The 135,413-nt window shown below is 45.0% G+C and overlaps 8 protein-coding genes, 2 non-coding genes and 1 pseudogene across 14 annotated transcripts; 4 read left to right on the top strand and 7 right to left on the bottom strand.

The window, feature by feature from the left end:
- Positions 1-15,502: 15,502 nt before the first annotated feature.
- LOC133921978 (protein disulfide isomerase-like 1-3) lies at positions 15,503-19,827 on the bottom strand. Its single transcript, XM_062367113.1, has 11 exons — positions 19,453-19,827; positions 18,610-18,640; positions 18,215-18,502; positions 17,942-18,130; positions 17,658-17,783; positions 17,202-17,339; positions 17,002-17,118; positions 16,726-16,843; positions 16,471-16,583; positions 16,011-16,261; positions 15,503-15,894 (listed from the first exon to the last, which is right to left on the bottom strand). Exons 1-10 carry the CDS (start codon positions 19,611-19,613, stop codon positions 16,016-16,018), a joined length of 1,527 nt encoding a protein of 508 aa, XP_062223097.1. The 5' UTR covers positions 19,614-19,827; the 3' UTR covers positions 15,503-15,894; positions 16,011-16,015.
- A 581-nt stretch (positions 19,828-20,408) lies between these two features.
- LOC133921979 (GPN-loop GTPase QQT1) lies at positions 20,409-24,050 on the bottom strand. Its single transcript, XM_062367114.1, has 10 exons — positions 23,776-24,050; positions 23,346-23,390; positions 23,162-23,241; positions 22,985-23,059; positions 22,562-22,665; positions 22,320-22,476; positions 22,104-22,191; positions 21,492-21,564; positions 21,284-21,414; positions 20,409-20,751 (listed from the first exon to the last, which is right to left on the bottom strand). Exons 1-10 carry the CDS (start codon positions 23,865-23,867, stop codon positions 20,682-20,684), a joined length of 915 nt encoding a protein of 304 aa, XP_062223098.1. The 5' UTR covers positions 23,868-24,050; the 3' UTR covers positions 20,409-20,681.
- On the top strand, positions 24,035-26,641 carry LOC133921977 (pentatricopeptide repeat-containing protein At2g13600-like). The gene has a single exon (XM_062367112.1). The coding sequence runs from the start codon at positions 24,124-24,126 to the stop codon at positions 25,966-25,968; it is 1,845 nt and encodes a 614-aa protein (XP_062223096.1). The 5' UTR covers positions 24,035-24,123; the 3' UTR covers positions 25,969-26,641.
- Positions 26,642-36,833: 10,192 nt separating this feature from the next.
- On the top strand, positions 36,834-38,322 carry LOC133920512 (NAC domain-containing protein 104-like). The gene is made up of 3 exons (XM_062365126.1): positions 36,834-37,080; positions 37,152-37,456; positions 37,553-38,322. The coding sequence occupies exons 1-3, from the start codon at positions 36,921-36,923 to the stop codon at positions 37,697-37,699; spliced, it is 612 nt and encodes a 203-aa protein (XP_062221110.1). The 5' UTR covers positions 36,834-36,920; the 3' UTR covers positions 37,700-38,322.
- Positions 38,323-64,358: 26,036 nt separating this feature from the next.
- LOC133921976 (ACT domain-containing protein ACR3) lies at positions 64,359-70,381 on the top strand. Of its 4 annotated transcripts, none has more exons than XM_062367108.1 (10): positions 64,359-64,503; positions 64,729-64,872; positions 67,332-67,434; positions 67,983-68,071; positions 68,190-68,235; positions 68,333-68,447; positions 68,548-68,615; positions 68,709-69,365; positions 69,478-69,579; positions 69,731-70,381. In XM_062367108.1, exons 4-10 carry the CDS (start codon positions 68,013-68,015, stop codon positions 70,058-70,060), a joined length of 1,377 nt encoding a protein of 458 aa, XP_062223092.1. In that variant the 5' UTR covers positions 64,359-64,503; positions 64,729-64,872; positions 67,332-67,434; positions 67,983-68,012; the 3' UTR covers positions 70,061-70,381. The 4 variants fall into 4 exon arrangements, with proteins under 4 accessions (XP_062223092.1, XP_062223095.1, XP_062223094.1 ...); XM_062367111.1 differs by having other exon boundaries at positions 64,393-64,503; positions 64,719-64,872; XM_062367110.1 differs by adding an exon at positions 65,604-65,868 and having other exon boundaries at positions 64,436-64,872.
- A 343-nt stretch (positions 70,382-70,724) lies between these two features.
- Positions 70,725-92,108, bottom strand: LOC133923031 (uncharacterized; annotated as a pseudogene).
- A 13,743-nt stretch (positions 92,109-105,851) lies between these two features.
- Positions 105,852-110,441, bottom strand: LOC133921975 (UDP-glucuronate:xylan alpha-glucuronosyltransferase 1-like). Its single transcript, XM_062367106.1, has 4 exons — positions 109,675-110,441; positions 108,064-108,267; positions 107,309-107,970; positions 105,852-107,220 (listed from the first exon to the last, which is right to left on the bottom strand). The coding sequence occupies exons 1-4, from the start codon at positions 109,731-109,733 to the stop codon at positions 106,208-106,210; spliced, it is 1,938 nt and encodes a 645-aa protein (XP_062223090.1). The 5' UTR covers positions 109,734-110,441; the 3' UTR covers positions 105,852-106,207.
- A 4,985-nt stretch (positions 110,442-115,426) lies between these two features.
- On the top strand, positions 115,427-115,533 carry LOC133923319 (small nucleolar RNA Z221/R21b). The gene has a single exon (XR_009910578.1). It is a non-coding gene; the product is annotated as a small nucleolar RNA Z221/R21b (small nucleolar RNA).
- A 1,320-nt stretch (positions 115,534-116,853) lies between these two features.
- Positions 116,854-120,137, bottom strand: LOC133921974 (uncharacterized). Its single transcript, XM_062367105.1, has 6 exons — positions 119,799-120,137; positions 119,480-119,691; positions 119,058-119,375; positions 118,907-118,981; positions 118,558-118,632; positions 116,854-117,738 (listed from the first exon to the last, which is right to left on the bottom strand). The coding sequence occupies exons 1-6, from the start codon at positions 119,998-120,000 to the stop codon at positions 117,193-117,195; spliced, it is 1,428 nt and encodes a 475-aa protein (XP_062223089.1). The 5' UTR covers positions 120,001-120,137; the 3' UTR covers positions 116,854-117,192.
- Positions 120,138-121,256: 1,119 nt separating this feature from the next.
- On the bottom strand, positions 121,257-121,329 carry TRNAA-UGC (transfer RNA alanine (anticodon UGC)). Its single transcript has one exon. It is a non-coding gene; the product is annotated as a tRNA-Ala (tRNA).
- Positions 121,330-126,899: 5,570 nt separating this feature from the next.
- LOC133921973 (ran-binding protein M homolog) lies at positions 126,900-133,240 on the bottom strand. 2 transcript variants are annotated; one of them, XM_062367103.1, is made up of 11 exons: positions 133,101-133,240; positions 132,577-132,960; positions 131,911-132,057; positions 131,385-131,471; positions 130,760-130,805; positions 130,145-130,221; positions 129,648-129,801; positions 129,004-129,072; positions 128,713-128,772; positions 127,691-127,777; positions 126,900-127,514 (listed from the first exon to the last, which is right to left on the bottom strand). In XM_062367103.1, exons 2-11 carry the CDS (start codon positions 132,954-132,956, stop codon positions 127,233-127,235), a joined length of 1,389 nt encoding a protein of 462 aa, XP_062223087.1. In that variant the 5' UTR covers positions 132,957-132,960; positions 133,101-133,240; the 3' UTR covers positions 126,900-127,232. The 2 variants fall into 2 exon arrangements, with proteins under 2 accessions (XP_062223087.1, XP_062223088.1); XM_062367104.1 differs by having other exon boundaries at positions 133,044-133,187.
- Positions 133,241-135,413: the final 2,173 nt, after the last annotated feature.

The raw sequence follows: 135,413 nt of genomic DNA, 5'->3' as shown, positions 1-135,413 counted from the left end.
TCTTGTCCAAATATGAAATAGGAGCGGGCCTAAGCATCCCATTTTACTTACGAGAAGACGTGAGCGTTTCCCGGGTGTAGATTCAGAGGCACATACTGATGCCATCTGATAGTAGGGGGGCAGGGGAGTAAAAAAGGATACAAGGAGCAGCTGAGATGCAACAGCCTCCTTCTAGGTCCAGTGAAACCGATTGCTCACTGATTCACTATTTTTCTCAACAAATTAACTCACCGGTACAATTTCTCATGATTCCGCCAAGAGACAGACTATTTGGATGGCAGCCGTTCCATTGCATCAGATGATCACCTGACCACACGAAAGAAGGGATAGAAGAAAACAAGAATGGAATCCCCTTCCTAAGGCATCTTTAACTATTTTTCTTTCATTTCGTTCCCTTCTTTATTTTCCTCCTCATTCATAATTTCTTTATTTTATCTCATCTTCAATAGTTTTTCTTCGAAAAAATTCGTGAAGTGAAATAAGAGAGAATCACAGGTGAAATAAATGATCTTGAGAATCCATTCGTGAAGAGAACCGTGAAGGTAAACCGTATAAGCGCTAAAGGAACAAAAATCTATGTAACAAAATGACTCGCGAAGAGAATCCGTTGGGGATGATCTAAATAACATGTGCAAATAAAACGGACCTAGTAAACAATACTTCACAGCCCCACACTACACCAAAACACCTCATCAGTGCCGGTTCAAAATCATCATCAGTGACGGGTTTTGAAACGACACTGATAGTCGTATAGAACCGACACTGAAAATGAATATCAGTGTCGGTTGGTAGCTCCAACCAGCACTGATAGTCACTGATAGTTGGTCTCGATTCCACGTTTTTCAGGCAAAAAGAATTTCAATTTTTTCCCGACCAGAGGCATTGGACCAGAAGCTACCCATCCGACCATGCCCAATATTCGTAAAGTCACGTGATATTCGTTCGCATACGGCAACAAAGACTCGAACTCAAGAGCTCCCAGGCTGTGCATACGCATGACCCCTCTGAGTATCTCGGCTATCGTCTATTTGTGAGTATAGAAGCAAAATAAATCCTTTTGATATCTTCTGACCGAATATTTGAATAGCTATTTGGATATCTAAATGATCTCAAATAAAAAAGTGATCAACTACAAAGTTGTAGATCTTGTTGAGATCTACAATTTCTATATAAAGTTTTCCCCATCCGACTTCGTGTGAAAAAGTTATGAATTTTTTAATGTGAGCTGTTATCGACAACTGTTGTAACTTTATTATAATTATTTGGATATTTAAATTACCTCAAATTAAAAAAAATTAACTACAAAGTTGTAGATCTCATCGAGAGCTATAATTTTTATATAATGTTTTTCACCATCCGACTTCGTGTGAAAAAGTTATATATTTTTTTAAAATTAGCTGTGACAGTACCAATTATCAGTGCCGGTTCGTGACCGGAACTGACACTGATATATCAGTGGCGGTTCTAGCCAAGAACCGACACTAATAGTGACTATCAGTGCTAGTTCTTATTTCTTCAGCTGTTTTTTACACGTAAGAGTTTAAGAACCAGCACTGATACGTCTTTAATGTCGATTATTATCGAACCGACACTTATATATATATATATATATATATATATATATATATATATATATATATATATATATATATATATATATATATATATATATATATATATATATATATAGTGTTATGTAAGTAGTGCCAGCACCAACACAGATCTTGACAAGCATCCCACGGTGCACAAGACTGAGAAACAAGAAAAAGAAAAACAGAACCTTAAAAGTTCAGGTTAAAGCATATGGGGTGATTAAAAAATAGATAGCGACCAAACATTCAATGACGAGGTGATTACAAATAGCTAGATAGCGGCTGACTCTTGAAGAATATCATGATGAGGTTATTATTACATTTACTTGCAACATGATCTTTCATATTTATAACATGTTCTAATCATGCAATAAGATCTCTCCTAGAGCAGTTTCTCAGCTCCCTCCGTATCATCAAGAAATATACGAGAAAATAAGCTCTCCAATACCTGATTTCTAATGCTCTCAAAACATAGGCCATATCAGATTTTTTTTTCTTCTCTCTCTTCTCCTCCCATTCTTTAACAACGGCCCCTTCTTCCTCCAGCGTGTGGGCGCGAGGCTGCATAGGAAGCATGTCATGGAGGGGCAGCTAAGAGGAGGCTCGGCACAAAGCTGTGGAGCGGAAGGGCGGCAAGCGTCGTGAGGCTCGTGGCGATCTCGTAGCTGAGTCGCGACACGCAGGCAGCTAAGTGGCAGGCGCTGCATCGCTGGAGGCTGAGTGGCTGAGCCTGCAAGCGCGATGCATGTAGAGAGTGGAAGGGCGCAACGGGAGCGAAGGCACAACGGTGAGAAGCTGAGCGACACTCGCTCCTCGTCTCTCCCACCGTGCAGTGGGTCAGTGTGGTGGCACGGCAAATTTGCTGACAAGCGTTGCGAGAGCGGCACAACGAGCCTGCGAGCAGCGCGACAGGCCGGTGGGACACTATTTAATGCTATAGGTCATGATAGTAATGATAGACACTACTTTTCTGTATAGTGTGGTTTCTTTGCGATGTCTATCGATTGGATTGGGTGCTCAGCTAGTGTCTTCAGTAAAACATCAATTATTTCTTTCTCTTCATTAAAATCGTTGCCACCTTAGTTTGTATCCTACGTAAACATATAATTAATGCCTAAGACATCAGTCAACCTAGAGCACTAGGAGCGGCCTAAGATTACTCGGTGGTGATGATGGTGGGCGTATTGAAGTTAGGGGTGGATGCATGAAAAAATATTATTGGTGTGTTAGAACATAGGGTCATTAATTATTTATAAGTGTATTTGCTAATTATGCTTAGAGTTTTACCTAGTATTAGTAACAAGTTATTGGTATCAAGTCCTAAGCATTAGTAGCAAGTCATTGATATCACTTGACACCAATGATTACATGCTGGATCCGTCCCTAATTGAAATGCTGGTGGCTGGCCTGAATCCCGTGAAGAGTAGCGAACCCAGGACACAAGTGTTGGAGGGGCTCAACGTCCATGTGATTCTTACATTACCTCCTCAAATGCTCCTTTTGATTCTCAATATTTCCTATGTAAAACAATTAATGAAACAAAATATAGTATTATTAAAGACATGTTCTCTTTGTAATTACCAAAAGAAGTTACATACTATCCTGAACTAATTCTTGGGGGCCCCTTTGCATGTACTTCACAATTTCTACAAATATATATATATATATATTGAAAAACTAAGTTAAAATATGTCTTAGTTTATTTATGTTGAGTGATTGATATTGGTATTGATTTGGTTTAATAATCTCCGTTTTTGCATAAATTTTGATGTGCTGATTTTGGTGAACCCGGAACTTCCGGTTTGAACCTTCGGTGTTCATAGTTTTTATCTCGCCAGAGCTTCCGGTGTTCAACTTTGGCAAGAATCCTAGAACTTCCGATCCAAAATCGGAACTTCCAGTGTCATGGGAAAACTAAAACTGAGAGCCCCCGTCCGGATTGAACTCAAAACTTCCGGTTTTGACCTAGAACTTTCGGTACCCAAGTTAAAGTTCAGATGTCCGGTGTTCACGATTCTTTTTGGGACGTGATTTCAACTGAGAATTTTGATTTTGGACTAACTGGAGATGGATTCGGAGAAATGTGTTTGCATATCTCATGATGTGTAGATAATGGATGCAACTTGGCTGTCGACGACGGGATGATCGAGACCAAGTGAGGTGTTTGGTGCTGGACGATTAAGGAGGCTAGGTAAAGTCAAGGGTGATCCTAGCTATGAACATAGAGGTCAAACAAAGTATAAGAAGATAGATGAAGATGGCGTGTTGATAAAGTCAAGTGAAGGAGGTGGCTCGAGGGATCGGGAGCGGGAGAGACTTACCGATGGTCAATATCGCAAGATGGAGTATACGTGTTGACATAAGGATGCTTGCTTGAGGTGAAAGCAAGTGCCAGTGAGTCACGCTTTAAGAAGCATGTGAGATGGTTTTGCGGTTTGCCCTCAAAACCGTGGAAGGATGGAGTGCACATGGTATCATCGTGAAGCTTGCGTCGAGGTAAAACTAAGTTAGGAAGGCGTCACGATCGTCCGATGGATGGAGGAGAAAATTTACCAAAATACTCTTGAAGGTAGGTAGAATTATACTATAAGAGAGGGATATTTTGGAAAAAAAATGGAACCTGGCATAAAAAAGCTCCTAAGATCTATAAATAGAGGTAGAGTTGTTGGAAGAGGGTGATACAACCACTTAAGTTTATATGCTATGATTTTAGAGGAGAGGAGAAATGAGAGCTTATGCTTGGTAATAAGTGAGAGCTTTTTTGAGAAAAAACTTTATAATTCGTCTAAATAGGACTGACTTCTACAAGCAATGGAATTGATGTTTCTTTTTGTGATTGTGTTCACCTACTTCTAATTTCTTTCACTTGGCTTTCTTGCTTTGTTACAAGTTTTTGGTGTTTCGTTGCGATATTTGTTTTTGGTTGAAAGCTGAAATTTTTTCACCTTGTGAAGTCTTTCTTCTTATTGTTAGAAGCATAAAATTTACATACAAATGTATATAAGTGAGTCTTAATTTTTCTTGCCTTTAGATTATCAACTTGGAGGACTTTTTTACCGGTGTTCTTGATTCACTTTTGTGTTCTTTGTCACAAAATTAAGGGTGAAATCTTGATTTTCTTGAGAAGATCTTTTGGGCAAAGGTTCGTGGACGTGCTAAGGTATGGCTAAAATTTCATTGGATTTGGAACACGTTTGATTGGATTTCGAGTTTAGATTTTGGTTTCTAGTGCTGTAGTTTTTCCTCTGAAACTGTTCAACTTGGAACTTCTGGATGTTTACCGGAACTTCCAAATTATTTTAAATTTCTATCTTAGGCTCTTCTTCCGATCTCAATTTAGAACTTTCGATAAGCCAAAACTTCCTAACTTGGAACTTCTGAGTTTATCTGTTTTTGCTGTGTTTTTAGTTTACGGTGTGTTTTGTTGTGATGTATTTTTGAAGTGCATTGGGTGACAAACATGTCTGGTCGACCGATTATTATTCACCAGACTGCATATCCGTGAGATTCTCCCCAGTAGACTCTGCACCCCTTCCTGGCCTTCTTCCCCATCGTTTCCTGTTCTGCAACTGACGGGGAGATGAGCAGCCATCCGTTTTTGTACCAACTATTTATTTCCATGGCCATTAATCTCCTCAGTGGGCACCTTCATGTTCACTCCTCTCCTCCCTGCGAGCAAGACAAGCCATCATCAATGTTTCATGCTCATGCAACATTTAACCCATTTTGACTTGATATTTACTCTTTCATGCATGAGCAAGCATGTCTGTCTATTAATTTGGCCCTCGGCTAGATCTGCGGTGCATTTGGGCATTAAACTCATGGGCCACACCATGTGTTCCTTGTCCAGAGAAGAATTAGGAGCGGGCCTGAGCATCCCATTTTACTTACAAGAAGACCTGAGCATTTCCCGGGCGTCGATTCAGAGGCACATACTGATGCCATCTGATACTAGGGGACCAGGGCAGTCAAAAAGGAGCAGCTGAGATCCAACAGCCTCATTCTAGGTCCAGTGAAACTGATAGCTCCACTGGTTCGTTATTTCTCTCAACAAATAAACTCAGCTGTAGAATTTCTTATGATTGTGTCACGAGACAGGCTATTCGGATGGCGACTGTTCCATTCTATCAGGGCAAGTGCAATGGCATCGTCTTAAACACCGTCTCATATATTGCCACGCAATTTTGAGATGACTAGTTTAACAGACAATCCTTACAATAATTTATCTTTTTAGTTATCTCGTAATAACTCCACAAGCACTTAATTTGTGTAAGGAGTAAACTATTGTTGTGAGTTGTATGGTAATGACAACACATACAAAGATACATGAGTACTCTTGCAGTTCTAAATTTTAGCTATGAAATCATTGTTTCATAAGGCAACGATATCTTTCTTTCACTTCCCTCTTTTTCCTCCACATCACTTAAAATCCTACATGCAATGCTTGAGATAAGACAACCATTGTACCTTTTGAATGTATGATCAACATCTCCTCTAATGATAAGCTTTATGAGGTGAAATCAAATAAGGCAGCAGCCATACAAGAGACAAAAAAAAAATCAATTAAAAGTGGACAATATTATGGAATTGCACAGAGTATGTAAGTTACTGTGCGGCCTTCGGGTTGTCTCTGAGGCGATTCGGGGGCGACAAAGCAGTGTGTCGCCGTCAAGCTTCACGGCGCGGCCGCGGCTGCCGCCGCCACCGGCGGTGGCGGCTAGCGGCAACCCCAAGCTATGGACGTCATGTCTCCCATCTCCTCCTCTCCTCCTCTGTGCTTCCTCCTCTCTGGCATTTTTCTTTGGTGCGTCGACGGGTTTCTGGGTTGCGCGTGAGGTCGACTAGGTGGCGATTTGATTTGCACGTCTCCGCCGGGATCTGGTCTCGGTGCGCGAGTGGGAGGCCGGATCTTCGCCCCGCAACCGGTTCCGCACTTGGGCTCGCGTGGGCAACTGGTCCTTTCGCTGGGATGTGCATCGCCGCCGCCAGGTTGCGCGCTACCCGTTCTCTGTTTGGATTCAGGCTAGGTGTGCACGTGGGTGGCCAGATGATGGTTGTGCTGGGTGGTTTCCCAATGGCCATGTTGCTGATGCCGTCGACGCCATGCTGGTTTGTTGCTGCTCTGTCGCTGGTTGCTGATGGTGTGGTATGCTTTTGTTCTGCTGCCCATGGTGTTGCCTTCTACCGACGATGTGCCTGTGTCGTCTCCTGTTGATTGGTGGCCATCAACACTGTGTCAGTTTGGTGTTGCTCTGTTGTTGGCCTGTGGTGGTGTGCTTTCCGCCGTTCTGTTGGTTGATGTTGCCGTTGATCTTCCCTGAGGTTCTACCACATGATTGTCGTCATGCTGTTGGTCACCCCTCTGTCATCGCCAGGCTTTTCTGGTTCTACTGTTGCTATCTCCTGCTGATCTGTTGCTGCTGGTGCTTCTCACTATCGTTGCACTGCTTGTTGTTGACCTTTTGCTGGCCAGGGCACTCGCTGCTGTGTCATGCTTAGGCGGTCACCGACGGTGGCTGGTGTTCTTGGACGGTGCATGGTTGGCGTGCCACATGCCGTGTGCTTCTCTGCTGGCTTGGTTTTGTCCAGCCTCGCGTTGGGTTGCCCTTTGCCCCTAAGTGCGATGCCAGCTCCTCTTCTTGCTAGATCACCTCTTCATTCTCTCTGGTCTGACTCGCGGGGAGCCTCATGGTGTGGGGGGACTTGGGGGTGGCACATGATCGTGGTGTCTAGGATGCTGGTTGGGGTATGGGTGCCCTGGGCGAAAGCCTTGCTTAGCATTTGGCCTGGGCTAACGATGGCGATGCTCGTAGGTGTCTTTTTCCTCCATGGAGGAGTTGTCGAAAGTGCCCCACCCATCTTCCTCCTGCCGTGGAATCTCTCGGGTGAAAACCTTGTCTGTGTCTAGACAGGCGACAATGACGCTTGGGCATCATTTCCTGCCTGGAGGTGTCGCTTTGGAGGATCCCACATAGCGTCCTGGTGACTGTCGGCATTGTTCTAGCGGGGGCCACCTTCAGTGTTGGTTGCAACCACACCGGGTATCTACAGGGGTAAGTTGTCACCGAGGGCTGTGGTGGAGTCAGAGCTGCTGCGTCAGGTCGTCCAACGAGCTCTGCAACGATGACATGTTGCAGCTTTCTCCCCTGACGTTGTTTTGTGGTGGCCGTGCGCGGGGACGAGGGGACATAGTGACAGATGTTGAGGTCTGTGTAGGGAAGTCGGGGCTGCTTGGCCGCATATGTGCAACGATCTTGGCAATGATGACCCAGTTGTAGTCTCCTTTTGGTTGTTCCAGTGTGTTGTAGAGTTCGACTTTTGTTGTCCGGGTGCTCACGTCATGGGTATTTTGCCGGTTGGCTCTAAATCAACATTGCAGTTGTTAAGATTTTTAGGCCTATTTTTCCTCATAAACTGGGTCAACTCTCATCTTCTTTAATAACATCGGCATTACTAGTGCTGTCCTTAAAAAAAAAACTATGGAATAATAGTGTGGAAGAGAATGTAATAGTACAACTGATTGATATTTCACAACAAAAACTATGAGAAAGATCAAGCTTGGCTACCAGAAAGAGGAAGATTCCTAACGGTTTAAAATCTATCTTGTCACGTCCCAAAATTGTAATCACATAATTAAGTATAATCATGCTTCATAAGCATTATGTTTGATTTTAAGTAATTTTGTTTCGGAGCATTAGAGCACTTGATTTTAAATCAATTGGATGAGAGAAAGAAATTTGGGAGAGTAAAGAAATAAATTCGGAGTTGAAACAGGCTTCTTTCTCTAGCATGCAGGGCCCACATGGGTGGCCAACCACTCCCTCTCTCCGTTGGGCAGCAGCCCCACCAGCCCCCTCACTTCCCCACGCTCTCTCCAACCGACCAAGGCAAGGGAGCAACTATCCTCTCCCTCCCCTCAAGCTCTCTCTATTTCTTCCTCGAATCCGCCTTCTAAAAGCCAAAATGAGGTATGCATGTAGTACTCACACGTTCCTTAGATTCTAAGCCCCTCATCCATCCAATTCATTTTCGTTTTTCCAAAGGATTCTAGCTGGTTTTGATGTCTTTTGGTGTTCTTGGTTGAAGCATGAGGAGTACCGGCATTCTTTCTTTTCCTGAGCTTTTCCCCCTTCCACCGATGGTCACCAATCTCGGCAAAGTATCTTGGGCGAGTCTTCTAGGCTCCCATTGCAAGATACATTGTTTGGTTGGTTGAAATCTGAGTTTGGAGCTTCGGTTGCAAAGTTGTGAAGCGCCTCATGTTCATGAGCTTTGGAACAAAAATTTGAGGATTTTGGATAAATTTTGAGCTAGGAAATTGAGTTGCTAGTTACTGAGTGAGGTCTAGACCCTATGAACTAGTGCAAAACCTTTTCTCCTTGGATCGAGGAGGCTCACAAATGAAATCAGCCATTTTCCCCACGAAGAAACCTCTCTGCAGCAACTTGGATAGTCCGGGTTAAACCCGGAGGTTCCGGGTAGCCCAAGGAGAACCTGCTATTTTGTACTCAGAAATCGTTAGGGTTTAGGGTGCATTTTGGGTTTAGAAACCCTTGTATAGTGTGTATGCATGTCTCTGTAGGATAGATTTAACATGCGAATCAAATCGACCGAGGAAAGTCAGCGAGAAGTTTAAGTCTGTCCAACCCGGATATTCCAGGTTAAACCCAGAGGGTCTGAGTATTTCGCGGTGCTTTTAACCGAGCAACCTCGCTCGGAGCCTCACCCGGACATTCCAACCTAACCCAGAGGTTCCGAACTTAGCCTGGAACTTCCAAGTTAATCTAAAAATGGCTAACCGAGAACCCTTGTCCAGAGTACACCCTGGAGGTTCCGGAACCCGGATGTTCTGAGTTCAACCTGGAACATTCAGCCTCCTATTAGTTTCTCGGTGTTGTTTAGATTGCAAAGTTTGTTATTCTTTCGCATATCTTGCGCTCTTAACATGTTGTTATGCATATTGTAGCATACATTGTTGCACCTCATTCATACTCATCATTGCATGCGTTCTTCTTTAGTAAACGAAGAACCGAAGCGTAACGTGAGCGTGGGTGAATGCGACACCAATCTACCAGAATTCTGCGACTGTTGCGTGGGTAGCATTAGACGATCACCAGAGCAGCAAGGCAAGTATCTAAACATACTCTTCTTAGTACTTTGGATCAATATGTGTCTGTTGTGCTAAACTTTGCTTTATGTATGTTTGCATAGTAATGAGTTAAGTATTGGGTTGATATGGGTAGAATCTATGTTGATGTATTATCTTTCTCTTGTATTGTTGGTAACATGTATCCTTGTAGCCTTCATAATATTGTTGGTGTCTAACTTCAGAGTAGCTCAAAATACTTAGAAATGCATAGATCTTTTGGTAGAAGTCGAGCGATGGCTCAATCCCTGTTCGTGAGCTTAGGGCTTACTTACTTGTTCACAAAGGATATGACTAAGATGCCGGGATGTTTGAGTGTGAGGATGAGACGAGATATGGGTGATGCTAGGGGTAGATAGGGAAAGGAACTCGGATGTCATAGACTACTTACATCGGTTAAGCATCATCTGTCGGTGCCGATCGCTTTAGCACTTTCCGTACTCACCACATGCTGATCTAATGGTAAGCTAAGCCTAGTGCCATACGCCATGCTAATGCTCGCTTTGTAGTCTTATGATGCGTATGCAAAAAAAATGAGGAGAAGTAAGGTGGCGAAGAGCCGGTGGTGTCCGAGACACGCTCGCGGTAACCTTGATATCATAGGGGTATGTGCGAGTGGGTAGTTCTGGGTATGAGAAAGATTACCTCAGGAGCCAAGAGGATGGATCCGAGATATGTGGGTAAAGGAGTATCCCCTGCAGGGTGTAAAATCAATTCAAATTGTCGCGCTCTCGGTCATGAGCATGTTCTATCCATCCGCATAGGTTGTAGAGTCACGATTGTGGGTTGGTGTAGTTGAGGTGGTTCTGTTCAGTTATGTTAATATGTGTTCCAATTACTTACATGTTTATGATATTGGCTACATGGTAGAATGATACTTTCAGTATAGTACAATTGCTCACATGTTTATGTCAAACTCCTTTCGTGTATGAATCTACTTAACCATATGTTCGTTTTCTCGCTAATATCTAAATACATAATTTTTGGAGTCGGGTTATCTATAAGTACCCATTATGGATTAGGTCTTACAAGTACCTTCGTAATCATGCTGTTTTTTTAGGTGCTACCGGCGTGGAGGAGTTGGACTTTGGCTACTTCATGCCCGCCGATGTGGGTGGAGGATATGAGTAGGTAACTACTCAGAGATTGTGCTTTTGTGATAGAGGCTAAGGACATATGGCTCCATTCTCTCTTTTTTTTAGCTTTAGCTTGCAGTGTATAGTTTCTCTTTATCTATAAGTTGATTAGTTTTAGTATCCACCTAACTCTTTTGCTATAAATTCTGAGAATTTGTAAATACTTAAGAACTTATAATATAAGTTTAATTACTCACTCTTTATTAAGCTGTGTTATGATGTTAAATGTTGGTAAGGCATATGTTTTGATCTTAGATATAAAACACATGTCGGTACTATTAGGATACTATTTTGATTAATTGTTGAAATTATGATTATATAAATGATTGACTTATTAATTAATTAGAATATTATTTGGATGGTTTCTCACATATTCTGGCGAAGATCTAAAACGACAAAAGATTTTACATTTCGTGACGGTTTTGATGCCAACCGACAGGAACACAATAACTGTCGGGAACAATTGGAATGTTTACTGACAGGAACACAATAATAGGTCTGGATAAACCGACAGGAAGACATCTTTCCTGACATGGTTCAACCGGTAGGAACTGAAATTCGGAGCGACAGGCCAAAAGTTAGACGCCAGGCAGCTCGTTAATCTCCCTGTGCTGAATCTGAAGAAATGTGGGCTTTCCCGATGGTTTCTAGCCGTCAGGGATCTCCTGTTCTGTGGTAGTGTTTGTGAGGCGGCTAATGTTCTCATCTGCAAGCATATGCGTAGCTGCTTAACCATGGGCGTGCATGCGGTGCAGGCTGCCCGGCCCACACGACACGCGCGTTGCCGTACATGGGGCCCACATGCTAGCCACCAAGATCTGCCATACAAGAAGCGGCAGGTGCGCATGCAAAGCTGCCGGAGCTAGCGTCATGCCGAGGCAAATGAGGAGTAGGCTAGCACGACCGTTGCCAACGCGGAGAGGACTACCTTCGGCGAGAGTAGGGAAGGAAATTTTATAAGATCTATCCTCTTGAAAAACCTATAAATTTAGTGTGACACGTGTTTTCTACTTCTCTCCCTTACACGCGACATGAACACAATTACTGTCAGAAACAATTGAAACGTTTACTAACAGGAACACAATAACAGGTGTGGAGAAACTGACAGGAAAACTTCTTTCCTGACATGGTTCAACCGGCAGGAACCAAAATTCGGAGCGACAGGCCAAAAGTTAGACGCCAGGCAGCTCGTTAATCTCCCTGTGCTGAATCTGAAGAAATGTGGGCTTTCCCGATGGTTTCTAGCCGTCAGGGATCTCCTGTTCTGTGGTAGTGTTTGTGAGGCGGCTGATGTTCTCATCTGCAAGCATATGCATAGCTGCTTAACCATGGGCGTGCATGCAGCGCAGGCTGCCCGGCCCACACGACACGCGCGCCGCCGTACATGGGGCCCGCGTGCCAGCCACCCAGATCTGCCATACAAGAAGCGGCAGGCGCGCATGCAAAGCTGCCGGAGCTAGCGCCGTGCCCAGGCAAATGAGGAGGAGCAGGCTGGCACGACCGCTGCCGACGCGGAGAGGATGGACCTTCGGCGAGAGTACTGCCCCTTGTATTAAATTGAAGCAAGGACGGACCTTCTGCGGGAGAGCTTCAACGAGGAGCTCCTCCTGCGGCGTGCCCGGCCGCTCCAAGGCCGCCGCCGCCGATCATCACGGCGGGGCGTGGCACCGGGACTAGACCCGGATCTCTGCCACTGGCCGTCGGACGGCGTGCCCCGGGGAGAAGTCAGCGTGCGCGCCCACGAAGCTGAGGGCGTCGTCGGCGGGGTGGGCGCTGCTGCCGAGGATCTTCGCCGTCGACAAGACGGCGTCCGCGTCCCGCCGCCACAGTATCTACGCACCATGACGTGCGTACTCACGGACACGGTACTTACAGATTTGCTGCAGATTTTTACGGCAATTACTGATCTTTTTATTGACAAACTAGCTCAGATAACCAAATGCTTACTCGATCAACAACCAGAGTTCATCAGTAAGTATCAACAGAAACGAGGACCACTTATTTATTCCTTTTGATACCTAGCTTTTCTGTTCCTCCATTATTTGAGAGGTGCTGACGACCTGTGTGTGTGCAACCGTCGATAAGCAGCGTGTGGCGATTAAGGAAAAGATAGCATTGCTAATTAGTTATTTGTCATGGTACAAAGCTACCACTGTATATATTATTCTGTAATAATAAAATGTCGACTTTTGTCTCAAGCTAGTGGTATAGCTCAAATAAGAAGTGAGAAATGCGTTCTCAAATCTAAAGAAAAAAAGAAAAGAAAAGGACATATGTGTGTATCATGTATGTAAGTATGATTCCCATGCACTAGACCGGCAAAGAGGAGCAAGGACAGCGACAGCCAACGACCGGCCTGATTGCAACGGCGGAGCTGTACGTTAAATTCTACGGCTCCTTTCAACAGCCAGACTCTGGATATTTCTGATCAAGTGTCTTTGTTCCGACCAGTAGTCAAACTGTTGTTACATGTTAAGCTAAAACGATGCTGCATTTGTTGCGACAATTCATCTAACCTGTCGCCACCTACCGTAAGTGTTGGCAATGAAGTAATGTTGCAAAAGACAGTATGGTTACCACAGGAATCCAAGGAAATTCTTGCATTCCAGACAAGCTAAGGGGTCTAATGAAATACTCGATTCACACAGGGTGCATATCCGGTGATAAATTCTATCTTTGCAGACCCATTGAATATAAAGTACGCAACCTCCAGTAAGTGATTTCTTTAAAAAAATACCCGATAGTAATGCAAAGTTCCGATATCAAAATCAGTACTACGATATACGATACGTAGAGACAGACATTGCGAAGCCACTAATTACAAGTATTTGTCATTTCCGTACCTCATAAATGCGATTGTCTTTTTATCTTGGTGGTTATTTTCATAACTTTTATTTTTTTTCAACTGTTTTTCACACTTTTGTGACTTAAAACCCACTTTGCCATGATATTTACCCCCGCCCCCGTACATGAGCAAATTAACCCGTCTTTTGGTTGTTGTATTAATGTTTTTTCTCGAACACGCAGAAGAGCTGCGCGTCATTGTATTAAGAAAAAAGTAACTTAATTTATAACAAAAATTAGACCCGAAAACCTTAACAAGCATTGCAATACAACCCACGGAGCCCTGCTCGGGGGCAAGACAAAGTAAGAAAGAGAAGGGTCCACCCCCCAATAACCAGAAGACAAGTTTAAGCAGCATACAATCCGATAAACACAAGAAACAACATACTACTCGACACTCCTGAACAACCATGCGGCGTCCACCCGAAACGACGCTACCCTGCTAGCAACTGTGCCCAGCAAGCTCATCGACCACAACATCTCGACAACTCAACAGGCAGAGCCCTGCTCCCACACCTAACAACCAGCTCGGTTGAGTGCCCCCACGCCAAACTACAAAGGGATTCTGGGACATCGAAACAAAACCACTGTCGCGAAGCACCGAAAGGAGGTGGGAAGCCCAGCCGAACATGAGAACGAAGGGTCGAACAACAATAGAGGATAGTGTACCCTGCAAGAAGTGACGCCGGTTGCAACAGAGAACATAGGGATTCTCCGAACGACGCCTTCAAGAAGGAAGCAGCAACCGAACCGCCGTAGCTCATCCGTGAAACCAGACAAGGTTTTCACCCGAAGAGATCCCAGGGGAAAACTTCGACCAGACGTCTCCAAGAAGGTTGTGATGCCTGCGAGCGTCCCCGTCGTCAGCAAAGGCAAGAGCCTGCCAGGGCTTTCACCCAAATTCCCCTACCACGGCACAACCTGGTGAGCCCGAGGCTCGACGGGTTGACTAGACCAACCACCTGCAGAGAGGAACCAGTAGCACGCAGCATAGGAGCACAACAGCCATCCACCAGCAAGCGATGATCGGGGTTGCACAAAAACCATCTTGAACAACGGTCAGCCACCGAACCAGGCAGCAGCAACTCGGACACAGGCACTGCCGGCAAGACGAGTAGGGAAAGGGAAAGCTGCGTTGGCCGCCGAGAATCAACAGAACCAGCACACCCAGAGGCGGCCTTGAGCAAAGAAGCCCGGAGTCGGTCCCCAATTGGCGGATCCACCCCCAGGGAGGGGGCAGATCGGGCCCTAGGCGCCCGAATCTAGATCCCCGGGCACCACCGCACCGTTGCAAAGAAGGCCACATGTAGGAGACCGACGGAGGGAGCCGCGTAGAGGAGAGGCGCCCCGATGAGCAAGCCTGCTGGAGCAGCATGCCATAGCTACCTGGAGCACCGCGCAACTACGCCCATAGCCACCCAAAAGCCCCACTAGCAGCGTCTGCAAGCAGCCAACCAGAGCCTACCACCGCAATGGGTTCGGCCAGCAACGGCCAAATCTACACCACAGAGGGGGAGATCCGATGGGGATAGCACACGACAGCTCCAAAAAGGAGGGGGGGGGGGGGCAGGAGGAGGAAAGCCATGGGAAGAGGGGAGGCGGCCACCCCTTGGCGTCACTCCGGGCTAGCGGCGGCAGCGACCGAGCTGAGACTGGCGGGGGAGAGAGTTGAGGGAGGACCTGAGCATTTCCCGGGTGTAGTAGCTTCAGAAGCACATCACTGATGTCATGCTCATACATGGGGACCAGAGAAGTCAAAAAGTTGCAGTAGTAGCTGAGATCCAACAAACCTCTTTCCAGTTATTTTCAGGTTGATTGCTCACTGATTCATTATGTTCTGACCAAACAAACTCACTTGTAGACTTTCTCATAATTCTTGACAGAGACATGTCACTCGGATGGCAACCGTTCCATCGAATGATCACCCGCCTACACGAATTGGAGCTTATTCGATGTAAATGTAATGTACTGATACTACAACAACAAATTTCAACAATGAGAAAAATACAAATGGAACCAGTGGCTAGATCTTGTAGTAGTTCTGTAAGCCTGAAACTTAATACACGATACACTGAACTCTGTCCTGAAGATCTGCTCTCTTGTTACTTCGAACGCCTAATTCCAACTTTGAACAAGCATTCCTTAGGATTCTTTATGGTGAAAAGCTCGTCAATCACTGCAAAGCAGAAAAGCACATGATTTTTTTTTTACTTCTTAGGCATCTTTTGTGTATAAAAAGCGGGCACGGCAAAATGCAGGGATTTCGAAACAAAGATCTTGATCGATATGCACCTTGATTACAGTTCATCTTTAACAGACTCCGGTGCGGTTTCTTCCTCCACCGCGGCATCAGTCCAAGCTTCATCATCCTCTACAGCAGCTTCACCAGGTTTGGAGCCCTTGTTCTTCTTGATGAAATTGATGATTGCCTCAGCCGTTCTCCCACCTTCGTATGATAGGAGGTTTCCACCGGATGAGTAGAAATACATGGTTGGGTAGCCCTCAACTGTGAAATCTGATGGTACATCATTGGTGGTACCATCCTACAAAGCCAAAAGAGTCGGAATGAATATAGCATGTTTTGCTAAATCGAATAACATGAAATCTGTGATTCAGACATAGCATTGAATTTATGGCCGAGGATCCTGTAATCTTCAATAATTTCATCTTAAGATCCTAGATACTGTCATGGACATCAGATGGGAAGCAAAGCAATGAATAAAGACAATTGAACCATTGTTATGAACATTACCATCTTTGCTATGACCACATCTTCATCATTTTTCAATGAAAGTGCAACTTCATCCAAGATTGGAGCCAGCTTCTGACAATGACCGCACCACGGTGCATAAAACTCAAGCAGAACTGCAGAAAAATATCATGTATTTGTCAACAACTCCTGACTTCTTAAAATTGAGAAGGCTACGAAACAAGCATCATGCATCTTGTAACAGACTTAATTACGTGACCCAAAAATTCTTCAAGCAACCAGTTGTAAAGTACTAACCGTTCTTGCCAGAGTTGAAAACCACCTCATGAAGACTATTAGCAACGACAACCTTGACGGGTTGATCATTAACCTCCGGAATTGGATCGGACTTAACATATGGTGCTAAGATACCGTCCTACATGAATAATCACAAGGACGGGTTATCGGGAACTTCAAAGAATTCAATGGAAAATGACTGCAAAAAACATTACTTAAAGCCATAAAGAGCACTCAAAATGAACATGGTAAACAGAAAAACTGAGGACATGTCATCATTCGAGAGCTAGGCCTTACTGTATAATCTTTCAACCAGGGAAAGATTTGCTCAGGCTCAACAGTTGGTTTGATAAATTTCGCACCAGATGCTTGTATGAAGATGAGGGGCACTTCACTTTCTTTTAGCCCAAAGTACTGCAAGGTTTGCACCAGAAAGTGCTCAGAAGAAAAATTGTAGGAAGTCACAAAACAAAATAATGTAAGTTTCTAAAGAAAACCTGGAAAGCACCCTGCGCGTCAGTAACATCACCGATCAGAAAACTTATGTTCTTATCACCATACTGCTTTGCAGCTTCATAAAACTGGCTCTTAAAGGCTTCAATTCTGTCATCACTGAAGCTCAGGTAAAGCATTGCCTGAAGAACCAGATTCCAGAGAGCAGTTTATGAGACAACTGAAATCAGCAATAAACGTACAAAATGTAGGGCTGCAGAAGCACAGCAAAACGTGGAAGATTCTGAAAGTAATAGATGTATTAAAAAAAGTTTGGTTGAACTATGGTTGAGCTGCTACACCCCTTAATGCCGCATGTTTGACATTGATTTTACAAGCGCAAAAACCATCATGACGTAAACAATCAAATAAGGGTGGAATAGCCAAACAATAAAAAAAAGTGTCCAATCCTCTATCTAGCACAGAACCAGGATTCAAAATTTGAACAATCCAGCACTTACTTTGGTACCAGCATTCTCAAAGTACTTGAGGAGATATTTCTGGTTTGTTGGATCAGTGTCAAATGTAACTACAGTCGGGAATCCAGAAACTTCAATAAACTTTTGTAGTGCATCTTTGTCAAAGTCCTGCGAATAAAAAAAGGATCATGTGCTTCCATAAAACAAAATATTAAGTTTTACACAGAAAGGGACATCTGATGCTCATAAACCCTGATCACCACATAGAATAGTAAAAATACAAGAGTAACCAACAAGTATATCAAACTAGTAGCATCATAAGATACCTGGGAATCAACAAAGAGCTCATCGAATGGTTTAAATAGCCGAACAACAGGCCCTTTGACTGTCTTATCGCCTCGCGGAAGAATACTGGCATCCAATGTGTGGAGGAAGTCATAGTCAGATCGCATTTTCTCTGCCACGGACAAGAAATTCTCGTACTCACTACCACCAAATGAAGGGAAAACTCCAACCTGCAACAAGTTTCAAGGACATTCACAAATTTTTCCCTCTGCGACAGGACATGTTGCACGATGGAAAACAGTAGCATAACTTACAACGACCACACCCTTGTCCCCAATCAAACTCGCAGCATCCTCCACCGACTTGATTTCAGTAGATGCAGGACCGACTTGTTTCTTCAGATACCCCACTATGCCATCCGCGTCCCTCGGGCCATTGTAGTCTTGCATATTGTCCCCTTGGTTCTTCAAGATCTTGATAGTGGGGAACCCCTGCACCTCGTACTTACCGCTGAGATCCTTATTTTTCTTGTCACTTGCGTCAACCTTGGCAAGAACGATCGGTGGATCATGTTTGCTTAGGATGGACGCGGCCTTCTCGTACTGCAATATAAGATGCACATGGACATGAACAGTAAGCGTTACATTCCCCTCAACAAGCGTAGTCATTATTCAGACCTTCAGAGGATGTATAGTATTATAAAAATTACCTCTGGAGCTAGTTGCTTGCAATGGCCACACCTGTGGGTAACGAAGATCAAAACAACATTGTCAGTTTGTCACTGCCAGGCCATAACTTGCAATTTTTGTTTGAGCCAAGGATAAGTTCTGGTTCTTGTTTCAGTTTGAACCAGATATCAAAGAAAGAATTGCAAAAGTTCCCACAACTTGTCATGTTAATTTGCAAAACCCCTCCTGCCATTGCAATCTGTGCTAATTTGGAAGTACATTAGAAAACTTAAGAATTACCTTGCCCCCTCACTAGTCAATGATGACAATTTTAACTATTTTCTATTTATTTGCTTTCATTTTCCTCTCCATATGCAACCTCGAGCATGTTCGTGGCGCAAACATACTACACGAGATATACACATGTTAATCCTGTTACCCCGCTATTTCTTTTTTTTGACGTTTTACACAATAATAGACAAAAAAATGAAAACAGGGGAGTTTGCCAGAACTTGTAGAGAGTGTAAATGCCACAAAGCGAACTACGGGTGTTTTCGCAATTTTCCCAAGATATGAAGAACTGCGGTCAGCATAAGGCCAAAGTTGAGAATTTTGTGGTTACGAATGAAATGTGGGATCTTGTTGGACACAAAAAATAGCACCCATGAACAGAGCATGCCCATCGCAATTGCAACTTCAATCCGCGCCACAATTTTACATCGTCGGCACAAGTTTGAAAATGCGCGCACCGAATTTACCACAAATAGTAATACAGAGAACAAGGGGACTACTAGCTTAAGCTAAACAGGCTAGAACAGTGGCGATTAGCTCGAGCAACGCGAACCAACGGAGGAGATGAAGCGTGTGAGAGAAGAGGCTCGTACCAGGGGGCGTAGAACTCGACGACGATGAACTCGTGCTTCGCCACCACCTCCGAGAAGTTTCCCGTGTCCAGCGTCAGCACCGCCTCCTCTTGGGCGCGGGTCGACGGCAGCAGCAGCAGCAGCGCGAGGAAGGCGGTGGGGAGCAGCAGGGAGGTCGCCATTGCTGGGGTTTCCAGGGCACGTCGACTCGCCCAGCACTAGCGCCTCGAGGTCGACGAGGAAGCGAGCATTTAATGAGGGGCGGGAAGCGCGAGCCCGTGGCGCCCGTGCTGGCGAGTGGAGTGGAACTGGAGCGGCACGACGAGCCGACGACCGCGCCGCGCTGTGGGCCGGAAGGATCCGATGAGGACACGGCGCTGTGGTAGAAGTGGTGTGGTTTCTCCGACACACCCATTGGGGGAAATTTTCTTCTCCGAAGTTTTTTTTTTCGCTTCAATGGAAAATCGGGCCTTTCCATTTCATTTCACAAGGTCACCGCTGCAACAATCAGAAGCTAAACTCGACAGAAGCACATGTGACTAGTGAACAAACAGTACTTCACTTCAGGTTAAAAAAAGCTTTGCCTCTCCAAATCCTATAGCATCAAAACATAAAAAAAAAACTTTATCACCCTTAACCATAAAAAATTATAAAAGAATGGAGTGTTTTATGAATTGGCACCCCTAGGACTGACAACTTAGTTATTCAAATGTTAGTAGTAGCTGAGCAATCTGAGATCGGATCAAGACAAACTAAACGACAGCCTGTTGGTTAGTCCACTTCCCTAGAAAAAAAACAAAGCAAATAGCTAAATGATTGGTCAGTTACAGAAGGTCTACGGTATTCTTTATACTCCCCAAAAATATACTCCACAAGGCAGAGTAATACTGTCGCGTGTGCAGACAGAAAGGAGTACAGATTAACAGAAACGACTGCTACTGCCATTGTGCAATGATGGTTGAAAACAGTGCAGTCAATAGACATAAGTGCTGACTAATTCACAAAAAAGGTGTTACAAGTCAGATAGCTTCAATGGGAACATAAGGATTTTTTCCCAAGTGAACCATTTTCGTTCCAAGAGATACCGGCAACACACTGCACATCAGGCAACTAGCAAGAAACTTCAGACATTTACAGCTGGGATATATGAGTTCAAACAAGTTCACATTGTTCTACCGAAGAACAGACTCTGTATGCCACGCTGACATGTTTCATCCGTAGTGCAAAAGCGGGGCAACCCAATGTCAGACTCATTTCATCCTGCTGCTTTGTTGCACGAACTCATCATCTTTCATGTACTTCTCCTGCACTTCTGCTGTTGTAGCCGCGTGTCAAGGAAAAAGGCAAAGGGAATCTGGAAGGACGTGGGACTGATAATGAAGCACTAAGGTGCATTTCATGGCCAAATACAACAGCAGTAAAGTTCTGTTTGGTATGGGGCTCTTCAAAAGCACTTTTTTTTATTTTTATTTTTAAATTTTAGATGTAACAGTTGGGCTGGAAGCATATTTTTAAGACATAACAGCAAATACCTACTGGAAGTAAAGATTCCTACAACTAAGTAAATTTGACAACACAATATAACAACAGTAAGTTGATGATAAATTAAACTAGTTGGCCGGAATGTCATGTGTTTTGACTTGCGATCTAGTCACCACATGCTTGCCACAACATTTGATGGCGTGCAGTGACATGATCTGCAAGGAAGGTCAAATGATGTTCCCTACAGTCAGTATTTAATGCCTGCGCATGCAAGAGAGAGGTGGTTTAATAATGCGCTTCTAGATCATTGGAGGTAGCACAGAAGTTGAGACTTGTTTGAGAAAATTATAACGGAGCAAGTAAAGGATATCTGTAGTAATCCCAATCAAGAGGTGCTGCCGCAATTTTGCTGAACTCAACCGCACTACTGTCAATAGAAGAAAATATATAACCATTGCTCTTGTCAATCAACTTCACAAGATTGCCGACACTTTCCTTGTCCTAAGAGGCCAAAAAGTTTGTAAGAACTACGACAACAAAGAACTGGATTGAAATAACCAAGTCATTAAAATACAAACCTGGATGTCCAAAGTTGTAAAATTGACTAAACTAAATTCGTCGATCACATCACAGAGCTCTTTAGTAAGTTTCCTGTAAGCAGGTTCACCCAAAAAGGTTATGAATGAGACAATGTAAGAGTTCCATATTGAAATCAGATAATACAATCTTAGCATAAGACCACCAACACTTGCATATTTTGCTTTGAATTGTTTAGTTGTTGGACAAACTCAAGTTCATGTCTGTGGACAAGCACAACAGTCGCTGATTTGCAATGAATGATTTACTATCAACCTAGATACGTAGAAACACTACACATATCTTCAACCCATTTTTAGATTTCCACCTTTGATTCAGAGCTTAAATAAATCTTAGTAAATCTCCGCTGAACAGAGTGACTGCGAGAATTTTTATGAAGGTACGTTAGACAGCAGCTGAAATTGATTTCGCAAGGGAAAAAGAACTAGTGAACAGATATAACATTTATTTCAGTATTTGATCAATGGAATTGGACATGTCTCCTTAATTCACATCAACTTTTCTAAGTTAAACTTTCAATAGACGCAACATGGAGTGTATGTACTCCTTGCTAGTGCAGCAAAATTAGGTGTTAGCTGTGTTCAGAAATTCACCTATATTTGGCAGAACGAGGATCTTGCTCAAGATGGTATTGCAGATAAGAAAGATCTTGGACGTCAGTGTAGAAGTCAAGGTTGAATGCTGCCAATCAAGAAGATGAATAACAAAATAAGTACTACAGAAAATACATTTAATCAATTAAAAGCTGGTGTGAACATCTATTGCATGAGCAGTATCTTCGTAAGATTGGAAGATGGAAGCCATGATACCTAAATTTCCATAGTTCTCAATGAGGTCAATCTTTGACAAGACATTGATGTGTGGCAATTCGAAGTGTAGCATCGTTGACAGTGAAAGAAGCAAGGCACTCACATACTTCCCAGGATCGCAGCACAAATGGGCATCAACAAGATGCACAGCAGTCAGCTGCAGGAAACCAAAAAGAAGATTGAAGAATCTAATTCATTAGCATGATAAGGTATTCTGAATAGGACCGAGAACAAGTGCATACCCTCAAGTTTAGCTTTTTGATGAGTTTATTAATAACACTTCTTGCATTTGAGTGAACGAAGAAAAGTTCCACTTGGCCAGGAAAATCAAATAACAGATAGTGATCTGCAAAAATGATCAGGTTTCCGAGTACATAAGGAAAATATAGTGCAATTTAGGCATTATGAGTGTTTAGCTAGTTCAATGCACCCTTACTATAACTTCGAACATTAACAAATAGCTCAATAAACAGCAGCATTACTTTGGGATATGACAATTCTTATGGAAAGGAGAGTCCTCATATAGAAAAGAGCAGGCCAATTGAGATTAGCTAACTATAATTTTTTCCATCTAAGTGCTCTTCCCTTATGGGATATGACAATTCCTATGGATCTTAGAGCTGAAGATATAACTTAATCAGAGCAGATAGCTATTCCGTACTCACCTTCAATAAGAGGCTTCAATCTTTCCTCAAGCCAGTCAATATTCTTATCCAAGTAATCCATGCAATAAACAAGCCCTGACGTACATATATGAACACCATAGCATAAGTAACCATATTATTACAAGAAAACCGGTAGGCTTGATACCTGAACAAAAAAGTAGGAGCGCTAGGGGCAACCTCCATTAGGGCCAAGTGAGTGCTCATCCATGACATCGCTCAGTTTTACGAGGTCCTCGATGTTGATGGCACAATCATATCTAGTTAGCAGTGTCAAGGACACATTTCAAGTGTAACTGAAGAACACTGAGGCAACAAATGACAGTAGTAAATGGGGAAGGTCCATTTGGGGGCTCAAGGATACGGCAGTACATCATTCGCAGGGTCGAGATTGACAACCGCAACTTTCCTGCAACCCCAACAAGCAAGCGTGTGAACAAGGTACTCCACGCGACCAAGTTATCAACCTAGCCTCACTGTCGCAAACTTTACCCCAATCACAAGTCAAAACAAAGCCCAGATGCTTAATCCAAACTGTACGCACAGCTTCTATGAAGAAGACCAGCAATCCTACATTCCTGCTACTACTCAACACCGGTATCCGAGTTCAGCATAAGAGGGGAATAATATTGATTTCCATTGTTACTACTAAGTGAATCACACGCATTCCAGGCAGTAATAAACCACACTGAACAGAAGACAAGGCCAAGCACATCCCACTTCGCTGGAAGCAGCGATCAAGAACAGAGCAGCTCGTGGCGGAGCAAGCGCATGTGAAGGGCTAGGTGGCGTACCTGCCGATGAGGGAGAGAAACTGGGACATGCCGTTGCAGTAGGTGGTCTTGCCGGAGCCCGCCGGCCCGATCACCACCTGCCCGAACACCATCTCCAACTCCTCCTCGCTCCTCTTCTCCGACTCCCCCCTCTTGGTACCTACCTACCCGCGGGTTCCGGCGGGGCAGGGTAGGGTTTCCGCCGAAGATGACCTTGGCGGCAGCGACGGCGAGGCGAAGCAGAGACTAGAGACTTCTAGAAGGAATCACAAGGCCGAGAGACAAACGCGTCGATTTGGCCCATCAAGGACTCGGCTTGCTTAAGTAGGTTGGCCCACGATACACGGCCCAGTAAAACAGCTTCAGCTTATGGGCCGGCTTGACCCTGGCTGCTGCTCGTCCGGGGAACGCATGCGCCGCCTTGTCCCGCCGCTCGCCGTCCACCCGCCGCCATGCCTCCCGGCGCAGTCCGCGCCTCTGGCCGCCGGCGCGGCCGGAATCACCGTCCCGGAGGTGCTGCCCCTCCTGGAGCGGGCCATCTCCGCAGGCGACGTGCTCCGCCTCGGGCGCGCCGCGCACGCGGTCCTCGTCAAGACGGCGCTCACCAGCCACACGCTCCTCTCCAACCGTCTCGTCGCGCTCTACTCCCTGCTCCCGTGCCCGTCCGCCGCCATCGCCGCCTTCGACGACCTTCCGCACAAGAATCCCCACTCCTACAACACGCTTCTCGCCGCCCTCACCCGAGGCCCCGACACCCTCCCTGACGCCCTCCACCTCTTCGACGCAATGCCGACCGACTTACGCAATGTTGTCTCCTACAACACCGTTATCTCGTCCCTAGCGCACCATGGCCAGCAGAAGGAGGCGCTCCGCGTGTCCGCTCGGATGACCAGGGACAGGTTCCTGGGGCCAGGGTTGGCCGTCGACCGTTTTACGGTTGTCAGCGTCGCGACTGCATGCGCGGGCCTTGGAGCTGCGAGACCGCTGCGAGAAATGCACGGCATGGTGGTGGTGTCGGGGATGGAGTTGACCGTCATCATGGCCAATGCCATGGTGAACGCCTACAGCAAGGCCGGGAGGGTGGAGGATGCGAGGCGGCTATTCGATCAGGTCAGCGTCCGGGACACTGTCTCTTGGACGTCGATGATTGCTGGGTACTGCCAAGCAAAGAGACTCGATGAGGCAGTTCAGGTGTTTGATATGACGCCAGAGAAAGATAGGATTGCATGGACAGCACTAATATCTGGGCATGAGCAGAATGGGGATGAGGAGGCTGCTCTTGAGCTTTTCAAACACATGTTAGCTGAGGGGGTGGCACCAACGCCTTTCGCCTTGGTATCAGCTTTGGGCGCGTGTGCCAAGCTTGGGCTTATCACACGGGGGAAGGAATTGCATTGCTTCATCTTGCGCCGGAGCATTGGTTCAGACCCTTTCAACATTTTCATCCACAATGCACTCATTGACATGTACTGCAAGTGTGGTGACATGGCAGAAGCCATGGAAGTGTTTGATCGGATGCCTGAGAGGGACTTCATATCTTGGAACTCCATGGTCACAGGTTTCTCGCAGAATGGCCAGGGAAAGCAGTCACTCACCGTATTTGAGAGGATGCTGGTAGCTGGAGTTGGGCCAACCCATGTCACTTTTCTTGCTGTTCTCACCGCTTGCAGCCATTCTGGTCTAGTATCTGATGGACGCCTCATTCTTGAATCAATGGAGGACCATGGTGTTGAACCAAGGGCTGAACACTATGCTGCCTTCATAGATGCTCTTGGTCGGAATCACCAGCTGGAAGAAGCAAGTGAGTTCATCAAAGATTTGTCATCCAGGATTGGTCCTGGTACAGCTGGATCATGGGGAGCTCTCCTAGGTGCATGCCGTATTCATGGAAATATCGAGCTTGCAGAGGAAGTGGCAGAGTTCCTCTTCCAGTTAGAGCCTAGGAACAGTGGTCGGTATGTCATGTTGTCAAACATCTATGCAGCAGCAGGACAGTGGGATGATGCACGTCGAGTCAGGGGACTCATGAAGGAGAAAGGCTTTAGGAAGGCTCAGGCTTACAGCTGGATTGAAGTGCGGAGTGCAAAGTATGTATTCGTTGCTGCTGACATCTCTCATCATGAGGCAGACGAGATATATGAGATGTTGGGCAAGCTTCTCGATCATATGTGCGTAGCAGGGGATCCTACCGAACACCAGCTTGATTTGTGTTGAGAGAAACCACCCATGTATAAAAGCGTTGCTCTGGTATTGCCGGGACAATCACTCTGGTATAAGCCATGCTAGGCGAGGTCCACTGCTTCACCTTCAGCATCCTCTTGTTCCTTGTCATGCAAAGTGCTGACCTTGTGAGGCAGGATGGCTGCAAAGGAGCTTTAGGGCCCAGGACTTTGGTTCCTGTGCAGTTTTTAAATCTTCAATTTGATAGCTCAAGTGCTTAACGAGATTTACATAGAGAATCAACTTAAGTGGATTCGAGGTTCCAGGCTTTGGGTCACTGCGTATTCTGTCAGGCTTCAACCACATCAGAATCTGCAAGAGTTTGATCCAATTTAGTTTGAATTATTTGAGTTAACTTCAGAATCAAATATTCCTTTGCATGTCAGCTGATCTCTTTATTATGAACAAATAGCATTGACTGATTCTATGTTAGGAAAGTAGAGAGAGATTCCGAGTTGGATTAATTTGTAACTACAGGTACATTTTCGACAACTGATCACATTATTGTCCAGATCAAGGAAAAGGTTGTGGACTATTGAGTGTCCAGATCTATGTGAAAGGCTAATTGAATTATACGCAACAAATAATTCAGTCCAGAGTCCATCTCATTGTGAATTGTCAAGGACCAACACTGGCTCCTTGGAATAACGATGTGCTTTATATTTGACGGTTTTTGCTGGGATGAAAATTTGTGGGCTGTGGTTGAAGAGTTGTATGTTTCAAAGATTTTTGAGGTCGCAAATTCAGACCCCCAACCCCCTTTTATATTAAAGGCCCTTTTTCTGTTGGAGGGCTGGAAGAACTTGAAGAACCTGTGAATGCAAACTTTCCTCTTCCAGATGGCGGCTTTCAAAGCTATGACTGTCTATGAGCAATGTTTTTTTTGTCTGAAGACCGAAGTTAGGAGGACATAAGTTGCCCTAGTTCAGGCACGGCGCATCGACGTGTGTTGTTAGGTGTTTCGTCTCAGTAACAAAATGATTCGCAGAAAAAAAAAACTCGGTAAAATTGGAGCGAGCGGCTGAATGTGACTGCAAGTTCTCATCCAATTGAATGATGGATATGATCCAAAAGGCACTTGCGCTACTTGCAGTAGATGAATGCAGTTGGATAAGAAAGTGCCTTGATGAACAAATCGAGTGGGTGGCTGATATTGGACAACACTGTGTTGACTGTTGACAGAAGCATGCATCCACATGCAAGTTGAGGACTGGAGGTAATCTTCTCTGCACCATCCAGATAGCCAGATTATCATCATTGTACAAAGCACAGAGATAATTTCCTGACACAAGAAAACATATGCGCATATAGCAGCACCGCGTTCCAGATGAAAAGCGAAGACGAAAAGGAAAAAGGCAACAATGGAGACGGGAGCAGAGCAATCGTCACAGGTGATGTAGAAATGCAGCAACAACCCATGAACACGAGGGGGAAATGCAGGCCTGGGGGCGTGGCCAATCGCCTCGGCTGAGCTTGCTCCCATTCACTCCCCACCACCTCCATCACCATTCATCCGTTCACCCGGGCAGGCGGCACTGCGGCCCTCCTCGGCTGGTGCCGCGCGTGGCCTGGCACAGAAGCGATCGCGCAAACAAAGCCTCCGAGCCCGGCCAGAAGTGGGCGACCCACCCAGCGCCCGTGGCGACGCAAGACGCACGAATCACGCGGTGCACTTGAACTGCATCCCTCTCCTCTCGCTTCTGTGGTGCAACGCCTGCAGCCAGCAACCATGGCCCCCCGTCACTTCGTGATATCCTTTCCATTGTCCCACGAGACAGTGCACCGGTATCCGCGAGACCATGGGCAGCTGCAGCCTGCAGGCGTATTGCTGAACGAACGGATGGATGGATGAATCCCATGGTGCCGAGCACAATGTGGCCGCCTGCCATTCCTCTGTGTCCGTCAAAAAACGTAGGTGGTTCAACTTTTGAAATTCGAATCCCGGTTTTCCCGGAGGCGAGCTTGGAGGCGATTCCGGATCCGGCGTGGTCCTGGTCTGGTCGCTCGCCGCCGGTCCTGTGGGTTGCTGCAGCCAAGAGCTTCCTCCTTTCCGTCAGGCGATGATAATCTGGAAAGTGCCCAATTGTCCAACAATTGGAAACCGAAATCAGGCCGAAGGGGAAATATTGGATTGATGTTTTTGAGCATTTTTGGAATATCTCTCAAGCTGGCAGACCTCTCTCGTCGGTCTGGGCACGAACTTCCAATCCACGCCAGAGGAAGAGTTATGCTCAAGCGCTCATGGCTGGACGGTTCAGAGCCAGGGAGCTGTCTACCATGGGCGCCGGTGGGGGACGTGGTGGTGTCAACAGAGGTGGCCAGCGACCGGAGAGCCAAGGAGAGAAGGGTCGGGAGGGCAATGTTGCGCCCGGGCCTAGTCCAACTACGCGACACGTGGACAACAAAGCCAAGGAACGAAAGCGCCCTACTGTTACCGCTGTAAAACAAAGGGGCATACGGATGATTGCATAGAGGTTCTCTACAGCAGCATATGCAACAAGAGAGATCACAAGACTTCAAAGTGCCCTATACTCAAGATTTTCAAACTGAATGCTTCGCTATTCGGTTTTAGTGCGAGTAAATTGGGGTTCTTATAGCTACCAGCAACTAGTGGTAAAGGAGTTACGCAGATTCAACACTTAAGACTCTGATCAAAATATCGGGGGAAGTCTCTCGATTGAGGTTGTACAAAATGAGCTACAACGTCTCACCCTTCTTGACTGGAAATGAGAGGCGATATCCCATGGAAATGGAAACTTTCTTGTGGCATTCATGTCTGAGGAAGAGCTTCACAAGATGGTTGACATCAAGTTTTATCTGAAAGCACATGACATCACTTTGGCAATCTCTGAATGGGTGCTATCGGATGATCCCAAGCCATCTTTCAACTGGACAAGGTATGGGTGCACGTCGCTGGGGTCCCAGCTGTACTCCATCATTACATGGGAATATGGGCCATCGGCACAATCCTAGGTGCACCATAAGAAGTGGACATGCAGTGTTTAAGGAGGCGAGGAATTGTCCATCTCCAAGTAGCGATGTTGGATGCAAGTTTGCTTCCTCTCAGATTTGATGTAATCTTCGGCATTGATGGTTATGATATATCTTTCCCCCACGAGCCGTCAAAAAACGTAGGTTGTTCAACTTTTTTGAAATTTGAATCCCGATTTTCCCGGAGGCGACCTTGGAGGCGATTCCGAATCCGGCGTGGTCCTGGTCTGGTCGCTCGCCGGCGGTCCTGTGGGTTGTTGCAGCAAGAGCTTCCTCCTTTCCGTCAGGCGATGATAATCTAGAAAGTGCCCAATTGTCCAACAATTGGAAACCGAAATCAGGCCGAAGGGGAAAGATTGGATTGATGTTTTTGAGCATTTTTGGAATATCTCTCAAGCAGGCAGACCTCTCTCGTCGGTCTGGGCACGAATTTCCAATCCACGCCAGAGGAAGAGTTATGCTCAAGCGCTCATGGCTGGACGGTTCGGAGCCAGGGAGCTGTCTACCATGGGCGCCAGTGGGGGACATGGTGGTGTCAACAGAGGTGGCTAGCGATCGGAGAGCCAAGGAGAGAAGGGTCGGGAGGGCAATGTTGCGCCCGGCGTCCAGAACATTGGCTCCTCGGGCGCAGTCGGCAACTAGGCGACCAGTGCCCAGGAGGGGCGGCCACCAATTTTCTCTTCTTTCAGTGAGGTCAGTTCCTTTGGGGATTCGGCGGCAGTGCAGGACCTGGAGGCATACATAACAGCTCTTTCTCCTTCGGCGCTACTGACTTGAGGCGGCAACTGACGGGTGGAAGTAGATCCTTTGGGCGGGCTTGGTGGGCGTGGCCGTGGCAACTTCAAGGCCGTTCGGCCACCATCGCCGACGAACCAAGAGTCGCAGCCTTTGAAGGAACACGTGGACAACAAAGCCAGGGGAACGAAAGCGCCCTACTCTTACCGCAGTAAAAAAAAAAGGGGGGGCATACTTAACGCCTGTTTGGTAAAGCTCTCAGAGCAGTTTTCGTTGGAATCAGGGGAAGCTCTGTCAAACAGCAACTTTCAGCTTTTAGCTTCCTGAGTGGAATCTATGGGAGTGATTCTTTGAAATGAACTAGAAGTTGAAGAGTTGAAAAAAGCAGCTTCTCCTGATTCACTTCTCGCAGAGAATCACTTTCTTCTATATTTTATTTTAGAGAATTACTAGAGAATCACTTTCAACCACAGAATCACTTCCTCCAGAGAATCACTCTCCGCAGAGAATTTGAATCAGAAAGAGCTCTACCAAATAACCCTTTACTTACTTACTTAGGATGATTACGTAGAGGTTCTCTACTACAGCATATGCGACAAGAGAGATCACAAAGACTTCAAAGTACTCTATACTCAAGATTTTCAAACCGAATGCTTCACTATTTGGTTTTAGTGCGAGTAAATTGGGTTTCTTGTAGCTACCAACAACTAGTGGTAAATGAGTCACAACAGATTCAATACCTAAGACTCTGATCAAAATATCGGGGAAAGTCTCTGGATTGAGGTTGTACAAAATGAGCTACAACGTCTCACCCTTCTTGACTGGAAATGAGAGGCGATATCCCATGGAGATGGAAACTTTCTTGTGGCATTCACGTCTGAGGAAGATCTTCACAAGATGGTTGACATCAAGTTTTATCTGAAAGCACACGACATCACTTTGGCAATCTCTGAATGGGTGCCATCGGATGATCGCCAGCCATCTTTTTAACTGGACAAGGTATGGGTGCACGTTGTCCCAGCTGTACTTCGTTATTACATGGGAATATGGGCCATCGACACAATCCTAGGTGCACCATAAGAAGTGGACATGCCGTATTTAAGGAGGCGGGGAATTGTCTATCTCCAAGTAGCGATGTTGGATGCAAATTTGCTTCTCTCAGATCTGATGTAATATTCGGTATTGATGGTTATGATATATCTTTCCCCCACGAGCCGTCTAATTTTCAGTGGAACTTGATCCGATTCTTCCGTAAGACGGGGAACCGGACCTCGACGAGGATGACTTACTGGAGGAGGAGGACAATCCTAGACAGCAGGACCATTTAATCAAAAAAACCAAAAAACTCAACATCTAACCAGAATGAAAAGCAAACGGCCAATTCGTCTGAGTCAATACAGGTTGACGCTGAGGTCGCATCTAACCCATCTCTAGGCAGTAGCCGGGGTAGAGCACACCTTATTGTCGTCACGCCTTTCAACCCGAAGAAACACATCGGACATGGGAAGTATGGAGCAATGTGGTTTGGGCCGCTTGGGAAGTCTGGAGGACTCGGTGCAGCATGGCAGTCGTGTGCCGATGGTGATGTTTCTCCATGTGCACCGCGAAGTGTCCCTGAACCGGCGTCTTGTGAAGCTCTAACAAAAACATAGCAGGTCTACTCTCGAACAAGAATGACAACCCGAAGTTCGACGGCGCCAGATCTGGGACGGCCGGCGGCCTGCCCCAGGAGCAGGGTGGTTGGGGTTGTGGCCGGTCAGGTGGTCTGCAAAGGCATGCAGCAGGCTGCTTTGGCCACTGCCTGCAAGGGAATTGCATTGGCCATGTCGCAGGGAGGATCTCCAGCTGGTCTGTCCGGCGCTGATTGCCTAAAGGCAGCTGTTGTGGGCGCACAAGCAGCTGGAGAAGATGTGGCGCCAATGGAGCCCCTGGCGCAGCATATTGGGCGCGGTGCCCTGGCTGCAGGCCAGAAGGAGGTGGCCATAGTGAAGTCTGGCATGAAGAAGTGCAGCAGCACTACGTGTAACACCCTGTGTTTAGCATTTAGAATATAGCAAAATTCACTCATGTTTAATTTTTTAATTATTAAACCAATATAAAATAAAGGATATATATATATATATATATGAATATATATACATGTATGTATGTATTCAAATATATTATTTTAACTAAGTATTCCAGAGAGCATCAAATTACTTTAAATTAATCCCTGCAATAAATTGAATCATATGCATTTTGGTTTATAGTTTATGGTTCTTTGAGTAAAGATTTTAATGTCTCTCAAATTCAAATCTAATTCTTAGATTCGACTCAGCAGAAATCCAATCAAATTTGATGCGGTGACCACATGGCATCGCCACTGCGTCAGCGACCAAAGATAGAGAGGGAGCAGTGCGGGGCGAGGGTAGGGGCTTGGGAGACGAGAGGGAGCAGTGCGGAGCACGAGCAGTGGCTAGAGAGACGAGGTGTTATTTAGGGTTTCTAATGGGCTAGAGAGCGCTGATATTGGACCGGCCTGTATATTTGTTTATTTGAATCAAACCTGAAGAATCACTAGGGTATATTGGCCTGGGCTTTGTGATAAAATAGATTTCGTTATTGAGGTGTACTAGGCACCGCCTCATATTTTATGTGACGATGATATATAATAACATCATAAAATAGTAGATATTTGATGATAACAGTAACAGTTCATGATAGACATACCTAACAAAACTGCCTCACTATGGACTCATGATAAAATTTCTTGAATCGTCACCAAATAACCCCTATTTTGTGACATTTTTAGGTTTTATCACGAACACTTTTGTAATAGATAATTGAATTTCTTTTAGTGTGAATCCCGAAGAAAAAAAAATCTAGAAGATTAAAATTCATCTAAAGATAAAGATCTTCATTTGGTACTTTAAAAATGGGTCCTCTTAACAAAAGACAATCTAGTCAAGAGACAATGGTAGGTTAGTCAAAAATGTTGTTTTTGTCATAAGAATGAGACGATTAAGCATCTCTTTTTGTATTGCTATTTTGCACAATCTGCATAGTTTACATTCAAGTAACTTTCAATCTTTACCCACCTAGATGTGTGCCAAATATGTTTAGCAATTGGCTTCGTGGGATTAGTAAAAAATGAAAAGACAAAATTAATTATGGTAGCGATAGCAGCATTTTGTTGGTCGTTGTGGCTATGCAGAAATATTGTGATTTTTAACAAAAGAAAAGTTAACTCTCTTTTGCAGGTTATCTTCTCATGTATGTGTTTGCTCTGTACCTGAGCTGTGTTGCAGCAACAAGAGCATCAATATATGATGGCATTGACATGTACTCTTATGGTACGGACAATAAATGAAATTTGTATTCTGTTTGGATAGCAGTCTAGATTTTGGATTGAAAGCCTTTCATAGACCGCTAGCTGTCCGTATTTCTTTTTAGTTTATGTACTCTTATTTCTTTATATTATTGTGTGCATCCGAGGTTATGCAAAAGTTAAAAATAAACTCTTATGAGTTTATATCACTTTAATATAACGTTAAGGGTCAATAAAACTTTCTTTATTGAAAAATTTCTTCATGTCTATGCCTCTTTACTCCCTTATCATTACGTCTAAAGATGGCCAAATGGACTGTACCTATTGAGCCGGCCCGAGGCCCGGCACTGTAGGCACGATCTGAGCCGAGCTGGGTCGAGTCGATACGGCACGAGGCCATAGGCCGTGTCTAGGCCGAGCGCGCGACACGACACGGCCTGGCTAAGTCGGGCCAGCACAGGCACGTCCGGCGCGGGCCAGCACAGATGGGCACAACCTGGCTCGGCACGTCTGGACCCGGCTATTTTATATTTTCTATATATATTTTTTAATTTTGCAGCTATTTTTATCTATTTTCTGTATTTTTATCTCATTTTACCTATTTTTTTTATATTTTTTAAATTTTGTAGCTATGTTTATTTTTATTTTTTCGGACCGCTTGTGACACCGTGTCCATCGTGCTCACCGGGCCGCAATAATACCCGAACCGGCATGACACGATACATGACGAGCCGTATCGTGAGCCGAGAGCGCGGCACGTAGGTCGGTACGACATGACCTGTTAAACTAACTGAGCCTATCAGATTATGCCTAGTCAGACCTGTGCCGAACCGGATCGATTGGCCCATTTGAACATATTTGAACATCTGTGACTACATCACTCACTCACCAAGGTATTCGTAACCGGCATTGCTGAGTCCAGCAATATGTTCCAAAGGGATGTTCAGCTCGAAGTTGGAACTACACACGAACCTGAGAGTCTTGCGAATCTTGCGATGTTTCATGGAAGGGCATCGATGAACCGAACCCCTGCAGAGGCAGATTAAGAGAGTTTTGAGTGTTTAATCATCAGGTCGAGTTCAATCAACTAAATGCTCAAATCGCAGAGTACTAGAGAGGTCATTCCTCAAAGATTTGTAACTACTGAAAATGTTTGTGTTAGGTTTCAAACGCTAAAGAAATGAATCCCGAGAACCACTTTGGGTTCATATTGCTTCCCACGTTCGCAAATTCATCAACCAAATCTGCATCTGTATGAAGCTAGTCTTGTTTCACATGATTTCAGTTACGAACTTGCCTGAATGTGAAGTTCTGCAGTGTGCTTACTGTTCTGCGTCACCTTTTTCCTACGCATTCCTCAAATGCTGCAACTTACGAGGTTTTTTCCTCGACAGCTACTAAGGCTAACATAGAATTTTCCCATTCGTAACTGCTCACTGTTTCCCGTTGTCTGGAAACAACTTACATTCTGCAAAACACAAAAACATCATCAACCATCACACAGTATCAGCATTTTCAGAATCGCAAAACAAAATAGTACGAGTTCTACGTTGAACATGTACATCACCTTGAGGATGGTTTGCCGCACCCACTCGACATCGTCAGGATTGCAGAAGCAAACAGTACACCTGCACATGAGCATCTGAGCCTGGCCATGTGGACACTAGATTGAACGCAGAACTGCATCATCGGTACGTCACCCTGTGGATGGTGCCAAAGAAGGCCTCCACTGCATGACAGGTGGCCCCTCCTAGCTCTGGGGATTAGGTTGCCTCACGTGTACTGGCATCCCCAGCACCGGCTCCGGTGGTGGACTCGGCCTAATCTTTCGTGGCCTGCCATAAAGAAGCACGGCATGCATGAGACCCCAAAAGGCAAAGCGAAAGCCAAACAAGGGGAAAGGAAGGAGAAAGAATTGAAGGGTGGTGGCCTGGAGCCATTGTGGGGCAGATGCAGAGTGGAGAGATGATTGTGCATTATGGAATGGTGGATCCATATCTTTTTCTGGGAGCACAGGGAAGTGGTTAGGGCTACTTTCTGGAGGATTCGGTGTTCATGATTATACTCGTAAGCGCCATGAAGATAAGCATCTAGTAGGCCATTAGAGAAGTTGCTCGATGTGAGCCTAATTGTGCACTAATCCACTTAAGTTCTAGCCCTAAGATCAAACACATATCAATGCGGAAGCGTGATGACTTACCGGTGCTCGGAGATGCCATTAGTGATGCCTCGGTGTAGATGAGTTGGTGCAGTGCTAACGTGATGCAGAGTTTGATGAAGGCGGTGGCGGTGCAGATGCCGGAGAAGACCACATAGGCGATGGAGCTGCAACGGCGGACTTCACCTTGTTGACATCATCTCCTTAGGATTGGTTAGGGTTAGAAGGTGTGGGGGAGATTAGGCCCAATGTGAGAATATGTGATCGCATGGGCACCGGACTCCCCCCTCCCCTCTGTTTATATGGCGTTGCACAAAGTAGGACCACAACCATAGGTTGATTGTGCTCCCGATTAGAGCACGAGCGTCGGGACGAGGCTCCCCTTTCTCTCGGTCTTCTGTTAGGGTGCTCGTTAGGGAGCCGATATCAATTCCAACACTCAAGGCATTGCTGAAATTACTCTTTTTCTTTCTGTTTTTTTATTTCTCATGAATCCTCACAATGAGATGGGTATGCTTCGTAATAAGAAAGACAGGAGTAGAAGATGTGTTACCACTTGAGCTGCAACTTATTGACACGAGGATTCTATCCAGCAAGTTGTGATGATGATAACGCCTGCAAAGACAAGCGACAAATTTACAAGTTGATTCATGAATTATTTGAAATGATTGATGTATCCCTTGGACGTAGCAATATGCACATAAAATCGAACGACGGGAAGGACAAAAAATTTGGGTCGCTTCTTCTCCAAGCGATGCTCTTGTACTTTGTCACAAGTCCACAGAACTGTGCAGCTTGCTGGCAGCCCTGTGTATAATAATAGCTATGGTCAAGGGGCACAACGAAGCATGGTTTTAGAAGGGTGACGATTGCATGACATGAGTAAGAATGCAATGGTCAGAGGCAAAACGAAAAAGAAAAGAAAAGGGGAGGGGGAAAAATGCAGCAAAGATGCACAGAAGACATAATGAGATTCGGGACATTTTCTGTTCTTTCTTATTTTATTGGTATTTGATAAAACTATAATACTTTCTGACCATATTGCAACTAGCTTAATAGCAAGCTGATCTTCACCAACAAATTAAATATTCTACAGTCAATAAGAACATAAGCCAGGCTACCCAACAGTCAGAGAGATAGCAAGAGTTGATACCAGACCTGCAATAGATTCAGCTGTTCACAAGAGATTACGGGGTGTTGAGACTGCACCTACAACATGGACCCAACAAGAGATCAAGCAGGCACCATTTTTCTAATTAGAAAAACATTGGACCTTACAGACATCACAATTAATAGCTAACCAGATTTTCAAAGCAGGACCTCGTGCCCTAAGGATAAATTACATACACTATGATGATTGCTTCGTTTCAAAATCTATATGGTTACTTTATACTGCACAGTGCACACAAGGGCAGATAGGACGGCATCATGATCCAGCAAATGTCTCCTCAATGTATCATTAGTTCCATCCACGAAAGAAATAAAAGAGGAAAGAAAAGCATAGCACATTTCTTTCCTTATGTTAGCTGCAGCCGCCTCAAAAGCCTCTCAACACTTCTTGACTTGCACGTCTCTCCCACACACACACACACAGAATCACCCCCCCCCCCACCCACACACAGAGAGTGAACCCATGCACATTGCTCCCTATAAGTAGCATTCAGTCACCAGAATCAGGCACTCACTCTCACATTCACCTCTTCGCCCCTGCCGACTTCCATAAACTACAGCAAGTTGCACTGCTAGTATAGTAGCATGGGAGGAGCTACTAACCTACCTCCAGGTTTCCATTTCTTCCCCTCAGATGAAGATCTTGTTGTCCATTTTCTCCATCGCAAAGTCGCCAACCTCCCATGCCGCCCTGACATCATCCCAACAGTACCTCTGCAGCACTGTGATCCATGGGAATTGAATGGTTTGCATTCTCATCCATTTTTCTACTTGTTACGGTTAATATCGTGTACTTATAACAATTCATCTTCCAAGGCAAAGCTCTTCAAGCTGGAAACCAGTGGTACTTCTTCAGCCATGCAACACAAAGTAGGACCTCGCCGAATGGATACTGGAGCCCCATTGGCGCTGATGAAACAGTAACAAGTAGTGGCTGTATCGTTGGCCTAAAGAAGACACTCATCTTCTGCACTGGAGAACCTTTCAAGGGTTTTAAAACTAACTGGATCATGCATGAGTACCACATGCAAGATGGTGGATACAATGTCAGCGGTAGCAGTACCTCAAGTAGCTCAAGCTCCAACAGGAAGTCCCAAAGGAAGAGAGTTCACTCAAGCACGGTGAGTAATATCGCATATCCACTTGCTTCAGTGCAGTCAACAGCCTATATATATAATGACTAACTGGGGTACAAAATCACTCAATGATCCTTGCAGGAGTCTAACAACTGGGTGATATGCCGAGTTTTCGAAAGCTGCGGTTCTCAAGTGAGCTTCCATGATGAGGGTACAGAGCTGTCATGCTTAGATGAGGTGTTTCTGTCGCTAGATGATTACGATGAAGTGAGTTTGCCGAAGAATTAGAACGCTAGTCAGTAGAGCTGACGGTAGGTCCTATGCCTATCAAACCATATAATTACCCGCGATGGTGATATCTACGTAAGTCGTTGCAAGTTGCATTATGTATGATCAGATGGCCTGATAGGCATTGGACCTAATCCAGTCTATCCTAAATCATTACCTTGTACATAATTATCATGCAATGAGTAAAAAGCTTGAGCTTGTGTCTGATAACTGCGACATGTGTAATATGTGTGAACACAAGTCACTTAGCTATCCTCTTTTTGAAACCAACACTTACTAGGCTCCAAAGATCAGCTAATTTTCTCGAGCATTTGGTGGTTTACTTACTTATTTGCTTCGGATCATCACTTGCCACTTGTGCGTTAGGAGACTGATGTAGAAATATGGCCAGAAGATCATGGAGTTGCTTGCTTTCTCCCAAACTTATATTGGCATCTATGTGAAAAATAGAGTTTCACCCCCGAAGAAAAAGGGGACATCGAGATCCTTCTATTCAACGGAGATTAGGAAAAGAGAAGGTGGGTAGGGCATACGCAAGCATATCGCCATCTATGCTGTCAATAAGATAAGCTTTCAAGGTCATATGATTGTACATGCAAGTGCTCACAAGTTAAGCATGAAGGACTGCATGAGGGAAGTAAAACCAGTATCAAATGGGCCCTGCTAAAGTTGCCAAAGCCTGATTGACTGCTCATTGCCTAATGGATGGCTTAGGTCACTAATTGTGGGAGATTCACTACATAGTAAATTAGTAACTTCTATTACACAATTCCTTTTGAAAAATTGAGAAATCTCTGCTCGTACGCGATGAATAAATTCATAGACCTTAGAAACCATTGGACCTTATATACCTTATATATCATATGACAAGTGGGTTTGAACCCGCTATGTTAACCTCACAAGTCACGACAGGTAATTTCAAACTTTTTTTAAGGGGAAATACAGTAAGGGAGGCCCCTACTACGCATTTTATTAAATTAAAAAAATAAAATAAGGGGGGAGGGCGAACAAGGGAACTGTACAGATAATAGGTAAGGGAGAAGGCGTGCAACAGGCAGCCAAAATAAGAAAAGATACACAGCCTAGTTAATCATGCTAAGCCATAATGAAATTGAAGATCTGAGGTTGTGGTTGACAGTATGTAGCTTAAGGTTAACTTCATCCACAAAAGCTTTTCTCCATTATTGTAAAGTAGGCCTAATGTTCTGTAATATTAAGCCATTTCGTTGTTTCCAGATGTGCCAAGCTGCAATAGTGAGATTTTTTTATTTTAGCCTTTTTAAAACTAATATTTTAATAACAAACCGTCGAAACCTAAATTTTGAAGAACTAGCCCTTTTTATCACGCCAAAGTGTCTGACGTGACTCCCCAACATAGTCACATCATATTTATTGGCGTGACCAAAGTGGCCACGCTGACGGAAACCCCGGCGCCTTTACACGTGGGTCAGACGAGGCAACCTGAGTCACGCCAAGCTGGTTGGCGTGACTTGGATGAACAGTATTTTCGTGGATGAACAGTGTTTTCTGCGGTTTCAATTATTCTCCTTCCTCTTTCTCTATTTGAGCAGTGGGGTTGCCGTACTCTAAAATTTATGAAATTTTTTTGTATGTCCTATAATTCATGATGAATCCATTTTAAAAGAATTCACCTCAATACCCCATCTAGGTTTCAAAATAAAAAACTCCAAAAATGGTTACTTTTAGAAATTCTAGTAATTTTTAAGGCCTCAAATAAATTTCTAAAAATCTGAGAAAATTCACTAATATTCCTCTCATGTGGCGTAATAGTTTCTAAAATTATTTCCAAACCTAGGTTACTTGGTGAAAAAGTGAGTTCCTTTGCAATGCTCCATTTATATGCATTTTTATCATTTCATACTATTTAGCCTTGTAAACGCCCTCTAAATAATTAGCAATTATGTTCGATTTTCCTCAAAATTTTGCCAATGCTTACTGCAACATGTACGGTCCTATTTGAAAACATGCACATCCAATAGAGTCGTAGAATTTGAATTATTCAATTTCAAATGTTGGTATATGTTACAATTTGTTCTATAACAATAATACTTAGGTGACTTGTGGAGCCAAAAAGAATTGCCATTTGCGGTCTAAATCATACCAAATTTATTTTATGGATAGTTCAGAATATGTTTTTGCCGAACCACACACATGATTTTTAGGAAGACTAATAAACTTTAAATTGCGCATGTTGAAACATGGCTAAGTGCTATGGCTACCCACAGCCTTTGAGACTACAGGGTGAATTAAGCATTTTGAAACGTACATTTAAATTAGGAAATAATTTCCAATTTTGTTGAAAGTAGGAAATTGATAACATTAATGTTCTTAGGTTTATTTAAGCCATGAGATATGTTCATCAAGAATCTATACACAATTTAGGTTACATTGAATGAAACAGTGGTAACCATTATCCATGAGTAGTTTAACTGTGGATTGGAATGAGCCATCCGATGATGATTACACGACAGAGCTTTTAGCATGAAATGACAACACATCTGTCGTGACAAGATTATCCGAATATATTCTGGATGACAAACCAGAAAAGGTCCATAGACTTGATTTTGTACTATTGGGTCAAGAGGTATCCACAAACATTAGGTACTTTAGAAAAAATAAAAGAGTATACATCATTTACAATAATTTTCTATGCAAATATATAGGGAAATGCAATGGAAGCTCAAGTGCCACAACTCCATGTAGATCAATTCAAGCCACACCTTAGAGAAGGAGTTGTATATTTCATAAAGTTTTTCCAAGTGTTCCCAGCTAAGAATAATTATCGAGCAGTTGACCACATATACATGATAAAATTCATGGGTCACACTAAGGTAATTGAATTCCCTGGTGCTTCTCCAACATTCCCCAAGTATGCATATACTCTAGCATCTTTTGATACATTAAGGACCAGAATTGATTACACTAGAGACATGTCAGGTAACTATATATTCATTTATATATTACATCTACCATTCCTAATATACATTTTATCTATTGTAATACCATCATATAACTTTAATAAAATAACATATAATCTAACATTATACAGACACAATAGGATAAGGGGTCTCTATTGAACCTGCTACAACAACTTATGTCAAAGGTATTAAGAAGACAATACGACACCTCTACATTTCATATGGTAGGTATAACTACATAAAATAACTTATTGTAATTTATATACCAATCTTTACTCTTTTTCATTTATTCTTTCTCTTTAGTCTACTTATTTAAAGTTTATTAGTCTTCCTAAAAATCATGTATGTGGTTCGGCTAAAACATATTATGAACTATCCATACAATAAATTTGGTATGGTTTAAACCGCAAATGGCAATTCTTTTTGGCTCCACAAGTCACCTAAGTATTATTGTTATAGAACAAATTGTAACATATACCAACATTCAAAATTGAATAATTCAAATTCTACGACTCTATTGGATGTGCATGTTTGCAAATAGGACATGTACATGTTGCATTAAGCGCTGGCAAAATTTTGAGGAAAATTGAACATAATTGCTAATTATTTAGAGGGTGTTTACAAGGCTAAATAGTATGAAATGATAAAAATGCATATAAATGGAGCATTGCAAAGGAACTCACTTTTTCACCAAGTAACCTAGGGTTAGAAATAATTTTAGAAATTATTAAACCACATGAGAGGAATATTAGTGAATTTTCTCAGATTTTTGGGAATTTATTTGAGGCCTTAAAAATTACTAGAATTTCTAAAATTAACCATTTTTGGAGTTTTTTATTTTGAAACCTAGATGGGGTATTGAGGTGAATCCTCTTAAAATGGATTCATCATGTATTATAGGACATACAAAAAAAAGTTTCATGAATTTTAGAGTACGGTAACCCCACTGCTCAAATAGAGAAAGCGGAAAGAGAATAATTAAAACCGCAGAAAATACTGTTCATCCGAGTCATGAAACCAATTTGGCGTGACTCATCTGCCACGTTGAACCCACGTGTAAAGGCACTAGGGTTTCCGCTAGCGTAGCCACTTTGGTCACACCAATGAATATGACGAGACTACGTTGGAGAGTCACGTCAAACACTTTAGCGTGATAAAAGGGGCTAGTTCCTGAAAATTTAGGTTTCGACGAGATGTTATTAAAATATTAGTTCTAAAAAGGCTAAAATAAAAAAATGTCCAATAGTGAAGACTTCTATGAAGAAAGGCAATTGAAAGTCTATTCTAGCCTTTGTCATCATAGAGAAGAACTCCAAGGAGTGATCCCAGGAGATACCCAGCGAAGTCCAACACCTAACATTGAAAGGACATCCAAAGAAAAGGTGAAAGGCAGTTTCTTCCTCATTGGAGTTGCATAGGACACAATTGTAGTTGTTGCCATCTACTTTGTAGTTTTTCCTTCTGAGTAGATTTCTTGTATTGAGTCTGTCCATGAAAGTAAGCATTTGGATTTTCATATCCAAGAGAAGGGTGTTGGTGGAGTGATTGTACTAAAAGGGATTGTATAAAATTTCTTGGAAGAATAATTTGGTGAACCCCAAATGTGATGCCATATGTCTGTTTGAATCTCTGAGTTCTGAACTTGTTGCATCCATTCTTGTAGCATTTGAAGTTCTTGGCAAGTTTGCTCAGTAAGGGGTATGTAAAAGTGGTTCTGTATTTCTTGTGCTTGAAGGTAGGATGCCATGGAGGCCTTCTCATTTTTGGCAAATGAAAACAATCTAGGCAACTCTTCTTTGAGGTAATGACCATTCCAGACATCATTTCATAGGAGAACAGTGAAGCCATCTCCAACGTCACAAGAAATAACCCCTATAAAAGTGGTCACTGAATTTTATGATGTCTCTCCACTAAAAGGATCCACTGTCAGGGGTCTCATGGGGTATTTGCCCATTTGAGTAATGAGTGTTCTAGATGAGGTTGACCCATGGGAGATCCATCTTATTGTAAAACTTGTGTAGGTGCTTTACTAGGAGGGCTTCATTTTGTATCCTTAAGTTGATCACTCTAAGTCCCCCTTTCTGTTTTGGTCTGCTGACTTTTTTCCATGCAACTAAGAATTTTTCCTTTCGTATTGATATCTGACCCTTTCCATAGGCATGTTCTCCTTGCTCTATTGATGTATTATATGGCTGCTGCAGGGAGATTTAGGGTACACATGGTGTAGGTGGGCAATGAGGAGACGATCGAATTCACCAAGGTTAGCCTCCAAAGTAGGTGAGTAGTGAGTTGATTGCTGTCAGCCTTCTTTCTACTCTGTTCATTAGTGGTGCATGATCCTCAATGGTGGGCTTTGTTGTGCGAAGAGGTAGGCCAAGGTATGTGAAAGGTAAAGAGCCTATTGTGCATCCAAAAACTCCTACAAACTGTTGCATTTTCTCAATTGAAATATTAATTGGGACCATACATGATTTTCCATAATTCACCTTCAGACCGATGGATTGAGAGAAGGTTTCTATTAGACCTTTGAGACAAAAAAGCTCTCTTTGGGATGTTTTCATTATTAAGATGGTATCATCGGTGTACTGCACAACAGGGAAGTTGGGCTCGTTTGTGTTTCAATAGGTGGGCTGAGGAGATTTAAGTTGTGAGCTTTGTTTATAATGCATTGGAGGAGATTAGCAGCAAGGACAAAAGGCAGTGGTGAGAGAGGGTCTCCCTGCCTGACCCCTCTTCTGCAATGCACAGATTTACCTGGAACTCCATTAAGAAGGATGGATGAGGTTCCAGAGCTGAGGATAGATTCAACCTAGTTGAGCCATTTTTCATCAAAGCCTAAGTGCTTTAGCATCTATAGGATGGTGCCATGCTCCACTGTGTCAAAGGCTTTCTCAAAGTCCAACTTAAGAATGATGATATCTTCCTTTTGTTGGTGACATTGGTGCAGAAGAAATGGTACAACATATCCTAACAAACTGCGTTTTTGCCCACGAGTTTTGGTTCCATCTCCTTCGTTGTGTTGGCCTACAGGAGCTTGCACCAGCCCAGCACAATATTGTTTTTGCTGATTGGTGGAGGGAGGTGTCTGGTAAAGTAGACAATTCTTACCGGAAGGGGTTGAATTCTCTAATCGTGTTGGGTGCCTGGTGCTTGTGGAAACTCCTGAATGACTGCATTTTTAATGGAGCAACGCCACGGACTGAGATTGTTTTGCAAAAGGTTTCAGATGAAGCCAATCTATGGTGTATGGCTAGGGCATCAGGTCTGAGTGCTCTATGACCTACTTAACTAGTTGTTTTGGTCAGGTCAAGTTTAACTTTTTGGTGGCGAGTACCCTGTTTTTGTGAGGGTGGGTTTTGTTGTTTCTTCGTGCCTTTCCCTCTTAGGGAGGTACTAGTATTCGAGCTCTTTTTTTCTTAATACAAAGATACACAGCTCTCCTGCGTGTTCGAGAAAAAAAATCATATACCCAAGCCAAACAATCTTGTATAGTTCTAGTTTTAATGAAACCGTACTTGTTTTTGTGTATAAGGGGGATGATCTTGGTCTGCAATCTGTAGGCTAGAAGCTTGGTAAGAAGCTTGAGGACTGAGTTGAGAAGGGAAATTGGCATGTAGTCATTAACTCCCACTGAATTGTTTACTTTGGGGATTAAGGTGATGAAAGATCTATTGATTGTTTGAAGATCAAGAGTTCCATTGTAAAAGTCATTGCACAACTTGCAGAAGTCTTCTTTGATTATGTTCCAGTATTTGTTCAAAAAAGGACCATTAAAGCCATCAGGTCCTAGAGATTTATCAGCGGGCATTTTTCTTACTACTGCATCAATCTCTTCTTTAGTGAAAGGCTCACTTAGAATGTCAAGGTGTTCATACATTTGAACTAGGCTAGAAAGGTCAAAGTTCATGATAGGATTTTCTATCTGACCCATCCTTTTTTTGTATGTTTCTAGAAGGATGGCTACATTCTCATTGTGTTTGGTTGCAATCCTTCCATCTAGAGCTTCTAGGTGGTGATGTTATTTCTTATATACCTTTCTGTTGCTGCTGCATGAAAAAACTTGGTGTCTTCGTCCCCAAATTTGACCCATATTACTATGTAGCGTTTTCTCCAATATTCATTTTTGTACATGAGAAGTTGCATAATGTGTCTTTTAAGAATGGTTCTGAAGTTTCTTTCTTGGTTGTAGAGAGATCTTTGCTCCTCTAGTTTGTCCAAAACAATTAAGATATCATTACATTCCTTGATCAATCTATTTAGCTGAGAGATAGACTTGCTCCATCTTATTCCGTGGCACCTGAGGACTTACCTCCGTAATTAATGCTTGTACTGGTTGAAGTTGTTAATTCACGATTTAAGATGCATGTCCTAAATTTTCTGACTTAATAAATATGATGAAGGTCCAACATATATAAGTGAATGGGGACCCTTGAAAAGAAAAATAAACAAAAGATTAATTATAGTTGTGTTAGTTTTCTACATATGTTATCATTTTGATTGTCTTGTCATGATTATTTTGACAATGTAACATAATTTTAGCTTTAATAAAGTATAGATTCTGGCAATTTTTTATCAGACACAGTATTTACTGTATTTTTTTTCTTGAACACGCAGGAGAACTACATGTCATTAAATTAAGAGAGAATGGTCTGAGTACAACGCCATGCCAAACGGCCGGGTTAGTTTTTAAGTAACATATGCGCCACGGGCTAAAGAATACAAGCACCACCTAAGAGTTTATGATCAAAAGGCCTACAACAGCAAAGACCTCAAGGAAGCCGCCCCTCCCAAGCACCAAAGCCTAGCTTCCTCCTTGATGGCCCGCATCAGGAGCCTCACACTAGGCGTAGCTCCCTCAAAGATACATCGATTCTGAAGTTTCCAAATGAACCACACCACAAGGATCACTAGTGATTTCAATCCTTTACGGGTTTCCTTTGGCAATCCACACTGAATCCGACGCCACCAATCCTGGAAGGAGTCTTCGGACTGCCCTGGAGCTAGAGCCTGCAAACTTGCTCGATCAAGTGTTTTGTACCATACCTCCCTCGCGAAGACACACCCAATGAGGAGGTGTTGAATTGTTTCCTCTGGCTGATCGCAAAGAGGGCAACTCAGTGGATGCTGAAGGCCGCGGCGTGTGAGGCGGTCCACCGTCCAACAACGATTATACGTGGCCAACCACATGAAGAACTTCGCGCACGGAGGCGCCCAGCTCTTCCAGATTCGCTTGGACAGGTCGAACCGGATTGCCCCCAAAAAGAAACGACGATATGCTGACCGCGACGAATACAGCCCCGAGGCCGAAGGTGTCCAGAGATGCTGGTCTGGGCAGCTCTCCATGAGGTCGATGCCTTCCATCAGCTCCCAGAATTGGAGGTATTCCTCCAAAGCCGGTATGGAAATCCCACCGCCAATGTCATGAACCCAAGCACTCTCCTGCAAGGCTGCATGGACGGTACACTTAGCAATGGCCCTCTTCCCCACAAACTGAAGCAAGGTCGTGGCCAAGTCCCCCAAGGATCACCCATGCAGCCATCTATCAGTCCAAAAAAGAGTTGTTCTTCCATCTCCGACCCCAGAAGTTACTAAAGCCGCGAAGAGGGCTCGGATATTGGGATGAACAGAGATGGCAAGCGACGACTAAGGACGATCGGGTTGGGTTTTTTGCAACCACAACCAACGCATCCGAAGAGACCATCCAAGGACCACAACCAACGTATTTACTATAATTCCAAGTTCTGATATATGCAACAGAAACATATGCATACCATATCTCATTGTTGAGCACTAATGCCATCTTGTTGGGCCAAATATGACAACAATAATATTTTTATGCAAACAAAAGACACACCACTTAAAAGGTTAACATATCTTATTGGAATTTAGTTGTCATCTTATGTGACATCCTATCTTATACGTGCAAGTTATTTATCATGCAAAAAATAACAGTATCAAAATGAAGTATAAAAATTGGTGCAGTGATAAGAGGTTTGAACTGACCATAAACAAGTATAACTGGTCGAGGCATACCACACACACACATGATTTTCGCAGAGATCTAGTATACAATGAGTTGTGATAATAGGATTTGTTGCCACTTAAAGTAGGGAGCAGAGATGATGTCATACACTTCATAGTGCTTCAGAAATCCCTACAAGAGAGCAACAATATGTTATTTGTCCAATGTTCTTTCTTTTTGAATGAAATATATCAGGATACTAATTCAGTAGCATTGTTCATGAATCCTGACCCCAATTTTAAGCCAAGAGAACCTTTGACATCTTTACACAAAAACTAGTTACCATGATAATAACTAATAAGTTAAATTCGTAACTTTAAACATAAAAACCAAATTCATAGAATCAACCAATAAGAGCACCTTTTAACTACTGTTGTGCGATGATTTTCTGACAAGTGGAACCTTCAACCCAAACTGACATGGTTAAAATACACTTTGAGAGGTTACGTATGGACTTCTTTTTTATACACCAGCAGAGAGCACTTTACCTCCTAAATCCAGCTAATGATCCTAATGTTAAGACCAATAGTTGAGATGTTCTGTATTAACATCATTTACCCCATCACACTTTAAAGACGACACATGCCTAACTCCCTAGTAGGGCCCTTCATGTCATTTCAAAAGTTAAAATCATATATTTTATTAGCTTGCCTGCTAGGCGCTAGCTTTGCTTATTATGTTCTTAACCCATTTAACTTCTCATAGTTGTTGGGACAATCCTGCATCGGTAGTAGGAAGAGCAGTCTGACTTATAAAGTAGTACGCACCCACTGGGCTAGCTTTGCGGGTATAGCTCAAGTATCACTTTGTTTCTTGTTCATATTGTTGGGCTAGCAAGCTTAGTGGCCCAACGACCCCATATGCTCATTCAAGGGACCACAACCAGATGTTCGTTTAGCCGTTTGAAGGCATTCGGTGCTGTCAGTAGTGCAACATCAAGTATTAAAACCTAGAAATCCTCCTGACATCTTCTGTGGATTCCATGTTATCGAACTTAGCACAGTCGATGTTTGAAGGGGAAATTGTTGCGATAGCCAAACTTTATGATGGAGCTTCCCTAAGAACAGATATATTTTCTAATCCATCACATAAATTACCAAAATATCCATGAAAGGGACAACCGGACAAGCAACAAAGTCTATAAAATGAAGTGCATATGTGGGAAAAAATACCGAACTCATAACTCAGTTCTCTAGGAAGTTTCATCTGGCAACTTTATTTACACATATTAAAAATAGACAATTGGGCAATCTAGGAATGGGTTAAATCCCTGTAATTTTCAACAAGTACAAAGATGATGTGCCTAAGATGGTGACATAATAACATTATCTAGTCGTGTGTGTAGGCAGTTTCCAACGAGGCCACATCCATGCATTTGCTACTTTTCCCTAGGCACTAATTGTGTTTATGTATAATGTGGCAAATTTCACTTCAATCATGTCAGACCTATCAATGTAGGATTAAAACAGAAAATGTCCGTCGGAGCTTAGAGGCATTAAGAGTTGTGAACCTTCTCTTGTGCTCCATGGTTCATCCCAAGCAGTGTGCTAGCTGGTTCTGTGTGTGTGAACTTAGAAAACATGTAAATAGTATATATGTACCCTTCCAGCATGTTCGATGAAATGCAATGCATTGTCCAGGGAAGAGCTAACAGCTAAGTTGAGCTCATTTCACCAATCAATATAGAACCCTCGAGAAAACTATGGTAGAGTGCTATAGTATACGGTACATGATCATCACTATATACATCATGATCAGTTTCCCAAACCTAGAACTTTAATCAATATCAATATACTAACGTTGGAAGAATTCTCAAGCTCTCAAGGCCCCTGCTACTGTTGCTACTGTAGCAGTGGGCCCTGGGTATGTATATGCGTATGTATATACATATATATATGTATATATATACATATGTATAAGTATATGTATGCATATATACGTGTGTACATATATATATACATATACGTATACATACATATGTAATTTTATTTTTCGGGAAATTCTAGAAAATATCAAAATGAATATTAGTTATATTAATAAATCAGCTGAAAAAAATCTAAAATGCAAAGAAAAATATCTAAAACTCAAAAAATATGAGACAAATTTTTTTAGGTTAGTATTACTTTTACCTACATGTTAAAACTATGTGCATGCATAAAAGTACTATTGTTTTCTCTATAATTAATTAAATGTGTTTAACATTAATAATTTCATAAATAAATATTGAAATATACAAAATTTGTGAACCTAATTTTTTTAGTCTTATTTTGTCGTGCTCCATACAAAAAATAAAAAAGCAGGAGCGGCGTAGGCGCGCTAATCAGACTAGTTGATCCTATTTGAACAATTAGTTCCCCCATCATCATATATATTTGAGACTTTTGCACTATAAGTCTACAAGCTTGAGCATTTAGAGCAAAGCCACATTAGACACTAGCTAGATTGTTATGTGCACATGACAATTGGTCCATTCAGTATGTTCAATATTTGAAATTGTTGTTCAAAGCAAGGCTCAATTTAAGCCCGGCATAATACTTGCTTTCAACCTCCATCCCTTTGCCATTACAACTCTAGAAGTCTTCTAGCTTTGAGGAAAGCTTATCAAAACTACGTTGAATTCTGACGCTGCAACCGTTCAGTATGATGAAACCTTGGGCTACTTCCTACATAGGGCTCAATTAAGCCCATCACACTAATTGTTTTCCCGCATTCCCTGGTTAGACATTCTTACACTAGATTCGTAGCAGAATTGTGCATTGCCCTCACGATTTATGTGCTGCATGAATACTACCAGCCATTTAGATAAACAAGACCAGAAATAGTTTAACTGGCCCTGCTTCATTGATCACTAATCCCCTTCTGTGCAGTTAAGAGATTCTTCATTCTCCAAGATTAACCATGCGAAAACTAGCCTGGTTAAATTCTCACAGTATCACATATACAATTCCACCAATTCTGCAAGATTTTTCACGAAAAATGAAACCACAATAATTGTGAAATCTCACTACGACAAATTAGAATGTTCGTGCGCACACGAATGCAGTTCCACTCCCTTCTTGCATTTGCTACCTTGCCAAGCTAAACCCTAAGCCCCCCAAAAAAACAAAAATCCAGCATACAATTTCGACCACGATAACACAACAGATCCACTAAAATCACGAATTCCACACGCTGGAAGCCTAGTTCGCCATCCAAAATCATGCGGCATGGAACAAATTGAGCGAGTTGCGTGCAGTTTTTTTAGGGCGACCGGAGGAGTGTTAGAAGTAGGATAGATCACCTAATGGACAACGCACAAGGAGAGGGGTTGGTACTTGAGATAGGAGTACACCCCTCGCCGAAGAATCTCGAGTATCGCTGGCTATGCCGCCGGAGCTTGCAGCCGGCGACCAAGGCGTAGGGTTTTGGAGGGGAAGGGAGAGGAGTGGTTTGTGAGTAGTTTGAAAGGTCCAGGGGGGCATCTGTAAAATTCATCTAGCCAATAAAGATGTCTAATTGGACCGGACCAAATGGGCTAGCATGAGGCATAGTGTTTTTGGCCCAAGCCAAGCACAACACGGCCCAATAGGGAACAGGTTGTGCTTAGGCTGGAGGTGCGGCAGGCTAGGTCAGCACGGCTCGATCCATTTAAGTTTTTTTATTTTTTAAGAATATATATAATTTATTTAGAGGTAACATCACATATAAATTATAGTATAGTGGTAGTGCACTTTACTCTCGAGCATAAGGTCACATGTTTGATTCCAGATAGCACCTATTTTTAACGTGGTAACGGGTTAACGGGCTGAAAAAATTCATCAGGTCTATCATATCATGGGCCGGCATGGCACGATCCAACCATAAATGGGTCGTGCATGGACCTAAGGTTCGGCACACGAATCGGCCCGTCTGGCTAGCGAACCTAAATAGGCCGTGCCTAACTGGGCTCGGGTTGTACCATGCCAGGTGGCTCAATTGGACACCTCTTCTAGCCGGGGAGTGAGACTGTTGATGAGCCCAATTGTCATTGGATAATGGTGTATTTATAACTTCGTAATAAGGTCATGGGCTCTCCAAGTTTGGAGACCAAAATGGCACACATGTGACATGTACATCTGCACATTGAAAAATGTCAATGTAGACTATTTGCATGTAGGGTCAGTGCAAGTTGGTGAATTTAAGGCACCCATCGACCCTATTTAATTTAATCCATAACATTATTTTTCTAAAAAATTGTTCAATTTTTTTTAAAAAAATAGTGTTATTAATTGAATTAAGAGGGTCGGTGAATATACTTAGGTTAATTAATTTACACCTCTAGTCCGGTCTATAAAAGTGGTACTTTGACAATATTTTTCATGATAAAACTAGCTATATCGATCAATTTTATATTGTTAAATATATGTAATTCATCATATATTTGACCAACACGAATCCTAAAATGACTTATGTTTTGGATCGGAGGAAATATATGTATTCATACATCTAGATCTTAGCACGCGCTAAGTGCATCTTTGATGTTACACATCAAGCTTATATAAATGATTCCCACACCAACTAAAATTATGAGACGGGGAGAGAGAACACAAGAAATCACCCAAGAATTCTCTCAAGTCTTGTGCAAGATATGATCTCTCTTTTCCGGGGGAAAAATGGGTGCATAGGTACGGCTTAAATCTGCATTGAAACAAAATATCCTATCTAAAATACAGTGACGGAGCTTAACCAAAATTTCGAGGGGGATAAAGAACAAAGCAAATTCAAAAATATTTAAGACACTTTTGAATTCCGATGGTGTTGGCTAGGGGTGTTTGGTTTCCTTGCTTGCTGTCTCTTCTTCCTTCTCCCAATTCCCCTTCTAATTAAATAACCTCCATACAGCGTGTGAGCTTGATTTGCGTGCTGAGGAGCTCGATTTGGGGACGTATGAGTTCAATTTGGCCACCGTTGTGCTGGATTTGGTGGCGAGAGACGAAATTGAGAGGAGAGGGCAATGAGAAAGTCGATCTAGCACGGGATTCAACAGCAAGGAGCTCGATTCGGGGGGCTAGAAGGTCAATTCAGATCTTTAGGACCTCGATTTGGTGATCCGGTGGACGCCATGAACATCTTTGGTTTTGGAGTGGAGCTCAAGAGCAGTGAGAGAGAGAAACAGAGCTTTTAGAGCAACTCGTATACATGCATTAATTTTTTTTGGCAAAAGGCTGAGGGCCACAGCCCAAGTTGGCCTGGCCCAAGCTCCGTCCATGCTAAAATGTGTGTGCTTCCGGTCCCCATATTTCAAAGATTGCTGCAAAAATTGAAATCTTATAGGTCCATTTAAATCAGGCTAGGATAGACACGCCGCATTGGATTGGTTGAGCTTGTGTGTTAGGGGCAGCACAATTAATCTATTCTCTTAGATACAGCATAAAGATACAACGGATTACAGATGGCCTAAAAGATTCAATAAATAGCCATCTAGCCTATCACATAAATTCTAAGTAACAATAAATCTATATGTCATGGGGCAATTGGCCATAATGCTTCACCTAACCCTTTTGTGAGTCAAGAACTAAGATTTAGCTTAGATGGTTGGTGAAAGTGATTGTATCCTTATCTATCAGGGTCAAATCTCATATTTGCTTATGTGGAAGCTCCGTATCTTTAATCTTCAGTAGATATTGTGTAAGTGTGTGAGTGTGTATACATGTTGTACTGGGGTTTTTCAAAAAAACTTTTGTGAGTCACTAAGAATATATTCTTCCTATGCTGAATTATAAAACTACAACATAATAACGTGCAAGCTCAATCCCAGTATCTTCTTAGTTACTATTCTACTACGTGCCTAGATAAAATACAGAGGCATTTCTCTTTCTACGTAGTCTCTCTCTCTCTCTCTCTCATCACCCGCTCTCTCTCTCTCTCTCTCTCTCATCACCCGCTCTCTCTCTCTCTCTCTCTCTCTCTCTCTCTCTCTCTCTCTCTCTCTCTCTCATCACCCGCATATCTAGCGACATAGTCAATCAAACAAGAAGGATGCTATTCTCGTCTTAAAAAAACGAACATATGGCATTCTGAATCTTGGATTTTTTTTATTTTTATTTTGGAAGGACCTGAACGGTGGCCATTCCTTTTGGGCCAATGATTGGTCACGCTAGCTATCTCAAGGATCTCCCTCCATGTTGTTGCCTGGGCCTTGAAGCATGAAAAGGACACAGGCAGCCAGCAACTCTGATATCAATGGCTTCCGACAGTCCGTATCTATTGCTAGCTAGGACCATTAGCATGGAAGCAGAATTTCTCGATGCAGATTAAGAGACAAAACAAGGCTGTCAGCGATGCACGGCCAATGCCGGCAAGACAGACACAGACATTTCTCTCGCAGCATAACGAGTAGGAGTAATCTTCAGCAAGGAAGTGACTGATGCCCATGCCTGCCCTGCTCTTTGTCTCAGCACTCAGCAGCATATGGAGTCTGACTGAACTGTGCTCAACCTGAAACAGACACAGTGGCACACAGTTATCGATCAGTGGCAAAATGGCAGATGATCGACATGCTAGCTGAGCTAGCATCATCTTCTTCCTGGCGCACGATTATCTGAGCTCTGCTGCTAGCTGACCAGTGCTGCTATTGCCGCACATGAATGGTGCAGCCATTGGGGGACCACAGCCCATAGGCGTTTGCTGCGGACCGATGGATGGCTGGACGGAGTTATCTATGAGCTTAGCTAGCTTCACCAATGATACGTTTTCTCAACAAGAAAAAAAATGAATTTTTTTTTTGGCAATGCCAAGTTTGCATCGCAGTCCCCACATGGAGGCAGACAATGGCCAAACGATGGCGAGGACAGGGCCCTGTGTGTCGATGGCGATGGTGGTAAAAAAAAAGAGATCGAGGAGGTTCAGTGGCGTTCCAAGCAGGGGTACCTACATCCCAAGGTCTCCAGGCTCCAGCCCAAAGTGTGGTGCCGCGTCATCCCCCATTTGTCCTTGGTTCCGAGCACATACAGGCATGTGCAGTTGCGAAGCTTCATGGGGCCGGCGACGACGTCGGTCGTGGCAACCATGTAGAAAAAAGTAGTAGTGTTGCTCATCTCCAAGTCGTTGAAGCTTTCCCATTGTACAGACGCGTCCACTACACACGCGAGGAACTTCTCGGAAACATGGGACCTCACGGTCGATTCACTATTTAAGACGCATACGTATAGTATGTGTACTCTTATTACGAGAGGCACACCAAGTTCAGTAACCGGACGAACTTGGATTTGACGGGATTGTGTATGTGAGACAACAGCCTAAAGTTTCTATAGTTCCAGGAAATTAGCTCCAACATATGTTTATAAAAATCAGGACAAAAAGTTGTTACTATGAAATTTAGTCATGACACACTACTAAACAAGGGTCATCTCTACCCATTTCACTAGCATATAAAAATAACCGACAGTGATAAAGTATTATTGATAATTTATAAGTTAAATCGGTAGATCTAATCGTAAACTCTTAAGAACTGACAGTGATATATATACTGTCAGTTATAGATCTACCGATTTAGCTAGAATTGGTAGTGCTACGTCACTGCCGATAGTAATAATAATTTTTACTGTCAGTTTAAAAGCTCACCGATAGAGCAATAATTGACCCAATACAAATCGGCATTGATAATCCTTATCTTCGTCGTCTCGTATTCTAAACCGACAATGATAAGGACGAACCGACGGTGTTAATTATTATCATTATCGATCCGTATTTCAAACTAGCAGTGATAATTCTTCTATAAATCGAGCTCGTCTTCCTCAACCGCGTCCCATCTCACTTCGCTCCCAATCTCCAGAAGCCACTCCCGAGGAGTAGTGGCAGTCGAAGTGGTGCGTTGGTCATTGTCACCATTGCGGCCACCTCTACCTCTTTTACCTAGCTTCCACATCCTCCAAGCCTGTCGTCGTCTCCCGAGCTCGAGCTACCTCATGACTACCCTCGTTTCCGTGAGGCACCTCGTGACCATCGTCTACCGAGGGGTAGTGGCGGTCAAAGTGGTGCGATGGTCATCGTCGCCACTGTGGTTGCTTCTACCCCTCGACTTGGCTTCCACATTCTCCATGCTCATCGTCGTGTCGCCAACCTTGTCGTCTCACTGACCTAGCCATCTCTTGAGCCCGTCTCTCAACTAAATGAGTAGCAAGTTGAGTAGATAGATTATGGCAATAGGCATATCTAAATAAGTGACAGAAAATACATTTGCTTCAAGATGATAATGTTTTCGCTTTTCATTTAGATATACTATTGTCACTTGGATAGTGCAAGATATAAAATACATGATGCAAGGTGGCTGTACCAAGAGCTCTTTGACGTTCCCGAGTCAAAAAGCTTCTGGTACAGCAGCTTTGCAGCATATGTTTCTATTTATCTAAGTTTAAGATGTAAAATAATACTCTACTGCGAATATTTCGGTATGAGGTCTCTGTCTATGCATACCCCATACTGAAGAGTTCGTGATAGAGTATTTTTGCATATGTTGATAGGTTATCACTGCCGGTTCTCAGCTATAATAATTTATAATTATCACTTTCGGTTCCATAAACAACTATGATAACAGTTTTAAATTAACATTGATAACATGTTATGTAGTAGTGGCATTTTATTGAAATTGTGTAAGCCAAGTCTCCTACTCAGGAACCTCAACTTCCTTTACCTTATACTTGCCCAGCAACCCCTACCCCTGCATGGGCTAGTAATTTCAGAGATAAATGATATAAATTAATTAAAAATGGCCTTATGTTTAAGATTTAAGATCCAGTTTTTTATGATTTGCAAATAGATATGAGTTTTGTAATTACTTGTGTGGGTGAATGTCTGACTCCGTATTCCGTATAACATGTTCTATTTATGTTGTGTATGAATCCATTTGTATTAGTACTACCGGTTAGAGATGAACATTCTAATTTTAGAGAAAGGGAGAGAGAAAGGGCACCAACAGGAATACATGGTTTCCCCCTTTCGTTTCTCAGTTCTCATGCATGGACTCCTTTTTTTCCTGACGCCTTTTTGCCTACCTACGGTGGACTTCAACTATGTTTTGTGTTTTCTTTAGATACATGCTGCGACTTGTTCATTGGTTTAATTGCAACTCATATTCTCCAAGCTAGTGATCAAACGCGTGCATGGAGTGCAAATATACACGGTTGTTTAGTATTGCATTAGGACTCTTGTTAATGCTTGTCAAACGTAAGTTAGCCAATTATATCCGCATGATATCTTTCCGTGACAACGTGTTGTTGGTTTAAATAATCTACAGCTAAGAGATAGCATATTGACACTATTATAGAAAGGGTTATCACTGTCATTTCAAAAACTATATTACTACCGATTATTGAACTAGCACTGATAATAAATATTAGTGCTAAATCCATAAACTTATAGTGATACAAACTGTCGATTCTTGAGCTGATTCATAGCTGGAACCAGCAATGATACTCAATCCAGAGGAGAAAAAAATTAAAATTTAAACAGTCAGGCAATAATTTATCCAAGCTTTATATTACTAATCTCTAGAATTACTGATTTATATTATACTAATATATAATTAAGTCACTAATAATTTCTAACTCTATCATTGTACATCAAAAATAAAAGACACAGCCACACACGCAAAAGAACCCTAAACCTATCTTGCACGTCTACCACAGCCACTTGGGGTCGGTTATGATGACGAAGAAGTAGTAGTAGTTGTTGTCGTTGTTGTCATCTACGGCTTTCTCCCGCTCGTCGGCCTCCTCCTCCTCCTCTTCCTCCTCCTCCTCATCCTCATCCTCTTCATCTGAGCTCTGGAGCCTCTTCACCTTCCATCAAGGAAGTAGTCCTAAATGTCATCCTCGAAGAGGGACCCTGCCAATTTGCTGCAGTCTGAGGACCGCGCCTCGTCCAAGCTCTCTAGCAGAGCCAGAGCCTCATCATCAGACAATGGCACTGGTGTGGATGGCGTGGTTGGAGATGGTGGTGGCGGAGGTGGCGGTTGAGTGGTGAAAGGATCAAATGGCCTAAGAGGAGGGTGAAATATGCACTAATTAAAATAACTTCTATTGAATTCTAGAACAATTAACAGCCTTAGCTAGGCAAAAAGGTAATACAACTACACGATCAAACTAGAGGAAGGCAAGAAAACAAGCAAACTAGAACACAAAGTAAATAAAGAATTGAAAGCTTGGAAAAAGTAAATGCTCTACGAGAAAGTAAAGAGATAGGCAAGAGACACCAATTTTTTTCGAGGTATTGAGGAGTTGGCAATCCCCCTAGTTTTCGTTAGAGCATCCATCAAGTATATCACTCCCCCTTGAGTCATCAAGACTCAAGTGCTCCCTCATGATCGTCACTTCTTTATCTCTGATTAGCGGGCATCAAACAAAGTACATTGCTCTTCTTGGGGGCTCCCATAAAAACTCCAAAAACTCATCAAGACATCTCTAATCACCAAAGACTGGCTAAGTGTTGCCAACCATCAAAAGTAACAAGCCAATAGCTTCACTTGACCAAGATCAAACCTAAACTCTAGCTAGATGCACACTTGCTACTCTCTAAGTACTAATGATGTCCTTAATCTTCAATTAGGGACTCTGCAAATCACTCTAGTGCTATCTCTTGCTTCTGGATGACACACACAGTGTATGAGCTCCTCTAGGTTCACAAGATATCAAAGTGAGACCGAGCGAGGGGGTATATATAGGCTGGAGGTTCAGATCTAGCCGTTGTCCAACCACCCACACTTTCTGTGAACGCTGGATGATCTGGTGCACACCAGCTCACATACGTTAGACCATCCGGCATGAACCTTTTCTGAAAGCTAGCTGATGCCAGCTGTCAATTTCTGTTACTGCTTTGAAACACTCCGGTGAAGCCTCTTGTACAAACACCGGACCATCCGGGGTGCACAACCACGCCAAACCGGCTGCGGAACCCTCTCTGAAAAAATTGCTCCGCTGAAATCACCATGTGTCTGCCGAACCATCCAGCTTGTACAACCATTTTTTTCATCACAAAACTTCGGTTATGTATAAAAAGCTCCGCATGTATTCCAACCTGAACGTCGGACCATCCGATGTATTGACTTGAAGCACCTTTTCCGGCGAGTTCAATTTGTTGAATGCCAGACCATCCAACTTATGCAATTTTCTCTAGACTTATCCAATTTAACCTTTCTCGAGTTCTAACTTCTCAACAACTTATCTATGGACTTCTCTAAGCTACCTAGTGCTAAAAATTTACAAGTGTGCATCTACCCAAGTCTAGACTCATTTAAGTCAAGTTACTACTCTTAGCCCTTCTTTATAGTACAGTCAAAAGACTAAGAAATAGAATATATACTACTATAAGTGTCATTCATCTTCTTATGACACTTAGAACTAGAAGATCACTAATCTTGATGCTCATATCCTTTGATCATCTATAGAATCATCTTATGGACCAAGAATATCCAATTATCATTGTGAACTAAATTTTTATACTCTTCAAAATAAACTTATTAGTCATAATGATACAGTTGTCATTAACCACTGAAACACTTACTACTTACCTAAGGGTCCTACAAGTGGCCAGAGCAGGAGAAGGTTGTGGAGTGTAACCCATCGCGTGATGGCGATAGTGGAGGGGAGAGGGTGGAAGAGATCGAGTGCGCACGTGTGAGAGCGAGAGCGAATGAGATGAGCGATCAAGTGCGCCAGAGTTAATTTAAAGGCGTTCGAGAGAAGCCGAGCAGACGGGTGTTGGAATTCATACGTTTTTTAGGTTATCATTGCCGGTTTGTTAAATATAACCGATAGCGATAGTCATTGTCACTACCGGTTATTAAATACATGTCTTTTTATGAACCGGTAGTAATAAGTTGATTATCACTAGTGGTTCGTGTTACTAACCAGCAATAGATGTATCACAACTGATTCGTAACAAGAATTGATAGTGATAACCACCATCGTTGTCGGTTCTTGCTGGCTCGATTTTTTATGTGCGCCTTGAGCTTACGAATCGATAACGATAAATTATCACTACCAGTTATTACCAAACCAGCAGTGAAAGGGGGACAAAAATGACTCTTTTTTTAGTAGTGTGATTAGAAATTACAACAGCAGATCTTGGGATCAAGGGTCGATGTTTTGCTTTCTTGCGAGAATTTCTATTAACTCTCTTTTTCTCTAGCATGCTTCACATGAGCCTTACCATATATGGAGCTTCTGGAGAAGACTCCAATTAGTAAATATAAAGATAAAGGTTGGAATGAAGAAAATTTGCAAGAAACTTTACAGTTCTGAACAATGTTTGTTCAGGAGCTTTTCCTGCGTACGTCTTCGTCATGGGCATGAACAAGGTGTTCTTGATAAAGGTAGAGAGGCAAGCCTGCTCTCCTTATAGGTAAAGGAGAAGAACATAGCTTCACCCATTTTGTCCAGATAGGCTTACACCAAATCTCTATCGAAAAATCTGATCATCGATCAAAACTTCTCTGAACAGTGCACAAGTGGATGTGGATGGTCATTCTAGGCACTGAAGCAGGGGCATGATAAATACTGGAGAATGGAGGTGGAATCCGAATCCTTCGTGTCCAGATACAGATCTTACCATGTTAAATCCTTCGTGCATCTTTTCTGCTCTTTTTCGATTCTGATCACAAGACAAGTTATGCTAATCTTGCCAACGCCAGATACATCTCTCTTGTTTGTTTTTGCACTGTACCAGACAGAGACATATACGCATGACCTTTTCTTTTTGAAAAAAAAAAGGTTCAGAAGATTGACTTGCAATCATTTTCAGGCAATTGTTCTCTCTCTCATGAATCTTGCCTTATGTCAGCCATGGCCCATGGAATAATCCTTCTCCATTGTGTCCATACATTTTGCCTTTTGCAACAACAAAGAGCTAATAGAATACAAACACTTTTGTGGTTTTTCAGAGATGCCAATTTGCTAATAATGACATGCGCACTAACACAAGTTCGTGAAAAAGGGAAAAAATCTTTAACATAATTTCCGTATGGCGACTGGCGATCGAGACGATGGTGTAGGGTTCCAGATTAGCCTTGGCAATGGTGTAGCGGAAACATGAGGGAACCCTTCAGGAACCCTCAACTACCCCATCCCGCACCCGCACCCGCACCCCCACCCCCATCTCTAGGTAGAATACTTAATTATTTTATTTTCAGTATTGCTTCAATTCATAAGGCATCACAAATTTATGAAAACATATAAGCTGTACATAAATGTTTGCCATTTTTATTATTCTTGAAATTTCCACTCAGGTTGTGCAAGACAATACAAAAACCAAGCATCTCGTAGCTCTTCTTTATGCACTATTTATAAAGTTAATTGTCAGATCTAATCGCTCCAATAGTGATCAAACTTTTGAAATTTTCAGGCCTTCCATATACGTACATAACCTTTTATACACTTTAGATGTATAAGCAGGAAAAAATGCATACACCTCTATGGCTATTTTGTAAAATTGCAATTTTACCCCTAACTGAATTATACATGTGAGGCACCATAATGTTAGTGGGTAACTTAACGGGTGGGCTTTGTAAGGTAAACTTCATGATTTGTATTCATGTAATATATGGAGCAAAAAGGGAAAAGAAATCGAACACATGTGACCTTAGTTGGTACATTACCTAGCATTGATGTGCACAAGGATACATGGTATGTCACAACATAATTTCCATGGGTTGGTGTAAATAGTAGCATACAATGACCTGGTCTCATTATCTTGTAATTACTAGTTAAGTGCAGGAAACCATATTTCAGCCCGAATAAAAATAAGTCCTATTTATATAGTTTTTACATATTTGTAACAGAATAATAATTTCTTAATACATAAATAATTATTGCAGAAAATTGTTTTTACGTCATAAGTCCACAACCACCTAGCTGCTTGGCTAATTGCTTACTAATTCGCTATGGGCTACGAGTGAACGGTGAGATGAGGGGTCTCTTTTTCATCCCGATCGAGTCTACCTAACATGCGATGCCCATGTTCTTCGATGCACGATTCGCCGCGATGTGGCCCCTCCTCATCTTCTTCCCTCCCTAATTCCCAAACCCTAGCGCACGACGCACAGCCGTAAGTGGCGACGAGCTGTGCCAATGACACAACAGCCAATGAATTTTCATCGTTTGCATGCCTCTGTAGCGCGTCCGGCACATAGGCCACCGGCCCGACACCCTATGGCGCGTCCGGCACATAGGCCACCAGCCTGACACCCTGTAGTGCATCCGTCCCACACACGGCCACCAGACCGACGCCCATGTAGCACGTCCGACAAACACGGCCACCAGCACGACGGCATCCGCGTCGCGAGGAGTCCGGTTCAGCTACCTGCCTAGCAATCACTTGTAGAGTGCAAAGATATTAAATGGTATATTACAGTGATGTTTTCTTTTAATCTGAGTGCAAAGAAGCAGGCAATTGTAGAGTTCTATTCCATCCAGATAATGAAATCATACCGGCCTTAACATCTCGTAATGTATGTGATTGTAAACACATAATATATCCAATAAAAGAGGTTTATAACAATAGGTAGACTAAGTTCAATAGTAGTATAAATAGACCAAAGTCCTCTTATTTGTCTCCATCCTTGAGTAGGGTTAGATCACGTTCATCCTACGCAACACGGCGGCACGGGCAAACTATCACACTTGATGGGGTGCAATGAGTACACTTCACATATGAGAAAGTCAGTCTTCTCTCTAAAAAAAAAAAGAGTTACTCATTGTTTTGCCAAAAAAAAAAAGAGTAGAGTAGACAAAAGTACACTACCTTGCAATTCGTGAGCTTCTACTCTATGTGGGGAGAAGACGAAGTAGCTATCTGCAGTCATGGTCATTCCACCTAAATTGCATGAAAAAAGTAAGTACATATATATTGTAAAAAACTTTTGAAGCTAAATTAGTAACAATGGACCTAGATAATTTTCATACATCTTATCCTGTTAATTTTGACATGCACTGTAGCCAGAGTGTGATAATTTTCATACATCTTATCCTGTTAATTTTGACATGCACTGTAGCCAGAGTGTGGAAGTCTGTTGTCGCTAGTCGCCATTGCATGATGTGTCGCACAATGTACGAATCCCATATGTGGATGATGAGCAACTTTCCTCTGCGAATTAGACGATGAATTAAAATTGAACATTGCAAGAAATTACAATAAGCGCCAACATACATATCTCTCATTCATTATCGCGACATGCCTACTCGGTCGCCGCCAAAAGTTCTCTCTATCATGGATGTTAGTAACATAGACGACCAGACCTATAACATCTATAATCCCAGTAAAATATATTTAGACAAGCTATTATTAAGAATGTTTCACAAACAATACTTAAGTAAAATAAGATACCTGTGAATGTCTTAACTGGCCGTCTGGCCACATCCTCGAATTCCATGAAGCTACGCGAAAAAAGGGGGTGTTGATCGTTCTTCCTGGATTGTTAGCTCTAGTATCGGAAGAAAAGCTCAAATAGTAGTTGGAACGTATGTAGAAAAGATGGTGAAATTGTACAACATCTATGGGCTCAAAACCCACACCCATGTGTTGTCCCTTCACAAGGATATCGTTGAAATGGATTCACTGCCTGCAGAATGCCATAGCTTCCATTTTGGTGCTCTGCAAAAACCTATATTGATCAGACACTTGATCCCATCACATGCACTATAGTTCAAAGAAATGAGATAAAATCCACAAATAAAAGAATTGCACCTCCTCATCTACCAATATAAAGCGTAGGTACATATTGCCATTATACTCACGTATGTTCCCTTTCCAGAAGACCTTGGCACACACGTCCCACCATCTGTAAATATGTTCCATTTCAATTTCATCGAAGTGAACCCATTTGCATCAGTGAATAATGAAAGAAAATCATCAGTAATAGGCTAGCGCTTGATAAAGATGATCTATATATCAAAGAAACAAATCATTTTTACTTGCTTGTTGGGGGTCGCCATTCACCAGGACGATAATGAGTGGCATACACCCTCTTTTGGAAAAACAATTGACAGCCGGAACCCATCCGATAGCTTTGAGTAGAAAAGAATGGTGTTTAGTGCAAGAATTAAGTAGGGAAACAATGGAGGAAGTAGGATACCAAAGCGAACAAATAATTTATCCTATCACAGTATGTTCAAATTTGACCATGCAAAACACAGCACACTAGGATTGTCATCTGTACACTATCATATGTGATCCATAGGAGAACCCAAAAGTGATATAGTGATAGAAGCCAATTTCAGTGAGCTATTCATGTTATTTGTGACAAAAATGACATAGCAGTGAGCTATTCATGCTTAAAATATTCGATAGCTAGCCTGCAACAAGGATAGCATGGACGAGGACCGCGGCTCCGCCATCGCCGGTGAGATGGAGAAGGGGAGGCAGTTGAGGTTGTGGCGGAGGCGAGCCTGAGGAGGAGGCACTTGATGCTGGAGAAGGGGGACGTGGAAGGAGGAGGCAGATGGGGTGTGGGCAGCCAGGTGTCCGTACGATGCGACCAAGGAGGAACTTCAGCCATACGCGGTGAGGAGGGAGCAATGCGGCGGTGGAGAAGGTAGCAGATCTGGCTCTGTAGAGACCGACGGGAGCGGAAGGTCCAGCAATGGGGACGACGTGCGATTTAGGTCAAGGAAGTTGGGGCACCCTTGTCGCCCACCACATCTTTGTCGTGGCCTAACGCCCAATCCACGACATCTTGTGACTGAACCCAACGCGACCAAAGTGTTAGGAGAGGCGCGATGGTACATTGGTGAGGAGGAGAGGGTGGTGGCGACGCACGAGGAGTAGAGGGTTGGGGGTGGATCTGAGCAGAGGCATGTATTGGATGTGGCGTGTGGAGACCAGGACCGGAGCGATCGTGCCTGGCCCACCTGTCGACGTGGGACATGAGAGAAAGGGAGCATGGAGAGGGGTGTGGGACAGGAGAGGCAGGACGTCTTACCTGTCTTGGAACGACCACTGTATATTTTTTAAGTAGTAGAGATAACTTTATCATGTACAGACGATTTGATTTTGGTAGGATATTTCTCATAATACATTGTACATAAAACATCATGAATTCACACCAACACTCATATACATACATACATATCATTTCTTTTTGTTGGTTGTTGGGAATGAGAAATCCATGTGATTGTACCTTGTGGATTTAGGATAATGGGTGGCAACCACGTCATACTTAGATGTATCTTCTACAAACAACATACCATCGGCACCGTCTACCAACAACATGCCATCGGCACCGTGATTACCTGATCTGGCGCCGCTTGACGCACACTACCTACAGCTTTACCACATACACCACTTCGGTGGATTTTTCTTTCCCCGATTACGTTGCACCGCTTGTCACACACTACCTACAACTTTATCGCACATGTGTTATATCACACCGGTGGTTGTTTTTTTCTACGATTACATGGCACCGCTTGTCGTACACTACCTACAGCCTTACCCCCCACAAGTCTAACACAACGCCGATGCTTGTTTTTATTCTTCTAGGGCATAATTATCTGGCACCGCTCGCGGTACACTATCTACAGCTTTGCCGAACATTACCTACAGCTTTACCCCACTAGTCTAACACCATGTGGATGATTGTTTTTTTCCTCCAGGACCTGATTACCTGGAACCGTTTGTCGTACACTATCTACAGCTTTGACACGTACGTGTAACACTGCACCGATGGTTGTTTGTTTCTTCTAAGGGGGAGAGTGCCGTTCCAACCTTCCTGTGGACCTGTGCCTGCCCTTAACATTTGTTGGGCCTATATAACGCTACCTAGAGGCAGGAGGGAGGACCGGAGGAGACACAGGGGTAGAGTATCAAGTGGCAGGCATATGGAGAGCTGGTGACTGGTGAGTACGTGAGAGTCCCTCTCTCTCTGTCTCTCTATAGTTGCTAGGAGGGAGGCCCATTTAGCTATTTGCCTCTCCCTCCATCCATTCATCCATATCTCCCTCCCTTTTGCCATTCCTTTTCTCGATTTGATTCCGCCTGCCATTGTCTTCTCTCATTCTCTCTCCTCTTAGCATACCCTCATCCTAACTTGCTCTCCTGCGACCTGCGTGAGATCGATGTAGGAAGAGCAATCAGAACCTCGGCGACCAACAAGCACAGCAGCAGCAGCAGCAGCAGCAGCAAGGATCAGGAGGCGGCCAAGCAAGCAAGCAAGCAGCTCAACCAGAGCAAGCAGGAAAGGGGCGACGAAGCGTCCAAGAACAGAGGTAACAACACCTGCTCCCGAATCACTCGCTCTCAACCCCCTTCGATTGCTCGATTCCTCTGCCGGTCAGGAGCCTCGGCCGCCGGATCACCACCCGTTCCAGAACTGGATGATGGGGGTGGGCGTCGAATCGAATCGACACATGTGCCGGCGGCGGCCGCCGACCTGTGCTTCTGCTGCCTTTCCGTTTTGATATCTGTGCTGTTTCTTCCGCTGCTGCATTATCACGCTGGATTGGGAAAGCTGGCTGTGCTATGATGGCTGACGAGGAGCGAGTGTCGCTGACGAGCGGGCCCCGCGCGTAGCCGGGTGTGTTCGGTCGCTGCCAGAGGGGTTAGGGGAAATCATCTCCGTTATGAGTAGAGATGGTTGGCTGTTAGAGGAGCAATTTCCTCTTTTTTGCGGATAAAGAGAGCGCTTTATTAATTAATCAAAGTTGCTAGATGCTCGACACATGTCTACGATTTACGTCATACTGCACTATGACATAAACGTACATATACTTCACAATGTTCTTAGAAAGCCGTCTTGCCACTTCCAATGCCTCCTGCAAGCGCCAGGCCATTTCTTATTGATGCATTTTTGACCGATTGTTCTAGGTTCAGCCTGTACGCAATTAGCTCGTCTTCAAAACAATTGTTGCGCGTTAGAATGGGAACAGAACCGTAGTGTTGGCCTACACGTATCAGATGGACTAGGACTGGTTCTTCTCTTCGGTGTCCAATATTCTAGAAAAGAATCTGGATCGGGCAATTGGACGCGAAATCGGAACGAGAGTCCAGAGCGGCGAGGGGTTTCGAAACCGACAAGGCCAGCCGGCAGACAGAGACAGCAGAACAGGGGCACTCACGTCGCGTGGCACAGGCGCACGCGGGATCCGTGTGATCGAACCGTCACCGTCGGATCCCCATCCCACGGCTGCAGCAGGACTCCCGCCGCGTGTCTGCGGAAAGCGGCCAGCCTTTCCGTTAGAGCACGGAAGCAAATTTGAAGAAAGGTACTCGTGACCTCTATTTTTATCATATATTTTGGATTTAATAGCTCGTATATATATGTAAATTTGATAAAAGACATATGTCATACAGAGATAAGAGTCTACGTGTGACACCCGTCACATATAATTTGCTTTCGGAGAGCACGGGCCACGCACGGGCCACGCGATTACTCGGCTCGGGCCTACCAGTCAGCGACGGACAGAGCTAGCCCGTGCGGCAGCGAGCGGCCACGTAGGCGCAGGATACGCCTGGCCTGGGGCGCGCGCGCCGCGGGGGGCGTGGACGCGGCTGCTTGGGCGGGTGACGCTGCCCGTGCCAGCATGCAGCTGCAATGGCTGATGCAGCCCTGATGCAGGCCACCCAGCTTTTGGGTTCAAGAGTGAAAAGGAAGGCCAGCCCTTGCATTCATCGCGGCTAGCCTCGTTGCCATTTCCTTGTCTTCTAGCCCAATCTGTTCATGCACATTGCCCCTTAATTACACATTCACTAGTACTAGTTCAACTCCATTTTCACTTTCCAAACGTCTCATAACCCAATTGTATATGAATGTCGTTTGTTTCTTGTATTGAGCCATCTCAAACTAGATCAAATTTGGCCATTCCAGCATGAAAAACTTTTTTCTTCAAAATCTATTCGAGTAGAAAGATCGAATTTGCCTGGCAGTGAGAAAGCCACATGAGCTTTCCAATAGTGTCCCCAGCACCTACCCAAGTGCAGACTAAAAAAAAAATCACCACACGTCCTAAAGATTCAGGTTCAGACAGGCTGCTTATTTGAATGCGGTAACCAGGCAGCGAATTTTGCCTCATGCTCGCGCACTTGCGCGGGAATCTGATGGCGGGACTAAAGCATTTGTCATTGGTGTCACCAAAGGCATTTCCTTTCTTTTATCCCCATCCAGTCACCCTGACGTGGTTCTTGATTCCTCGGTGCCTATTCTATTGCACACCAGTGGCTCTAGTTGGATTCTTTCCGGCAATAATTCGTTCGACCATTGCCTGTGGCTGCTGCTTGATCTGAATCCCAATTCCCACATCGCAACCACGCATATATTATTGCCCTTGGCTGGCACTTTCTTCGTCGCCGATTTGTTCGAGCAGAAGAGTATCTCGCTGGTGCGTTCTGAGGTGATCGATGGCCTTATAGTGATGTAGTAGTCTATGGTCTAGAGGCTAGAGCAGAGATGGTCCAACCACCATTGTTAATTCGCCTATTGCTATGATAATACCAATTGAGTGGTTTTATAAATAGAAGCACAAGGCCCCGGTTCGGATTTCCGATTCACAGTTGCGCTCTTCTGTTTCCCTAAAAAAGAAATTTAAGTGTTCCCTCTTCAATTCTGCACATTTGTATCTTCATATCGGTGTCTCAATTCCTATGAAGTTCAGGACATGCAGGTAATGCATTTTCATAAGTTTGATGTTCTTGTTCAGAAATTGATCCAAAACTGCTAATGACTTTTCAGGATATCTAAAAGTGCAGCTCAGGCTTAGCTTTTAACTGAAGCCTTCAAATATTTCCGGTGAAGAGGAACTTCGAGGCCGGCTGAAAGAAGAATCTAGTGAAAGGTATGTTTGTTCCGTTGTCTACAATGATTAGATCTTCTTTATAAGGAATTTCACCATTGCTTCTCTGTTGAATAATTGGACCGAAGTTTCTGTTCTCATGATTGGATTAAGGCGTCTCCAACAAATGTTACCTAGCTATAAGGGGTGTTACATTAGACTTTTGCTTATGTCGATGAGAGAATGAATGAAGAGAGAGAAGAGATAGCTACTACAATGATACTGTAAATAGTCTACTCATTAAATACAATGATACTGTAGTCAACTACATGCAGACCTACATTAAATACAATGATACTGTAGTCAACTACATGCAGGCCTACATTAGACAGTGCTATAATTGTGCTATTGGAGAAATTAACTATTGTACTATCTATTAGTGACATGCACAACTGTTATAGATAGCAGTTATCTATATTGTCAGAGATGCTCTTAGCACACCTGAGATGGAGTATGTACTGCTTTATACTTATGCATCTTACAGCATATTGCGACATGAAATTGCTAATTTGCTATGCTATATGGTGATTCTTTGCTCATATTTGGTTCAGTGGAAGGATTCATCGGAATCGGCTCGCAAGATGCTGCCGTACTTCGATCCGGAGTACGAGAACTTCAACCAACGCATCAACCCTCCCCGGTCTCTAACTTGCACTCTGATTTGCGGAATTTTCGATTCATTGTCCAATATTTCAGTGCTTGTTATTAGAACCTCTGCTACTTCATGTACTTAAAAACAGTGATAATTAATCTTTCAGGGTATGCATTGACAACACCACATGTAGTGACTGCACCTTAGTGAAGGTAAAAATCATTTCTAATCTCGTTAACTCCACTGATGACCTACAAAATTCTGTCAAGAATCATTTCACCTCATCTTGGGCTTGCCTTTGGAGTTCAGGTTGACAGCATGAACAAGAATGGCATTCTGCTGGAGGTGCTGCAGGTCCTGAGCGATCTCGACCTCCACATCTCGAAAGCGTACATTACCTCGGATGGTGGATGGTTCATGGATGGTAAGATATTGCTCATGCTAGTAGCAAAGTAGTACCTACACTTCAGTTTCCCTTGTTCAGATCCTTACAAGCTATGCTACATGTTACAAACTTAATGCAGTGTTTCATGTGGTGGACAAGCAAGGACAGAAGGTGACTGACGAGAAGACCATTAAGTACATCGAGAAGGTTGGCAAAAATTGGTATGCTTTTGTAGCAATTGAAAATTAGGAAGACCAAAAGAATAAACTGAAGTATTGTTTCATTTTTTTTTTTTGTCAGGCTTTAGGTCCAGAGAGCAATTTGCTTGGCGCAAACGGCAGCAACTCACCGGGAAGATCGGTCGGGATGCACTCGATCGGAGACCACACCGCCATCGAGCTGAAGGGGCCCGACAGGGCCGGCCTCCTGTCGGAGATATTCGCAGTGCTCGCCGACCTGCAGTGCAACGTCCTGGCCGCCGAGGTATGGACGCACCGGACGCGCGTCGCCTGCGTTGTGTACGTGAACGACGTCGCCACGGGCCAGGCCATCGACGACCCGCGCCGGCTGTCCCGGATCGAGGACCGGCTGCGGCACGTGCTCCGCGGGTACGGCGGGGGCGACGACGACGGCCGCGGCACGCACGCCAACTTCGCCGTCGGGTCGACGTCGCACCACGTGGACCGGCGGCTGCACCAGCTCATGAACGCCGACGTGGACTTCGACGGCGTCGGCGACGGCGCGGTGGTGGCGGGAGCCGGCGACCGCGACGGTGACCCGGCGGCGGGCAGGCCGGCGGTGACCGTGGAGCACTGCGAGGAAAAGTCCTACTCGGTGGTGAACGTCAAGTGCAAGGACCGGTCCAAGCTGCTGTTCGACATCGTGTGCACGCTCACGGACATGCAGTACGTCGTGTTCCATGCGGCCGTGTCGTCTGAGGGCACCTACGGCATCCAGGTGCATAAGTCATAGTGCTCCTGCACACACCATTTTTCTTTTTGAGTCACCTCGACGTCGTTTCAGGCAGTATCAAGCATGAAGATTTCCATGTAACTTTTTTTTTCTTCAGGAGCTGTACATTCGTCGCAAGGATGGTAAAACGCTTCTGAAACACGAAGCAGAGAAGGTGATCAGGTGCATCGAAGCAGCGATCTCGAGAAGAGTATCCGAGGTACAGTTCAAGTAGGTCCCATCTGGAACGCGGGACAATCCTGTTTCCTGTGAAATTCCTGTGTTTCAAACAGACCTTGCCGTTCACTCCTGCCCTGCTTCTAGTAAAACTGGTCCACATTCTTTTTTCTGACGCCGGCGAGCCATTGCAGGGCTTCACCCTGGAGCTGTGCGGCAGGGACCGGGTGGGCCTGCTGTCGGACGTGACGAGGGTGCTCCGCGAGCACGGCCTGACGGTGACCCGGGCCGACGTGACGACGGTGGGGGAGCAGGCCATGAACGTCTTCTACGTCCGCGACCCCTCGGGCCAGCTGGTGGACATGAAGACCATCGAGGGTCTCAGGGGGGAGGTCGGCCAGACCGTCATGCTGAATGTCAAGAGGGTGCCTGGTACCGTCGCCAAGGCGCCGGAGCCCGCCGGCGGCCTTGCCAGGACCAGCTTCTTCTCCTTCGGCAGCCTCCTCGCCAAGCTCCGGGCCTGATCCATGATCGATTCCATTGCCGATTCCGATTGTGTAATTGATGTAGAGATGAACTGAACTAGAGTAGGGGGGAGCAAGGGGGAGATATGGATGTGGCAGATGTGGTTGTACAGTTCATAAGGAGCTCTACCAGGGTACAAGGTACCAGACTGGTGGTTCTGTTCATTGCAGGCTGCAGACTGCTTGTTGAGGTGCATAAGTGCATTTTGCTATCTGGTCATCTGAATTCTGATCTGCATCATTTTGCATTCAATATGCTGTAACATGTAGAAACTCAAATGATCATCTCGTCAGCTAGCTCGACATTTCAGTCTTTGGCTCTGCATCACTTCCATCTTCAACAATACTTAAAGTAGGAGCAATTAAGCTACCGTTTTTCTGAAATTTTAAAATTTTCTGTAGAGACAACAAGGCACTCTTTTGTGGCAATGACGGTCAATATAAAATCATAAAATACTTGCAGATGTAATACAATGCGTGGACGATAGGATCAAAAGTTGATGTTCATGCCAGAATTTCCCATACCATTTTTGGATCAGAAAATAGACTTTCAAAGGGGTTTGTCCTTTTTTTTCTTTTGAGAACATCGATAACAATCAATTACAAAAGAACAACACCACTCGGTTGAAACTATCTCCCAAAAAAGGGGAAAATGACTGGGCAACTACTGTTCATGGGAAGAAAATAGAAGCTCTTAACTATTGATCTGATTACCAGTGCTGAAGTAGCATCTACATGTATATCCTCAAGGGAAAGGATGGTGATGTATGATCCGGATCCCCACTGTTCGGAAGCATATATTTGACAAAAGTCAAGATCTTTGAAACATCTGTTGGGGTATCTGCTTCTTTAGCAGTCATTTGCAAGGCTCAAAATCATCATCAACATCATATGCTGGGTTGCATAAGCATCTAAACAGCCTGCCAATTCCCTGCACCACAGACATATGAACTTCTTACTGAGAATTTTAATACATAAATAATTTTATACAATAAATGTGCATGATGATTGAACAGTTGCCTGAGTAAATGCAGGAGTCCGATATGGCACCGTCCGAGCCACGGCATCGTCTGAACTATCATCCGAACTGCTGTCGTCATCGAGAACTGTGATCATGTCCCAATTGATCAAACATTTTAAAATTTTAATTTTCACAAGCTTAACTCTAGATGTAGCACATAGCCATATAGATTGCACTAAGGACAACTACTGTACCAGAAATATTTTCCCAAGAATTTTTAAGGCTGTTGTGCGGGCCTTCAGATCATCTTTCTTGACACTGTTTCAAATAAAACTAAGTTTGATGTGCTGATCATTCCAACATATAAACCTCGAATAAAAGACTGTCATGTGATGCTGCTCATAGTCCAGACAGTACTAGGTTACTACTTATCATACTGTACGTAAATTAGATGCCTCAGGACACATACCATTTCACAAAGACGAAGGAGGGTCACTTCAATATCCACAATATTCAGCTTCCACAGTGACCTCATCATCAGGTCCTCGTTCATCCTCATCTGCATGTCGACATCCCGCTCTGCTGGCAGGCCTGGGCTCCTGCATTGTTCCTTTTGCCCCTTCATCAGTCAGCAATTTTAATCCTAAGAGCACAAATGCACAATCCGCTGTGCGAAAAAAGTTTTTAACTTTTCGCTGCTGTGATCTGTGATTTCCACAGGTGTCCCTTGTTCCTCACCCACTCGGCCACAAATGGCACCCCTAGTTACATGGCCTCCTTTGCCCCTTGTTGGGAGTAGAGAAATCCGATGGTGCGAAGAATGTCCAGTCCAGATGCTGCAAATGGGCAATTGACAATTAGTTGAATGATTTTTTTTTTAAAAAAAACAGATCACTAGAAATGGATGAGTAATTTTTTTTTAAAAAAAAAGAAATGAACTGAGTAGGGATCAGAATACTGACAAGTACTGGAGAACCTCTTTGCCTCGGACACCGCACGATTAGCAAATCCTTCCTTCTCGCCACTTTTGCTTTGCACATTCTTGATCATAACAAAATAGAGTGAAACCAGAATTATTAGTTCCAAATTTCAAGTAGCACTGTTGGGAAATGGTACCATGTTAGAAATAAAGTACAATAGGATCCAACACGAGACACGATTTTTACGTAGAAAACCTTTGCAGGAAAAAACCACAGGCGTCAATTGGCGATCTCCACTATATCAGGGATGTGTACAACACAGGAGATTACAATGAGGGTCTTGGCTCTTCTTATAGCTTACAAGATATATTTATAGGGGTGGACACATACGACTCTAATCTAATACGGACTGTTCCGGAATATGGGTCAAATGCGTCCCTTATCTGGCCCAACAAGAATTCGGATCACAATCCAACAAACTTCACCTTGAGACGAATTACATCTTGTAGCAAATAAAGAATCATCAATAAACTCCCTTCAATAATAAATATCACCAACGTCAAAAATTTCTAGAACTCAAACTGTAATACCAACTAAACTTAAGCATAGCTCAAATTTAGTAGTAAGAACTGGCTTTGTCATCATATCAGCAGGATTATCATGAGTGCTTATATTGCATATTTTAATATCACCTTGAGCAATGATATCTCGAATATAATGATACCTCACATCAATGTTCTTTGTTCTTTCATGAAACATTTGATCATTTGTAAAGCAAATAGCACTCTGACTATCACAGAATATATTAATGTAAGAATTATCTCCACAAAGCTCAGTATACAAACCTCTCAACCAAACAGCTTCTTTGCATGCTTCAGAAATAGTCATATATTCAACTTCAATAGTTGATAAAGTAACAGTAGCCTGCAAACACGCTTTCCAACTAACAGCACAACCACCAACGGTGAAAACATAAACCTGTGAGAGATCTCCTCTTATCCAAATCACTAGCATAATCTGAGTCAACATAACCAACAAGTCCATCTCCAGATTTTCCAAACTGCAAACAAACATTAGAACTACCACACAAATATCTGAAAATCCACTGAACAACTTTCCAATGCTCTTTGCCAGGATTAGCCATGAATCTACTAACAACACTCAGTGCATGAGATAAATTAGGACGAGAGCAGACCATGGCATACATAAGTGAACCAACTGCACTAGAATATGGAACTCTAGACATGTACTCAATATCATACACTGACTCAGAACATAGAGTTGAAGATACTTTGAAATGAGTAGTTAATGGAGTACTCACTGGTTTTGCATTATGCATATTGAAACGACGAAGGACCTTCTCAATATAACCTTACTGACTAAGATATAACTTGCCAGCTTTCATGTCTCTAATGATCTCAATGCCAAGAATTTTCTTTGCTGCACTTAAATCCTTCATCTCAAATTCATTACTCAAATGTGATTTTAATTTGGCTATTTCTGATTTATCCTTTGCAGCAATCAACATATCATCGACATAGAGAAGCAAATAAATAGTTGAACCATTAACTGTCTTCAAATAGACACAGCTATCATAATCAGAACGCTTAAAACCATTAGAGAGCATAAAGGAGTCAAACCTCTTGTACCACTGTCTAGGAGACTGCTTCAAACCATAAAGAGATTTTTTTAATTTACAGACAAAGTCTTCTTTTCTAGGAATAACAAAACCTTCAGGTTGATCCATATAAATATCTTCATCTAACTCCCCATGTAAAAATGCAGTTTTAACATCTAATTGCTCAAGTTCATAATCACGCATAGCAACAATACTGAGTAAAGTGCGAATAGAACTATGCTTCACAACAGGGGAGATGACGTCATTACAATCAATACCTGGAATCTGGCTATAACCTTTAGCAACCAACCTTACTTTATACATTGCTGCTTCATTAGGAGAAATACCCTCCTTTCTTTTGAAAATCCACTTGCAACGAACATGCTTCTTCTCTTTTGGCAATTTGACTAAATCCTAAGTACCATTCTTCTCAAGTGACTCCATCTCATCTTGCATTGCAGTCATCCAATTATTGCAATCAGCAGAAGTAATAGTCTCATTGTAATTAGAAGGTTCTGCATTACCTTCAATTTCTTCTGCACAACTCAAAGCATAAGCAGCAATATTACACTCCTCAATTAACCTCTTGGGCGGATTAATTTGTCTTCTAGGCCTATCAACTACAATAGAATGTTGTATAGGCTACACAACGGATGAAGGATGTGGAGCACTAGATGAATCATGATCAATAAATAAATTTTCAGCAATAGGTGTATCTTGGACAACAGTATCTGGTGTACTTTCTGCATTAATAAAATGCTTCAACTGCACGCTAGAACTCTGCTGACTCTGAACAGGAGCATTTGGCAACATAACAGATTCATTAAAGACAACATTCCTACTAATCACCACCTTTTGTGTTGCAGGATTCCACAATTTATAACCTTTAACACCAGATTTATAACCAAGAAAAATGCACTTAACAGCTCTAGGCTCCTGTCGGAGGATTAACTCCTGTCGCAAGGATCCCGAGAGACCCCTTTTAGAGATTCGGCTGGGGGGATGATCCTGAATAAGTTCGTCGGAGAAATGAATAAGAGTAAATGCAACGGCCGGTGGTGGGGGACGACCTAGTGCGGAAGGAAGTAAATGCACCGGAGTTTTAGACAGGTTCGGGACGCACGGGGGCGTAACACCCTACTCCTGTATGGATGCAATAACTGTCCCGGGGGAGAACCCTCTGGGATGTAGCTGGTTACAAGGGATATGATCTATCTAAGAGCTTGAGGCTCCTTGTTCTTCGGCTGGAGCTATGCTCAAGCTTGTTCTCAATGTCTCTGTTTGCTTGCTTGGTTCGTCGTGGGGCTCGTCTTCCTTGTTGTTCTTCTTTCGTCCGTCCCTTTGTTTCCTATGTGTGCCGATCCTTTTATGCACCCGCCGGCCGCGACATACCCCGAACGGGAAGGAAGGGGCACAAGTTCCGATACGCCCTGACTTAGAAAGACGTCATCATCTCCTCTGGGCGAAGTGACTGGGGCGGTGGAAAAACGCGGCGCGCATCTGGTCACCTGTCACTGTGGACGCCCTGGCAACGGGCGCCGTTGAGAGGGCCCACCGGGCAGCCACCGAGCCACCCAGCGTGCTCGCCCTGTCTTGTTCCCCTGCCACGGCAGGGCGGCAGGCGGAATGCCTTGATCCTAGCGATGTTATCCCGAGACACACCGGATGATACGGGACAGGACCCGTGCAATTAATAGCCCCACGCCCCCCTGCCAAAGCATGGCAGGGACTGACACTGCGGCGGGAGTAGTTGGATGTGTCAGACCATGCACGCTCATTAAATGCAGCTTCGGCCTCTGACTGACGGACACCTCATCGGTGGGCCCCTCGGGAGCCTTTCTGGGTCGTCGGGGAACCGAACGCTCGGGGGCCGCTACGCGCAGCCCCGAGCATTCTCTCCCGAGCACTTTAGCTCTTCTGGTCATCGGGGAACTAGGGTGCTCGGGGATGACCTGGCACCGGCCCGAGCACTTTTCATCCCGGTACTTAGACTCCGCGGATCATCGGGGAACTGGGGTGCTCGGAAACCAAAGACTGTGGCCCCGAGCACCTTCTCCCGGAACTTGGACTTTTCTCACCCTGCAGGAGGGACCTCGCGGGATGGTGACACGTGGCGGACGGCGGGCTTGGACTCGGGACTCAGGGACCCCCGGTTCCTGATACACCGATAGTAGCCCCCGGGCCCATTGGCAGGCGATGGCACGGAGACTGCGGATTGGCCCTTCATCGCGAACGAGGCCGAGGCTGGCGTAGACGCCATATGGCAAGCTTTCAAGAGGTGGCCCTTCAGACTCGGGCCTCTGGTACGGCCCAACGGGGAGACGAACGGACGCGCGTCCGCTCAATTCCCGAAGGGCATGACAACTGGGAGGGCGGCACGCGCGGCTGCCGCGCAGATCGAGAAAAATACGCCTGGCAGCCGCTGACGCCGCACGACCAGCGGGAGATTCGCCTGGCAGTTGTGTCGACCGAGGAAACTGTCCCGCCGAATGCATCATGGGCAGGAGACGTTTGAATTCTCTGAGATACAAAAAGGGGAGGGGATCGATCCGCCCCCCTCTTTGCGATATCTTGCGATCTTGCCCTCGTTCCTTCGTGCTCCGGAGCCCTTAGAACTCCTTTTGGCGACCAGAGCGCTTCTCCTCCTTCCTCTCCACCACCGGACAACCTTCCCTCCCGCCGAGATGCCGAGAGCCGGAGGAGGCCGCCGTGACAGGACTCCGGACGACGTGCTGCCGGAGTCTCTCCTGAAGAATGAGGAGACGGCGGACAAAATCAGGAAGCTGCTGGTCCCCGAGGGGCAGCAAGGAGCCTCGGTGGTGATGCCGCCGAACTTCCCGCTGACGACGACCGTTCCCGGGCGCATCGTCTTGTTCACGTCCTTCGTGGCGGTAGGACTGGTGCCGCCGTTCTCAACGTTCTTCCTCCAGGTCCTCGACACCTACGGCATCCAGCTGCTGCACCTGAGCCCTAACTCCGTCGTGGTGCTAGCGGTGTTCGCACACCTGTGCGAGATGTTCGTGGGAGTGGCGCCTTTGGTGACGCTGCTCCGACATTTCTTCGTCCTGCGGTCGGCCGGGAAGAAGAGGGGGTACAACACGGCGGATGTCGCGGGGTGCTGCAATCTTCGGCTGCGAGACGGCTTGGGGGAGCAGTACATCCCCCAGGTGCTGCGTAGCAAATGGGAGGAGTGACGACGGGACTGGTTCTTCATCGACGTCGACCCCCATGATCGTCTTACCCTACCGGAAGTGGCGGCGGAGCCCCAGAAGTCGACGTGGGAGGTGTCGCCGCCGGAGGACGCGAGGTTGGAGCCGGTGCTCGAGCGCATAAGATTCCTGCGCGACTCCGGGCTGACCTCGGTAATGGTGGTGGCGGACTTCTTGCGCCGCCGCCTGGCGCCCCTGCGGGAGCGGGCCCGGACGTGCTGGCTCTACACCGGGCCTGAAGACATCACCCGAACTCAAATCGGCGCAAGCTAGGACCTGGGCCCAGCGGAGCTGAAGGGCATGACCCGAGTGGTGACCGGCGTGGAGGACATGAGCCGGGCGGAGCTCCCGTGGCCGGAAATGGCGCTCTGCGCCAACCCCGAGCGCGCGGCGATCCTGGCGAAGCTGCCGGAGTTTGATGCCCAGGGGCTCGTGGACCGGCCGAGGAGCCGGAGCCCCGAGGCCCCCGAGCTCCCTGGGTTGGATGAGATGGCCAGCGAGGAGGCCACGAACAGCCCGGTGCAGGCCAGCGGTGGAGCCGCTGCGGGCAGCAACCGCCGCACCGGAGAGGAGGGCACCGCCGATAGCGTAGTAGCGGCAACGCCGGGAGACCGGGGGAAGCGCCCCCGAGTCTATATCCCCATGCCGGAGTCCCCGCCGTCGCCATCGGCAGCGGCGGCGTTCCCGGTCCTGGAGCCGCACCTCGTGAGGATGGGGCTTGACTCGGCGCCTGGGAACTGCGCGGCGGCCCCGCCGAGCCCCTGGCGGAAGAGGAGACGGGAGGATTCCGGGCCGGCACTGCCGGACCCGGACTTTAGGCTCCCGGCGGCCAAATAGCAGTACCGGGGGACTACGACCGTATAAGTTTCATTCTTCGCTCTTTCTTGGGCGCTCTTCGCCCGAACTAAGCTTCGGTTTTGACCTTCGTCTATCTCCTGCAGGCCACCCACGGGCGCCGCTGTGATCGAAGGAGCGCCGGCGCCGGTGCCAGTGCCCGAGCCAAACCGGTCGGCGGAGCTGAGGCAGGCAGACGCGGCGATGACGGGAGAGCCAGCGGACATGGCAGCTGAGGCGATGACGGTGGAAACGACCGCCGAGGCGGGGACGCGACCGTCGCCCGAACTATCGGCGCCGGTGGAACCTACCCCGGGCATGCAGAGCCCGGGGCGGACGATGGCGGAAGCAGTGGCCTTGACGGGGCCAGCGGACGCGGCGGCCGAGGCGGGGACGCAGCGGTCGCCCGAGCGCTCGACGATGGTCGAACCTACCCCGGGCGTGCCGAGCCCGGGGCGGATGATTGTGTGGCAACCCTCGGGGACCCCGAACCCCCCGGAGGCGGATTGCGGGGAAAACATCGCTACACCGGTGCCCGGCCGGCCTGCCGACCCCTTCTTGGCCGCGATCAAGGGTGTCCAGGTGGCGGTCGATCGGCTGGGCGCGGCGGTGGACGCAAAGGAGGGGCAGCTTGGAGCGGAGCGCGCCAGGCTGGACTTGGAGAGGGCGCAGCTTGCAAACGCCAGGGAAGAAGCCCACGCGGCGGCTGCGTGAGAGCAGAAGCTTTTGGAGGATACCCGCGTTGAGGTCGCGCGGGAGCGGGAGATTTTGAAGACCGCCCACGCCGGAGCAGCGCGGGAGCGAGAAGACGCCACCCGCCTGGTTGAGGCGTCGTGGTAGCAGGCTGCCGAGGCCCTTGCCAGGGCGGGGGCAGGCGCAGGAAAGGGAGGAGGCGGTCGCGGGCCGCGAGAAGGCGGCGGAGGAGCTCCGGGCTGAGCTGACCCGTCGAGAGGGCGAGGCCGATCAGACACGCGCCGGCCTCCAACGTTGGGAAGAAGACCTCCGGAAAATTGAAGAAGATATCCGACGGTGGGAGGAGGACGTCTCCATCCGGTCGGTCGACAACGAGATCACGGCGGCGGATCTGAGCACCCGGGAAGACTCGCTGGCCCACCAGGAAGACTTGCTGACCCGCCGGGAGGGGTAGCTGACCCGTCGAGAGGGGGAAGCTGCCGCGGCGGCGGCGGCCGTTGCCACCAGGGAGGAGGAGAACGCTAAACATGATGAGGAGCTGACCGCCCGTGACCGGGCTCTGTCCGAATTGGTGGTGTAGACGAAGCATGTCGCCGGCCCCGCAACCGGCGCTGATTCTTCTGGTGCGGCCGGGGGCCAGGGACTCGAGGAGCAGCTGTGGGCCGCGAAGGAGAAACTCGAGACTGCCTTTGTCTCGTGGGTCAACCTGCAGCAAATGTTGGAGGACATACTCCGGCGGATGCGGCGGGCCGTGGCGAAGGCCGGCCTTGGGCGACTCGTCGTGGACGAGAAATGCGACGGCCCCGGACGAAACATCATGGGGCTCCAGCAAGTCTGCGAGCACCTCTAGGCGCTACCCTGGGCCGTCCAGGAGCTTGCCGCCCGGGAAGGGCGCGGATTAGCCCACGCGGTGGCCGAGCACATCCTGGCCTGCTACCGGAGCAGAGACTCGAACTTCCCGCTAGAGCCAGCGCGGGAAGGAGTAGTAGAAGCCGAGGGAGAGACTGCCCGGGAAGCGGTTCGGAGCACCGCTGCCGAGGTGGTGGCCATCTTTAGGCGGGAAGTGCCGCCACCGCCAGCCCCCGGGGATGGCCAAGACGACTCCGACGCCGACTCTGCCTCCGATTAGGCTTTCGTAGTAGTTTCCTCTTCTTTTATTCTTATCTTGGCTGGATATAAATATGGGAGTGATCCCTTAGAAATGCTTGTATTCCTTTTGCAAATATAATGGAAGCTTTTCTTTGGGCTCGCAACTCCGGTGCTCTTGAGTACTTAGCGTTTCTTCTGATGTTTTGCCTTGAAGCCCCGGGGAGTACTCAGTCGGACCGTTTCCGACCTTTCTGTCCCCATGAACGAAGTCGTCCCGATCGTGTTTCTTGGCGCGTTCAGCCCCCGAGCCCTCGCGAGTCCGCACCGACTAAGTCAAGAGACAAGGACACGAACTTCCTTGCTCGGGAGATGGAACGATCCGGCACGGAACACGCCATGACCGGTGAACACTTTTTTACCTCGCGACCACTCAGCCAGCAGACCGGAGACACACGGGTGGGAATGCGACCAAGAGTCCCCATGGTTCGGTGGTGCCCGGGCTTAAGACGGACCGAACCGAGCACCGACAGCCCGCCCATGAGGCCTAGGCTTCGGACTACTCGAGCGGCTCGAGCGGTAGGATTACCCAGGGCACCCAGGGACTCGGTAGTGCTCGGGGCCCTTAAAAGCGGACTGAACACCACGACCACCATGAAAGACTTCGGTCGGACATTACCGCACGTACGGTACACCTTTCTACGGACCGTTCTGTCGTTCTAGGAAAAAGTAGACACACGGTAGGGTTTTGTGTGCGAGGAGACCATCTCACCGGGAAGATTAGAATACGAGGGCCCCCGAGGATGACTCAGGAAAAAAAATACTTTTCAATCGTAAATTCATCTGAATTTAATCACTCACCGGACAGTTGTCGGCCCTTCGGCCGGCCGATCCAGGAGGAGCAAGCGCTCCGAGCTCGGGGTGCCCGGGGGTTTGGTTCCTTCAGCCGGGGCGCCCGAGCGTCAAGGGGCACGCGAGGAGCCTGGGGTCGAGTGATCTCGACCGCTCATGCTTGAGCGGTAGGACCACCCGCGGTCCCTTAGGGCCAAGCAGCGGCCTAGGCATTAAGGCCATCGTGGTCGAGCTGCTTTTGCTTTGATTGTCTACCTGTGACTTAAGAGAGAATAGGGAGTTTCTTTGCTTGGTGCGCTCTGTTAGTGCGGTACTTGTTATAGACTGCTCTCATTTTCGACCCGAGACCTCTCGAATGCCCAGACCGGCGGACAAGAGCGGGCAGACGCATAACCCAGAGGTCCTATGGTTTGATGGTGCCCGGGTATGACAGACCAAACCAAGCACCGACAGCCCGCCCCTGGAGCCTGGGCTCCGGACTACTCGAGAAGCTCGAGCGATAGGATTACCCAGAGTGCCCAGGTACTCGGTAGTGCCAAGGAGCCTGCCACGACACCGAACACCATAGCCTACCACATCGGACGTAAGCCAGCGGCAGATGCCCGCGTGCATACCGATCGAGATTCTTTTATCAGCGGGGAAAATGAGAGAGCGAACATTTTCTCGCACAATCGAGCATCTCACCAGACAGATTAAACATATAGAATCTAGAAAAATGAAATTGACATAACGGTTGAACATTAATATTCACACTGGATTGACAATTTTTTTTTACAAGTTTGGGTGACTTACCCAATGAGTGGTAGCCCCCGGTCAACTTAGGCGGGGGGGGGGGGGGGGGGGCGGGGGGAAGCCCCCGGCCTGGTTGACCTGAGCCGCGAGCGTGGCCATCTACGGATAGAACTTGCGCAGGTGCTCGATATTCCACGGGTTGGGAAGCGGCTGCCCATCTTCTGCCGCCAACCTGAAAGAACCTTCTCGCGGGACCCCGATCACAGTGAAGGGACCTTCCCACATAGGGGACAGCTTATTCCTTCCTTCGCGTGACTGGACGCGTCGGAGAACTAGGTCCTCCACCTCGAGAGATCGGGCCCGGACATGGCACTGATGGTATCGCCGTAGACTCTGCTGGTACCGAGCCGCTCGGACGGCGGCACGCCGCCGGTGCTCCTCCAGGCAATCAACGTCGTCGCGCCTTTGCTGCTCGTGTTCGCCTTCTGAATAGGCATGCACCCGAGGGGAGCCTAGGGTGAGCTCGGAGGGGAGGACCGCCTCAGCGCCATAGACGAGGAAGAATGGAGTCTCCCCGGTGGCGTGGCTTGGCGTGGTCCGATTAGCCCATAGCACGGCGGCCAGCTCGTCCACCCATCCCTTCCCGTGCTTTGCGAGCACGTCATAGGTCCGGGTTTTGAGGCCTTTCAGTATCTCCGTGTTGGCACGCTCAACTTGCCCGTTACTCCGAGGATGAGCGACGGAGGTGAAGCAGAGCATGATGCCGAGGTCTTCGCAGTAGTACCCGAACAGGGCACTCGTGAACTGGGTGCCATTGTCGGTGATGATCCGGTTCGGGACGCCAAAGCGACTGGTGATGTCACGGATAAAATGGAGCGCCGTGTTTTTGGTCACCTTGATGACTGGGACCGCCTCCGGCCACTTGGTGAACTTGTCGATGGCGACGTAGAGGTACTCATAGCCCCCGACCGCTCGGGGGAATGGACCCAGAATGTCCAGCCCCCAGACCGCAAAAGGCCATGACAGGGGGATGGTGTGAAGAGCCTGAGCTGGCTGGTGAATCTGCTTTGCATGGAACTGGCACGCCCTGCAGCGCTGAACCAGCTCGGAAGCATCCTGGAGAGCTGTAGGCCAGTAGACACCTTGCCGGAAGGCCTTCCCGACCAGCGTGCGGAACGATGAATGGCCACCGCACTCGCCCTCGTGGATCTCAGCGAGAAGCTCGCCGCCTTCTGCCCGGGAGATGCATTTCAGGAGGACGCCTCCTGCGCTATGCCAGTAGAGATCCCCATCTACTATGGCATAGCGTTTGGACTACCGAGCAATTCTTTCGGCAGACGCCTCATCCCCGGGAAGGGACTTTTCCTTCAAGTACCCTCAGATGTCGTCCATCCACGAGGCATCTTGAGAACATTCAACGAGTGCAGCGCACTCGCCGGACGGCGGCACCCTGACGGGGCTTCCCACTGAGGGCGCCGCCGGGTTCCCCTGAATTGGGTTCGAGGTTTCCCCTTCATCCTGTTCGGCAGGCAGGACGGAAAGCCGTGTGAGTCTTTCTTCAAATACTCTGGCAGGGAGAGCTCGTCGGCCAGAGTGTTATCGCGGCGAGGGATGTACCGCAACTCAAGGCCATCGAAACGCCTCTCCAGCTTCCTGACTGCTGCCACGTACGCCGCCATTTGAGGATCCGTGCACTGGTACTCCTTGGACACCTGGTTGACCACCTGCTGGGAGTCTCCCTTGGCCAGAAGGCGATGAATCCCGAGCCCCACCGCAGCCCGGAGGCCGGCGATGAGACCTTCATATTCCGTCATGTTGTTAGATGCGCGGAACTGCAGCTGCACAACGTATCGGAGTTCTTCACCCGTTGGGGAGGTGAGAACCACTCCGGCCCCCGCGCCTTTCAGCAAGAGGGAACCGTCAAAGTGCATGACCTAGTACCCGGGCGCATCGTGCCCGGGGTATGCAGAAATATCTTCGGGGACGACCTCGGGGACGGGTGTCCACTTTGCCACGAAGTCAGAGAGTGCCTGGCGATTGACAAAGTGCAGGTCGAATTCCGCCAGCTCCACTGCCCACTTGACAACACACTCGGTGCCTTCTCGGTTCCGGAGAATGGATCCCAGTGGATACGTGGTAACCACCGAGACCTTGTGCGCTTGAAAGTAGTGGCGCAGCTTCCGGGAAGCGATGAGCACGGCGTAGAGCAGCTTCTGAGCCTGGGGATACCTTGTTTTGGCCTCCCGGAGGACTTCACTGATGAAGTACACCGGTCGCTGTACCCGGCGGGCCCGGACGGCGGCTTCACCCGAGGGGCTGCTGCAGCCCCCGGGCTCGGTGGCGTGGTCGGGGCTGGCCGGGTGCTCGGGCTCGACTCCCTGGTCGAGAGGAGCAGAGTGCTCGGACTCGACCCCATTCTCGGGGGGAGCCAAGTGCTCGCGCTCGACCCCTTTCTGGGGGGGAGCCGCGAGGACGGGTGAGTGCTCGGGGGCCACCGGGAGCTGGGACCCAGCACCTAGCCCCGCGCACTTGTCACGCTCCACCACCAGCACCATGCTCACGACCTGAGGAGTGGCCGAGATGTAGAGCAGTAGGGGCTCGCCTTCGGAGGAGCCACTAGCACGGGTGGCGAGGTGAGGTACTTCTTCAGATCGTGGAAGGCCTGCTCGGCCTCCGGCGTCCAGTTGAAATGACCGGTCTTCTTCAGAAGCTTAAAGAGGGGGAGCCCTCACTCTCCGAGCTTGGAGATAAAGCACCCGAGGGCCGCAATGCAGCCGGCGAGACGCTGGACCTCTTTGAGTCGAGCCGGGGGTCGCATCCGCTCGATGGCCCGGATCTTCTCTGGATTGGCCTCGATCCCTCGGCCGGAAACCAAGAAACCGAGGAGCTTGCCCGCCGGCACCCCGAAGACACACTTCTCAGGGTTGAGCTTGAGGCGGGTGGTGCGGAGACTGTTGAAAGTCTCAGCAAGGTCTTTGAGCAGGGTGGCGCGGTCTCGGGACTTGACCACGAGATCGTCGATGCCGCCGGACCTTCTGTTTCACCGGGCGGGCGTCCGGGCGCACCGCCAAGTGATGCTCGATCACCTCCCTAGGGATCTCGGGCATGTAGGACGGTTGCCATGCAAACACGTCTGCGTTAGCCCGGAGGAAGGTGACGAGCGCGCTTTCCTATTTGCCGCCCAAGTCACCGTCGATACGGACGACCTGGGTAGCGTCTTCGCCCACCACGACCTCCTTCGTGGGAACAGAGGTGTCGGCAGCGAGTCGAGGTTTGGATGAAGAGGGTCCCGGGCCCCCTGAGCAGCCTTCGACCTCAGCTTGAGCCGAGACCAGAGCCATGTACGATTGCTCGGCGCAGGAAACGGCGCCGCTGGAGTCGGCGGTCACGGAGATGGGGCCTGCTGGGCTCGGCATCTTAACCGTGAGATACGCGTAGTGGACGGCCATCATGAATCTGGCGAGCGTCGGGCGCCCGAGGATGGCGTTGTAGGGAAGGGAAAGCTCCGCGACGTCGAAGAGGACGTTCTCCGTGCGGAAGTTGTCCCGACTCCCAAAGGTCACGGGTAGCTCGACCTGCCCAAGAGGCAGGGAGTGCCCGGGCGTTACTCCGCAGAATGGAAGCGACGGCTTTAGGCGTCGGGAGGGCACCTGCAACTTCTCGAAGGCCTCCTTGGATAGGAGGTTGAGGCCCGCACCCCCATCGATCAGCACTCTGCCGACCTTGACATTGCAGACGGTGGGGGACACCACCAGGGGTTGTCGCCCCACGGCTACAGTACTCGCGGGGTGATCGGCCATGCTGAACATGATCGGGGCGTCCGACCACCTCAGGGGCCTGGCGGCCTCCTCGCTCGGGGTTGCCGAGCACACCTCGCGCCGCATGACCTTGATGCCACGGCGTGAGGAAGGCGTATAGGCGCCTCCGTCGATGAAGGCGACGGTATGCTCGGGCTCCTGGAAGCCGAGCTCGGCGTTGCCGGGGGCGGCCTCAGCATCGCCTCCCCCGCGGGACTCGTCGCGCTCCCTCTGGCGCTGCTCGATGAGGCCTTTGACCTTACGACACTCCGTGAGATCGTGCCATCTGGTCTGGTGTATGGGGCACCATTTGCCTGGCTCGGGCCCCGCGGGAGCGGGGGCCCTCGCTGGAGCAGGAGCCCGGGCGGGTGCCGGGGCTCTTGCTGAAGCTGGCGCCCTTGCTGGTGCCGGGGCCCTTGCGGGAGCTGGGGCCCTAGGAGGGGCCCTTGCGGGTGCGGGCCGCCTTTCAGCGACTGCCCGGCATTTTTGTCGGTGATCGGGCTCTCGGGCCATCCTGTGGGTAGGGCCCTGGGCCGGCTCGAGAGGAGCGGCTTCACGCTTTCTTCTCTTTTTCCTTTCCCGCCTGTTGGAGTGGGAAGAACTTGGTTGATCGGCGGCGGGGCACTCAGGGCGCGGAGCATGCCAAGCCCGGGCCTCCGCCGCCTTGGCGCACTTGTTGGCCAGTGCGAAGAGTTCCGCAGTGGTCTCGATTTCGTGCGTACCCAGCTTTTCGAGCATCCGCTCGTCGCGGACACCCTACCGGAAAGCGACGATGACAGCGTGGGGGGCCACCCGCGGGATGGTGTTGCGGACCTGGCTGAAACGCTGGATGAAGCGTCGCAGCGTCTCCCCCTCTTGTTGCTTGACGGCGTGGAGGTCGCACTCCAAACCGGGGCGCGTGAATGTGCCCTGAAAGTTAGCCACAAACTGGTGGCAGAGGTCATCCCAGGAGCTAATAGACCCTGGGGGTAAGTTCATCAGCCAAGAACGGGCAGAGCCCCTCAAGGACACATGGAAATAATTCGCCATCACCTTTTCACTGCCTCCGGCCGCTTGGACAGCCGTAGTGTAGATTTGGAGGAACTCGACGGGGTCGATGGACCCGTCGTACTTCTCTGGCAGCTCGAGGCGGAACTTGGAGGGCCATTTGACCCGTCGGAGTTCACTAGAGAAGGCACGGTAGCCGGTGCCGTACCCCATGGTGCGGGTGGCGTTCCTCGGCGGCGAATGCCGACGGGCCGCGGATTCCTGGTGATCGTGGGCCAGAAAAGAGGAAGCCTGGTCCTCAGCCTCGGCCTCCTGCTGGGTTTCCCGCTGGCGCTCGAGGGTGACACGCGTGTCCTCGTGGCCCCTCCGCTCGTTGAGACGCAAGCGGAGGTCATGGGCTTCGGACGCGGCCAGGGGGGTGGCGCTCCGCCTGGAGGCCCCCCGGCCCGTGCGAATGTTGCCTGTTGATGAGCCGGTTCTGGCAGCGCCACGCTGGGTGGTGGCCCGAGAACTCCCGGCCAGGACCTGGCGGCGAGCAGTGCCGACCAGGGCAGCGACGTCTTGGATCCAGCGGCCTTCCGGAGTGTTCGGCGTTGCCTGGATAGGCGGATGCCTGAGGAGAGCGTGCGCCGCCAGTAGCGTACTTCCGGGGCTGGCTTCGCCGAAGGCGAGCCTGCGTCGCAGAGGCGCCCGGCGCTGTCCAGAGGCGGCCCTGGCGGCTAGGGTTTCGACCACCTGATGGGGGTCGGACGGTGCACCGGGGGCGGCCCTGCTGGGCCCAGCGCCCGGGTCCCCTTGGGAGGGAAAAAACGTGCGTGCAGATAGCGGCTGCTGCTGGGACGCAGCCGCGATTGGGGCCTCCCGAACGTCGGGCAACATTTCCTCACTAGAAGTGGAGCCGGAACGCTGGAGACGGTGTCCACCAGCCAATTTTTCCTATGGAAGAAAACAAAAGAACAGATTCAAGGATGTTCCCCCCTACCTGGTGTGCCAGCTGTCGGAGGATTAACTCCTGTCGTAGGGATCCCGAGAGACCCCTTTTTAGAGATTCGACCGGGGGGATGATCCTGAATAAGTTCGTCGGAGAAATGAATGAGAGTAAATGCAACGTCCCTTTATTTCCTATGTGTGCCGATCCTTTTATGCACCCGCCGGCCGCGACATACCCCGAACGGGAAGGAAGGGGCACAAGTTCCGATACGCCCTGACTTAGAAAGGCATCATCATCTCCTCTGGGAGAAGTGACTGGGGCGGTGGAAAAACACGGCGCGCATCTGGTCACCTGTCACTGTGGACGCCCTGGCAACGGGCGCCGTTGAGAGGGCCCACCGGGCAGCCACCGAGCCACCCGGCGTGCTCGCCCTGTCTTGTTCCCCTGCCACGGCAGGGCGGCAGGCGGAATGCCTTGATCCTAGCGATGTTATCCCGAGACACACCGGATGATACGGGACGGGACCCGTGCAATTAATAGCCCCACGCCCCCCTGCCAAAGCATGGCAGGGACTGACACTGCGGCGGGAGCAGTTGGATGTGTCAGACCACGCACGCTCATTAAATGCGGCTTCGGCCTCTGACTGATGACACCTCATCAGTGGGCCCCTCGGGAGCCTTTCTGGGTCGTCGGGGAACCGAGTGCTCGGGGGTACTGTTCACCTCCCCGAGCACTCTCTCCCGAGCACTCTTGCCCGATCCTTCGGGGAACCGAACGCTCGGGGGCCGCCACGCGCAGCCCCGAGCACTCTCTCCCGAGCACTTTAGCTCTTCTGGTCATCGGGGAACTAGGGTGCTCGGGGATGACCTGGCACCGACCCGAGCACTTTTCATCCCGGTACTTAGACTCCGCGGATCATCGGGGAACTGTGGTGCTCGGAAACCAAAGACTGTGGCCCCGAGCATCTTCTCCCGGAACTTGGACTTTCCTCACCCTGCAGGAGGGACCTCGCGGGATGGTGACACGTGGTGGATGGCGGGCTTGGCCTCGGGACTCAGGGACAAGTGTCATACACTGACAGCTCCAATTTACCATTATCAACGTAAGCATAAGCAGGACAACCAAAAACTCTCAATTCTGAATAATTAGCTGGAGAACCAGACCATACCTCAATTGGAGTTTTCTTATCAATGGCAATGTTGGGTGATCGATTAATAAGATAACAAGCAGTGGAAGCGGCTTCAGCCCAAAAACGTCTATGCATACTGCATTAGACAACATGCAACGGGCCCTCGAAATGATAGTTATGTTCATACGTTCAGCTACACTGTTTTGTTGTGGAGTACCAGGAACAGTGTAGTGCCTCACAATACCTTCAGACTTACAATATGAATCAAATTCATCAGAACAAAATTTCATCCTATTATCAGTGCGAAGCTTCTTTACCTTCTTTTCAGTTTGCCTTTCAACCATAACCTTCCACTCTTTAAATGCTTTAAATGCTTCTGATTTATGTTTCAAGAAATAAGGCCAAACTCTTCTCGAGTAATCATCAATAATAGTTAACATATAACGAGAACCACCTAGTGAAGACTTACGAGATGGTCCCCATAAATCAAAATACACATAATCAAGAATACCTTCTGTTGTATGAACTGAAGTGTTGAATTTCACCCTCTTATGCTTGCCAAAAATACAATGCTCACAAAATTTCAGCTTGTCGATACTATGTCCATCAAGAAGACCTCTCTTGCTCAATTCTGCCAAACCAAGTTCACTCATATGCCCAAGACGCATATGCCAAATATTAGTAGCATCAGAATCTGATAATGAATGTGAACTTACAGCGGCATCACCTGTGATTGTAGTGCCTCGGAGATGATATAAATTGGCAGATTTCAAATCACCTTTTATTACAATAAGAGAACCTTTTTTCACCTTCAAAATACCATCTCCACTAGACCAATCATACCCTTTATTATCAAGAGTACTCAAAGAAATAAGGTTCCTTTTCATACCTGGAACGTGCCTCACATCTGTCAAGGTTCTAACAATACCATCATGCATCTTTATCATAATTGATCCAATTCCAACAATTGGACATGGGTTGTCATCACCCATCCTAACAGAACCAGCATCTTGAACAGAATTATAAGTGGTGAACCAATCTCTATGTATGCATATATGAAAAGACGCAGCAAAGTCAATAATCCATTCATCATCACTACTAGCACATACAACAAAAGCAACGAGAGTCTCTCCCTCAAAACTATTATCGGAAGCAGCAACAGATGCTTTACCTTCTTCATTAGATTTACCTTTCCTCTTTTCTTTATTCTTCAACTTGTAACATTCAGATATTCATGATTATTTTTCTTACAATACATGCAGAATTTTTCTTTGCCTCTGAACTTTGAACAACCCTTGTAACCGTTCGAACTTTTATCTCTTTGGCTATTATGCAAATTCTTTTCCTCTGTCCTACCACGCACAATCAAACCTTCTCCATTGGAAGTAGAGCCATCAGTAGACACTATTTGTTTCATCTTTTCCTTAACATGCAAGGCCTCATAAATTTCTTTCAAAGTTAGTGTATCATGATTATATAATATGGTATCTCTGAAGTTTACAAAAAGAACTGGGTAATGAGTACAAAAGAATAAGACTCAAATCCTCATCATCATATTTTACCTCCATAGACTGTAGGTCAGCAGCGATCTCCTTAAAGACCGAAAGATGATTCATCACAGAATCACCCTCCTGTAATTTGTGCGTGAACAACTTCATATTTAGATGCATTTTACTGGTTAGATCATTAGACATGCAGATCGATTCCAGCTTTAGCCATAAAGCAGCAGTGGTTTTCTCCTGCAAAACCTCCTGTAAAATATTGTTTGATAAATGAAGATGAATTTGTGACAAAATCTTACGATCTTTTCTCTTTTCTTCATCGAAACAAGACTTTTGATCCTTATTTCTAAAATTATCAAGCACATCATCCAAATCAGTGTGCGCAAGAATATCCCGCATCTTTACTTGCCATAGAAAAAATCTTGTATCATGATTTAGCAGTAAAATATCATATTTTATAGAAGCTATGACGAAGAATAATTAGGAACAAAATAGCTTGCAGCCCCTCTGGTACAGCCCTATGTGCACGAAGAAAAAACTACAGAAGTCCTGTACTTCCTCGGGTGCACCTAGCAATTAAACAGCAAAGCTCCTGTACTTCCTCGGGTGCACCTAGCAAAGATGCCAAGTTTTGGCTTTTCACATGAGAGAGCAGGCCTTTGTGTCCTCGGGACTTGAAACTATCCTTTTTTTTTCTTTTCTTCACGTGAGAGGTCACGGTCTTTTCTTCTTTGTGGCAGAAAACAAACGCGGCCCGCAAGCATGAGGTTGCTTCGAGTGTTCGGGATGTGGACAGGGCCGAGTGACGAGGCGAACGGTGAACCCGGCGAATCGACGAATCGAGAAGCAAACTCGGCGGCGAGACAAAGAACTAGAAGGCGACAAAAAATGATATGATTTTTTTTTTCCGGCTCTGGTACCACTTGTTAAAAATAAAACACGATAGGATCGAACACAAGACATGATTTTTAAGTGAAAAACCTTTGCAAGAAAAAATCACAGGCGCCAATCGACGATCTCCACTATATCAGGGATATGTACAACACAGGGTATTACAATAAGCGTCTTGACTCTCCTTGCAGCTTACAAGATATATTTATAGGAGTGAACACATACGCCTCTAGTCTAATATGGACTGTTCCGGAATATGGGCCGAAGGTGTCCCTTGTCTGGCCTAACAAGAATTCGGATCACAATACAACATACCACGTGGGTCTCTGTTCGTTGACTTTGGCCGCAATGGTCAAATCTCAAAAACCAAAATAGAGAGACTGATGTCAAGGTAGGGATAGTTCCTTTCATGTTTTGCAGGAGTTAGGCTTGATAAGGTGTAGCAACCCAAGGAACGAAGCTCGGAGGTGAAGCCCAAGAGACCGGAGGGGTGCGACGAACTCCGAAGGGTGAAGAGTGTAGTGAAGCCCCGAGGCCAAAGGGGTGTGACGAAGTCAGAAGGATAAAGAATATAGCGAAGCCCCAAGGCCGAAGGGTTGTGATGAGGCTCCAAGAACGAAGGATCTGACACGAGTCCTGAGGCTGAGGCTGAAGGGAGGTGGCGCAAGGCCCATCAGTAACAAAGAGAAGGCTAGCTTAGAAAGGGACCCGCAAGCCAGCCGAAACCCGACGAGGGGGTGGCTTAAGGGAAGATCGGTAGCAGTCTTGGCGCTAAGGGTCTAATATGGGACCCCCAAGACACGTGTTACTCCGTTACTTAGGGCAATATATGTAGACAATGACCATAATACCCTTGATGATACCCTGAAATATTCCACACCATTAGTAGAAATATTTTTGTGAATAAGGGGCAAATGTGTAATAACATAGTGGTTGAGGTATGCCTATAAATACCCCCGCTCACCCCATGTAAAAGGGAGAGGAACAATTATTGCATTGTTTGTGGGGATTGCGATCACAACATTTGACGTTGTTTGTGGGGATCAAACCACGACCACGTGATGGCCCCATGCCACCAAAGACCAGGAAAGAAAAGGATGTCCGTGGAAAGCGAGAGGGGCTCACAGATCCCTTCGCAATAGGAGAGAGCGGCAGCGACAGAGGGGGCCGAGGCTTTGATCGAGGCCCCTAGGATCGAAATACCCGGAGCTAGCATCGAAGCTTTGGGTGGGGTAGAGGGGTCTGGAGTGGTTGCGCCAAATGATCACAAAGGTTGAATGGCTGTGCCCGAGGCCCTGGAGCATCCTCATCCCCCCCCCCCATGCCCTAGCAGACCACGGAGCAGCTCATGATGACAATGATGCGTAGTACCGAAGTCCCGTGGAGGAAACCAACAAGCAAATTCGAGAGCACATTGATGACATTAGCACCACTCATTCATCTATCAGAGTTCTCAAGTGTTAATTGCTGCTGAATTATGTCATCATCTCAATTTTTTCTCTTCTTTTTCCCCAAAAGAAAAAACAACTCAAATGGGTACCTACCTGGATATGTTGTTTTTGCCGTAGCCATCATAGGCCTTCCTTTGCAGAGGGTCACTCAGCACCTGGTACGCCTTGTCAGGATGCACCTGCCTCGCTTGAACAAAGAAATGGAATACAATATCAGATTATCAGTAGTTAGAAATGTGCTCCCAATCTCATCCAAATAAAAATGAAAAAAAAGAAACCTTTTTTTTGGTTGTTGGGGAACTAGAAACCAAGAAACCAAGAAGGTGAGCACTAAACAGCAAAAGAGCAAGAAAGACAGGGCGGGGGACCTTAATGTAGTAGGCCTCGCGGATCTCCTCGTCAGAGGCCACGGGGCAGACGCCAAGCACGTCGTAGTACTCCGTTTCCTTCGCCATCGCTACCGCCGCCGCCGATGCTGCTCCCTACCCAACAACACCTACTCTGGGAACAAGAAGCAAGAGAGCAGCCGCAGAGCATGGGCAGAGGAGGCGGAAAGGAGGGAGGCGAGCTGTGCTAGGGGGATGAAAGAAAAGGCATGTGCATCATTCATGGCGCAGGGAAGGAGGGAGGGAGTCCCCATAGACCCATCTTTCCAGTGATGCGCACGCAGCCGTAGCGGCAGCAACAGCAGGGCAGGGCAGTGCGATGTGCGCGGGGCGGCTGCAGAGAAGAGATGATTCATTTAACAAATGCATATCTTTCTCTTTCTCCTCGGAGCAGTGGATCAAGAATTCAAGATCAAGTGATTATTGCTACTGCTGTTTTTTTCCCTCTCATTCTTTTTTCTCCTTTGCTTTGATCCGCTGATCCGCTGATGGATCCATTGATATTTTTACCGACTATTTTTTTTAGGCAATTTGCATCTATACCACTTAAGATATATTTTTCATCTATACTATTAGCTATATCAATAACAAATAAGTCTGATCCTACATATCAATGACACAAGATGGTGATATAAATAAAAAATATATTTAAAATGGTGGTATAGATAAAATTATTTTATTTTTTAAAATTTCATGCCTTTATGGACAGTTGACTGGTTGAGAGTGGGTATGGGGGGTGAGAAAATAAACCTATGAGACCTAGTGTTGTATATTTATGATCTGAATATAATTTATAATATGCTACGTGGTAAAAATTATTATAAAACTTATGATAAAAGTAAAAAAATCATGTGTGATAAAATAAAGAAGGAAATAAATTGACAAGTGTCATATTATAAATTAGGTCTAGACTCTAAATACATGAAATCAGATCTCATAGTATTATTTTCTGTAGAGGTGAGGAATAATAGTTGTACAAAAAATTAAATAAATATGTACTTTTAGAACTTATGCCCCTAATGCCCCTACTCCTACCCCTGGCTCCTCACACCTCTGTTACCCCTACTCCTAGCCTAGCTCCTACTTCATATCTCCACAAACTCCCCAGGTAGGGATGGCTCCTACTTCATATATCCATAAACTCCCCAGTTAGGAATGGTACCAGACACAAAATTTATGGATAGGGGCTACACAAATCTATACTCATAAGCTAATTTCTAAACACATGTCTACACCCATTACCCGCTACGGGTAAGAAATGAAACCCATGCCAATCGCTCGTGGGCACCATGTATCCATCGGCACGTCCGTTTGCCCATCGCCAGTGACATAAAAGACCCCTCATATTCTGGTCAAAGAAGGGTAGTTGTGAGCTCATGCGTCTCCAGCTGTCACCCCATTTAGGTATTGCATCTCTGGCAGCACTCATGTTTAGATAATATAGAAGCATATATTCAAAAGTGTACTGGTTACAGACTGTACTTAAAAAAACTAGAGTAGCAAGAAATTGAGGGCAAGGAATAAGATAGAAATAAAACAACGTAGAAGTATTTTGGCACACCTGCTGGACAATACAAATATTTGGACAAATATGTCAAGTGCTTGGAGTGGATACACGGGTAAGCTTTTTTATACTCGCGTATGTGTTCCCGTTGGGTTTAGATACAAACTCACACCAAAATCCATGTGCAAATAATGCAATCCAAACCCGCGCCCATTAGGGTTTTCACCTACGGGCACGCTGGTAATATGTGCCCATTGTCATCCTTATCCCCATGCAACCAAGAGCCAAAGAGATTGGTATCAGAATAGTTATGGATCAACCACGCTATCAAACTCGCTCGACAGCACAATTCCTTCGCCCCAACCCTCAGTTTCCTTCGCCAATTTGAGGAGAATTCCACTCTTAGTTCCTCTCCTTCCTCTACCAATTGCACTACCCCTACCCTGATTAACTCCACAAACTCTCTATACACCCAATGGGTTGAAAATACAGGGGTGGGACAGTGGTAGAATGCCAGTGTTACAAACAAAAATATAGAGCCTAAGAGCATCTCCAGGAGACTACCAATAACCCTCCAATATAAAAAAAACTATCAATATCATGGGTTTTAGTGCTCCAGCAGACTACTAATAGCCCCTCAATCCCTTTATTTTTTTAGTGGCCACCAAAAAACCAGCCCTCTCCCACCAAAAGAAAGGAAGACCCCCTCCCCCAATATCGTGAAAATTTTGGTGGGCGAACATTCCGGCCCTCCCTCCGCCAACGTGTCCATGCAGTCTACCTCCACCAGCCATCCGCCACAGTAGGACGGCTGCCGACCGCCGCCCCATCCCCTCCGCACCCTGCCCTTGCGTCGATTTATCCGACTTAGCGCAGCCCCTGCGAGCCCCTGCCACCCATGCCCATGGTGTCTGCCGCCGCCACGGCTCCGGCCATCCGCAGCCCCTCTGCCATCGCATGAGCCCCCTCTCTCCCTTCATGGTCCCTCTATCGCCTTTTGGAAGTCGTCTGCAGCCTCGCTCATCCCCGTGTCATGTCATAGCTACGCGACCTGAGCTCAGCTACCGCGAGGTCTGATGTAGCTGGCATGAGGTTCGGTGCATCCCACCACCCCTTTGCCACCCTGTCATCATGCTCTGTGACCGCCCCGCGCTACTCTGATCAGCGGTGCAGTTGACGCCCGGAAGGTGTTCCACCAAAATCCCATAAGGTATTTTTTTTTCAATTGGTAATTGTTCATAGGTTTTGCATAGATGAGCTCACTTGTGGAGATGTTTTTTGATGACTTATGGTTAGACGATTATGATGACTTCGAGATGGGGGCGACTTTGCTTGCTGACATTGAGAGCAACGAGCGGCCCAAGCATGGTGGTTCTATGCTGGAGTGTGTGGTGGTTCGTCAGAATAGGCAACTGGGCCATGCTAGGCTTGTAGAGGATTACTTTGCAGAGGTCCACGTGTATGGTGGGGCTACCATCAGGTGATGGTTCAGAATGTCCAGGGAGCTATTCTTGCACATTGCAAATGTTGTGGAAGCCCATTGTCCATACTTCAAGTAGAAGAGGAATACTGCTGGGGTACTTGGACACAATACTTTGCAAAAGATTACGGTGCAATGAGTATAATCTCATATGGTGTCCCAGCTGATTCAATGGATGATTACCTTCAGATTGGGGTGGGGGGGGAGCACCACCAGCTTGAGTTTGAGGAAGTTGGTGAAAGTTGTGATTGAGATCTTCGAAGAGGAGTACTTGTGAGCACCAACTGCACAAGACACTGCAAGGCTTATGGCAATTGGTGCAGCAAGAGGGTTCCCGGGGATGCTTGGATGCATCGATTGCATGCATTGGAGGTGGAAGAATTGCCCTGTGACATGGAACAGGCAATTCACTGGGCATTGCCATGATCCAACCATCATTCTTGAAGCTATTGCATCCCAAGATTTATGGATTTGGCATGCATACTTTGGGTTACCTGGGTCTCACAATGACATCAATGTCCTACAATGATCTCCTCTATTTGTAAGGCTAGCTGCTGGGGATGCTCCACCAATGAACTTTGAAGCCAATGATCACCAGTACACAATGGACTACTATCTTGCATTTGGCATATATCCAGCATGGTCCACTTATGTGAAGACAATATCAAACCATCAAGGTAACAAGACAATTCACTTTGCCAAGGCTTAAGAAGTTGTGAGGAAGGATGTTGAGCGAGCATTTGGGGTGTTGCAATCTCGCTTTGCAATTGTTCGTGGACCTAGTAGATTTTGGGACCAAAAGACGTTGTGGCAGATCATAACAGCATGTGTGATCATGCACAACATGATAATTGAGAATGAGCGAGGTCAGCCGGAAGACTTTGACTATGAGCATGTAGGAACACCTATGAGGACTGAGCGAAATGAAGACCGAATCTGGAGATTTCTTGAAGTGCATCGAAGGATTGAGACCATACGGCGCATGAACAACTTCGAGATGACCTTGTTGAGCATATGTGGCAACTCCATGGGCAATAGTTTCATCATGTTTCATCATGTTTTATTTGGATTATTTGCTTCATTTGGACCCTATGTTATGTTCTAATTTGAATTTGAATTTGAAATATTATGGATTTGAAATATTGTTGAATTGTGTGAGATAGAAACCTAATAGTTTGAATTATTATGATGTGAAAATGGAGTTAAAATAGAGTTCATAAGCACAAGGGAAGAGAAATAGAAGGAAATTAAGCATTAGGGGAGAGGATTATTGGTAGTCTACTGAAGCAGCTCCCACAATAGTGCTAGAAATGTTATTGTGGCTTCCCCAATAACAACTTATTAGGGACGACTTATTGTTAGTCTCCTGGAGATGCTCTAACAAGATCAGCAGATCCCAAACCATGTCATTGAGTTTCGGGAAGAAGTGCGAGTAGCAACACATCGTGAATTCATGATGGTAGCAATTAACAAAGAACATGTAGGGCTCATCATAGACATTGTGAAAGAAAACTCCCTTCTTGTGGGTCTCACTTTTGAACAGGCGGTGCCATGTGACCCCCTTCTCAAAGCACTCATGCATCTCCATTCAAACACGGAGCACCTCGGCACTGGTGCATAGCAACTGTGGTTGGGCATCCACCACTCTCCCTGGACTTGGAGAAGAAGCAGTAGTACTTTTACTCCTCATCATCCTTGGGTACACATCCCACCACCCCCTCTTCCTTTGCTCGTCTAATGAATTTGACCATTATTTATCCATCACCTTGAGAAAGTAAACACCTTCCTCTTCCTCCTTCTCATCTCCCTTCTCCTTCTCCTCCCATGGATAAGAGACGGCACGCGATAGTCAGGGATGTCAGAAAACCCGGGGACTTCGTACCAAAACCACTCCTCCTCCAACTCTCAAACTTTGAGGACGAATCATTCTTGTTGTCGTTGTTTCCACCATGCCCAATCCATGTTCGATCTCCCCTTCTTTGCATATCCTTCGACCACCTCATTCTCCATAGGATCTCCCGCAACAATATCAGTCTCCATCGGGTTATCAAACACTGGGGAAGACAGAGGCGGTCATCGACGGCGGACCAGAGATGGGGATTAAGATGGCGAGGCAACAAGGGAGATTGGTGGTGCAATGGGAGAGAGGAGGCGGAGCAACCGCTGCGGTGGCTAGTCGGTGGGCTTCATTGGCATCGGCGGGGCAGTGGAGCAACAATGGTTGTGCAGCTAGAAACTCACTGACAACAAAGAGTCTACACGAAGAATGAAGCAACAATGCTCGAATTTGGCATTAAGATTAGGTAGTGTAGATACCTGATCTAATTGGTGTTGGATATGTATCGAATAATTATACAGAGCTGGTTACATATAGGACTTAGAGTTGTATCAGCGGTCGGTGGAATATGAGAAGAGGGTCATTGTTTGTAACTATGATGGCATAGCGACAGGTTCGCAGGGGTCGATAGTGGTTCTGCTGGGACCCCGAAAGCATTCGGTGTTGCTAGTTGGGGAGGAGCTTCCGTAGTTATGCACCGAGGATGTAGGCTTTGGATTAACCTCGTTAACAAATATCGTGCATTTGCTGTTGTCTGTTATCGTGTACATTATCTTGGTAGATCGATCCAATGCTTTCGCAGATGGCTAATTTCCTAACATTAGGCTATGGAAACCAGTGAGCCCGTTGAGTTCTACGTCCCTATGCAGGCGGTTTGGCAATTTCTTCATTGGGATTTTCTGTTGTGAGCAATCGAGGTTCGTAACAATCGAGGACACCGGCTCCTCTCTATGCCTGGTTGGGTGGCGCTTAGCCATCGTCCTCGCTTGCAGTTATTCATCCCTAGGCAACATTTTTTGTTGTTGCTATGCAAGGTTCATAGTTATGGATGTTTTGGGTCATGCATCGATGCCCAGGCTAGAGCGATACACGGAATACACGTAGTCTGTAACATAGATGGAGGTTAAAATGTGTTGTCTCTAGGATAATACTCTTGGTTCTTGGCTCGGCTTGATACAATGATCATAGAAGATAGATGTTTAAACATGCAAACTGGACTATAAATATTATGCTATTATCCGGATAAGACTCGAGATTATCACTCATTATCAGTGGTTGACACTACTTACACAATAACTTATGTTATTGACGTTGAAAGACTTATCTATGTATTGATTAGAAAACCGTATGCTCTTGATTACTGGATTTTTATGGATTTGATAATATTGGAATACTCTGAGTGAAAATCTACAGGGAGTAACATCGACTTTTTTGGGGCTCAAGTGCCCAAGTAATGCTGGGTCAACGATGGCACTAAGCTTGTCCATGGAGTCTTCAATGACGTCAACAAGCTTGAGAAACTAAGTTAAAATATATCTTGGTTTATATGTGATGAGTAATTGGTAAGGTTGTTGATTTGGTTTATCAAGTTTTAGATTGCTTGAGCTTGATTTGAGCATTTTGATTATGAACTAATTGGAGTTGGAGTTGGAGAAATGTGTTTACTTTTCTCATAGTGTGCAGGTGACACATGCAACTTAGCAGTCGTCGGTGGGTGATCGGGGCTAAGCGGGTGCTTGGTGTTGGACGATCAAGTAGACCGGCAGAGTCAAGGGTGATCTTAACTGTACATGTGAAGGTCAAGTAAAGTATGAAACGGAGGATAAAGACGACATATTGACGAAGTCAAGCGAAAGGGATACCGGTGCAAGTGATAAGGTGTTCCGAGGGATCATGAACCGTAGATACTTGTTGGCAATCAGGATCGCAAGACGGAGTACACGTGTCGATATCAAAGCGCTTGCTTAAGGTGTAAGCAAGTGGCAAGTCACGCTTTGAGAAGCGTGCAGAGGTTTTCACGGTTAGGCCTCAAAACTGTAGTAGGATTGGAGGAGTAAGTGACACCGTCACGAAGCTTGTGTCGAGGGGAAGCTAAGTCGTGAAGGCATCGCGGTCGTTCGATGGACGGAGCAAGAAATTAACCAAAATACCCTCGATAGTAGGTAGGAGTGTACTAGAAGAGAGTGATATTTTGATAACAAGATAGAAAACTCAGGAATCAAGTTCCCTATGCCTATAAATAGAGGGATATGGCTATAGGAGAGTTTGAACCAACCAGTTGAGTCTCTTGTGCCACCTATTTGAGAGCTTAGTGCTAGGATTTTAGATGAGAGGAATATGAGTGTTTAGCCTATGTAATAGGTGAGAGTTTTTGAGAGAAAAATCCTTGTAATCCGTCTAAAATAGGTCTGACCTACTTGAGTAATGAAGTTTATATTTTTGCATATGTTTGAATCCTTCTCCTTCTAGTCTCTCTATTGGTTCCCTTGCAAGTTTGCAAGTTTTCCTTTTTCGATTGTGAATTTACTATTGATTTTTGTTTTTGCCTTTGAGCTACATTTTTTAATCTTGGAAAGTTATTTTTCTTGTTGCTAGAGGCAAAAATGTTTATATACTCTTGTATTTGAGAGAGTCTTGAATCCCCTTATCTCTAAATCATCAACTTGAAGTGTTACTTCTTTCGGCGACTGTCTTTTTGCTTTGTTCTTCGTTCAAGTTTCAACCTTTTGTGCTCAAAGACACGTGGAATGGTCTTGAATAGAGCCTATGGGTCATATTTCATCAGTGGAGTCATGTTGCCTTGGAATTTTCTTTCTCGCTTTGTCTCTCTAAAGTTTATGCTTTCGTTTCTACGTTTTTTAAGAGTGTTAGGTGAACAAGGAGTAGGCCATCTATTTTGTAAGAAATTTCTAAGGCGACTATTCACCACCTCTAGTCGTCGTTCTCGGTCCTACAATTAGTATTAGAGCTGGTTTGATCAATTGTTGATCCTAACTGGCTTTGTGATCTGTATGCGATATTGAGAGAAGTGGGAAGATTCCTTTGTTCGATGGTCGAGATTTTTCGTACTGAAAGTTGCGCATGGAGGCTTCTCTTCTAAGCCAAGAAAGTGAAATATGGGAAATAGTTGATTCCAACTATGCAGTCCCAGCTACTCGCACGATTCAGGCTCAAATCGAACAGTATGAGGCCAATAATAAGGCCAAAAATATTTTGTTCACAAGCCTGAGTCAGAATGAGTTTGACAGGGTCCAACACCTCAATATTGCCCAGGAGATCTGAACTACTCTAAGTGTCTTTAATGAAGACACTAATCAGATTAAGGCTATATGCCAAAGCACATATCAAATATTTGTGCAAGGGCATGTGAGTCATTGGATGCTATGTTTGCTTCTTTTGTTGGAATTATGAGCAACCTTAGATCCACTGATATTTTGCCCTACTCTGATCATGAGAGAGCGGTCAAACTTCTCTATGCTCTCGATCGTAGCATATGGGAAATGAAAATCTCGAGCATTGAAGATTCATCAAGTTACGACACGTTAACTTGTGATGAACTCTTCAGCAAACTCAAGTCCACCGAGATAGCCAATGCACTATTGGTCCTTCCCAGGTTCATTCAACAGGTGGTAAGTGGTATGTACCTGTTATTGTTGACGATTACTCTCGCTACTCTTGGATCTTCTTTCTGGTAAGCAAGGATGAAGTGTTCTCACACTTTCAGAGCTTATCTTTGAGATTGTTCAAAGAACTCCTAGGTGCATTGAAAGCAATTCGCAGTGATAACGACACCGAGTTCAAGAACTATCTCTTTGATGATTTCTGCCTTGAACATGGCATTGAGCATTAATTTTCTACCCCACGTATTCCTCAGCAGAATGGCGTGGTTGAAAGAAAGAACGAGACTTTGGTGGAGATGGCTAGGACGATGCTCGATGATCATAGAACTCCTAGGAAGTTTTAGGCTGATACCATTAGCACACCGTGCTACATCTCAAATCAGATTTTCTTGTGCTCGATCTTGAATTTGACTTCTTATGAATTGCGCTTTGGGAGGAAGCGAAAGGTTTCACATTTGAGAGTTTTTGGTTATCGATGCTTCATCCTAAAGCGTGGCAATCCCGACAAGTTCCAGTCACGTTCTTCTGATGGTATTTTCTTAGCGTATTCTCTTCATAGTCATACTTACAGAGTTTATAATCTTGACACTAACACCATTATGGAATCATGTGATGTTACTTTTGATGAAACAACCCCCTGTGCTAGTTTTGCCTTTGAGTGTGCAAAAGATCAGGAGATGAGCAAGAGCATATTTGTAGATGGTGATCTTTCAGCTCTCGGTGATGACGAGGATGATCCACTACTTCTCTCGACCACATCTGCTCCAGAGCTAGCTCCTGCTTCTTCTACTTCAGCAGGGGGTCCTGCAACCTCTAATTCCACTTTGGCTACTCTCGAGCCTGCACCAGCTGTGTTTTAGGGGAGGTTCTCTCAAGGTGTGAGGTTCTTCAACACATTCAGCGGCGACACCCTCCACACATGATGATCGGCAATCTCAATAAGAGGGTAACTAGGTCCAAGTTCACTCACCATGCTCATTTTACTGATTCTGCATTCGTTGCTTCCTTTGAGTCCCATGATATTAGACATATTTTATCTGATTCAAATTGGGTCAATGCCATGCATGAAGAGCTTGAAAAATTGAGAGAAACCAAGTTTGCGTCCGTGTAGAGCCATCTCCTAATGTTCACACCACAGGCACAAAATGGATTTTCAAAAACAAACAGGAGGAGGATGGGTCTATAGTGAGAAACAAGGCTAGACTGGTGGCTCGAGATTTCACTCAAATAGAGGGGGATAAACTTTGGAGAGACCTTTGCATCGATAGCTAGGATAGAAGCCATTATGATCTTTCTTTCTTTTGCGGCATCCTAGAGTTTCAAGCTGTATCAAATTGATGTCAAGAGTGTGTTCCTAAATAGTTTCATACAGGAATAAGTCTATGTTAAGAAACCCTCGGGCTTTGAACACAACAAATACCCACACAGAATATACAAGGTTCAGAAAGCTTTGTATGGGCTTAAGCAAGCACCTAAGCTTGGTATGATAGGCTTAGGTCTTTCATGTTAGAGCATGTGTATGTTATGGGGTCAGTTGATAAAACTTTATTCACTCTCAAGCACGACAAAGATTTCCTACTTGTTTAGATTTACGTGGATGATATCATTTTTTATGGCTCTTCTCATGCACTTGTAGCTAAGTTTGTAAAAACTATGAGTAGAGAGTTCGAGATGTCGATGATAGACGAGCTCAAATTCTTTCTTAGACTTTAAATCAAGCAATACAAGCAGGGTACATTCGTCCACCGGACGAAGTACACCAAGGAGTTGTTGAAGAAGTTCGACATGAGCGACGCGAAGCCCTTGGAGACACCGATGGCTACCTCGACTGTGCTTAACTCGGATGAAGATGGTGAAGCAGTGGACCAGCAGGAGTTCAAGAGCATGATTGGTTCCCTCCTATACCTGAGGACGACAAGACCAGACATCCACTCCACCGTCTGCCTCTACGCGCGCTTCCAACCTTCATCGAGGATGTCTCACCGCCAAGCGGTGAAACACATTCTGAGGTATCTCAAGCACACTCTAGAGTATGAACTCTGGTTTTTTGCTTTCTCTTAGCTTTCTCTTCGAGGTTTTTCTGATGCCGATTTTTCTAGGTGTAGAATTGATAGGAAGAGTACTTCTGGTACGTGTCATTTCTTGGGTACTTCTCTTGTGTGTTGGTCTTCTCGTAAGCAGTCTAGTATTGCACAGTCTACTGCTGAAGCTGAATATGTAGCTGCTGCTAGTTGTTGCTCACAGATTTTATGGATAGTTGCTACCTTGAAGGACTTTGGGTTAGATTTCAGGAGTGTGACACTTTTGTACGACAACACCAATACCATAAGCTTAGCCAATAATCCAGTCCAGCACTCCATAATTAAATACATAGATGTGATATTTCACTTTCTGAGAGACCACAATGAGAATGAAATATAGACTTAAAATACATTGATACCCAACATCAGCTAGCGGACATCTTCACCAAGCTTCTAGATGCTATTAGATTTGTCTATTTAAGGGGAGAGCTTGGTGTGTGCTATCCCTATAGCATTGTGTGAGGGGGAGTTGCCTTTGTATATACTCTATTTTACTTTTGTTGTATTTGCATTGTCTCGCATTATGTAAGATAATCATAGTAGTTGAACTTTGACTTGTATATCTTTAGCATTTTCGATTACTAGACTTAAATTTGGACTAAGTTGAGTAGTTGTGTGGAGTAAACTTTTAATCTTAGACTCCTCTTGATACTTTGATATGAAACATTTTAAGCAAGCTAGTTTTTCTTAAGATAAAATTTAGCAATTTTATTAATCATGTAGACTATAAAATGCTACATTTTTTATCACCAAGTTCATAATTGCTTTAGCTTAGTCAATGCTTGTGTTAAAGTTAGTTTGATGAATATCTTGTTTAGGCTTCTTAGTTTAAGTCAGTGGATTGAAAAATATTACACTATGTTTTTATCTTTGTCAAATGTTTAGCTCATAATAGAACATTGAGGGAACATGTGTTCCTTGTGTCGCAAAGACACTACTTGACTTGATCATGTGAAAACTTAATTCTTTGTGAAAATGTAAATAATCTTGTGAAATCAAGTATCTTGTGCTAAAATGTGATTCAATACGGTTGTCTTGAAGCCTCAAGGTGTTTGTCACACCCAGTCGTGCAATACTTTGCTTGGATAAAAGGCAACTTGAGGATAAAAATGAAAGAAATATGTCTAATCGCTTAATTTTATTTTAAATTACTTGATCTAACTAAGTCTTGGTTTCTTATGTGAGTGTTTGGCAAAGCCTACTGTCATGAATGCTTGTTTTCCTAGTTTGAGATTGATGTTGGTTGGTTCTTAATGCTTGTATTGCCTCGACACGAGTGGATGCTTATGTGATGATCGCTTTGAATATGATGTAGCTATGTAAAATTAAATGTGCCAACCAATTATTCGGGTTTAGCTTGTGAAGCTTCATGTTCTTGTGTCACTGTCTCTTTTTGAGCCTTTGTGCAATTGTGAGCTCCATACTCTACTTTTCATAGCCCTTTAACATTTCTAGCATTTACAAATACTTTATGGTATACTTATGAAAGTTCATTAGGTTTACATGTTCATGCATTGCATAATGTTTTGTCCTTGATGTTTGTATTGCCAAATGGGGAGAAATAAATTAAAAATGAGAGAAATGAAAAATATGCACCAAATCACAAAGAAGAATATTGCATAAATAAAAAAATTGCATTCATCAATAGGGAGTATTTGATTTTGTGTTTTTTAGTTGTTATTGCTCTTTTGAGGTTTTTAGATTATCTTTGCCTTTCTTGGGCCTTATGCAACATTTCTTATGTCAAGTGATATATTTTGCTCTTTCTTAAGTTTTTCATCACTTGGATAAGTCTATCTTCTTCAAACCAAAATATTTATGCTTTGAGGTGTTTTCAATCTACTCATCAAGGGGGAGATTGAGAAACCAAGTTGAAATATGTCTTGATTTATATGTGACGAGTGATTGACAAGATTATCGATTTGGTTTGTCAAGTTTTGGATTACGTGAGCTTGGTTTGAACATTTTGATTATGGACTAACTGGAGTTGGAGTTAGAGAAATATGTTTTTTTGCCTTATGGTGTGAAGGTGACGGATGCAACTTGACGGTCGCCGGTGGGTGATCAGGGCTAAGGGGTGGTTGGTACCGGACGATCAAGGAGGCCAGACGGAATCAAGGGTGATCCTATCTATACATGTGAAGGTCAAGCAAAGTATGAAACGGAGGATGAAGACGGTATGTTGACGAAGTCAAGAGAAAGGGATGCCGGTGCAAGTGTAAGGCGGCCCGAGGGATTGGAAGCGGAAGAGACTTGCCGACAATCAGGATCGCAAGACGGATTACACGTGTCGACATCAGAGCGCTTGCTTAAGGTGTAAGCAAGTGGCGAGTCATATTTTATGAAGTGTGCAGAGGGTTTCACGGTTAAGCCTCAAAGCCGTAGGAGAATTGGAGGAGTATGTGGCACCATCACGAAGCTTGTGTCGAGGAGAAGCTAAGTCGTGAAGGCATCGCAGCCGTTCGATGAACGGATCAAGAAATAGATCAAAATACCTTCGGTGGTAGGTACGAGTGTATTATAAGAGAGGAGTATTTTGGTAACAAACTAGGAAACTTAGGGGTCAAATTTTTTAGGCCTATAAATAAAGGGGTAGGGCTATGAGAAAGTTTGAGCTAGCCAGTTGAGTCCCTTGTGCCACCCATTTAAGAACCTAGTGCTAGGGTATTAGAGGAGAGTAAGATTAATGCTTAGTCTATGTAATAGGTGGGAGTTTTTGAGAGAAAAATCCTTGTAATTCATCTAAAATAGGGCTGACCTTCTTGAGTAATGAATTTTACATTTTTTGCATATGCTTAAATTCTCCTCCTTCTAGTTTGTCTCTATTGGTTCTTTTTTTATTGTGCTTTTCTTGTTGATTTTCTTTTTTGTCTTTGAGCTGTAATTTTTCAACCTTGAGAAGTTGTTTTTCTTGTTGCTAGAGGCATAAACGTTTATATACTCATGTATTTGAGAGGGTCTTGAATCTCTTTGTTTCTAGACTATCAACTTAGAGAGTTATTTCTTTCGATGACTGTCTTTTTGCTTTGTTCTTCGTTCAAGTTTCAAGTTTTTATACTAAAAACACGTGGAATGGTCTTGAATAGAGCCTATAGGTCATATTTCATCCGTGGAGTCATGTTACCTTAGAATTTTTATTCTCGCTTTGTCTCTCTAAAGTTTATACTTATGATTCTACGTTTTTTAAGCGTTGGGTAAAAAAGAGTATATCATCTATTTCATAATAAATTTATAAAATCCTATTCACCTAGTTATCGTTCTAGGTCCAACAAAACTTGTGCACGGAGTCCTTGACAAAATTCTCACACAAAGTTTTAGTCATGGCAAGTTTAGGTACAAACTAAACAGGCAAATTTAGCTTAGCTTTGATGTGTTTTATTTGCGCATAAACCAGGAGCAAGCCCTGTTATGTCTAACCTAACCACTTAACCAAGTTGGCAACACTTTTTGTATGATGGCATCGTAGATGCTCACTCGTTCACGTCGTCCTACTTGCCACTAGCTACATTGCGCACGTGACACAACGAGCCCTCACATCTCGTCAGCTCGTCATGGATGCCGCCAAAATTCGAAAGCCTCTCGGGACGCGGCGCGCGAGCCGTCGGATCGACCGGCGATTGCCGGGATGATGATGTTATTGCCGTGGTCAGAAATTGTCAAGGAGCTTGGCGTACGATGTGGTGATCCTGTTCCCTTCCACCCGCCTGCCGGCGATCTCCCTCTCGCGGCAGGCCTCGCCGCCGCCGGCGCAGATGGTCCGGCGTCGGTCGGCGATCCGGACGCTCCAGTGTCCGTCGGAGAAGTTGGCCTCCCTCGCCCGCGCGACGTCCCACCGCAGCAGCGCCTTCTGCCGCTCGTCGAGGAGGCAGAACCCTTGGAGGCGCTGCGGCATGGCGTCGTGCACCTTCCACCACCGCGCGTGCGCCTCGTCGCTCGCGAACTGGCGCAGGGACAGGACGTTCCAGTTGCAGTCGTAGTCGCGGAAGCAGAACCACGGCTTCAATCCCACGAAGTGCACGGCGAGCGCCACGGGCGGGTCAGCGGCGAGCACGCGGCGCTTCGCCGCGGCGCGCTCCTCGGTGTCCCCCTCCCAGAAGTGCTTCATGTAGTTTGCGTGCGAGGGCAGGCGGTGCCACCACGAGAACACCTCGTTGAGGTACCCCTGGTCGCCGCCGTTGTACGACTCGATGTCGCCGACGTGCTCCGCCAGCAGCCTGAACGTGCAGTTGCAGGGCTCCACCACCATCACGCCGGAGTTGAAGTACGTGCCGTCGTTCCCCGTCGCACTCACCTCCGGCATCGCGAACAGAGGCTCCATTGGCCGCTGCACCAGCAGGTCGGCGTCCAGGAAGATCACCCGGTCGTACTCCGTCAGCGTCCACAGCCAGAACTTGCTGTAGTTCCACTCGTTGTACGCGTCCCGCGACGCCCGCGGGTTGCGGATGCGCCGGATCGTGCGCACCTTCCACCCGGCCGCCTCCAGCGCTCCCCGGTGCCGCGTGCTGATCGTCTCGTCGACCAGGGCCACCATGTCACGGTCCGACCCCGCCATCCGGATGCTCTGCGCCGCTGTGATGGCGCCGCACGCGTACAGCTGCTCCGAGTGGAGGATCGTCGCGTACGCCTCGCGCTGCGCCGCCGCCGAGACGTACGGCTCCCCTGTTCACGAAGCATGCGTTGAGTGAGTAAACTATGGTTCGAGTGATCTTAACCAGCTCCACCCATATGATCTGCCAAGCTTACGTACCCAGAGCTTTGAATGGCATGGCGAGCTTGCAGGATCCCACGGGGAGCGCGAGCTTCTGCTTCAGCTCGTCCACGTCCGGCCTGTACAGCCACACGTCGCCGTAGCGCGCGACCTCGTCCTTGCACTTGAACAGGTTCGGCATGGGGAAGCACCGCGTCACCACGAGCACGTGTGCCGCCGCCCACCGGCCGTGGAGCGCGGCGAGACGCACCGCGGCCAGCTGCAGGTGCAGCCGCGCCACGTCCTTGGACCAGCTGGCGGCCCGCCCGCACGGCAGCTTCACCGCGACGACGTCGTACTGGGGTGCCACCCCGTCCACCTCCGTCGCCACGGTGGGCTCCGGCAGGTCCGGGCACGCTGGCTTGCCGAACAGCTCCTCCTCGTCGATCCACTCCGGGTACAGGTGCTCCCAGGTGACGTCGCTCCCGACGTGGTCCAGGTGCACTGCGGAGGCCTCCGTGCGCGGCATCCTCGCCCTCCATTCCTCGATCTCGTCGTCGTCGAAGTTCAGCAGCGCCACCCGCGTGCCACTTCCATCCTCAGCTCGAGCAACTTCTTTCACCGCCATTTCGATCTGCGACCAGTCGATCTTCAGGCTCGACGCGTACCCCGAATTCGGTGCGTCTGGGTGCAACATCCAGCTCGCTTTCGACACCTCTGGCCTGAGTTTCCAGACAAGAAACAGCTACTAGTAAATTCCTGGACATCATCGGATCAGAGTACGTAGCAAGAATGCTGTCCGAAGATCTGCTCACTGTGTGAGGTGCTGTTCATCGGCAAGGTGGATCGATGGCGAGTGCAGGAGGCCCATGAAGGAGCCGCACATGAGGAGCACGAGGACAAGCTTCACGTACAGCAGCTTGCCGCTCGAGCCTTCGGGCAAGAGCGCGCTGAACGGCTTGTACTTGGCATCCTTGGCATAGTAGCTTCCGATGCAGTTCTTCTTGCTCAAACTGGTACTGAAATCAACGCCGTGAATTGATACTTACTGTCAGTAATCCAGTGGTGAGAAAAATGAACATATTCACAAGGCAAATTGGACAAATACACAACCAAATTCGGATCTAGTTAAATAAGTAAACTGTTTCTACTGCGTTGTTAACATTCGTTTTAACTTTTACAGTGTGACTTGAAACCTTGAGGTGCATTTAGGCCATTGTACTCGCCTTGCACTTGCAGTGACCAAATCCTAATCCTCTTTAATTTGCTGCGATTTTTTCAAACTCAAGACCTGAGAAAGTCGTCAGTCTTGCGTGATTTCTTTCTTCACCTACTCCAGCAAGTCATCAGGAACAGTTAGTTCCATACTCTTTCTTAACGGTCCAGGATGACATATATCAACCGTCATCTCTTCATCGTCGCGTCGATTTCTCATCGTTATCGTTGACTGTTGTATGTAATCTCTTTCAGCCTCCATGGTCCCTGCTCTAGATGATTAGATGCACCCTTTCGTCATCGTTGATTTCATCTCCTAGTTAACATTACGTGTGACTTTTTCTTCACCGGACCCGCATGTAACCCTCAGAATTGTTGCACCAGAAATTGCTTGGTCAGAACAGGTGAGCTAACCATGATAACTTGGTACGTGATTATAAATTAACCTAGATTAGTTCACCTATTTTTTAAGAAAAAAAACTTGTTATCATAGGCAACTTCGGAAAAATAGGCTCCCTTAATGTATATGAAACGTCGATGGTCCACCAATACTACCACTGAAAGTTACTCGTGCACTCAAAGTCACCGAACGTGGTGCAGTGAAATCGATTTTCTTAGTGTTGAAGCTACCACCTTTTTTAGAAAAAAATGTTTCAAATGGTGACTTGAAAAAATAAATAAAATTTGTATCTCGTTATGCAATCGATGTAAGAGGGGTATAGCATGATTGAGAAAACTTGTAAAAAAAAACCGTTCGACCAAGACATAAAAACTTAAACTTGGGCAAACATCGATGGCAGTTCAATTGAGTGGTTATTGTGAGGCTTGTTTGGCAGAGCTTCTAGACCAGCTCCCAGAGTGAATCAGTGAGAGCTCTGTCAAACGGTAATTTATAATTTTTAGCTCATAGAGTGATTCCGTAGAAGTGATTTCCTTAAATGAATTAGATACTGAGAGCTGAAAAAACTAAGTTTTTCTTGATTCACTTCCTCTATAGAGTTTATTATAGAGAATCACTTTTACTGTAGAATCACTTAGAAAATTTGGATTTGGGATAGCTCTACCAAACAGGCCTCATGTCATTCATTGCTCATGGCATGCAAACAACATTAATTCAAAAATGGAGTTCACAAGGAGAAGATGAGCTAGTATAGAAGCTAATGAAGCATGGTTGCAAACGTAGGGAAGGGTGAGAGAGAAAAAAAACTCACAAAGTTCTGTCCAAGCGATGCCTTTTCTCTGTATGATGAGCACAAACGAAACCTCTCATCTTGATGCACCACCACACAGCTCAGATGAAAAATACTTGTATGAACTTTCTCTTCCTCAAGCAGCACAAGGCAGATCGCTCAACAACGAACTTTGTCGATAGAACTCCACTTTTATATGGACCTGAGATTGATCCTCCAGCTATATCAACCTCAATAGCTCTTGCTGAAACCTGATCTGTTTAACAGATGTAGAAACTCAATAGCATGAAGCAAAGCAAGTCACAGATGTATGTATTATAGGTATGTGTGCTGTATATATATATGATCAAAGTTGAGCTATGATGAAAGAGCCTCTCAAGAGGCAGCAACAGGAAGGTCTGAGGACAAATGAGAGTTGCAGGCTAAGCATGGAAGCAACTTATAGCATTGGCACTTGGCAGGTGAGGTGAGACCAAAGGAAGGACACTTGGTTGACAAGTTCAAGGATGCAGGAAGACTTGTTCCGTTTCACAAGTGTGTGGAACACATGGCCTGCACTGCAAAGGGTACATACATGTAAGGGTGAAGTGCATGCCCTTCCAAACCTGAAAAAAAAGGGGGGACAATCCCCTTCCTTGGTGGTTCAGTTGTTCCACCGTCTTCTCTGGTTAACATGTATGTTTTCATTCTCACTGATCACTCCACCATGCATCGATCTTGCTTCAGGTGTGACCTTACTTATGTTATGTGCAAAGACATGGTTAGAGTTGGTGCAACTCATCACAAAAGGCTACCTCTGACAGAGATGTACACAGGTGAAGCAAAGCTATACTGGCCGTCTTCAGTCTCTTTTGGATGAGACCTTGTTTTAAATTTCAGTGGGAATATAATGATGCAGCAGGAGAGAACATTTCCTGGTACAGGTGAAAGACCTGAAATGAAACTGAAAAGGAGATGCTGTGGTTGGAACGTAGATTGGCTACCATATACAACAACGCAGGTTTGACGTTCACCAAACCCAACATGGACCGGTCCAGGGCGTGTGTTTGGTTGGACCTGAAGCAAATCCTGCTCTGCGGATGCCTTTGTGGCCAAGGGAAACATATAACTAATCTTGCAAACAAGGTTACATTGCATAAGGTCGGGGAGAGACTATTTTAGACACAAACAAAGGGCAACATGACACCAAAATAAAGAAATCCTAATTTGAGCCAGAGAGAGAGAGAGAGGAGATTCTTGATTTGACACTGATTCAACCATTAGGTCTGAGATTGAAGGTTACCTGCCACCAAAGCAACCTTTTCTTGCTTATTAGGTGAAATGTGTAGAAGATTGATCATCTACCCGTGGAATGTTGAAGCTGAACAGCATTGGACAAACAGTAGCTAGTATTGCTTTTAATAACTATCTCGATCAAACGTAGCCGTAGGACGGAGACTAGTATTACTTAGACTAATGCGTACTTGATTGGAGAGAGAGAAAAAAGAAGTCACTGGGTCATGTTTTTGTTGTTAACAAGGTTACCTCTAACGGTTCTTTTACGAGTTTGGTTCTCTTCGTAAAGAGATTCTCGTTCTATTTAATATTCTAACAGTTTTTTTTCACGATTTATTTTACAAAGAGATTTTTAAGGCTATTTTTTTTCATTCTGAGATTCTCTTTTTCCTTTACTAATATTTTCGAAGAGAAACTATGATAGGTAAGAGAAAATAAAAAAAATAAAAACGTAGAGAGAAATCATAAAGAAAATAAAATAGAAAAAATATGATTGAAGATGGTGTACGGATCCGAGCAGGTCTTACTTTGCTTCCTGATGGAAGAGAGGGAGGGAGACGGAGAAACTTACAAGGACTGTTTTACTTACATCAGGGTGCAGGCAACGTTTGCCCCATGCGTCTAGCTATCTAACTCGAACTGCTTCTTTGACCTGGACGGCCTCTCTCCCGCGCGTGCTCGCTGACTCCTCTCTCTATCTCTCTTGCCTGCAACAACACGGAGAGGAGTTGGATCTTTTGATTGGAGAAGAGAACACCAACAGAGTCCTAGGTCCTAACTAACTAACACCAGAAATCGTGTGCGCAGGGAAGGTGCCGCTGCTTGCTACCCACGCTACAGGCCTCTAGGATTCTCAAACACAGGAACGAAAACAACACAGGATTGGAGTGTCTAGCACCTTGAATAATCCTATGAAATAGAAGAACACATGAATGACTATTTGGATGGAATGCAGGGAAAAAAACATAGGAATCGAAAGAGACGTAGACATAATGAAAAATTTGTCATGGGGTTAGGCCTCATGTTGGAAATCCTGTAGAATTCCTATGGAACAGGATCGCTCATAGGATTTTTTGCGAGGAATATTGTCAAAGGGAATTTGACAGGCCCATTCCTTTATTCCAAAGTACCTTTGAATGGAAAATTCTTAAGGATTAGAATCCTCCAAAATTTCTATGAAAATACTAGAATCGAAAGGGGCCCTAAGAGACATAATGGTTTTGGAAGATCATCACAATGCCATCGCACGCAAGGAATCCAAGGTATTTTCTACTGGCATACCGAGGAAAAACATCTTAACGGATATAGACAGGTGCCTCATCAGATCTTAGCTTGGAACCAAACAAAAGGAAGAACACCAAAATGGAATCATACTGGTTGCTTGCTTAGCTTTACCTGAGATCCCCGAGAAGCTTCACCCTCAGCTCCTTGCGAGATCGAGATGCAGAAAATATTGCGGGTGGCTCCTCCAAAGTCCTATGTGCATGCAGCTCTATGAATCGATGGCGATTTATTTATAATAGCATACACGAATTTATAGATTGATAATCCATGCAAAAAAAAAAGAATATATAGATTGACAAGCATAAGAGATAATCAGTGACCAGCCGGTGCATGCGTGTTGCTGTGCCGCTCAAATTGTAACGCTCGCCGGCCACCTGTTGCATGCCCTGGCAGCATCCATGAATTGGGTCCAAAAATCACTGCCGCTAGGCCAAAATTTGCAAGGTTCACGTTCAGATTGGCCAAGAAAAAACGTGATAGAAGCCGGCTGTCAAAAGGCAGTAGGAAGAAGCGTACACGAATTTCGCACGCTTTTTCGGAGGAAAGGGGAAACCGACTCGAACGAATGCACGCTTTTTTCTTGGCCTTTTTGAACGTTGATCAACATGGTAGTAGTCGATCAAAAAAAACTTGTAGTCTGTGAAACTCTCAGGGAAAGCTTCGATCGAGCCCATATCGTGTGGCCACACTTTGGGCTACAAATTTCACGCAAAGTTAGGCCAAAAAATCTATATCTATATTCCTATAAAATAGATAAATTATAACATATCCAAACGATCTTTATTGTTAGAGCTGGCAATTGCACCCGTGGATCTAGTTATCCACGGGTTTTGTACCTGACGAGTCCAGATTCTTGTCTAAATTTTCACTCATGGATCTGGCAAGTCGAGTACTTGAAATGGGTTGGGTTAGACTCGGGTTTTCAATTTCACCTACAAGTGCCGACAGGTCATCCAAAATCCATTCCAATCCGTATATTTGATGTGAGCAAGCCTAACCCAACTCAACCCATTCATGCACATGCTCAGCCCGTCGGCACATGAAACCCGCTACACACATTTACGCACCCGTCAGCCACATCGAGCGATTCGAGCTACTGGTCGCCGCCTTCCTGTCACTTGGATGCCACCGCTCGTCCTCCCCACCACCCAAATGCCGCCGCCCGTCCTCCCCACTGCTCGATAGCCACCGCCCAGGCACCTTGCTGCCACTGTTGCCTCCCCGCCGCCTAGCCTCCTCCAGCCGCAGATCCATCAACCCGTCGCTATTGCCTGGTCTCCCCGCCGCCACCGTCACCTCCCCAGCACCCGACAGCCACAACCCGACCTCCCCCTCGCCTCCTCGCTGCCCAGCCTCCTCCAATCGTAAATCCGTCGGCACATCATCGCCCCGCCTCGCCGTCGTCGCTCGGCTACCATGGCCCCGTGTCGTCGCCCGTTCGCAACTGCCCCTGCCCTGTCACCTGACTGTCGTTGCCCGGTCTCGCCGCCCCTCCACTACTCGGCCCTTCCACCATTGTCGCCCTTGCACCCACATAGGACAACCCGACAGGCTCGGGTTCGGATTTGAGATTATGTCCAATTAGTAAATCAGGTACGGGTCAGGTTAGGGTTGTCGGGTTTCAGGTCGGATATTGTTTTGCTCCACCCGGACCCAACCCGACCCCATTATCAGTCATATTTATTATATATCTTACACGATCAAATAATCCACAATTAAAGGTGGACTCCATCTCCTCCCCTTTTATTACAATATAGAAAGTCACAAACAATTAGCCGATAGCAATCAACCTACTCCACACGCGTCGTCTTTGATCTTCTTTCTTGATTGTAATGTACTCTCTTTACTTCTATCACTCTATTTTCAAAACTTAAATCAAGATAAACGATCATCACATAATTAAAGGACAATAACAAGATCTTCAACGATTGTGCTATCTTTACTTCTCTTAGTCTATTTTTAAAATCCGATCACAGTCTCTGATCCCTAGTATCGCATACACGGATCGTCAGGCAACAACCTCAACACTATCATGTGCCAATCACCTTCGGCTACTTCCGCTCATTGGCTCCACCCACCTCATCAACACCCGCCCATTTCTATTGATTGATGACCATCATCACATCAACACTATCTATCTCTATGTCGCATGACTATCTAGATTCATTCAAAATTTTACTTCTTCAAAATTTTATAATCTAAATTAATTTTATATGTGTGAAACATACGTAAAATCCTAGTTTGCATAAGAGAACATATTTCTGGGTTTAATTACGTACGGGAAAGTGGAAAACCTATACAGTTCGGGCTTTGGCGTCGAGTAGTTTGGAGATGGTGCAGGTGAGAAAGGATGGCTACGATAAGTACGGAGCGGGCGCGAGGTCGCGGAGTGGGTTGGAGGACAGGGACAGGTGTCAAGCTCTGGATGGTGGGGTGGGTGGGAAATTCCTTTGAATTTGAAACTTCAAACTCATTTTTCTTTTAATTTGTAGCTCCGTTTTCAAATCTGTTTCAACCTTTGTGTTTATTAGATTTGATGCAAAAAATGAGATCCTAAATATATACACACACATATGCATATATTGAATTTTCAAATCTTTCAACATTTTGAATGTACTATTACAACATTTTCACATAAAATGTTGAACTGGTGTATTCAAAATGCTAAACTAAGTTTTGAAAAATGTTGAGTAAGTTTTTAAAAATGTTTAGCGTGTATGTTGAAACAGTTGCTAGGTTTAAAAAAGTGTTGATTCAATTTTTTTGAATTTTTGAGAGGAACAATAAATAATAAACGTAATAAATTAATCCCAAGGGTTAAAAAATGATAGAAACATGAAAAAAAAAAATAGAACATGTTCTGACCTTTTTTTTCGCTTGTTGGGCCGTTTTAGGGCCTCGTCCTCCCGCAGGATGGGCTTCCTGGGCCGACCTGTGGAATCGAAAAGAAGAAACCCTAGTAGAGAAGACGCCAGCGCGGGCCTCTTTAAATAGTCCTCGTTCCCTTCCATCCGCCATCTCACCGCCGCCGCCGCAGCATTGGAGGTCTCCTTCTCCTCCTCCAGAGCTCGTATCCATCTCCATCCGGAGGAGCCGCCCCCGTCTTTGATCCAGCCCCTCTTCTATTTTTCGGTGTCGTGCGTTCTTTGTTGCTTTGGAGATATGTTTTCTCGGGTTGTTCTTGTTCTTGTGATAGAGAAGGGGGAAAGCGAGAGGGCTGTGATGATAGAAAGTATTTAGTCATGCACCACTCTGAATAAGAGGATTTGTTTTCTCTCTGTGCTGACAAACAAACTTACTACCCATTATTTGTCTGAGCCTCCCCGCCCCATGTCTGCATCCTGTTCAGTTTCTTTTCTTTTGATGCATTTTTCTTCTGTTGTGCTGAAGAAATTAATCATGGATGTTTTGCATTAGAGAGGAGGTTAATGATTGATTTGTGGGGTTGGAACTTGGGAAAGAACATGAGAACCAGATGATGTGGATCAGACGATCCAACCATGATGCGGACTGAATTCTATTTGAGGTCAAATCTACATGTCGCTGATGGTTCTATTTGAGGTCAAATTCTATTTCTTCGAGTTGATTATTAAGCTAACTGGTTCTTCATCTTTCTGCCAAAAAAGTTTCTTATCTGGTATTCTGATACAAATATCTGTTCAATTTGTTGAGGTTCCTGATTTGTCGTTTTTGGTGCTCTTGATATGTTCACATAATTCCATCATCCATATATGGCAACACCTTAATTTGATCTTCTACACTTGCGGGAACAAAAAGAATGTGAATCTGCTAAATGATAAAAAAATCTTCCCTTCACCGGAGTCGACGCCAAGATCCTATCGGGCCGCATCTGGGACACTAAAAGAATCTCGGCAGCCTCAACACCGAGTTCCGCAAGGATCTTTAAGCTAGTGTCGGCAGTCTCAGGCTTCATCTCATGTTGAAGACCCAATAGCTTCGTCTGCAGCCCAACGAAAATCCGGAAACACCGAGAGGATCTGAGAAATCCCCCCAAACGCAACAACAGCAGTGGATGCACAGCCATGGAAGTACAATACACTAGGAGCCAAACCAGATTTGGAGCTAAATAGAAGAAAGGTGGAATACACCCGTTGGGGAGGAATTCGACACGGACAGCAAAAGTAACTCATCTTACCGGCACCAGAGAGCAAATTGCCACCGAAGGGACGACGATGGCTGCAGAATCTGGGGAGACGAACTTCCGCTAAAACAAGAAACAGAAAAAACCTACTAACAGCTATACAAGTTTGGATTGATCAACCGTGAATGATCCCAGTACATAATTACGGCAGCAGAGATTAATCGATCAATTCTCAGTACAGAACTGAAGACTAGCATTGTAAAATTTCAGAACTTGTGGACAATGGCGATCGCCAAAATGGAATGCTAAAGACGCACTTTGCGACGTGCCACAGTACCAGGTACTTCCTGTTAAGATTTGATGGGTGAATGAATGACCGGCGCGAACCAATGCCACTTGAGCAAGACAAACGCGCAGATCAATATGGCAACAAGTCTACTTCGATCTTCACAGAGGATACATCGATCGGCAACAGATTAATCTCCCAAGGTCCGCCTGATGAAACGCATAAAGCACATAAAAAATTCAATTCTCGCATGAAAAAATTCCATGTATTCCAAATAGAGCCTTAGCTTAGCAAAATCCAGTGACCACGGCCAACACATACCACCCGACGGCCATGTTAACAAGGCAGGCCGTTAACCAAATACAGTTGAGAAGACAAAATTAAGTTACAATCGCAGTTCCTCATCCATCAAAAGGATTGAAAACACAGGCCTCATACCAAACTCTGGAATGGTAGTACATGGAATTACAGCTCCTGCTAACACTCTAGCTAATAAATTTTGGCACAGGGGGGCTCCAAGTGAAAGGATACAGAACACAAACAAAATTTTCTTCTCTTCCACTAAATTCAAGACGAGTTAGCATCCCCACTGCTACACATACTTGCCTCTGTACTTGGGCTTCGACTCCTTATCAGGCTTCCCATTCAGCGCCTGCTCCGCAGGGCTGAACACGGCAGAGTGGAGGTTGCCCTCCTCCATCCATTTCTGGTGGTTCTCCCTGAACTCCCGGTGCCGCTCCGCAGCCATCTTCTCAACCTCCTGGGTGTAGGGTCCGACCTTCACCATGGTGAGGAGGACCCGGCTGTACCTGAAGCTGAGGATCTGCTCGCAGGAGGCGATTAGCTTGAAGCAGGGGTGCTCGGGAAACTGTGGGCTGGCAGAGCCATCTTCACCGCGCAAGACCGGGTAGAAAAAGACGAGCCTGCCGCCCATGACCAGCATCCTCGCAGCAAGGTCGAGGAGGTCATGGACACACTCGGCGAGGCTGTATGGTGCGGTTGATGGGATGTGGTTGTCCCGTTTCTCGTCCGGAACTGTGTAAGGACCTTTGATGCCTTTTATGAGCTTCCGACCACCAGACTTCCGGCCACCAGCCCGGACTCCATATGGTGGGTCACAAATAATTGCGTCGAACATCTGATTCATAACAAGCAGCAATATTTGAGTAGGCAATGGAGGAGCAAGTTCAAAAATAACTTATGGAGCAGCTTATGGAGGCAGAAGCAACAATTCACTGATAACAACTGACTAACTGAGTAAAGGCAGGCTCACAAATTTGCAGAGTCATCTGATTCATAACAAGCAGCAATATTTGAGTAAGGCAATGGATGGGCAAGTTCAAAAATAACTTATGGAGTAGCTTATGGAGGCAGAAGCAACAATTCCCTGATAACAATTGACTAACTGAGTAAAGACAGGCTCACAAATTTGCAGACTCCAATCAAATTTCATGCAGAGATGCAATAACTCAAGTTGCTTTTAATAGGCAATAGTTTTGCCTAACATGAGAGCATTAAGCATGAACAACCATTTTCCTAAGTAGCCTAGGGACACATAACACTGTATATCAAATTCAGCTGGCACACTTCTAGCCTTGTAGGCTGCGATACAAAGTTAGATCTAGTTATTGTGTTGCCTATTAGGAAAAAAATTATCTGCAGCAGCAGACCACAGAAAGCAAACATCAATCATCATCAACCGCTTTCTTAAGTACAATGTATAAACACATTTGCTACTGGATTTGGTTCCAAGGCTTAAAAGGCCATGTGACCCTGCAAACATCATGTGGGAAACTTGAAGCACAACTAAAAGAATCTGCAACACGCATTTTGTGGAAAAGGGGCACAGTTGGTCATACTTATTTTCAATTCAGTCAGTAATATAAACACTTAATCAAAATGTTAAGACACATGAAATGTACAAGTGCATAAATAGCACAAAATGCAAGATGATTACCTCCTTCAATCCTGGACGCCAAGGTGGGAGGTTGTTATCTGCCCTTAGCAAACACAACGGCTCTGGCAACTTGTACTGAAGAAAAGATAAGATGTTAGTACTAACATTAAATCTAGCATTCCAGCTAATCAACAAACGAGTGAATCCCTAAAATTCCTTGCAAAAAGAAAAAAAGGTGAATCGGTAAAAATGGCTATTTTGTGTGACTTGTAAACTAGTACGTCAAAAAACAGACAAATCATGACATCACGAATCTAATAATTCCAAACAAATTGCAGATGACTCATGTGGGCTCTAAAGACAACAATAACATGCAAGAAGCTGATCCAAGCTAATGCCGCTAAATTACCTGCTCAAAGTTGCTCCAAATATTGCAATCTGGGCCACGACCATCACGCACAATCCTTACATCAATATCTGCACCCTGAAAAAACTTTATCAGCAAGACATAGCGACTAGCAAAAGTCTAGGACATATTTATTCGCACAACAAGCACAAACCATTGTCATGGCTCCAAAATGCGCAGCTGCAACCAAAATGCTACCAGTCCCAACAAAAGGATCATACACAAGCTTCCCAGGCCGCGCCAGACCCTGATTGGCCATGAGAAAAGCCATTTCAGCATCCATTGCGGTAGGGCCGATGTATGTCCTGCTCTTGAGCTGATACGTAGGCAGGAGATGCCTATCTGCTGCTCCAATCTCCCGGCCAAAGAATATCGTCCTCTTCATCACCGGCGGGAGGCCGTTGTTCGTACCGTAGTCATCAGTCTCCATGACGAAGAACTTGTGATCGGGCCTCTTCAAATTAACACGGCCCTGAAACGAAACGAAACAACTGTTTGTTACAAAACAAATCACATCTAGCATCCACAGGATCAACATCGCTAGAAATGGAACAACCGATCAAACATAGCAGCAACCTTGAATGGTATGTAGGTGAGCCCCTTCATGATCTCGTTCTGCTCTTGGGAGCTGATCACTTTGCCGAAGCTGTCGATGACGATCTTGAAGGTGCTCTCCGGCGTCAGGTACGGCAGCTTCCTCTCATCGGGGTACTCCCTCACCGACTTCTCCAGCTCTTCGTAGGTGGTGCCCAGCCCCCAGAGGTCGTAGATCCCCTTCACCAGCAAGCCTACAATTACGACGCCCAAGAATCACACGAGGAATCAACAAACGGCGACGGGAGCAGGATGAGATGTGTGGGAGTGGGAGCCGGGAAGGGGCTGAGCTCGCGCTTACTGCGGTTGGCGACCTGGGCAGCGAGACGCTCGTCGCCGGGGAGGCGGACGAGATGGAAGGGGGAGTCGACGTGGTGGTTATCCGGCATGCGCCACTCGACAGCATCCCCGGCGCCCGGGCCGGCGAATAGCTCGGCGAGGGCCTCCACCTCCGGCCGCCGGTAGTCCAGGAGCCTGTGGTAGAACACGCACAGGTACCACATCTCTCTCCCGTGCTGTTCCTCTCCTTCCACTCGCTCCGGCGCGGCAAGAAACGGAGGAGCCTTGGCGTAGCGTCTGCGTCTCCGGCGGCGGAGGGAATCGAAGCTCAAGATGAATGCGAGAAGGGGGAAAAACCTAACAAAACCCAGAGCAACGTGGCTGACGTGTGGGCCCGTCGGTGTGGCCTCCTTGTATATAATGGGCCGGGCCTGCGCAGCCCAACTTCTACCGTTTCACGTGGAGGTGGTCGTGCAAGAAAAACCGAATTTTTTTTCCCACATCAGACGAGCCCGGGATCTGATGCCGGGCTTATTCCTCTCTAAAAAAAAAAAAGCCTGGGCTTATAGGAAGAAAGGTGTGCTTAGTTTGCTTTAGGTGCTTTAGATTGCTAACAAGTAACAACTAACAAGGTAGTTGAACATATCTAAGTATCAATTTGCATTGGAGAGAACAACTTTTATACAAATGATTAATGATGTGGTAATACACTATATTCAGGTTTGCATTGTACAGCTATATTTGATAGTTCTTTAGCTCTCAGCTTCACTTTAAATATACAGTTTGTAGGTAAATATAAAAAGATTTAAATATTTAATTTAGTTTAAAATAAAAATAAGATAGCTCATCTAAATATTCTCGGTATTTTCTTAGCTCTAGATACACAAATTCTTAGAGTCTGTTTGGCAACACTCTAGCTCTAATTTTTTTGGAGTTGGTCATTTTTAATTTCAATTTTTTTTTATAAAAAAACAGGAGTTGTGTACAGGTTGAGGGCCTTTGGTTGATATATGTTGTTTTTATTTTAAATTGAAAATAAATATTTAAACTATTTCAATTTATAAACTCTAAATCTTATATGGATCTCGAAGCTAAAATTTTATCAAATGAGTTCTTATAAGTAATAATATACACCTCCAACAATTTTTGAAGCTCAGATCTGTATATGCCCTGCACATACACAGGTTGCTGCTCCTGCACGTACACAAGTTGCTCTCAGGTTCTATCAAACAGTGCACACAAACGAACTCCTCCCATAAGTTATGTGCTCCTCCGTTTGTGCATGCCCGGCCCCTCGGATCGTCGCTCCCGCTTTCGGACCCACGTACGGACACAGGTAGGTGACGCCAGCTTGCGCACGGAACCACGCGATGGCTGGAATCGTCGACAGCCCCACACTGTCAGGCTGAGATGCTCGAATTGTCTAAAAAAAAAGTTCGAAACATTTTTTTTTTCGAAAAAAGGCTTTCCATTGAAAACTTGGAGATGCGGGGGATCGAACCCCGTGCCTCTCGCATGCAAAGCGAGCGCTCTACCATTTGAGCTACATCCCCTGTGGTGACGAGCACTCAATCATTAGCTATAAATCAACATTTTGTTAATTAAGAGGTGGCAGGTGCTTAAGGATAAGCTTTATAAATGTTGAATCCTTGATTTGAAAATTTTCGAAGGTAGGCAATGCTCAGGTTATTTATCTTAACGTGAGCTGCAGCGACAACACCCCATTTTCAGTTGTTAAGCTAACTAATATGACTAGTGAAAGTAGCATCACAAGTGTAGGGTGGCGCCGATCACGTCGATAGAGGATCTTATTTTGGGACATGCAATACAAGGTGAAATGCTCAAGTCACTCAAAAACGTGTGAAACGTTGGATTGCCATCTGGTGGTACAGGTTCTCCATTTAGAAAATATCGAGATGAACCTAAATGACTCTCTGTAATAATAATAATAAAAAGAAATACACATGAGATATTTCCGGGCAGCTAGCATCGCGCAGAGATAATGCTAGTTTATCATATGGTTTCGATGTTCACCACGTGCCATTTTATGATTTGCGCGCGTATTGACTTTTGTTGATGATGCCGAGTCAGGCAGCTGCAAAGCGACGAATTAATATTGTATGTAACAGGAAGGTGGAATTATGAATTCGGAAACTTTGAATTCAAGGTTCGAGAAAAGGTGTCACACCATCAAGATATCTTTGGTTCGTGCGAGAACCGTACATCCAGTCACTATCCATCTACAATGTACGAAGTAAATTTAATATCAAATCAAACTAATAAAATAGAGTAACCAAGATTTTCATCAAAAGAAAATAGAGCTACCATGCATACATGCATGAATGAACCATACAAATAAAAATTAATTTAAAAATAATTAATGATTACCGTTATATTAATTATATACATGAATACCTAAAAATAAGGGCAAATATTAATTCAAAACTTATCGTTAAATATTATTTTTAATGATAATTTTATGTTTATATTCCAAAAATCTAAAATTTATCTACAACACTAGATTAAAGCTAGTCATTTATAGTAACACATAATTAAATCATCATTTACACTTTGAGCTTCATATATACCTAGAACAACAAATACATAGTCTAGATCATCATTAAAAAAAATCTAAGTTTAGATGTAGATATAGTTGATCTCTCAAGACTAAATTAGAACACAAATCAACATCATCTAATGAATAGAACAAAACTACGTAATTATGAAAAAAATCTAGATTTAGATCTCGCTAGCTCTCCAAATCAAAATCTAGACCATCTAAACTAAAATAGAACATAATGCTTACTTTGGAGTAACAAATGTCAATGATCTTCAAGTTTTCACCGAAATCTAACAAATTTTGGTCAAAATCGCCCTCTCCCTTCAAAAGCTGTGCTTCTTCACTATTCGGGCGCTGCCGTTCTAGTTCGATCCAGAGGTAGGGGATGATATGATGTACTGTTCTAATAGTACAGACGACTTCATGTTTGGAGCTGTCTGTACTAAAGTGTCCCACCTCTCCCGGCTATTTTCTCAGACGACTCGTGTATGGAGCCGTCTGTATTAATATTACAGACGGTTGTTGTTTGGAGCCGTCTCTGATATTAGTTTTAATATAGATAGCTCTATGTACGAGCCGTCTGTAATATTAATACAGAAGGTTCCTAATATGATCCGTCTGTAATAAAAGCGTCTCACCACTCCCGAAGGGGTCTCATCATTATCACAGATAGTTCTTGTTTAAAGCTGTTTGAGATAATCTTTGCACAGACGGCTCCACAATAACCGTCTGTATACGGGCATTCCACCAAATCAATTCTGTAGTAGTGTGAGAGACACACACACACAGATAGAGAAACAAGGCTGAGAGAGAGAGAAACAAGGCTTAGAGAGAGAAACTAGGCTGAGAGAGAGAAAAAGAGAGAGATCAGAGCGAGAGAAGAGAAAGGCAAAGCAACATATACCATTCATCTCCTACAACTTCAAAAATTGGAGAGAGAGAGAGAGAGAGAGCAGAGAAAGGCAGAGACATAAAATAGAGAGACAAAGAGAGAGAAACAAGGCTGAGAGAGACAAAAGAGAGATCAAAGAGAGAGAAGAGAGATCAGAGCAACCAAAATTTTCTAGTATTGTACAGCATAATTCATATAACAGAACCAAGCAAAAGTGAGCATTACCTGCTTTCGATGAGCAAATATTTGATATAAATCATTCTTGGAGAAGTAAGAGTCTAGAAACAGAAATATCTTGTTTTGCAAATCGACAAGAAATAGAAACCAATGATCATCATGACAGATTGGGAAGAAGAGCTGGAACAGAGAGACATATAAATCAGAACACATGTTTGTACACAAACTAAATGATGAAATTGCTGCAAAAAATGGTGGGGATTTAATAGCAATAACATATGAAAGGTTACCATATTAACAATCGGTAATGGAATCACTGATGCGTCACCATCAAAGGATTTTTGCAGGTAAGAAAAATACGAAGTATCTCTCATTAAAATATCCTACAGAAAGAAGTAACATTAACTAACTTCATATGCTTAAAAAAATGTGGGAAAAAGAAGGAAAAAAGTTTAGTATTCTTACCCCTACTGAAGAAAAAAAGTAATGTTTCTTTGAAATTGTGGGACTCTCGTCTAAGAAAAACTTCTGTTAGAAAAATTTCAGATGGATGTACTATTCTAATACATGGGTATTCCAGATGTGGTTATTGGAAGTTCTAAATCTAGCTACATCAAATAGCAAAAGCTCTTTCCAGGTACTATGAACAGGTATAGTGATCACAGCGAGGCAAAAAAAAGAGGCAGTAGAAGAAATAGCACTAATTAAAAACACATAATTTCTGTTGCTTTGCAAAGGATGGTAAACACTAACTAGAAGAACCAAAACCATAATAAACCTAAAGAAACAGAAATTATTACCCATCCCCACCCCCAAATATATATGTTTGCATCAGATCGATAAAATCCCCAAATGAGTCTTAACAATGGACCCCTTCCCCCCTAACGAACTTGCAGCAAAACAGGGTGATGCTAACACAAAAATACAATGCAAAAATTTGTGACCTAGAGGCACAACTCTCCACCGAACAAAAGAATCTGACCAACCACTCGATTCCTTTCACCGTTCCCCCTTCCGCGTCACACCCCAAATCCTAAACAAACATCAAAACAAAAGGGATTAATAATGGCATCACAATAAAAAAAGATGATAAAAAATAACATAACCACATACAAACTGCACCTGCCCAAAGAAAGCGTTCCTGGATTCCTCTCCCCCTCGCACCAGTGACACGAAATAAAAAAACCCTAGCAGATCGGGGGCAAAAAAACAGCAAAAGAAAAGGATGGAGAATGAATGAATCAACCAACAAACCGTAGTAAAAAGGATGAACAAAAAACAACAACATAACAACAGACAAAAAGCTCACTTGACTAAAGAAGTGCTCTTGGATTCCTTTCCCCCTCGCACCAGCGACACAGATCAAGTCGTGAAATCAAAAAACCCTAGCAGATCAGGAGCAAAACAACAAAAAAAGAAGGATGAGGAATGAATGAATCAACCAACAAATCGAATAGATCGAGCAACAAAACACCAGAGATCAACACGCACCCCATCTAAGATAGTATTTAGTTGGAGAGCAAGGTGAGATGGAATGATTCTATTCATATATAGATGCTTATTTGGTGGGTGGGATGGAACAGGTTCATTTTAGTACCTCGGGTCTATTGTCAGTGTCACATTCGAAGTGGAACGGCTGCGTTCCACCATCTTTTGGAACGACTCCATTCCAAATCTTTAAAGAATATTTCCTGATTCTAAACCATTCCATCCCACAAACCAAACGCTACCTAAATCGTTGATACAGAGTTGGGGATCGGGATTAAGACGATGGGGATCGAGATGAGAACATTCACCTCTGCGTCGCTTTATGAGGAGAGGGAGAGAAGGTGAGCATTTCCCCAGTGGGGAGAGATAAAAAAAGGAGAGAGAGGCACCGGCTACCACTCGCATTTAAGGAGAGAGAGTGTGTGGGCACGAAAATTAAAAGATTGAATTTTAAAATAGATGTGGGTCTCCTAGGTGCTATTGGGTTCCTGGATACGTACTAAAAACCCAACATTAAAAAAGATCCATCACAAATCAATCACCCCTTAGCACAACAATCAAATCATATCAAGTGCTCACAAATTAGACAGATTTTAGGTAAAAAAAATACTATCATCAGATAAATAGCAAATTCCTATTTTGATACCCGAGAGCTACCTATTTTCACCCAGGCATGCAAATTTAACTAAAATCAAAGGAAAAATAAGAATGATGCTTTAGTATATGGAGTCTTACGTCTGTGTGGATACTTGTCTAAATGAGTAGTGATATAAAGAAGCTAAGAATGAATCATGGAAGGTTCCCTCTTTACTTACACCAGCTACCCATTTTCACCCAAGTACGCAAATCAACTACTATATACTAAAGTCCCTGGATTCTCTGAGTTCTCATGGCCCTGCTACTGTAGCTACTGTGGCAGTGGGCCCTGTGTGTGACATGTATATATGTATACTGTAGTAGGCAACTACTATATACTAAAGTCCCTGGATTCTCTGAGTTCTCAGGGCCCCTGCTACTGTAGCTACTGTGGCAGTGGGCCCTGTGTGTGACATGTACATGTATATATGTATACTGTAGTAGTGGGTCCTGTATATGTATATATATATGTATATACGTATAAGTATATGTGTACATATATATATGTAATTTTCTTATTCCGAAAATTTTAGAAAAATGTTGAAATGAATATTAGTTACATTAATAAATCGGTTGATAAAAACTAAAATGCAAAGAAAAATATATAAAACTCAAAAAATATGAAACGATTTTTTTTATTAGTATTACTTCCACCTACATGTTAAAACTATGTGTATACATAAAAGTATTATTATTTTCTCTAGAATGTATTTAATATTAATAATTTCATTAATAAATATTAAAATATATAAAATTTGTGAAACTATTTTTTAGTCTTCTTTTATTACGCTCTACCTAGCAAAATAAAAACGTGCGTGCGAAGACACGCCAATCAAACTAGTATAACTAAAATCAAAGGAAAAATGAGAATTTTTCAGCTAGTGCTTGGTAAATTTTTCAGCTAGTGCTAGTCCTGAGTTTTAACAAAGCCCAGAGGCATTGCTGTAGACAAAGGCTGAAACCACTGAGACATGCAACAAAACTGCAAATGCTACAAGGACATAGGGAGGGCCTATTAGTGAGTCTGAAAAAAAACTCTTCATACAGTCATTTTGACCATCCGATGGAGATAAGTGCAACACGACCAACGACTGACCTTGCTCCCCCCACCCCACCCTCCTCACCAACTGGCGGCCTCCCTGCCATGAAATCCACACCCACCGCCACGCTGACCCAGCCATCGATTTTGCTCCCACACCCCGACCCTATCCACCGCCCGTCACCTCCACCAGACCAAGGCCTTCCTGTGAAGCCCGGCCCTCACCCAACCCCCTCACCTGAAAACACTAAACCTCACCGGAGACAATGGACGTGCCAGCCCATGCATTGACTGATTTTGTTGCGTTTTCAATCGATTTACCGCTAGCAAATATGTGAAGGACAAATTATTGACCATTTTTTGCATTCACAACTTAGCCAACCAAAAAATTTACAGAAACAGGCATCTTGGCCGTATCTGAATGAAAGATTTCTGATTACAAGAAGGAAGGAACTTCCAAATGTCTAGCTACAGACCGACTCTGAAGTTTGGTGTTCAGCCACAATCCAAAGAGCTTGAGGGTCGCAGCAGACCTTCAAAGGGAAGAATGTGTGTTTGATCATGCGACCGTCAACAGTTCCAGGGTGACCCTTCTTTCATCAAAGGCAGTTGGAGTCTGGTATCCAAGATCACTACTCATCTGCGCGTCACAACTTGGTGCCTATCAACGCCTGGATCTTTCAGAATTCTGCACTTCTTTGTGAAGTAAGAATGCATCTCCTTGGTCGTTGTTGAAAGCGCGTCGCTCAAAGCTGCATACTGTCAGCTGCCTCAGTAATTTCTCGAGGCATGAGTAAAGGCAGCTCTCTGGGTCCTTCATGTTAGGGTTCGTCGACAGGATAGCTGCATTCACTGCGTCCGCTACAAATTCACGCTGGGCAGAGTCCAGCAGGTATCCAATGCATGATTCTGCAGGCTTCTCGTATGCAAGCAGGGCTACACACTCCTGCAGAAAGCACGTCATTCACTATTTAGCTCATCAACACAAAGTATTCAGCTCATTGAAATTATAAGTCTATCAAGTTGGGATGATATCAAAAGATGGATTTACAAGCACTCTGCTCTGTAAGGGACAATGCGTACAACAGAAAAGACCAACGTCTAAAAAGGCCATGGCATTACCTTCAGCAACTCCTCAAAAGCTTTGTGCGTCAAAAAGTTGGCAAGGTTAGCACGACCATATTTTACAGCATCCTCCAGTTGTTCAGCCTAATACATGGGAAATAGAGTTAAATGCAGAACAGCATGCAATGCCACATTGCCCAAAAAAAATGCATGCCTGCTTGTCAAAATTGCAATAAGAGCTTGGCTGAATAATCACCAGAACTTTCAGGGAAAACTAGCAGCAATCAACCAGTCACCAATGTTTTCTAGAAGTCCGCCAAAGACTGGAATTTAGAATGTCGCCAAGTTGTAATCAATTCTCACTGTTACCGATGCTAGTAAGTTTTTATTTCACCCAAAAATCTTGTTTCATAATAATATTCACAAATTTAATAATGCCGTACACCAAGATGGTTAGAGCATTCATTAACCGAGAAGCTATCAAGAGTGAATGAAACTAGTACCAAACCACAGTGAATCTGAACGTACTCATGTCCTTAAGTAATATAACTAAGCTGTTTTTCCAATATTTAGTAATTAAACTCTGAGCAATTATAGTGGCAGAAAAATGTGAGCATAAGCATTTAGTAATTACCCTGCAACTAAAGTGACAGACAAATGTGAGCATAAGCATTTAGTAATTAACTCAGAGCAACTATAGTGGCAGACAAATTGATATAAGCATTTAGTGCAACTATAGCAGCATACAAACGTGAGAATAAGCAGGCTCTTATTCAATATTGCAGTTAATCATTTCCACCTAACGGCTAAGCGACATAATGGACAGTTGTGCGTTCAGTTGCTTGACCTGTATATAATATTACATTCCTAATTTGATTTAAGATATACTCTTATCAAAATGTTCCTCAGCAGACGGCAACAAGTCAGTGCGCATTTTCAACCCAGGTGGATAGCTACAAAAGTGGCAGCTAACATACAGTGGAGGGGAAAATCTGAATACAATTGGCCCCACAATACAATATGAAAGTGGAATGAACTATGCAGCACAACAATTGAATTCGAGATATTCAGATAAGTACCCTGATATATTCTATGAATCTTTGTGAATGGAGTAAGAAGCAAATAACCGACTTTTCATCCTGCAAAAGAACAGAAATTATTTCTGAGTGCACAGAAAAAAAATATAAAGGTTTTTCAGGAAAGCAGGGTCAAGGCTCCTGAAAGATAAAGACATTAATTGTAACACAAGCACACACTTCACAATAATGATTGAGTTGGTGCACAAATATAATATCGTTTGGTCACATTAGCAATTTTCGAATTAACACGGAGAAGATAAATTAAATCAACTACAAGACTCTAGAGCATACCTTTATCACCTGTGGATACCACTCCACCAGTCTTTTGAATGTAGAATCAATATCTCCACTCATGATAAGCTTCATGAAATCAAACAAACTGTTTTAGAAGGCAGAAGCCATGAAGCCATACCAGAGGCAAAAAGAAAGACAATATTATTGATCACGCGGCATCTATAAGGTACTGTAGAATAATGTGGACAAATGAAATAACTGCAACAATCGGTACTGTGCAACTAAACACGTGAACAAAATCAAGCTTGGAGGGCAACTGAGACCAACTACCAACCATTGCTTCCTTTTAAAAAAGACTGTCTATGGAGCTAGCAAGCATACAATTTAAAAATGCCAATCAAGTCTAAAAATATAGAACTTTCCAAACCCCACTCACAACACACATAAGGAGTAAGCACAATAAGATACACATTAGATACTTGGCACACAGGAGCTTCATGCATCAATAACTAGGAACTGGTGTTGACTGTTAAAACTGTAACAAAGTCTGCTCTGAGAGTGAGCATGTGTAATTCTGTAATTTTTTGTGAAGTAGAATCAAGTTAACTCCACAGAGATGCCACCAAACTAAAAGATGAGAAAAATAGATAACAGCTAAAAATACCATAGCAAATCAGTTGCTTGTAAGTTTCTCAGCTCACCTGACGCAAACGCTTTCTGTGGCTAAGACCATACATTTCAGGAGGTTCCCCATAACCATTTTGATGATTGGCGGGAGGATCAGTTTCACTTGCCATGTCAAAAGAATTTAGTGTATCTTGGTAGCCGTAATGTAGGAGATATGAACGAACAATCCTGTGACGAGTTCATGGGATGTATACATACAGCAAGTCAACCAAGCATAGATTTGAAATATCGAGGGAGGAACCATACAGCGTAATAATTAAACAATTAAGTGGAAGTGAGAGTAAAACAAGGTTGGATGGAAATGAAGATGGTAAGCAAAAAGTAAATTGTATGAAATGAAAAACCTCAAAGCCAAAGAGCCAACATCATGAGTTACATAATAATTAAAGAAAACTTCAACCAGATCCATTTTAACTGTAATTCTGGGGGATTAACATGAAAGGTCTATCTAGGGACAGGACATGCAACACAAAAAAAATGATAGATAATCATTTAGCATATTAAGGCATACCAATGACTGATGTCCGGTTGCAAGAACATTTTGTCGGCCATCAATTGTTGCCTCATCTTCTCTTCAAGAATATAACCCTGTCAAATAGAAGCAACTTGCATCAATCACAAAAACTATGCACAGTGTACACTAAGTAAACACGCTTGAATTTAATGTTTACTACATGGTATAGCTCAGCTGCATCATCAAAATCTCAATATTAGCAGCACACAGTAGATGCAATGTGGCTTCATGAAGAAAGAACTGGAGTTGCAACTGTAAACCTTAAAGGAAAATCAAATGATTTATGTGGCACCATATTTTGGTTGTGGATGGCCAATAACACCCTTAAGGGTGCATGCAATTGAAAATCCTTTTGATAATAGTATAATAAAAGGAGATGAACCTAAAATGCAATGCAGACAAATTTGGCAAAACGAGACAGATAATTTGTGAGAGAACATGAAACATGTTTCCTAGGCACAGAAATATAATATTGGTGTACAATTAGTGCCATGGCAATAAGGAATTTCAATTGACAAAGAAAATTAGGGCAATTTTAGGTAGCTTTGCATTGCATAGATTGTGAGATACCAGTAGGTGAATAAGAACATCTAGAGAAACATCTTGCCTCACCTCAATGTCAAAACAGAACTGTTCTTTTCCAAAGTTTACTGTCGCCCTGATTTGCAAAAAAAAAAAAACCCCTCAGATAATCAGATCCAAAACTAAGCTATCACAGACAATGCACATAATTCCGAACACCACATAGTTGCTTGAAGAAGGTATAAGGTATTTATATACATGGGGTAAAGTCAAGCTCTAGGTCATATAAGCTAACCCTGTAGCATTTCACTTCTTAGTTCCTACATAAATCGTAATTTGACTGTCGAGCATAACTTACTACATCTTTCTATGCTGAAGCTACAAACCCAGAAATCAATTGTTAATGAAGTTATGTCTGAACAGTGAACATGGAGTCACGGAACTTGTGTCACTGTTAAAGTGTATGACTTGAGACTCGATGTGTGGCGCTAGAAGGGAACATAATCTTCCATATGTAGCTATTGTGAAAAAAACAAGCAAAAGACAACATAGTAGATTGTTTTGCACCAGGTATTTCAATCCAAGTTGCAGAAAATCCCATCTATGGCAGATGTTTCTGTAGCTCAGGTTGAAATACCGGGGTTTAAACGCAATGTACTCCATTTAGCATCTCTATTTTCACCTAAAACAATTGCTATAGAACAAGACAACTTACTCTTCATCCTGACTGTGAACTGCAATTGAAGGGTATAGTGGGACTTTAATTTCTTTTGGGAAGGCTCCAACCAGAGATCCATTTTTCCTGCAACATGCTATTTGTAATTAGATTATAGTACAGAATAATATTCTGAAATACAGTAAACAAGGTGAAGGGCTTGAGAGAGAGAGAGAGAGAGAGAGAGAAATAAGGATAAGGCACAGTTCAACCCGAGCATACAGGGGAATGGCATACCAATACCAGCAAGGCATGGTGGTGGATGCAAATGCAACACTACCGTTTTCCTAAATTCAAGATTCGACATCCAACAGTTGTAGTGCTTAAAATAGTAGTAAGTTTTGACAGGCTTATGGTGAAGTAGCAAACACATATAGTTAATCATCTTGTGCTCAGCCCACAAGTCAAAGAAAAAGATGTCAACTGAAGAAATTCTACCAAAAAAAAAAGCACCTCCTAGAAGATTGATGAATAGCTAATCAAACAAGCATAACACTATCAATTCACCAGAAATTACCAAACTTACGTGAAGAAAAATTCTTGTGACATATAGTTGATGCCAGCACCAATCGTGTCACCAGATGTGAATTTGGGACCAAAAGATTCACCTTTCCCATGACCTCGGTAAAGAAAGCCATCATCACCATGGTATCCACAACTGTTAGACTCCCAGCTGAAAATAACAAAAAATAAAAAACAGAAAGGATAAATCGATGAGAAAATTCTATTAAATAGGAAAGTGCTTAAATACTTTAGCCTCTCCAATTTGAAGTCAGCTCAAATGGAAACGAAAAAAAAAGGGGCCTTACAATTGCCCTAAAGAAAATAAAATTATATAAAAAAGATGAACATTGCAAGCAATACTACCGCTAACGGTTTGCCAGGAAATACATTCAGCTGGTTGTGCATTCATAAAAACTGAAAAAACACACTCTCTTTAGTATAAAAAGATGCAGCATTTGCTAAGAATAGTTGAAAACGAAGATTGAACTATATTTATTTAGCTTCCTCATCAAAACTGTACAATTTGTGATCCCCACAAATTTAAACAAGAAATGCAATCATCAAACACTACATCTAGAGTTTGCATTGACAAACGCCTAAAACATGTAAATTCATGCTAGTTTTTTTTTTTGGAAAACTTAAATTCATGCTAGTTAAGACTACGGAGCAGCAAGGCAAGGGGCCTGACCCCGGTTGTCGTCGCATCTTGAAGCTCTCGCAGGTGAACCCGATGGATATCTGCCCCTTGTGCCCGGCGTTCCTGACGCCCATCTCGAAGTAGTACACGGCCCGGCGCGTGGGCGCGGGGCGGTTGGCCTGCACGACCCCGACGTCGTGGCCGTGGTGGTTGCTGCCGAGGTACCTGACGGACATCTTGTCAGGGGAGACGACGGCAAAGAGGCCCGAGCTGTTGACGGTGTTGAGCTCGGACGGCGCCGGGTCGGCCTCCAGCTCCGCCGCCGCCGCCTCCCACTCCGCCGGGGAGCGCCACCGCGACGCCAGACGCATCGGGTCCACCGCTGCCGGCGATGCTGCCGATGCCGCCTCCGACTCCTGGTTCGCCACCATTCGCCTGTCCAGACCCCGAGAAAAATTACCAAAATAAACATCGGGGGGAAACTCGCCAAATTCGGGAAGATGAATACCGATCCCGACCTAGCCCTAGCGCGAAGGAAATCGCCGGAACGAGGACAGGATCAGCGCGGAGCTTACCGAGAGGCGGATCGAAGTGGATCGGAGGGTCGCTTGCGGTTGCGGACGGGGTGGATGGGAGAAGGTCAGTGGGGGAGGGAGGGCGACGCAACTGGGTAACGTAGGGGTACGCTGTGTCATGTGCCGGTTTGTTACGGGGATCATTTGAGTGGCAATTTCGATAGATAGATCATCCTGAATCTATAACAGTAGTTTTAGTGTAAAAATCAAATACTCATTTAATAAATTGTGTTCTTCTACCGGGCAGTGTACAATCGGTAACGGTGAGTTTGTGAGTAACCCACTAGGTGTGCACTCGGCTCCTCTGACTTTGCAAGATGAAGTCAGATCTATTGAAAAACTATTGCTATCAAGTGTAGTCTAGTAATTTTTTAAGAGAACGAATGTAAAAAAGAGATATAATATAAGAGAAATACTATCTATTTTTTATTTATCTGTATTTATAATGAGGTGTGTTGTCTCATATATATAGTAAAAAAACCTATAAGAGAGAATCAATCTCTAATAGATAGATATCTATTCTAAAAAGGTTAAATTTTTATAGATTGAGATGGACCTAAATTCTGTTGTAAAACTATAGGTTTCCTAACACTCCTCTTATACACTTCTTGAAATACATATGTCTTATCAAAACTCCCCAAAAATTCAGTGAAAAAAATTAGGAGAAAAAGTACATAACTCACGACATGTTCACAGGAATTACCTCGTTAAAAACCTTAACATGAGAAACTTAAAAAAAACTCATCTAAGAGAAAAAGAGTACAATTCATCTAAAATATTTCATATAATCTTCATAATTAATTTTAGGTACTTAATCTTCTTGACTAAGATTTAATTCTTCATAGCGGTATTATGTGAAAACTCTCCAACTAAAATGTGCAACTCTCTAAGCCTCATTATCCCAATGCCACGAACACATCTTTTAAAAGTAGATGTAAAGAAAGACTTAATGAATAAATCTGCAAAATTTTCAAATGACTTGGTATGCATTACCTTTATTTCGTTCATCTTATGAATTCATGAACATAAAAGAACTTAGGATTGATATGCTTCGTTAAGTTACTTTTCACATATCTCGATTGCACTTGTGCGACACATGCGACGTTATCTTCATAGATAATGATAGGAGTGTTAGTAGTGTTCAAATCACATGACTGCTAGATATGATTGATCACTCTTCTAAATCATGCAAATTCTCGTGCGATTTCATATAGAGTTATTATTTCTAAGTGGTTTATCGAAGTAGATACAAGACTTTGCTTTGACGATTTTTAGGAAATTGCAGTTCTACCACATAAGAAAACATAGTCAGTCTGTGATTTCATTGTATGTGGGTTTGACAGGTACCAATCATCTGCGTATCCAACCAGACTTAGGTCTTGATTCTTTCTATAGAACAGACATAGATCTTTGCTACCTTGCAAAGTAGCGCAGAATATCATTCAAACTATTCCAATACCTTTTAGTGGACTCTGCACTATATCGTGCAAGTAGTTTTACTGCAAACGCTATGTCTAGCCTAGTGTAATTAGCCAGATATATCAGCGCGCATATTGCACTTGAGTATGAGAATTCCGCCCCAACACTTTCTCCCCCTTTTCTCTAGGTCTATAGGGATCTTGATCTGTTTGCAATGATCTTCCGACCATAAGAGTTTTAGCGGGAAATGATTTTTCAAAACCAAACCACTCTAACACTTCTTAGTGTAGTTTGACTGATGTACAAAGATTTCATCTGCCACATGCTTTAGCTGCAGGCCCAAGCAGAACTTGGTTTTACCCAAATCTTTCATTTCAAATTCAAACTTCAAGTATGAACTTGCTTCTTCTATTTCCTCTTCTGTACCGATGATATCCAGATTATCTACGTATACAGATATTATGCAGAATTCATTCTGAGATATTCTTATGAATACACAGGGACAATCCGTGCAATTCGTGTAACCTCGTTTTCCAAGAAATTCACTTAAACGATTGTACTACATTCTACCTGATTGTTTCAACTTATATAACGACTTCTACAATTGTACACTATAAATATGTCTATTTCCTCTATCCTGATTTGACAATGGTATTCTTTCAGGTACATTCATGTAAATATCCAAATCTAGGCTCCCATGAAGATATGAGGTCACAATATCCATCAATTTTATTTTTAACTCCAGGTTGACTATAATTGAGATTAAATATCCAAAGATAACGCCACCCATCACCGGGGAATAGGTTTCTTCATAATTATCGCCTGATCATTGAGTGAAATCTTGTGCCACTAGTCATGCTTTGTATCTCACAATTTTATTCATTTCATTCCTCT

This window comes from Phragmites australis, chromosome 6, assembly GCF_958298935.1.
Source record: "Phragmites australis chromosome 6, lpPhrAust1.1, whole genome shotgun sequence".
NCBI lineage: Eukaryota > Viridiplantae > Streptophyta > Magnoliopsida > Poales > Poaceae > Phragmites > Phragmites australis.
Note: the sequence above shows the minus strand (reverse complement) of the source record. Positions and strands in the feature narration are given on the sequence as shown.

Bases quoted from the DNA above. Each gene is read 5' to 3' on its own strand.
- LOC133921973 (XM_062367103.1), bottom strand. From the start codon at position 132,956: ATGGTGGCGAACCAGGAGTCGGAGGCGGCATCGGCAGCATCGCCGGCA. The intron at 129,073-129,647 runs GTGAGCTGAGAA...GATTTCATGAAG, and splicing joins ACAGAAAGCGTTTGCGTCAG to CTTATCATGAGTGGAGATAT. The intron at 128,773-129,003 runs GTATGCTCTAGA...GTTCTTTTGCAG, and splicing joins GGTATCCACAGGTGATAAAG to GATGAAAAGTCGGTTATTTG.
- LOC133921977 (XM_062367112.1), top strand. From the start codon at position 24,124: ATGGGCCGGCTTGACCCTGGCTGCTGCTCGTCCGGGGAACGCATGCGC.
- LOC133920512 (XM_062365126.1), top strand. From the start codon at position 36,921: ATGGGAGGAGCTACTAACCTACCTCCAGGTTTCCATTTCTTCCCCTCA. The intron at 37,081-37,151 runs GTTTGCATTCTC...TCATCTTCCAAG, and splicing joins TGATCCATGGGAATTGAATG to GCAAAGCTCTTCAAGCTGGA. The intron at 37,457-37,552 runs GTGAGTAATATC...TGATCCTTGCAG, and splicing joins AGAGAGTTCACTCAAGCACG to GAGTCTAACAACTGGGTGAT.
- LOC133921974 (XM_062367105.1), bottom strand. From the start codon at position 120,000: ATGTGGTACCTGTGCGTGTTCTACCACAGGCTCCTGGACTACCGGCGG. The intron at 118,982-119,057 runs GTTTGTGCTTGT...AAGTTTTTTCAG, and splicing joins ATTTTGGAGCCATGACAATG to GGTGCAGATATTGATGTAAG. The intron at 117,739-118,557 runs GTAATCATCTTG...GTTATGAATCAG, and splicing joins GGCGTCCAGGATTGAAGGAG to ATGTTCGACGCAATTATTTG.
- LOC133921976 (XM_062367108.1), top strand. From the start codon at position 68,013: ATGCTGCCGTACTTCGATCCGGAGTACGAGAACTTCAACCAACGCATC. The intron at 68,448-68,547 runs GTAAGATATTGC...AACTTAATGCAG, and splicing joins TGGTGGATGGTTCATGGATG to TGTTTCATGTGGTGGACAAG. The intron at 69,366-69,477 runs GTGCATAAGTCA...TTTTTTCTTCAG, and splicing joins AGGGCACCTACGGCATCCAG to GAGCTGTACATTCGTCGCAA.
- LOC133921979 (XM_062367114.1), bottom strand. From the start codon at position 23,867: ATGGTGTTCGGGCAGGTGGTGATCGGGCCGGCGGGCTCCGGCAAGACC. The intron at 23,391-23,775 runs GTACGCCACCTA...TTGGGGTTGCAG, and splicing joins TTTCTCTCCCTCATCGGCAG to GAAAGTTGCGGTTGTCAATC. The intron at 22,666-22,984 runs GTGAGTACGGAA...TCATTTTTGCAG, and splicing joins ATTGAAGCCTCTTATTGAAG to ATCACTATCTGTTATTTGAT.
- LOC133921975 (XM_062367106.1), bottom strand. From the start codon at position 109,733: ATGAGAGGTTTCGTTTGTGCTCATCATACAGAGAAAAGGCATCGCTTG. The intron at 108,268-109,674 runs GTGAGTTTTTTT...CGTTGATTTCAG, and splicing joins CATCGCTTGGACAGAACTTT to TACCAGTTTGAGCAAGAAGA. The intron at 107,971-108,063 runs GTGAGCAGATCT...CTGGAAACTCAG, and splicing joins GATGAACAGCACCTCACACA to GCCAGAGGTGTCGAAAGCGA.
- LOC133921978 (XM_062367113.1), bottom strand. From the start codon at position 19,613: ATGGCGACCTCCCTGCTGCTCCCCACCGCCTTCCTCGCGCTGCTGCTG. The intron at 16,844-17,001 runs GTAAGGCCTAGC...TTATTCATGTAG, and splicing joins CCTGGTTGAAAGATTATACA to GACGGTATCTTAGCACCATA. The intron at 16,584-16,725 runs GTTAGTACTTTA...ATTTTTCTGCAG, and splicing joins TTTCAACTCTGGCAAGAACG to TTCTGCTTGAGTTTTATGCA.